The sequence below is a fragment of the Eretmochelys imbricata genome, chromosome 1, assembly GCF_965152235.1.
Source record: "Eretmochelys imbricata isolate rEreImb1 chromosome 1, rEreImb1.hap1, whole genome shotgun sequence".
In the NCBI taxonomy this organism is placed as follows: domain Eukaryota; kingdom Metazoa; phylum Chordata; order Testudines; family Cheloniidae; genus Eretmochelys; species Eretmochelys imbricata.
This window is the reverse complement of record NC_135572.1, coordinates 194,406,248-194,533,115: the sequence shown is the minus strand read 5'-3', so window position 1 is coordinate 194,533,115 and position 126,868 is coordinate 194,406,248. Positions and strand designations below refer to the sequence as shown.

Below are 126,868 nucleotides of genomic sequence, written 5' to 3'. Positions count from 1 at the left end.
GGGGCGGGGCTGAGTGCCAGAGCCGAGAGGTGATTGGAGGAACGGCCAGAGGGCCGCCCCCGCCACTACTCCTTCTTCGCAGTCTGGGCGGTGGGCGGGTGACGTCTCACCCTTAGCCGGGCTGGGGGGGGGGGGGGCGCTGCGAGCGCCACGGGCCCCCACAGTGGGGAGCAGGCGGGGGACCCGCAGCAGCCGCCCCACCCACGGAGGAGCGGGCGGGAAGCGACCCCCATACGCCGTCCCTGCTGCCCACGCTCCGGGGAGGGGGCGGCGGACGCCTCGGGGGCGCCGCCCCTTGGCTGCAGGGCGGAGCGGAATATGGCTGAGCTGAAGTCAGAGCCCTGGCGTGGTGACGAGACTGGCTGCAGCTGGGGGTGGGGGGCAGCTCGCGCCCTTGCTGTGTCTGTGAAAAGAAAAGGAGTACTTGTGGCACCTTAGAGACTAACCAGTTTATTTGAGCATAAGCTTTCATGAGCTACAGCTCACTACATTGGTCACTTAAGATGCGCTATTACCAGCAGGAGAGTGGGGTGGGGGAGAGAAAACCTTTTGAAGGGATAATCAAGGTGGGACATTTCAAGCACATTTCCAGGAGTTAACAAGGTCTGAGGAACGGGGTAGGGGAGGAATAAACAAGGGGAAACAACCTCAGCCTGGACCAGTCCATACAAGAGATCCACTTTCTGGACACTACGGTGCTAATAAGAGATGGTCACATAAACACCACCCTATACCAGAAACTTACTGACCACTATTCCTCCGTACATGCCTCCAGCTTTCACCCTGACCACACCACACAATCCATTGTCTACAGCCAAGATCTGCGATACAACCGCATTTGCTCCAACCCCTCAGACAGAGACAAACACCTACAAGATCTCTATAAAGCATTCTTACAACTACAATACCCACCTGCTGAGCCAGAAGAGTACCCAGAAGTCACCTACTACAGGACAGGCCCAACAAAGAAAATAACAGAACACCACTAGCCGTCACCTTCAGCCCCCAACTAAAACCTCTTCAACGCATTATCAAGGATCTACAACCTATCCTGAAGGACGACCCATCACTCTCACAAATCTTGGGAGACAGGCCAGTCCTTGCCTACATACAGCCCCCCAACCTGAAGCAAATACCAGCACACAAATCAGATGTCAAGAATTATAACATAACCAGTCGGAGAACGCTTCAATGTCTCTAGTCACTTGATTTCTGATCTCAAAGTGACTACCCTTCAACAAAAAAACTTGGAAAACAGACTCCAACGAGAGACTGCTGAATTGGAATTAATTTGCACATTGGATACAATTAACTTAGGCTTGAATAGAGACTGGGAGTGGTTGAGTCATTATACTAAGTAAAACTATTTCCCCTTGTTTATTCCTCCCCCCTCCCCACTGTTCCTCAGATGTTCTTGTTAATTCCTGGAAATGTGCTGGAAATGGCCCATCTTGATCACTTCAAAAGGTTTTCTCTCCCCCACCCCACTCTCCTGCTGATAATAGCTCATCTTAAGTGATCACTCTCCTTATAATGTGTATTTTTTCATGGTCTGTGTGTATATAAAATCTCCTCACTGTACTTTCCACTTTATGCATCTGATGAAGTGAGCTGTAGCTCATGAAAGCTTATGCTCAAATAAATTGGTTAGTCTCTAAGGTGCCACAAGTACTCCTTTTCTTTTTGCGAATACAGACTAACATGGCTGCTACTCTGAAACCTGTCTCTCTATGACGCATGGAGTTAGTTTCCCAGACCTGAACCAGAGCTGTGGGTAAGCTGGAAAGCTTTGGCTCTCTCACCAGCAGAAGTGGGTCCAATAAAAGAGGTTACCTCACCCCCCCATCATCTCTCTGGGGTCTGGCAGGGTTTCGGTGTTGAGAGTTGGTAGAGTTTTAAGAACAAGGATGTGTGAAGGCTCCACCCCTGTGTTTTTGGGAGGGTAAGTCTAGGGGTTTGGGAAGTGGGATGGTTTCCACTTGCTCCTGAGGATAAATGTGGCCTGAGCCTGTGCGTTTCCCATTGTCAGTGTCAGCTTGGTAGCACCTCGCTTTTAGAGGATGAAATACATCTGCTGCTCCATGAAAGGCACAAACCCAGCTGCATACAAGGGTACTACCAAATACTTACTGGGAACAGATTTCTCCTGTCCCCAAAACCTTTCAGCTGCAGTAAATGAGTTTGGTAATTTTAGGTTTCAGAGTAGCAACCATGTTAGTCTGTATCCACAAAAAGAACATGAGTACTTGTGGCACCTTAGAGACTAACCAATTTATTTGAGCATAAGCTTTCGTGAGCTACAGCTCACTTCATCGGATGCATACTGTGGAAAATACAGAAGATGTTTTTATACACACAAATCATGAAAAAATGGGTGTTTTATCACTACAAAAGGTTTTCTCTCCCCCCACCCCACTCTCCTGCTGGTAATAGCTTATGTAAAGTGATCACTCTCCTTACAATGTGTATGATAATCAAGGAGGGCCATTTCCAGCACCTGTGGCACCTTAGAGATTAATGCATTTATTTGAGCATAAGCTTTCATGAGCTACAGCCCACTTCATTGGATGCATAGAATGGAACATATAGTAAGAAGATAGATATGTACATACATAGAACATGAAAAAGTGGAGTAAGAGGCTAATTAATTAAGATGAGCTATTATCAGCAGGAGAAAAAAAACTTTTGTAGTGATAATCAAGATGGCCCATTTAGACAGTTGACAAGAAGGTGTGACGATATTTAACATAGGGAAATAGATTCAATGTGTGTAATGACCTAGCCACTCCCAGTCTCTATTCAAACCCAAGTTAATGGTATCTAGTTTGCATATTATAAGAACAATAAACTTTCAGTCCTCAAGTCTTAATGGCATGGTTCAATAGACTTTTGACCTCCAAGGAATGTTGCTTACCCCACCCACCTCTTTTTACAGAGAGACATAGTTCAGTTTTGAACAACGGACTTTGTGCTTCAAGGGACAGCACTGATTTCGTTTACTGTGAGTACCATTTCTGTAATTTAGACCAAATGCTTAACAAAAATAAAAATACAAATATGATTAACTGCTGTTAAAGATGAGGAAATGTGAGTTGTGCTATTTTTAGAATGGATTTGTTCGGTCAGTAATTTAACTATGTTTGACTTCTTAAAGTACTTTCAAAACTAAAATGCCATAGTTATTGTCATATTTATTCCTTTAATACATTTGTTTATGGGTTTCTTACTACTTAGTCTGTTGCCTGAACTCAGGCTTACAATTCTTTGTCTAAATTTCAACACTGAATCTGATTTTTTATTTACTACCATTAAGTTTGACTTGCTAACAACTTTTCAAAGCTAATGTGAATTCAAATATCAGTCAGTCATTAAGAATATATGCAGTGTAGTTTTAACTCTGTCTTAATATACAGTCTTAATGGAGAGACAAGGTGGATGAGGTAATATCTTTTATGGGACCAGCTTCTGTTGTGTTTTTGTTTTCATTTCAGGTGGCTAAATTTAGGAACTTCCATTGTTCTATACAGTGTAATTGTAGTGGTGTCTGCTGCAGGATATTAGAGGGACAAGGTGGCTGAGGTCCAAAAAAAATATGACCTCACCCTCTTTGTCTCTCCATTAAGAATATACTCACAAAATGTTTAGAACCTCTAACAATTTGAAGAATATTACACTAGGTCAAACATGGCTTTGTTCTATAGATCCGTCTCAGCCAGTATACCCACTGATTTTTATCAAGTCTGTCTTTTATTTGGGCTAAATGGCAGGAGCAGTTAAATGCCCCTTTGTGTAGTGATAGCTGAAGCAAGAGGAAGCCAGCACACAAGGCAAGGTGCCACAGGGCAAGCCCAATCAGAAGCTAAGCCATGTAAGTAGAAGGGTTTACCTGGGGACTGACTGGAAAAGCAGAGACTGGGGGATTGATTGGTTTCATTTCTGTTGTGTATTTGAGAGAGTGAGTGAGGCAGGAAGCTAAGAGACAGAGCTTCTTTTGAACACAGAACTCACTAGAGAGGCAGGCTCAGATTTCTGGGTACGGAAAACACCTCTTGTTTAATTGGCACAGTTCAAGGCATCGGCACCTGTACTCCCTCTCTGTGGTCCAGCAAGTGCACCTGCTCAAGGCTTCTGGCTTCCTAGCTGTTGCCGCTGTTTGGTGGAGATAGGAGTCTGTTTTTCCGACTGCGGTATTTCCATGCTGAACGGTTTCCTGACTATACTGCAACCTCCCCAGCATCAGCCAGACTACCTAAGCAGGCTTACTTCATTTCTCTCCTTATAGATGTATACTGTGTAATTGCCACTGTTAACTTACCACACAGCTCTTTATAGCAAGCACATTTATTCTTAAGGTGAAAGCATTATAGAAAACATTAAAAACAACAAAAGAACAACATGCATACTGATATGCTTATCAGAGATCACCCCATCACTCCCAAAAGGGCTCTGGTTGGTGATTAGTTCTTCAAACCCCACATAGGGATCTCTCCTGTGGTCACAAAATCATCACAACTTCAGCTCAGAATCAGCACATTCACTCTTTTGGGGCCTCAGTAAGCCAAAGCAATTCCAAAGTTTCCTAAGGAATAGGGCCCTCCATGAGTGGGAGATCCTGCCTGTTTGCTGGATCAGGTAGAAGGCCTTGAGTCAGTTTAAACTGAGGCTATTTATCCCAAAATCCTTTGTCTATTCGTCCCTGGAGAATCCAGTTTCAACCAGTATATGCAAGCCTCTCTCTAGGTGGTGGCAGCCAATCATCATCAATCATCATGGCAAATTCCAAAGGAACGTAGCCTCCTTTCACATTGAAAGCCAGCCAGGTTGGTCTCTAGCTCGGTCTTTAAGACAGTCTGACTGGATGTTCAGTCTGTCTGTCATTGGTGATCTTACTCTGCCACCAAAACTTTTGCTGACCCCCTGATTACTGACCATGTCGTGGCATTCCTTAGTAAATGCATTCTGTAATTTGTTGGTCTTCCATCCTAATAATATGTCCATACCAGGAAAGCCACTGAAATTGAACTAATGCTGATGGAGGAAGTTGCTGGGTTCAGCTCCCAATACCCTCATGCTGAGGTTATCCTGCCACTTAATATGGAGCAGCTGGTGAAGACAAGGAGAATCAAAAATGTCAGTCTGCTACTCTTCATCTTTCCTCACTGCCCACAATACAGTTGGTATAACCATGGTTCTGTAGAGCCACAGCTTTATAGTAATGTTGGTGGCCCAATGTCTCCCGTGATGCCACTGAAGGGCCTGACACGCAGCAGCAACCATGTAAGAGCACCCCCATCTTTTGAGCATCCTCCAGCACTGTCTGTTGCTTCCCAAGTACAGTATTTGACATTCACTAGCTGCTCGATATCATGTCTGCACAGGTTAATACTGCACTGGTGGTAATCTGGAGCTGGAGGCTACTTGATGGTAATAACCAGTGACTTAGTTGTATCTGGATTAATAACCAGACCAACGTGTGCTGCATATTGCCTGACCAGACTGGCCATCAGCTACAGCAATTCACCAAATTGAGCCAACACAAAATAAAAATGGAAAGAGAATGGTGAGGGGAAGAAGGTGTCCCTGACACGAGGCGACGGGAGGAGAGGCCACACAGACACTCTGCCATGGTGTGGAAGGTGGGAAAGAGGGAGCATAGAGAACCCCTGAAATAGAGGGAAAGTGGGCATGCAGTTCAGTGTTCATTGTTATCAATTCTACTCCATATCATCTGAATTAGGGATATGAGTTCCAGGTTGTAAGGTCTAGCTGACATTTAAGTTTTGCTGCTATGCTGGCAAAACCCTTCTAAGTGTAGATGCAGTTTATACCTCCAAAAAAAGTGCTTTTGTTTGTATAGTTTATGCTACTTTGGCGAGCAAGATAAAATATAGTGGCAAAAGCCCTTTTATGCCAGGGTAACTGCTTCTACTAGGGCTTTTGCTGGTTTAGAAATGTAAAATACACACACAAAAAAATCACACCCTTAACCAACATTGCTATACCGGCAACATTTTCTAGCATAGACCTGGCTTCATTCTAGGATGACCAGATGTCCCATTTTTATACGGACAGTCCCAATATTCAGTGCCTATTACTCCCCACCCCCTGTCTTGATTTTTTTACACTTGCTATCTGGTCACCATACTTCTTTCTGACTTTTAAGCCACTTCTGCCTTTTTATTAAAGGAAAAAAATTGCAGTGTTGGCATATAATTCTTTATGAAAAAACTCAGTTCCCAGTTAAGTAAAGTGCCCCCCAAGAAGAATGGCGCCAAAAGAAATAGCACAAAGAACATATTACAGGATCCCATAAGACTTCTCAACTTTTGGCTACTTCTGCTGAGTTGCTACATACATGCTGGTTTCTGATAATTTCTGAAGTAACCCATATAAGAATCCACCATTGTAAACTGAAATTATTGAGTTCTGGAACACACAGCAGCATCACATTGCCCCCTTTCAATGCTGGCTTCTGAAATAAAGAGACAGCATACAAGATAAGGGGCTTCGAATATGTAAAATGGGCCCTGGATTTCAAAGTTGGAGGTGGAAAACGTCTAGGGTTTGGCCTCCTTGAGCTAATGCAGGTATTTAACAGTTTATAGACTGTAGTCATGTATTCATTTTTGTGCAACAAAAGTCATCTGGACTAATATGGTGCTTTGGCTATCTGCTGCTTTCCAAGTTCGCTTTACTTTCTTATTGGTAGAAGCATTAAGAGCTTTAATTCTTGTAAGCACTTACACATACTTTTAAATCAGCTGTTGCCAGGTTACAATCATAAAGAGAGAGTAAATGATCATCTGAAATGCTGTATGCTAAGGAATAAATAAATCCTTGTTCTGAAACCAGACAAGTTTTATAGGGTCAAAATCTGCTTTTATTTGTAAAAAAATAAGAGTTACTCCACTAGGAGTGTCACAGATAAACTATCTGTTCAATCTTGTATTCAGTGGTGGTGCTTGTAGTACCTTTCCCGAACTGAAGAAGAGCTCTGGATGGGTCAAAAGCTTGTCTCTCACACCAACAGATGTTGATCCAATAAAATATATTACCTCATTCACCTTCTCCCTTTAATATCCAGGGACCGATCCAGTGGTGGATCCTTATACAGTGACACTGCATGAGCAACAAAACGGCAGATGAAATTAAACCAGGATAAATGCAAGTAATGCATCTTGGAAAACAACTACACATATATAATGATGAGTTTTTAAATTAGCTGTTACTACTCAAGAAAGAGATCTTGGGGTCTTTTGAATAGTTTTCTGAAAACTTCAGCTCAATGCACAGCAGCAGTCAAAAACGCTAATGGTATGTTAGGAACTATTAGGAAAGGGATAGAAAATATCACAATGTCACTAATTCAGTCAGTTCAGTTCCCTGGGCTACATGGCCACAATTTCAAACCAGCCTTCTAAGATCCAGTTTAGCTGTGAGTGCCATAGTTTTGATAAGGGGTGGGTTATTGTGTTTTAATAGCTCTATAAAGAGTCCTACTGGCTTGATGCTAGGTTATTTTCAGGTGTTTACCATGGGCAGCCAGTGAGCTGGCTGCCTGGTAGAGGCTAGTCCCCGGCCCCTCCACTTCTGCCCTCCCTCCCCCTCAGTAGCCCAGTGCACTGTGGTCTCTAGCCCCAGCGTTGGGTGGCCGGGCGGTGCAGCGGCAGCACGTCAGCCCCAGAGCACCGGGCGGGGCGGTCCGAGGGCCAGGTGGGCAGCGTGGCCCCAGCACCAGCTGCCCTGAGTCCCCTTGGCAGCAGGGCCGGCCCACGACATTTTGGCACCTGAGACGGGGAGCTCAAATGATGCCCCCATTCCCCCTCGCTTGGGCCAAAGCTGTCTTCTTCCTGTTCTGCTCCTCTCATGGTACTGCTCTGCTACCTACCCCAATAAAGGAGAACTTAAAATGCCTTGTTCAAAAATTTTAAGTAACACTTAACTTTAAAACGCCTGAACAGCAAATGTAACTTTTCTTGCCTGCATAGTAAAGACTGGCATTTTTATCTGTTTGAATGATCAAAGTGGTGCTTTCCATGCCTTCTTGGTTGCAAAGATTTGAACTGCTTCCTGAAGGTCCAGTCTGGGCCAGCTCATGGTCAATTGAGATGGCTGCAAGGCTGATCAGCCTCTCCTGTGTCATTTTGGAGCATAGATGTGTTTTTATTAACTTCAGCTTGGAGAAGCTGCATTCTCCATTGGCAACTGTTATAGGAAGTGTTAGAAGTATGTGCAGAGCAACAAAAGCATTTGGAAAGAAGGTGGTCATCTTATTTGTGAACATATATTCCAGAACAGCCTTTGGAGTTGATCCTGCTGAAATGTATCTTGAAAGGGCTTTCAGTTCATCACCTAAATCACTCGCATCAATATCATGCATGTCATCATGTGTCAACATTGTCTCTAGTGCCCTGCATTGCTGGTGTAGGTCTTCTTCAGGTATAGTGAGGAGTTTTGGAATATCATACAACATCCCAACTATACTGCTGTGTTCCTTGAGCTTCGTGAAATGTTCTTCAACTGCCTGTATTGCACAATCTAGCACCTGGTTAAAGAATTCAACTTTGAATTGTTGTTTGGGGTCTCTTATGGGATTATCCCGTGTCTTGTAATCAAAATGTCTTCTTCAGTGGTTCTTGAATGGGTGGGAAAATAGCTTCAGTGTGAAGTTCCTCTGCCAACTTCTGTGCGCTCTTCAGAACATTTTGAAATCCCTCATCTGACTGGTAAGACTGTAGATATGACTTTGCTTCGTCCAGTTGTTCCATTGCTCCAGATATATCAAAGTCAACACCTTGGAGTCTCTTGCTTACAACATTTATTTCAAACAGTATGTCATGCCACAGCACTAAGCCACACAGAAATTGAAGTTATGTATGGTTCTGGTGATTTCATTTCCCTCTGCCACTGTTATCCCACAAACAGTTCCTGTCATAGCATTATCCTCCATAATGGCAACTATGGCATCATCTCTCTTCCCAGTTTGGTGTTTGAGAGGCTTAATCGCTTCCACTCGACTTTCCCATTGTGTGGCATTCAGTGGTTTCAGGGTCAGAGAGGATGTTCCCAGATGTTGCTTCAAAATTTGCCATCAATGAGTTGATGCACAGAAAAATACGTTGATGCTTTGAATTACATTAAAAAATTCAGCAGCCTCACTAGAAGCTGATGCTGCATCACTGACTGAGTTCGATGAATGAGAACTGCATGGGACAAAAAAAACTCGAGGGTTTAACTCCCAGATCTGTGTTTGCACTCCTCTGTTCTTTCCTCTCATGTTGGCACCATTATCGTAGCCCTGACTTCTCAGGTCGGCTATTGCAATTCCCGTTATCTTCCAGCTTCTTAAGAAGCACATTTATCATACCAGCTCCTGTTGTATCATCAATGTCAATACATTCTAGAAAATGCTCTTTGACAGTCACCATTGCAGGGACATTTTCACAAGGTTCTGTTGTTGTTACAAAACGTACCATTAAAGTCATTTGTTCCCTATGGCTGATGTCAGGTGTGCAGTCCAGAATAACAGAGTAATATCTTGCTGACTTCAGATCTGCCACAATCTTCTGTTTAACTTTTGTTGCCAGTAACTGTATGATCTCATTTTGAATTATTTTTCCAAGGTAGTGATGTGTGTACGTTTCTTGGGTGGTGACTCTTCTGAGATGCTCCTGGAGTACAGCATCAAACTCAGCCATCAGCTCCACAATTTTAAGGAAGTTTCCACTGTTCAGCACATACAGCTGATCTGAAGTGCCACGCAGTGCTAGGTTTTGGGTAGCAAGCATTCTCACAATGGCAATGAGCCTTTTCAGAACATTTTGCCAGTAAAGAGACTCTGATGCAGTCTTCTCTTGATGCTGATCATCTAGGGTGGCCTTTAACCTTAGTCTCATCTGAAGCACTTTCCACCTATGGAATGCTCTCTGGTGATTTGCTGCCTTCTCATGGCATGCCAGATTTCCAGCCATATTTTTCCAGTCCTTTATTCCTGTAGAACCCAATGTGGCTGGAACATTAGACTGGAAGAGTTTGCAACAAAAACAGTATGCAGCATTCTGGGTTTCTGAGTACATAAGCCATAGCTTCTCCACTTTGTCACCATTGGGCATTTCACACCTGTAATGTGTTGGATGGAAACTTCTATTTTCATTGTCTTTGGGGAACTTGATATTTTTCACTTGTTGTGGCCGATGCAGTACAAGGAAGTCCCTCAGGCTTCTGCTCAAGTGGCTCCACAGTCCTAGATCATCTAGACTTAACAAACTAAACTCAGCAGCGGCTGTTTCTTGCACCTCCACCACACTCTTCTGTGATCTTCGCTTTTCTTCAGGAATGTGTATAGTTACATCCATTTGAGATGGAGATATGGATGTTAAAGTAGCTGCCAGGTCACCGACACTCTGACTAACTGGAAGATGAGGCATCTCCTCACCACTCATATCCTCACTGTGGCCGGAAGTCTCACCCGTGAACATTTGTGCCTATGTATCTCAGGAGAGCTCCTTTCTGCTTAGATAGAAAAGCTTCCTTTGCTTGCTTTTTTTTTCCTCGATGCTGCCCCAGAGGGGCGTTTTCTTCTTTCACTCATGACTGCTGTTCTGTGCCAGCTATAGTGGCTCTCAACACTCAATTGAAGGGACAAATAAGCAGGCTGGTAGCAGGGGGTGGAGCCACCCTCTTCCTCTGTGTTTTGGGTGGACCAGTCCACCTTACTACAAGGGGTTAAAAGCCTTTGTTATGCTGCAAGATGTTAATGGCTGCCATCAAGCAGATCTTTGATCTGTAGACCATCAGAGACCTTGTTAAAGTTGATGGATGTACTAAGTACTTTTCTTTCAAGCTAAATGGAAGGAGGAATTAAATACCCCTTAATGTAGTGATAAGTAGCCACTGCCTGAGGCAATGAGCCACATGGTAAGGCTGAATAGAAGTTAAACTATGGACTGAGGGGTTTCCTTGGGACTGATTGTGAAACACGGTGGTTTGACAATTGATTGGTTGTAGCTGTGTGTATGAGAGGCAGAAAGCAGAAGAAACAAGCGTGAGCAGGGCTCCTGGGGAGGAAGCCAAGAGACAGGGCTTCTTTTGGGCTAAAAGGGTACACTTGGATTTCTGAGTGAAAACTACCTGCTGTTAGGTCCTACTGTGTTCAGGAAAACAGGACTTTGTGTACATTGTATGTAAATAAACAGGATTGCTCTGAAGAAATACCTGACTTCTCTCACCAATTTCTCCTCCTAAGAGAAACAATCCAGCAAAGGCCCAAGCATTAGCTAGCAAAGGGGTAACAGCCATAATAGTAGTGACTAATGGAGGATGATTTTCCTTTGGCTCAAATGATAGAGGTCTGTGTTCCTAAAAAAGGAGGCTCTAGCTTCTATAGCTCCCCTGCACCTCCACATCTGTATGGGCAGTTTAATTGGCAACCTTGATTTTGGTATACACGTGGCCATGAATTAATTTCAGTTATTCTCTATATAATCAAAGTTGACTTGCGAACTTTCTGGATGAAAGATGCTGCAGCACTGTAAATTATAACATGGAAGCAAATGAGATTAAAATTGGCTGGAACTCTCCAAGGGTCAGTTTTTCAGGTTCTAGAACCTGGACTTTAAAGGATCTGTTCACATACATTGGCAACAGGCTGACACCTGACCGTTTTGCTTGGGATTTTCAACTTTATAGCTTTAATTTCTAAGGGGAGCTCCCCTGCCTTCCCTCTTGCTGCTTCTCAAGGCCCCAGCCAAACTCCTAACTTAACCTTTGCTGTCTAATCATTTTATATGTGATTTCAGGAAGTGTTGAATGGCTGCTTTGGGTGTCTTCAGAGGTGACTTCCAGGTAGGGACACACTGTTCTACCGCAAATCCATCAGGGTCTTTCTGATGGCAGGAAACACCTGCCCCCAGCCATAAAGGAAAGGGTAGTAGGAAAACACTTCCATTCCAGCAGCTTCTATAAAAGCAGCAGTCAGATAGTGCATCGCATTGTATGTGGCTACAGAATCAACTATTTTAAAAACGTTGACAGTATTGGACTCTGAAACTTAAATACAGTGCTTAATTTGTAATGAAAGAGATGCTGGGGCTCAGGCAATCTTTTTTTTACCTTTTAACGGATGTAGCAAGGCAGAGGTGCCAGGGCTGTGAACTGCCACGCCTGGAAGTGCTGGGGCTCAGCCCTGGCACAAATTAAGCCCTGCTTAACTACGGGCTGTATTAATATCACAAACACCTCAACTAAGGGAGAGATCATTCAAGCCATCAAATCCTTAAAAAATGGGAAAGCTCCTGGCAAGGATAACTTGAATGCAGAAATGTTCAAGGTAAATCCTGATTTAGCAGCATCTGTCCTGGCCCCTCTATTTACATCAGTCTGGGAAAGAGAAAAAGTGCCCGAAGAGTGGACCAATAGGGTTATAGTGAAGATACCAAAGAAAGGAACTCTTGGTGATTGAAATAACTGGCGTGGTATCACACTTTTATCTGTGCCAAGTAAAGTATTGTATAAGATCATAGTCCAGCGTCTATCAGAGGCAGTTGATAGTGTTCTCAGAAAAGAGCGAGCAGGTTTTCAGAAAGGGCATGGATGAACAGACCAGATCTTCACTCTGTTAGGTAAGAAAAACTAAATAGGAGGCAGTTATGCCAACTGAACCAAAGTCAGGCTAAGAGAGGCTGCTGAAAAAGTCTCTGAAAGTAGAATGAAGGAATATTTGTTTAAGTTACAGAGAGTGGGGAAAAAAAGGGGAGGCCTGCATTCTGCATTTTTGTATCAGATGTGCTGGGAACAGTCCTTGAAATACAGAGGCGCCGTTTTCTACTCCCTACTCCCTGCTCTTGTGTTATGTCTGTTTTAACTCCTCGTCTCCTGGTTGACACCCATACCGATAAGAAAGTTAGTAAAGCACTACAATTTGCTAGAAGTTATCTACAATAAGGGGGGTAGATGTGCATGCATATAGAGAAAGAGGATTTTAACTAATATAGGGGAGGGATGGGCTGCTTTATAAATAAATCTGTGACGCGACGGGACTGTCTATAAAAACCTATGAGTTTTACTTAGAGGCTGGCTGGTTCTCTTTGGAGATGGGCTGCTCTCTATTGTTGTGTGCACTCTTCAATAAAGAGCTTTGAGTTCGGACCTTGCTGGTGTTGCCTGTCTCTCTCCGGTCAGACAACGAACTGTGCCCGTCTGGGGTTCAAGACCTCGACAACTCTATGAAACATAATAGAACAATGCTTAGAATGGCAAGAGCAGCTCTACATAAATTCATAGACTTTGAGAAGGCTTTTTTGATAGCATTCACAGGGCCAGCCTATGGTGCATTCTGCATTGGAATTCCCTCTCCATATAATCATCATCAAAAGCTTTTATTCCTACTTTACGTGTAGTGTTGATCACAGTGAGCTCAGGTTTGAAGTCAAAAGAGGAGTACATCAGGGGTGTGTCATGTCTGCAATCCTCTTCAACACTGCCATCAACTGGGTAATGCGGCGTACAACAGAAGACATGCCAAGGGGCATTAAATGAACACCTTTCTCATCCCTTGAAGACCTGGATTTTGCAGATGATGTCTCTCTCCTGTCACATTCGCAACACCATATACAAGGAAAAACAACTTAACTCAATGCATTCAGCCAGCAAATTGGACTGAAAATCAATTGAAATAAGACAAATGATATGATCTTTAATATTGCCTCACCATCACGGATAGAGGATTATGTTCTCACGAATGTAGAAACATTCACATACTTGGGCAGCACCATCAGCCAGGATGGTGGAAGAAACCAGGACATACAGAACAAAAATAAAGCCAGTAACACCTTCAGGAGCTTAAGTACAGTCTAGAAATCATCAAAAATACAACTCCAAAACCAAACTCAAGATTTATCAGAGCTATGTACTTTCAACATTACTTTACAGTGCAGAATACTGGGAAATGAGAAAGTATGACATGTCCAAACTGTCTTCATCCATACAGCCTGCCTCAGAAAAATCCTCCGTATCTTTTGAACAATCTCAAACCAAGATCTAGTGACACAATGCAGCCAAGAGAATATGAGCACCATCGTTGCCAGGAGGCATTGGAGATGGGTTGGCCATGTGCTTCAGATGGAAACTGATTCCATCACCAGAGTAGCAATAAGATGGACACCTGAAGGCAAGCGAAAATGAGGCTGCCCGAAAACAACATTGTGAAGAGCTGTGGAAACCGAGCTGAAAAACTTGGGGCACAGATGGGGACCACTCAAAGACTTGCCAGAAACAGACAGGAGTGGAGGAGCTTTGTCGCTGCCCTAAATGTCAAAAGTGTAATGGGAACATGATGATGATGATAAATAGGGGCAGAATTGAGCTGTTAGTTTAAATCTCACTGTTCTCTGAAGTACAAAGACAACCTGTTAATTGCATAACTTTGCTGCATACAATAATTATTCTTATCACATTTGTTTAAAATCAGTTTTTCTTTAATGGATCCTCACAACAGATTAAAGACTGGTAATTTTCTTTTATGTGATATTATCAGTTTTCATTTTTGTTAAATCAAGTTTCCAGCCCTCAAAGTTGCAGAGAAAATCTTGAAAATTTAAGCACCGAAGGCCCAGAAACCAGAAAACAATTTTTTTCCCGTTTAAATTGTGATTTTTAAGCCCCTTATGATTTTGGGGGCCTGTCTCCTGATTTTTGAATGCTTGGGATTAGCGGTGGAGTTCTCTGTACATTTCCTATTTAGGTCCATGATTGGAAAGCTGATAGCTGTGGGCACACCCCTGCATTAGCCTGGAGCCCTGTTAAAGTCAATGGGGCTTCGCAATGGTGCAAGAGTTCACCCACTTGCAATGTTGCAGAATCAGGACTTTAAACTCTTGATAACAGACCTGTACTATGTCTAGAAAGGCCCCTCCACATCTAGAGGTATATAAATAACATTATAATAATTGTTGATTGATACAGTACAATAGGATAAGCATTTTACAGGCCGTAAACTGTTTTTTTTTTCTCCTCTATGTTATCAGTTAGAAATGAAACTACTGTGAATCAAAGAAGGCATGAAGGTTCAGAAAATACTCATCTTTCTGTTTCATTTGTATGCTGTAGTTTCAGGTAAGTTTGAGCTGTGTGTTCATGGACATGATAAAGAAATTAAAGTTGTTTTTTTTTCAAGAGGTGAATTACTTAAAAGAGGCATTGTCAAGGTAATAATCACAGTAAGGAATCAACTTAAGGCACTCAATTGATATAAGGCACTCAAAGCAAAATAAGGATGTCCTTGTAAATGGATTGCATTGCAGCAAAGGAAAAACAAACTCAGCCGTGCTCTTTTTTCCTTTGATATATGAAGGCAGCTTGAAGCACAAGAAAGCACCAGACTAAGAACAACAGGGTTTCTTGGGTAGGTAGGTCTTTGTATGCTGGAACTTTCTGTTCTAAAGCATCAGCCCCTCCCACTTGAGAATCTTCATTATCTGTAGCAGGTCTGTTCTCCTCTGTACGCTGTAGCCCTTGGAGTACAACATGATGATGATATACTCTTGAGCAGGCATGACGTTCCATTCAATAGCCGTGGTTAACATACAGTCACCCTAGTTAAAGGCAACGTTGGTCCCAATTCCAAATACATCAGTGAGGCACCAATTTGTAACAATTCTCTGGTTATACTGACAGTATCAATTATTAGCTGTTCGACCCAGTGTTGCTCCCCAGGTCTTCAGGGTAACAGCAAAGAGAGCACAAGGAACTTTAGCTCCAAATCAACAGGCTCCCTACCATGTGAGATAAAAGAACCTCAAGTAATGCTATGTTTAGTCTATAAATGATAGAACAATATAAAGGGCTATGGTTAATTAGCTAATGTTGGTATAGTGTACTGGAGCTGTAAAGCTCTATAGTAACTCCTTGCTTAACATTGTAGTTATGTTCCTGAAAAATGCTACTTTCAGTGAAACGACGTTAAGCAAATCCAGTTTCCCCATAAGAATTAATATAAGTAGAGGGAGTTAGGTTCCAGGGAAATTTCTCACACACACACAAACCCCACTCTATAAATTTTAAACAAACAATTTAATACTGTACACAGCAGTGATGATTGTGAAGCTTGGTTGAAGTGGTGGAGTCAGGGGATCGATCGAAGTTACACCACTTCAGCTAACTGAATAAGTTGATGTACTTAGATCTACTTACTGCGGGGTTATCACCGTTGAATCAGCGGGTAATGTAGACAAGCCCTCAGACAGTGGGATATTTCCCAGGGAATGCTTTGCTGCTAAATGATGAACTAGCACTCAGCTGAGCCCTCAACGATTAACACACTGTTGTTAACATAGCCTCACACTCTACAAGGCAGCACGAGTGGAGGGAGGAGACACAATAGATCCATGGCAGTGGCTGCAAACATTCTCTGCAGAAACTGAATGTGAAGATGAACCCACGCTATCCCACTCAAGCACACCACTCCCTCCACTTTCCAAAGTGTGGAGGGGTGCATGTGTGTGTGCATGTGAGAGATAGAGAGACACACACACACACACAGTGTGTGTGTGTGAGAGAGACGGAGACACAAATTGTGTGTGTGTGAGTGAGAGAGAGAGATGCACTGCCCCTTTAAGTATGCTGACCCTACTCTAAATACATTGCCCTTTTAAATAGATCAGCAAGTCGAGACAGCAGCTGCTGCCAGGAAGTTCCCTCAGTCCTGAGCCTTGTTGTGTCCCGCCCGCTCTGTGGAGTTGGGGTACAGAAGCAGGGAGAGGGGGACACCCTGACATCAGCACCCCTCTTCCCCCCCACCCCATGCATAGCAAGCAGGAGGCTCCCAGGAGCAGCACGGGGCAGTGTGGGAGGGACAGCTGAACTGCCCGGCAATTGATAGCCTGCTGGGCGGCTGCTGCACAGGGAACTTAGGGGAGTGGACGGGAGGCTGCTGGTCCACCCTGGTTCCAAGCCCCCACCCACTAGCTCCAACCGGCTGCTCTTCCTGCAAGCAGTGGACAAAGCAGGCAGCTGCTAAACAACGTTATTAGGGAGCATTGCACAACTTTAAATGAGCTTGTTCTCTAATAGATCAGGAACTAAACAACGTTAACAGGGACAATGTTAAGTGAGGAGTTCCTGTATATATATCCCAATTATTTGGGCACTGGAAGACTGCAGTCTAGAATGTTAGTGATGCAGAGTTGAGTATGTCTGAACATGAGTGTCATGTATTAGAATACTGGTGTACTGGAGTAAGGATTATGTGACTCTCATCCCACCCTCTCTGCTCAGGGAGGTATGAGGGTGACATGAAATTATAACAATGGGCATATGTTTAAACAAATGGTGGGAGATGTGCACCTGTTAGGGCCGGAAGATCAATTCAGCTGGACTGCAGTTGTGATCTTATTTGAGGGTGGAGGTGGGGGGAGGAACCTAATGGACTTATCTAATTTATTTTTAGTAACCCATTCAGAAATGTTCATGCATTTATAGTATGTGCATTGTGTTTTCAAGGTCTTGAAGAGGTAACAGGGCGATTTTTCGAAGATTGTATCCTTCCTTGCTCTTTTGCACGTGCTGAAGGTGAAGTAATTTACTGGAAGAAAGGGAACAAAAATGTGCACAGCTACTACTATGGGAAGGATCAGCTAGAACATCAAGACTCTGAATACAAGGGGAGAACATTCCTTTTTCATGAGCAAATTCACAATGGAAATGCCTCCTTAAAACTGAGTAAACTGAGCCTGAGTGATGACGGCTCCTACAGCTGCTATGTGGGGACAAATCAAGATAAAACAGATGTGAAAGTCAGGCTGCACGTAACAGGTCAGAAGGATATTTAAAATACCTGAACTGCACAGGTAGCAGATCTTATTCTCTTCCCTGTCAGCTGAAATTGAAATACCTCAGACCAGTAGTAGCACCAATATCTTTCCAGTCTATCAGCGCTAAAAGGCAACTCTATACTTCACTGTTGCATTTCAGCTGTAAATAGGGTGACCAGACAGCAAGTGTGAAAAATCGGGACAGCAGGTGGGGGGAGGTGTAATAGGAGCCTATATAAGTAAAAGACCCAAAAATCGGGTCTGTCCCTGTAAAATCGGGACATCTGGTCACCCTAGCTGTAAAAGAAATAACCTGGTTCCAGCAGAGGATGAAAAGCTACAGTGCAGTGATTTCAGGTTAAAAATCACTGCAGGTCTGTGGAATGCAATTGGGTAGTGGGTGAACTTAAATAATAAGTAGGAAGGGTGGATTCTGACAGAAGTTTGGAAACTGATCACTGATAATGGGGCAAATGCAACACTGTAGTCTGAAATAAACACAAATAATTGGATGTGACTTCTTCTGTGTTCCACAGATTTTCTCCTGTATTATTCCAGAAGACAAATCACGCCAAGTTAAGCAGAATGTTGAAAGTACCAGACTTTTTTTTTTTTCTTTGTCTTTACAGTTTCCCCATCTTATGCAATGGAATATGAAAAACGAGACACAGAGAGACTGTTGAAATGTCTTGCCTTTCATATTTATCCCGAGCCAAACATAACATGGTCAAACGATAACACATCTGTGCAAAACACAAAAATGGAAGTAACCCAAGATGGCCCTCTCTATTCAGTTAGAAGTGAGCAGAACATTGCAAACAAAGTTTCTTCGTACCAGTGTCATGTTCAATTTCACAACCAAAATTGGACTGCTGAATGGAAAGGGGAAGGTAGGACTGAACTATTCTCCATCCCTTAAACATGTATAAAGTCCAGGGCAGCTGAGCCATAATGAGTGCATGCAACTACATTGTGCTGAATTGGCGGAGAGACAATCGACAAGGCTACATAGCGTTCCGTAGAACCCAGTTGATTATAAAACTAGCTAGGCTGAGGTGAGTGAAAACCCCTCAACATTCACCCCCAGATTTCAGAACTGCGAAGTGCATTTATTTTGTGTGTGGTAGCTTCATACTTAGGTTTTGACCATGTGGGTTTTGCACCTCCCAAGTTGCCCAACAATGAATTTAGAACTGTTTCAAACTCACGGAGGTTTCCTCAATAGGTTTGTGAACCTTATGACCCTGGCTGGAGTTTTTAAACACGACCAGAATGTGGTTTGGAGTGTCATTGCAAACCTGTCGCACAGCACCACCCAATAGTAAGACTTGCCTATAGCCAACTCCAGATGGCTGTGGCTCGGCTTGTGCCCATTTAATACAGTGGGGCAGCTAACTTTGTTTGGTACACATATTAATTTTATATTACAGTAGCACTCAATAGCCTCAGTCTGGATTTGGAATCCATTGTACATATTACTGTAAAGATCACTTAGTAAGAGATGCTCCCAGCTGCGAAGATCTTAAAATATAAATATTGTTCATATGTCATGCCTAGACAGACAATGTAAGATTATGTCCTTTTGTCATTTTTTTTTTTTAAATTGTCCCAATCCATCCCCCACCTCTTTCTCTCCCGTTGTCCAGGTGACCCAGCCAGACATTACCTGTGGCTGACCTAAAGCATTCTCCTTTCACCCTGCCTGCGCTGCACCAGTAGCAGCACGCAGATGGGGGAGGGAAGGAAACTGTTCCTCCTCTAGTGTTCTAGACCAATCTGTCGCTAGCTCAGTCCATTCCCTGTTGGTTCCTTGAGTCTATTCACTACCATTTGTCTTCCCTGTCTCCTTTCCGCCCCCACCCCTTCCCCAGATCACATCTCCTTACCTCTACCCAAACCCAAGAGGCCTAGGGGAAGGGGAGCGGAGCAGCAGCCAAACAGACTGTCCAGATTCAAATAACAAAATACACTTGGGCAGAAAATAGATGGTATCACTGCATAAGGAAAAACAGGGCCACTGAAATTTAGCTCTCCCCTATGGTCTATTTACTCCTGCTGCTTCAGGCTTTTTTTTGCATTTGCTAGAAATCCATTTCAGCAAATAGCCATTGCTTTCCTGAGACTCTTTATCTCTTCAGAAATATTTCTTAATTGAAGCAACAGCAATGAAAGAGCAAAGTTTCCTGTCAGATCTGCATGATTGACCTTGACTCCACTACTCTGCGCTCCCTACAGCCCATGCACAGAACTCATAGTTCTCAATCCACCGTGTACTCTGCAGAGCAACATTTTGTTCTGAATGTGTGTACAGTAGCATATTAACGTAGCTCATTAATGGAATCCCACATCTCCCCATCATTAAAGGTCACCTGGTGCTGAGTGTTATAAATGCCTCACACTGGCTAGAACTAGATTTCTGGCTGCTTACCTGAACCTTTTGAGATCATGCAGCCTTCTGCTAGCCAGACGAGAGGCAATGTGGGGTGCAGTTCCCCCCCCCCATTGGCCCTCAGAATCACTCTCGGTATCCCCTCACTTCAGCCACATTTACACTATGAGCTGGAGATGCAAGTCCCAGCTTGTGAAGACATACTTGTACTAGCTCTCACCTGAGCTAGCGCACTAAAAATAGTAGTGTAGCTGTAGTAGCACGGGCAGCGATGACATGGGCTAGCTGCCCCAAGTCTGTACTCAGGTCAACTAGCCTGTGTCACTTCCGCCCGTGCTATCATGGTTACGCTACTGTTTTTAGCATGCTAGTGTGAATGTGTGTACACGAGCTGGGAATCATGCCCCTTGCTCATCGTGTAGACCTAGCCCCACGCACCAGGCATACTAATGTAGTGTAGAAATGTTATGGCTTCCTGCCCCTAATACAAGTTGCCAGACATCCCTCTCCATTCATTTGTGCCTATTGAGGTGAGTCACTATTCTCAGTCATAAACTCTACACCTAGCACTGGTTGCAATATTTCATCCCAAGGCACTGTGAATTTGTGTGAGTGTGTGAGAATTTCTGTCCTATTTAACACCTTCCTTTGACCACTACTAATCTGTAAGTGTCCTTTAGGAAGCCTTTTTTCTCCCTTAAATAAAAGAGGAAAAAAAAAACAGTAACACTTTCCGAATGTTAATATTTTCCCTCTTCTAATCCTTATAGTTGAGGACTCTGTTCCACCACTGTTGTTTACTTTAGGAGCTGTGTGGTAGTACTAGATTTTATTTTAGGCAATTAACTAAGATGAAGTGTTAGGCACCGAACAATTGTGGTCTCCAGATATTTTCCTCCCTTAAAGGTAAAAAAAGAAAATGATATCTAAATGTAATTTCATATTTTAAACTAGTACATTAATGATGAAATTTATTTCGAACCTGTGTTCTAAAAACCTTAGATCTTTAACCAAAACTAAATGGAGTCTAATTTTGCACCTTTTATGCTCTTTACTTTTTGGACTTCATGCAGCTTAGGTAGTAAAAATAAACTAGGTGGTGCCTTTTGTTTGCATAAGAGTCAGAAAGCAAAGCTAACACAAGGTTACAGAGTTAGTAGAGATGACTCAGTAGGAAAATGTTCACATCAATGCAGAGGGTTTTTTCTTTGGCATAAACAAAAACTCATTTAATATAAAGCAATTGCCACCTCTCCGCACCTTCACCCCTTTTTGTTTGTTTGCTTAAACCAACTACTAAGGCTGAACTACAGTGTCTGAAATGGCTCTTTCAAGAAGTGGTTTCTGCAGTCAGATGTCTTGTGAAGCTTGTAGTGAAGTATCAGTACAATTATATCAAAAGATTGCTTCAAAAGTAGTGCACAAAAAGTCTGAGCATCCTTCACACTAGCTTGTTCAAACCATTGCTTTCCCATTAATTGTTGCTTTTTAAATTGTATATTTCAGATCAGATTTTTAAAAAGGAAGGAGATACCGTTTCAATCCCATGTGAATTTATGACTCAAGGATCTCCATATACTAAAGACTTCATAGTTACTTGGACAATAATCAGAAATGCATCTACCTTGGTTCTGGCATCCTCTGCTAACTCATCACAACCCCCTGAACAGTTTAAAACTCGATTCTCTTGGGAGAAAATCAATGAACAGGACTACTCAGTAATCATAAGGGATCTTACTCTGGCAGACAGTGGAGAATACATGTGCAATATTTCAACACCACACTATACACAACTCACTGTAAGAATTTTGCAAGTTGGTAAGTTGCTGCAATTTCTACACTGCAGGCTGGGGAGAAAAAGGTCAATTCAAATCTGCAAAATGTTAGGAAAAATGACTTCAAGTCCTCTGAGAGAAAAGTTGAAATTAATTTAACCATAAATTCCTTTATTAAACCCAAAGACGTAATGCTATTTATACAACTGCTCTAAACATGCCTAAAAAGCTGTTTACTACATCCAAACAGTAACAAAACATTTATAGGCATTTGATCAAGAGAATTACAAATTGGCTAATCCCAAGGTTGTTTAAACCCATATTGGTTGGCTCCAACTTGGTCAGACAGATATTAACAATGAACCCTTTAACTCTTTTATACCCTTTAACAAACAAGTGATGTCATTATCAATTGTCAGATCTTAGCTAAGGGCAGATGGAGTTTCGTATACTGTATAGCCAGTTCTTTACTGCATCTGGTACCCTATTAATTATATTTTATTTCTATTATTTTAGGCCAAACTTTAAATAAGATAACACTGGTATTTTGAAGGGTTGCTACAAGTGTAACACAATTATTCTTCCTTATTATGGTTTCATTCTTTTTGGTTCCATGCTTTGGACCAATTGTTCATGCTAATATCCCAACTCATTTTAAAATCATAGTTCACCCAAATCTAGTGTGGGCCTATATTCGTACAGAGGTAGGTAGAATATTGTGGTATTTTATTAGAGAAATATTGATCTGGATGAGGAAAAAAAGCAAGTTTAGACTTTTCTGAATATTGAGATTTATTTACTTGAGAGATTTGGACTTTTTTTCTTATATCTAAAGCTGATTCTGGACACAACCTTGTGAGGTGCTGAGTGTCGTCAGTTCCCGCTGACTTCAGCTGGAACTGAGAGTGTTCAGCAATTCGCAGGTTCAGGCCCTAAATGCTGTCTGTTGTTGAAGACATCTCGGCACCAACTGCTTTCAGACATATGGTAAACTCACAAACCGCACTGGTGGAAAAAAAATTCTCTACAGTGCCAGCAGATAAAGAAAATTAATTGGAGATCAACACAGTTACATTGTATTTTTTTTTTTAGTGTTATGCCAAATAGAAGACTTTTATTTAGACTTACAAAAGTGAATTTTTATATGCATGGCTAAACTTTGAGAACTGTAGTGGATATTTAGCTGTGAGACTTCTTGGCTATATTTATCATTGTAGTCCCTCCATTTTCCTGGGGACTCAATGAATAGCTTATCCATCTCTTTCTAATTCTCTTTCAGTGAAGATCAAATATACTCACCAACTAATTCAGTAATCAGACTGACAGAGCCAACCGCACAGGGTCAGTTCTTACAAATGGTAATTGCAAGATTAAAGGAGGCAGTTGTCTGTTTTGCTCTAAACCCCAATTGTAGGATCTTGCTCCTGGCAACTACACTGGCTGAACGTCTCAGGGCATGGCTACACTTGCAGTTGTAGAGCACTGGGAGTTAAACCAGATTTCGGAGACTGCAGCAGGGAAAACGCTGCCCGGTGTTTACACTCTCAGCTGGAAGTGCACTGGCATGGCCACATTAGCAGCTCTTGCAACACCACAAAGAGCAGTGCATTTTGATAGCTATCCCAGCATGCAAGTGGCTGCAACGTGCTTTTCAAATGCAGGGGGTGGGGTGGAAGGGAGTGTGACAGGGAGTGTGTTGTGTGTATTTGGGGGGAGAGAGAGTGGGGTTTTGGGGGGGGGCTGAGAGCATGTCACCGTGCTGTCTTGTAAGTTCAGACAGCAGCAGCTCCCACTGCCCCCCGCCTCTCTCTCATACTCACAGCAGCAACATTCCTCAGTAATGGCTGCTTTGTCCCGGAGCAGATAAGCATGCCCGCTGTCGGAAACGGAGCTTTCAAAGGGCATATCCACATTCCTACAGCCAAGTTCAAAACAATGACAAGAGTGGCCACTTAATTTAAGGAGATTATGGGATGTTTCCGGAGGCCGATCGCAGAGCAGTAATGCAACGCCCGGGCGTTTCAGCCGAGGCGCAGCAAGCTTTATGCTTCTCGTGGAGGTGGATGACCAGGAGCACTCCGGTTGCAGAGTCCAGGCGCTCTAAGTGCCTTGTCAGTGTCGATGGGTCGGGAGTTAGGGCACCCGGGGTTGCTTTAATGCGCTCTAACTCGCAAGTGTAGCCAAGCCCTTAGATTGAGAATCAAACTTGTTTGCCTCTTGGCACTCAAAGAAATATTTAGCCTCCTCCCAACATTCCTATGTGGTTAGTGACTTACTGTTGGCTTTTCCCTAGTCTGTTTACCCCACTTGGATAACATAGCAGCTCTTACTTCCATTTTATAGAGCAGTGGGGTTTTGCTGTCCTCTTTGACTACCTGGCATCAGGGCCACCCAGAAGAGGGGGCAAAATGGGCAGAGAGTGCCCTCACTGAGTGGCACTGCAACCCCAGGTGCCAGATCACAATGCTACTTGATGAAATTTGACTCTGTGGTTCCTCTGTCACAATTATAAACCAGGAAAAAAAGGTTTCTTAAGGAAAAACAAAGATTCACTATTTGCTTGTGTGGTCTTCAGAGTCAAGAATGCAGCTTGTGGTCTCTGGTTAGTACCTCTCACCATCATGGTCTTCTGGGCAACTTGGCTGGTCAGGCTTGTGTAGCCTGTGGTTGTCTTTGTCCCCTCTTTCTGTAGGACCAGCTTTTGAAAGCAGGGATATTAGCCTTTGTTGGTGTTGTGGTGGTCCAAGAACACACATTCTTCCACCCGTAACCTTCAAGATTGCAGTTCTAGCTTACTGCACCCTATGGCACTTCCCTAGAGGTTTTCCGAGCAACTCAGGGCACCGTTGCATGTCTTGGACCCTCACGATGTGGTCCAATCTTGAGCAAGCTTGAGCCTTGGTCAGTTTGGACAGCCTCCCTTTAACTGGCAGTTTTTACAATAATCCATCATTAGGCCACAAGCATGTGTACTCCAAACATATACAGAAAGTGAGGTAAGCAGGAGATGATTCTAAAGAAGCGATCTCACCCTGAAGGAGGAGGGGAGGGGCTACGGTTGGAGGATGCAAATGGCCCCAAGTTCCTTAAAAGGCCATAACACGTTCATGAATATAACTAATGGCCCAACAAACATCTCCTTCTCCTTTCAGGCAGGCAGCTGGGAGACCGACAATTCTGTTTTGGGGCTCCTGAAACAATTTCTTTTCTTTTAAAACCCTTCCTGCAAAATCAATCAATCATGGTTTGAGGCTTCATCCTGATCTGAGACTGTTCTTCTTACAGAAATGCAAAATGTGTCACGGGAAGGGATTTCCATTTCCCAGCCATCTGTACTACCAGGTATAACATTTACTGCTGAGAGGTCCCGTTGCAAAGCAGTGGGGCTACTCATGCTAGTGAGCACTATATCTGAAGACAGTGTTTACAGGATGGGGCCAGTTGATCTTGTTTTTAATTAGACTGTTGTGGAAGTAACCAAGCCTTACCCCGCCGCCCCATAAAGCCACACATACAGGTCTGCCTTGAGACTGTGGCAGTAAGCAAAGGAGCATTTTCAGCGATTTGGGTTTCAAATGTACTTACCGTTTGAAAACTTATATTCTTAAAATTGCAGGATCTTAAAGCTTTTATTTAAAATTAAATTTCAATTTGGTGTTAAGATTACAATCATGTTAATTGAAAGAAAAGATTAGTTTCCAGCTCAGTTAGAAGTTTATGAATTATAAACGGGAAAGAAGTAATAGACCGATGCCCATTGTGGACTGTTGTGAGTATTAAGTCAAGCTTGCACTGCTGTGTATTTCACTTAGAAGGAGCACATAGGCTTTAAACCTTCTGAGACACTTGAGAAATGTTAACATCTTCTGTTTGTTTGAAATTAACATGAACTATGTATTTTTAGAAAAATCCTCACATTACTACTGGATAGCTATAGTGCTGCTGATCCTCATCATTGCCTTTGTTGTATGCTGTGCTGTGAAGGTATGTATTGCTTTAATAGCTGTTTTTGTAAAATCCCCAAGAACAAGATGTGTGTAAAAATATAATTACTACTACTAAGTTCAGAATTTGGATGCTTGACAAGCATATTTAATTTGGTTTAGTTAAGAAGCTGGCAAAAGACTGAAAATATAAAATCATAGGTTGTAACTAATATTCCCTGTTTCTGCTACTCCTTGTGGTTTATAGGCGGCTCCAATGCCCCTATAGATTGCAAGCAATGTCTGTGTTGCTCTGTCTTTTAGATGTTGTTGTTGTCGTTGGTGGCTGAGTGATCCGGGGTAGGTCCCTTTTGCTCCGCATATACCTAAGGTGTTTTTCTTTTCAAGAGCACACTGCACCAAGCAGATCTAAAAAACAATCCCCATGTAGTCTCTACATTGAAAGAGAAGCTGCATGCAAGTATATCTAGCCTTAAACCTGGCAAAAACTAATCTAGATACATCCAAGCTCTGTTACTGAAATGAAAAACCAATTGCTTGCATGCACCTCTACAGAGCTTCTCTTCCCCCAAACTCTTTCAAACCTTTCCTCACCCACAGATCCAAAGCTTTTAGGGATCCACAGGGATTGGGTTCGGTTTGCTGCAGATCCCAAGCCATCTAAGGTTATAGGCCCATTCTCAGGGTATGTCCGCGCTACAGTGGTATAGCTACAGCATGCTATAGGTAGCTATTGGTATAGCTGCTGTAGTGTAGACATTTCCTACATAGATGGAAGGAGGTTCTTTGTCATTGCAGGTAATCCATCTCCCTGAGAGGTGGTAGCTATGTTGATGGAAGAATTCTTGCACCATCCTAGCTGCATCTACAGAAGGGGTTAAGTCAACCTAACTAAGTCACAGGATGCAAAATTTTTCACAGTGCTGAGCGATGTAGGTCGACTTAAGTTATAGGTGTAGACCCCGAGCCTCACTGTTTGTATTGCTTTATTCCTTTCCATGTGTTTAGTGCAATAAAGGAATCTGCAGGCTTCAATCCCTAACTCTCACCTAAACCAAATTCCCTTTTAATATGGAATTCTGCTGGCCTATCAGGGAAAGATAGCTTCTTATTACCTTAATTCCTTTTGTAAACCTTGTCTAACACAATCACTCTGCATTTCCTCCATGACAATAACTGTGGTGTATTGAGGACTGCATTAGAATGGTAAGCAATCACTTCAGGAGCCTGCTTGCAGGCTAGGGAAGGTCTGTAACAAAGTATGTGATGGGAATCAGTTTGAAAAGAGCCAGTTTAAAGCAATAAGGGGTGATTTGTGCCTCCCTGCCTTAGGGTGCAGCCTGTTTTTTCCCTCTCTGGTTTCGGTTCTTGTGTATTATTTTGAATTCTGTGAAATAGAGCAGTGTTATGTTGCAACCTTCCAGCAAGATTATTTATGTTTTTATCTAATTTCTCTGTGTATCCTGTAACATAGTGGAGAAGAAAGGTGTGCAGAAGATCGGGGGGGAGCCTATAAGAGAGCAAAGATTAAATGGCTGCATATGGACAGTTTACAGTGTAATGAAGGAGAAGATTTTGCAACATATGCTCAGAGTCTTGAGCAGTATTTTTATGCACATGCTATTTCTTAACATTATTTGTGTAAAACCACTTTTGTAACGCTTAAAAGTTTTCCTCAAGAATCTGATGAACTGGAATATAAGGACATAAAAGAGATTCTAAGAAGCATTTTGAGCCTCTCAATGTTTTTAATAAAAGGATATGTTTCACTTCAAAAACCAGATAGAAGGGGAAAGTATCTCTGAATTTTTGGCAACCCTGAAAAAAACTGTCCACTACTCATTGTTTTGGTAATGTTCTGAAGGAGCTCTCAGATGAGTCTGAATTAAGAGAGGTTGTTGGATGTTGTGTGTCACAAGGAACTGCCACTAGATGAAGACTGCTCTATTTGAATCCACACAAAAAAGTGCACCAAAATTTGAAAATAAATTGGCCTCATCATGCCAGGCTGGAAACATGGCCTCAGCAGTGGATTAAAGAAACACCACCACCAGTTCAAACCTCTCACAGGAGCCAAACAGAACAGAGGGAACCCTATTTCTGCTGTTTAGTGACACCACACCTGCAGGAGCAGCATTTCCATAACAAGCTTCAGAGCAAGAAGTGTTTGAAGAAGGGACATGCCAATGGGCAGGCCACAGTGCACCAGACCCAAAAGGAAGCCACCAGTGTCTACATGTAGGAGCTACCATCCTAGTTAGGTGCCTGTCAGCTTCGAATGAAAGGATGCGTGAGCTATACCATTTCACAGAAATGTATGCGGTGGGAAAGGACAGACATATTATCCCCTATATTATGTTAACGTAAAGGTAAATGACGTGATATACAGGAGTGGCCATGTCTGTGATCTCTGGGGGTGGGAGGGTGGTTAGCAAAAAAAAAAAAAAATTCCTGGGTTAAGAACAAGAGAAACTAATGTGCTTTGATAGCTTTACAATTAAGGGCAGAAAGGAGTGTTAGGCAGCCTCCCTGTCACTGTAGTTTAGATAGATATCTGTTCACCATTAGAGTTAAGAGTGAGCGAAGGAAATGCCCCCTCCCCACCCCCCATTGATGGGCATAAACTGGCTATACAGATTTAAATTGGATTGGAGTGTGATGCACCACATGCCAGAAAGAATGAGGGAACCGAAAAATACAAAGCTGTGGGCTCAGAAAGAGGCATAACCGTGAGGCTGGTTGTGACAAGGCCTACGTTTCTGAATGTTAGACATGTGCCATATGCCCTGTGCAGGAGCCTATGGAGAAACAAACAGTGACAAGCCCCCAACATAAACTTCCCAGTTTTTTCTGCCAAGGGCAGTGATGGTACAAAATTACAGGAGAGGGATGAAGTGAGGGGAAAAACGTGGTAAAGAAGATATTGGACCTAATGGCACATTTACTCGAGATAATGAAGAGGTACATTGACTAACTCAGTATGATTACAGAATGTGGCCCCTGAAGCAAGAAGAGATTGTTTGGGTTTTTGTTGGCTGGAAGAGGAAGAATTGGTGCTGGAAGATGGTGGCCAAGAGAGGAAAAGTGCTCCTGCTGGCACGAGGACAAAGTTTGGATGGCCCTTTCTTTCCCTGACAGGTACCGCTGGCCACAGCCTGCAGCAAAATGGCAGACCCTGCTGTAAGGTTAAACTTGTAATTTGGTTTTTATGGTTGTGTTTATTAATTAAGGAATTTACAGGGGAGGACTGTGGTGTTTTGAGGACTGTGTTGGAATTGCAAACTGTTGGTTTAAGAGCAGGGTGAGGGTGATGCTCTTGTCCTGCCTTACAGTATAAGGGGGCTCTGTAGCAAAGCATGAGAGTGGCTTGGAGTCACTTTGAAAAGAGCTAGCTTAAAGCAAGGTGGGGAGAGTTGGGCCTCCCTGCTTTAGGGAGCAGCCTGTTTTCCTTCCTCTCAGTGTTTGGGTTTTTGTGTGGTCGTTCAGGGTTCTACAAAACACTGTTATGCTGCAACCTTTCAGCAACAGTATCTGTGTGTTTTAGCTACTTCTCTGTGCGTAGGCTGTGCACATAACAGAAATCAGGCTTGGATTTCTGAGCAAGAAAACTGTCTGCTGCTGTTTGCTCCTACTATATTCAGGGAAACAGGACGTTGGACCACACTGCTTAAAATTCAGAATGATAGCACATAAACTGCAAACCAACCCTAGTATCAATAGCAGTGTGGCTGTGGAAGCAGCAGAGTAGAAACACTCCTGAAATTGAAGGGTACATGCTCAGCTGTGCTGCTGTCCACTCTACCCCAGCTACACTGCTATTTATAGTGGCATTAGCTCTCTTTAAGCTACTGCAAGGATGTATATGTGAGCAGGGGAATCACACTCCTAACTTGTAGTGTGGATTAGCCAGAGAAAGAGAAAACAGGCTGCTTGCCGAGGGCAGGTCTACACTTAAAACGGTGCAGCTGCACCGCTGTAGTGCTTTAGTGAAGAGAGTTCTTCTGTTGGTGTAGTTAATCCACTTTCCCGAGAGGGCAGTAGCTATGTTGGTGAGAGAAGCCCTCTCGCTGACCGAATGCTGTCTACAATGGTACGATGTCGCTAACGTAGTTCTACCAAAGTAATTCTGCAGTGTAGACCCGACCTTGCTTTAAGGTGGTGCTTTCCAGACTGCCTGTGGGAAGGTTGCCATGCATTGCTAAAGAGCCCCTTAGCCTGTAAACAGGACAAGGGAACCACTCAGCCCTATCCCCCACCCTCCCACTTTTACACTGATCGTTTACAATTCGAACACTGTCATCGATATAACCCTGTCAGGCCTGTGCCCCAAAGAAGGTCTCTTTCTTAGCTTCCTCCCAGGGCCACGTTCACTGCTTCATTCACTTTCTGGGCCAATCTGCTTCTGACACACACAGACACACTGGCAGCTCCATCACTCAATCCCCTGATTTTTGTAATCAGTCCCAGGGGAACCCCTCTTGTTCTGCCTGAGTTACTTCTTTCTCAGGCCTTCCCATGAAGTCTAATGCCTTGGGAGGTGGCTTGTGTTGTTTCAGCTCTCCCTAAACCAAGGGACATTTAATTGTTCCCTCATTTAATGGGGAGGTGGGTGGACGAGAAGACCCCAGAGTGTTTCTCCATCCTTGTCATCTATGATTTTACTGCACTTGGCTAATAACAGTGGAGAATGCTTGCTTCTTCAATGAGACCTATATGGGCATTTTTGTTGTCGTTCCCATGCCAATTGACTAATTTTATATATCACGAAGTGTGGTAAACGTTGTATTTGTTTTGACTTTCAGGACACAAATAATCAAGGAAAGAGTCTCTTGGAAGACTGTGTAAAGCAAACTTGCTCAGGAGAGGCAGAATAGTTGTCTGAAGTTTCAAATAAATAGAAACTTAGAACCAAGGCGAATTCTTTGCATTCACTTTTAGGTACGATGTGTACAGTTGCACTAGGAAACAAAAACAAGGAAGCACTTTAGCTGCACTGAACTATTAGCAACAGAACAAAACATAAAAAGATGGTTGAAAAGAGAGGAGTAGCTTGTGAGTGTTTTCATACAGACTCACTCTGGCATGCAGAAAATGTGACTGTAGTAGGTGTACTCAAAAACTGGCGCAGTTCTCAGGAAAAATGTTTGTCCGTGCAGCAAAACAGCAAGAGAAGGCTCAGTGTCATGGTACATTGTATATTTGTAAATACTGACATTAACTAAGCCCCTTGTGGTAAATCTGTCTTAAAAATAGTTGTTAACTAGTGCTAATTAAATGTACTAGGACTGACAGCTTTGAAGACATCTACAATTGTATAGTTTAGGTATGCGAAGAATGACCATTAATTTTCTGAAGACCTACTAAATACAGCCATACATTTACACCTTACCTATTACTGGCTTAAAAAAGCCCAAACAGGTGAGGGAGAGACAAATTATCTGACCTAGTCTTCCTGAAAAGGGGTATAGGCATCTCCTCAGTCACTGAAAATCCTTACCTGTATACTGAATTAATAATACTTTTGATGTTTTTAAAGGTGTACAGGTGGGGTCCTGTTTGTGATGCCTGTGACACAGAAATGGGAAACTATTGTCTTGAAATTAAGAGAGCCCACATTTTTAAGTCAGTTGTTGGTGCTGGTAAAGGCAACACGGTGCTGGTGCCATTTTTTTAACACATTAGCATTTTGTAACTGATGTTGGTGACCCTGTATATTATTGTAATTCTGCACAAATCCAGAGCTAGGAGAGGCTGGAAATCATGACTTTTGCACATTTGATAAGGTACACTTTCCAGTGTTGGAGGCTAGGCTTGTTTCAGTTTATTTAATTTCTTGGGAATCTACCAGTAGTAGGAACTCATTTGTACATAGTACTGCTAGTAATATCTTGTCATGAAAAAGTCAGAGGTTCCATGCCTGGCACGTATATAATAGTGTAACATCAGAACCAGGTTTAACCCAACATACCACTTTCCTGAAAGGCTTTTTGAACCCTGTTAATATTTAAATGAAAAACACACTCTGAGGATTGCCCTATATGCATCAGCACACACAAAGGAAAGTTTTCTGACATGCAGGGCTGCCTGAGAAGCAAAAGTATGGGAAGCAAAAGTAAATTATAACCTGGTAGAGGAAAACATTAATGGAAACCTAGAATTGGGTTTAAAGTCGAAACCTTAAAAAAAGCCACGAATAAAATTTGGTATATTACCCTAACTGAGGAATTAAAACCCAATTTTTTAATTTTAGATTTTTCTGTCTGCCAGCTAATTTTCAATGCACAGATGACACCAAAACCCCTCTCTCATTCTTCCTAAAACAAGTCCAGCTGAGGAGTCACGTTGCCTTTTTTCTGTCTGCTATCACTGTAGACTGTTCTAAAAAATGCAGGCCAATCTTAGTTTTGGAGCCATAGGTGAATTGCCCTATATGGGTTCCCATACAGTTTCTTCCTCACCTCTTCCCAAGATCCCACCACCTCTGTATACCCATGGATGCTTCCCTAGCTCAATTACCTTCTGTCCACAGTCAGTTCATGGTGGTGGTCTCCCATCACAGCTATGGTGAGCCAAGCCTCTAGTGGCCCATATTCCAGACATGGGAAGTCAAATGGTGAGCTGTAGCTCAGCTTTCCAAGAGGAGAGCAGGGGAGGGAGGGTTAGGAGGTTGTCAGTCTCTGCTCCGACATGAAACTAGTATGGGACTGCGGCTGACAGGCTGGATGTGAGTAAGTGGCTTAGGGCCATGAATGTGGAAGGCTGCCCCCTGCACATGGGTAGTCTTGGTCACTTTCTTCATACAGAGAGTTTTAATGTTAACTTCAGAAATGTGAATGACTTTGTGTGTGTGTGTGTGTGTGTGTATAGTTGCATTACTGACAATTAGGCTTTGTTCCAAGATAATGAGCAGGGCAGTCAGCAGGAGTCAAGCAGGTTTTTTTTGAGCTCTGGGACCAGGCCTCAACAAGTGTAAGGGAAAGAAAAACACTACAAAATCTGGTTTGGGTTTTCGTTTCATTTTTATTTCTTAAGGTGCCTATTCTACTGCTGCTTTCAACTGTGTAGCTCATCAATTAATATGAAGCATCAAACGCTGTTCGGTCTTCAGTTACTCAGCGCACAGTGTATTTACTCCTCTTCATGAACCTGAAATGTGATTTGTGTGAGAAAGACAGTATAATTCAATTAAGAATGAAAACTTTTACATCATTTCTTAAAGAGTAAATTCTCAAGTATCAGACAAAAGCTTCTATTCCCTTTTACCTATTGTATTAACAAATTCTCACTGGCATAAACATAAACTGGTTTCGCTTTCTTGAAGTCAGTGGTGCTATTACTGATTTTCACCAGCTGAGAATACTGCTCAGTTTCTTGTCCTGATACTATGTGTATGTTAACAGCTTATGAGTTTCATGCAGCACTGTTAGGAGGTACACCACAGTTCTGTGGTAATATAGCCCATTCTATTGAAACTGTTCTCGCTAAGGGCTTGTCTGTATGAACACTTAATTTGCAGCAAGCCGGGCTGTATATGTATCCATCACTACCTTCCTGGGCACTAAGTGTTTGTGAGGACCCTGCTGCTGTGCCCTGAAAGGTCCCTAGTGCTTTTTGATCTTTCCCGCTGTGAAATGGGAGTAGGTCAAAGTGCACTAGGGAACTTTAGTGCAGGTAGGGGCACCAGTCATTTCAACCATGTCAGTCCCCTCTTAGAATCCCTCTACTGCTACTGCATATAACTCAAGCTTAGCAGCTTCAGTGTTCCACATAACGCTGCCCTGTCCTACTTATCTGAGCTTGTCTTGCTGCACGGTGCCCTGCTGTTCTACGAAGGTTCGTATGTTGCACGGCATTCATCACAGGTGCTCAGATGCTACAATCAGTAGTTCAGTAAGCAACGTGACTACTGGCTGTCACATGTTTCTCTCATCCTCTCCTGAGGGAGAGAAGCATGCGCAAGTGGAAGCATACACTGCCTCTCTTCTGCTGGTGTTCCCACCCTCAGCCACCCATCTGTCAACTTCTCATATGAGCACCACCATGCCTTTTTCCACATTGCCTCGCTGCATGGCACAGACTTTCTGATCTTATCTATAAGGCCTTTATCCTCTCAGCATTTAAGTTCCGCTTGAAGATCCACATTTGCCATGTGCCTTACAGTGAATTAGCTCACAAGGAAAACTGTGTACCCCATTCGCCCAAACCTCTATTTTAGACTGAGCTGCTTAAGGCAGGAACAAGGTACTTGTCTGTCAGTGGCTGATGAATGCAAACAATGGATGCTGCTATTAATAATTAAATTAAAATGTATTTGAGTTGTATTAAGAGAAGTTAGGTGTAAAAGTGTAAATTATAATAATTTATAGGATTAAATGAAATACAAGATGGCGTTTAATAAATCTATGCAACAGCTTGGCTTTGTGTGTAACATGAATTCATGGGACTGGAAGAACTTGGACATTCACCAGAAAAATGCACTTTCAGAAACTAGCAAGGGAATAAAAAAACCCCAAAGTTTAATTTTTTAAAAAAAGCTACACAACATTGAGGGAGCCACATTTTCACCCATAGTTCCAGCACCAGCACAGGGCCTAAAGGTATAGAAGGCCAGATCCTTAGCTGGCGTAAGGCAGTGTGGCTTCATCATCGAGAAAGGTATATCAATTTACACCACTGGAGGACCTAGCCCCGAATGATTTATTCTGGTGTGGGCAGGCAAAGGAAATTGGAAAAATCTTGCCACACAATGGATATCATAACAGAAAGGAGAGGGTGATTGGATAAAGTCTCCTTTTTAAGTTCTGGGGAGAGAGAGAGAGAGGTTTTCTTTGTGCCATCATGGCTGGGGTTGGTCACCCGACACATGCATTTCTAAAATCTTGAGCCTCAGAGTTTAGATTATGCCTCTAAGTCAAGTGGACAAAGATCATTCCAACTCCTTGTTCAATGCCTCATATGTGGATGAGGAGCATACTTGCACCTGTTACGATTTGGGTAATCAAAGGCTCTCTCACTCTTTCAACTGCAGGTCACACCACATCCCCAAAGGTAAGAAATTTGGAACCTTTATTCAACAGCTTGGTGGTAAGTTCCCTTTACTCCAAATGCAAACCCACATACAAATATTAATAAAATATGAATGACTTAGAGTGCCTATACAGCCAATCACTAACACCCCAAACTACAAAAGTTATCACCCTGCACTGAAAGCGCAGTTTCAAGATGAAGGTGAAATTCTGTGTAACCAAAAAATCTGCCAGTGCCATAATCCTCAGGCTGCACTGTGTTGTGGAAGAGGCCCTACAGGACAGGTAGAAATCCATGGTACATTGCAAGAGACGATGTTTTGAATACCCACTATCAAAGAATAATATTTGATTATGTATTGGCAAAAACCCTCTTCGGGTTACAGCTGCTCAAGTAACAAAGTTTGTATTGGGATATATTAAGGACATGTTTCTTTGGCAGGTTATAAGGTTCAGGTCACTCTCCCAAAGTTTTTCCGTAATGTAAAAAAATAGAAGACTGCAATAAAAACTCACATTTCAATCTGGTTCAGATTTATGATATGGAATAATTTTCCTATCTCGTATAGTACTGATGTAGAGCTGTGCTGATCAGTTCTCCTTCCTCTGCGTGTATGTGTGCACATGTGTCAGTGTGCAGAGACTCACTTATTCTGCAGAATAACACCATACCTTTTTTATCCCAATATCTCTTGTCTTGGTCCTCAGTTTATTAACTTGAGATTCAGCTATTTCAGCCCGTTCTTCAGCATCATCCAGCTCATGTTGCTGCTTCCTGTACTTTGCAAGATACTGATTGGATTGTGCTTCCTGGTAAAACAAAGGATTAGACAAATTTTTCCCTTGTAGATTTGAAAACGGTGATCTTCAGTACCAGGCAAGGTTCAAGTGTGTGAGACTAAGCGGCAAATATCCGTGGGGCTTAACCAACCTTTGCGATGCAAACATTTAGTCAAATGCTTTGCTGGTTCCACCAGTACTCCCCATTTTAAGGGAAACTTTCAGGATGGGGAAAAAACCCTTCTAACGTGGAACTACGTTATAGCCATTTTTCAGTAATCACCGACTTAGCGGGTTAACAGAATGTCATGAAAAGTTTCACTCTGGTTGATCCAAACCCCTTGCCCAGGATACACAGAAAGACAGCTCTGGAAAACTATATCCATACACAACACCAAGTGCAAGCTGCTTAAGATGGAACGGGTAGGGAGTGTACAGTGTAAATCAGTACTACATAGATCTTCAGCTAAGCTGAATATATTTAATAAAACTGCTAAATGATTTTTAGTATATGAAGGCCCTGAGACCCAGATCCTCAAAGGTATTTAGGTACCTAGATCTCATTGGTTTCAATGGGAGGTGCCTAAATGCCTCTGAGGACGTGGGCTCAAATGACCAAGGATGCAATTGTCAGTGAGGGCATGACTTGATTAAATTTAAAAAAAAAAAAAATTCCATGTCACAATTGTTCCTGTCACTTACAGCTTCCTCAGCTTGATGCTTATAGCTTTTCACTTTTAATTGCAGCTTATCGATCAGCTCCTGCATCCTGGTCAGATTCTTCTTATCTTCCTCTGCCTACATCAAGCAAACAGAAAAAAATGCTTTAATAGTATGTATAGGCAGAAGGTATGAGTATGTCACAAACTGAGTAAGTTTTGTGAGGCAATTATTTCTATCACATTGGAAATTTAGGACTTTGAAACAAAACAGTTCAACTAGTATCACTATGTATAGAGATAAGAAAAATATTCTAGTAGACTGACCAAGGGTATGTATTTGTTTCAACGGTAAAAGCAACACAGAGCAGTGGAAGGAACTATCAGGAAATATATTTAGAAAGTATCAAGCATAGTGATACAGACTCCCTAACGGATAATGCAGAGATGATGAAGGACATTTCTACTCTATAGAGTAAAAATGGTACCCCAGTGCATATCTTCTCCCTGTGCGTGTGGAAGCTTATCTTTTTATTCCAGTGACAAAAGTAAATTTAATCTATTTTATTCTGGTTAGTAGGGTCAATACCTGAGTGAGAGAGCTGGAGTCTCCTTTTCATGCATCAAGAAAAATGGTACCTACGGATGCTCCTTGGCAGGTTTAAATAGCACCGTGTTAAAAATGCTAAAGCTCCAACTACACTAGATTAACAATTGTTTAGGTTAATTGAGGGTAGCATTGGAAAGTGTTTTTCTAAAATTCACTAGCACGGACAAAGCTTTTGGCAGTGCTCATTTCCACTGGGAGAAGGATGCAGCTCAACACTGTATTTGAAAGAAAACATTTCCTCCAGGGACCCACAGTTTAGTATAATACTTAGAAGGACTGGGGTTTTTGCTACAGTACCTGATAAGTCAGCTCCTTTATGCGTCTCTCATATTTGCGGACTCCTTTCTGGGCTTCTGTATTGCGACGAAGTTCATTCTCTAGATCATTTTCCAGCTCACGTACCTGCAAGAGAAGAAACATTATGTAATTCCACATGTTTAAACATCAAATAGTTTAATTTACAGTTTAAGTGATGTTCATCTTTGCAGGACCCTTTGTCACATATCTCCAAGTATGTGCTTCAGCAGTAGACCAAAATTTCCATGTAGATGTTGGTTTTCTACCCAGTTTATTATGCATTTTTATTACATAATGTTTATATTGCACTAGCAGTTCCAATCAGGACTGTAACCCCAACATACTAGAAACTGTACAAAAATACAAATACTCCAAAGAGGTCACAAGCTAAGCTGGAAGCATAGAGGCTTTTCCATTTTCAGACTTTATGCCTTATTTTAAGCATGGACTTCATCATATACTTGGTGTTGGCTACAACAACCACATTGCTATGCCAACCAAGTCAGTTGATAAAAGGGAAAGATGGGTCCATGTGGACCTCACACCTGGCCTAGGTGTAACTCTTAAAAGAGTTTACGCTTAATATAATCTCTAAAGAGTTCTTTCTACTTTATAGATGGTCCCTAAAGCCAAGGTCAGAAGTGACTGTGTCCAGAGCAACCATATTGTCTGAGTTTTATGAAGTATCTGGAAGCAGGCGTCTTCCATCTTCTTCTTCAGCAGGCCTATAAACAGGACAGAAAACCTACCCTGGACTCCAGCTTTTGGATCTGCTTCTTGCCACCTTTCAGTGCTATTTGCTCTGCTTCATCCAGTCTTTTCTGTAGATCTTTAATAGTCTGTTCCATGTTCTTTTTCATTCTCTCCAAGTGGGCACTAGTATCTTGCTCCTTTTTAAGCTCCTCAGCCATCATTGCTGCCTAAAATACAGATAAAACATCACAGTGAGGTCTGTTGGACTGTGGAAGAGGCTCGTAAGAGAAGTGAGGGAAGCCCCACTGCTTGTATCATTTACACTAGACTGAACAAAGTACCAGAGAGTACTCTGTAGAGAGTTGTCCTTCACAAGCAGATTTGATGGACAGACAATGTAACCTTGTCATAAATATAAAGGGAAGGGTAACCACCTCTCTGTATACAGAACTATAAAATCCCTCCTGGCCAGAGGCAAAACCCTTTCACCTGTAAAGGGTTAAGAAGCTTGGATAACCTCTCTGGCACCTGACCAAAATGACTAGTGAGGAGACAAGTTACTTTCAAAGCTGGTGGGTGGGGACAAAGGGTCTGTCTGTCTGTGTGATGCTTTTGCCAGGACCAGGTCAGGAATGCTCTTCAGAACTTCTGTTAAGTTAGTAAGCAATCTAGCTAGAAATGTGTTAGATTTTCTTTTGTTTAATGGCTGGTAAAATAGCTGTGCTGAATGGGATGTATATTCCTGTTTTTGTGTCTTTTTGTAACTTAAGGTTTTGCCTAGAGGGATACTCTATGTTTTGAATCTGATTACCCTGTAAGGTATTTACCATCCTGATTTTACAGAGGTGATTTTTACTTTTTCTTTAATTAAAATTCTTCTTTTAAGATCCTGATTGCTTTTTCATTGTCCTTAAGATCCAAGGGTTTGGGTCTGTGTTCACCGATGCAAATTGGTTAGGATTGTTATCAAGCCTTCCCCAGGAAAGGGGGTGTAGGGCTTGGGGGGATATTTTGGGGGGAAGACGTCTCCAAGTGGACTCTTTCCCTGTTCTTTGTTTAACAGCCTTGGTGGTGGCAGCATAGGGTTCAAGGACAAGGCAAAGTTTGTACCTTGAGGAAGTTTTTAACCTAAGCTGGTAAGAATAAGCTTAGGGGGCCTTTCATGCAGGTCCCCACATCTGTACCCTAGAGTTCAGAGTGGAAGGAACCTTGACAGACCTAATAGGTCTTTTCCATCTCTCTCTTCTAATTCTGTGATTTAAGATCTAGCTTCCTACTTCAATACCTGTATGTGGCTTTTCTGTTGAGTAAAACTGTGCCATTTGTTACACACATTTTATACAGGCTGTACTAAAAATGGTCTAGATGCAATGCTTGTGAAAGTTGCTGGGCTAACAGGCCTGAAAGGCCAATTCTCTATTTATCCATAGAATAGGTAGAGTCTGGGCAGTGTTAGGGAAGCTTCCCCAGTCTGTGCCAGCAGTGACTGTGAGGCACCACATCTAGGGACGAAGAGTTCAGAGGCCATGCCCTATTGTGTCTTGGGTCTTTCTGCTGACATTGCTAACAGCGGTGCAATGAGTCTATTTCTGAACAGACAGATATGATAACACCAAGGTCCAGCTACATATTTTGGATAGGTCACTGTACAGCCATCAGAAGATAATTACTGGGCTGGAGTTGAACTGGTGACATCTCCCACATCTTAAGGAGATAGACCAGCTGAAGAACAGTTGGGAAAAAAATACAGGAAGAACTTCCTCCAGGAATTCTGGGTGTACAACGCATGGGGATTCAACACTATGAAACCTGGGTCCCTGAATTTCACATTGTTTGCTGATATAACCCTTCTGGCAACATTGATTTCTCCAGTTCTTCTGGAGCTGAAACAACACTAGCTTGACTCCTCTGCTCTCCAAGAGAGGTCTTCGATCTCTCTTCTCTTGACCATAGTCTTGTGCTGAGAGTAGTGTCATGTGGATCCCACATCTCTGGTCGGCATCTGACTTTAAAATTACTCTTTTGGGAATCTGGAATGTCCCCCCTCCAATCAGAGCCTTTCTTGTGATCTACGCAGCTGCCAAGTGGACCTTGGAGGGTGGGCTCCCAACTGTCTCAGCTTGTCCAGATGCAAAGATCTATTTGAAGGTGACATGATCCAACCCAGAGTTTCAGGATCAGCAGATGTGCCCCTTCTTGGAGAAGAGAAATTGACCAAGGAGAAAATGTTTCTCTTTTCCTCCCTCCAACCTTTTCTGCACCAGGGCAGCATTAACCCCTTTCAGCCAGCTCTGGAGCCCACTGAATAAACCGTTCCACCTCCCCCCCGCCCCATAGCCACAGAAATGGAAATTCAGGGGGCACGAAGTGTTGTCAGAATATGGTGCTATACCTGCAAAAAGGGAACAAGCAGCCAATCTACTTACATCGGTGATAGCTTTCTTGGCTTTTTCTTCAGCATTCCTGCACTCCTGTATAGCCTCCTCTACTTCATTCTGCATCTGAGAGATGTCAGTTTCCAGCTTCTTCTTCTGATTGATAAGGCTTGTGTTCTTTTTGTTAAAAAAAGGAGGGGAAAGATTATTAGGGACATAGGTTTGTTGTAGGACTTCAACAATTTATCTATGACCACACGTCTATTTTTGCAGCTCCCTAGACTTCACAGGATACAGTATCTATTAACATGGTACAGGCCTGACTTTATTTTTTAGACCATCTTTAGATTGTGTGTATTTTATCTTTTTTAAAAAAGTTCCCAGAGCTCTGAATATCCATATTTAACAAACAAATGGAACTAAACAAAAAAATTCAGCCAAACACTGAAATAGGGGACTGGTGCAGTGTTTTCAGCTCTGGTCAATGAAGGTCCCATATTCAGTTATTCTAAAAGGTGATTAAAGTGGAAATCCAATATTGTGGCTGCAGTTCAGGAGGTAGCACATAATGTGTTAGCAGCACAAGTTTTGCTAATGCATGACAAGCTTTCATAGCCTGCTGGTATTTAATTATTTAGAGATGGGCTCATAGGGGTTTGGAGTGGACATCCTAGTCTGTGAAGACACAGCCTCCTAGAACCTGCTAAGAATTACAGTCTCCACTTAAGGAGGTAACAAGCAACAAGGGCAAATCACTTATTTTATCTGCTCTCCCCATCCCAGCCCTCATCAGCCTACCATTTGATGGCCCTATATTGATGAAGATCTTTGATGTGGTATGGAGCCACTTGCTGCCAGTTAAAATGTACTGTCTTGCTCAATGTAGCTATACATAATGAATGGATTTTGCATGTTTTACTGAAGGCTTCTCTAAGCAGCTTGCATAAAAAGGTCACACATACCACTTCCCCTGACCCCCCCATCAAAATAGCGTCCATACAATCCACAAACCCAACTGGGTTTTAACATTGCTGTGTGTAAACACTAGTAGTAAGATAGTCTGAAATTCTATGACACCCTGTGAAGAAGGTAAAGACCCAATTATCATCTGACTTCCATCTTTACCCTTTCTAGAAAGTGTTTATTATAGCAGGCTAGATCACTTCTGCACTGATATCATGATGGGAATAAAGTATAATATGGGGAGAAAGAGAGAGACTGACTGACTCATTTTCTTTAGTGGAATGAATGAAACTTCTCTGACAAATGATGGTCGGTGGTTATGGCATTCATATCCTTCTGGCATGTGCAATCTTTAGGTTTCTCCAATAGCCACTACTGCTGCTTGTTGAGACTAGTGTACACAGCGCTTAGGAAACCGCTCCCCTCCCACTCCTTGAAATCCAACCTGGGTGTGGAGAAGGTTCACACGTTCAGTGGCTTCCAGTAGCTCTTGCTCCGCCAGCTTACGCCCACGTTCAGTCTGGTCTAGCACGGCCCTCAGCTCATCAAGCTCTGATTGGAGAAGATTGTTCCGCCTGTCAGTGACTGCCAGCTGCTCCTTCAGGTCTTCATTCAGGTGTGCTGAATCATCCATCTGCACTTGCAGGTCCTGGAGCAGAAACAGCAGCATTCTCACACACTAGCGTGACAGGACTTGAGCTTAGGGTGACCAGATGTCCCGATTTTATAGGGCCAGTCCCAATATTGGGGGCTTTTTCTTATATAAGCTTCTGTTATGCCCCACCCCCTGTCCTGATTTTTCACACTTGCTATCTGGTCAAGTCTTTGCTGTTCAATGCCAAAGCCTCTGAAAATCTGTCTGAACAATGCGGAATGGAGGCTTATCCAGGAGGTCTTGAAGCTGTTTTAGCTCCTGCTTAGAAAAGTACTGCAAAGACTTCCTCCCTCCATGTTGTGAGAAATAGCACGTTTAATTCACCCCGGCCTGCTGTGTTGGGGGCATGAACTGAATCTTCCAAGTCAGTGGTGGTTTCAAGTGGGGGTATTTTGTGGATTCATCCTCTGGGGAGTGCAGGTGAGGGATTAAGGAGTCTCCAGGAAATCTGACTTTATGCCCTGACATCAGTTTAATAGGAAACTATTTGGCAGAGGCTGCTGGAGAATTAAGTTAAATGAAGCTACACAGATAATCTGGCCATTCTGACTCCCTGTCAAATGGCTCCTCCTTTCAAGGACCCATCAGCTGGGGACAGGAAGTCCCTGGTACTGCTGCTTTTCCCCCTCACAGAGGGCTGTCTATTCATCAGGACCCTGTGACCCTAGGGAAGAATCTGATTAAATTTTTATCAAGCTCTTTGAAGATGTTATAGGCTAAGAAGTACTTTGTAGCAGACACACACCCAGGACTGGCCATGCGTTGCATGGCACGCTAACTGCACCTAGTCTTTTGGAACAGAGTCTCAGTTTGTACTAATAATAATTGCTGTAAAAGCACTTGCTCTGTGTGTGTGTGTTTTCTGTTTGAATTGCTACATATTAATAAAACCCAGCCCTTGCTTGTGGTTGGGTAGTTCTGAGTAGCAGCTCTATGGGGTACCTTTATTTGTGCCTGCAGGATACGTGCAGTCTTTGTTGCCTCTGAGGCATGCCTGTTAGCATGGCTGAGCTGGATTTCCATCTCGTTGAGGTCCCCTTCCATCTTCTTCTTCAGCCGGATGGCCTCATTTCTGCTCTTGGCTTCAGAATCAAGGGTGGACTGCAGCGAGTCTATGGTACGCTGCTGATTTCTCCTAATTTTGGAGTAATATTCAGAAGACATTATAGGGGTAAGGAAATCTTTCCCCTCCCTCCCCAGAAGTTTTAATTACCTCCAGTAACATTTTATTTCCTGAAAGAGTTGCATTTTCAGGAATGAAATCATATATGGATGAGTGTATACAGCAGTAGTACATAATGACCCATTGTGATCACTAGTTCGGTCTGCTCCCCTCAAAAAGCTCCTGATCATAGTCAGAGTTTAAGGCCAGAAGAGACCACCAGATCCTCTAGCCTGTCCTCCTCTATATCACAGGCCACCTATACCAATCAGCACCCACACACTAAACCCAACATCCAAAATTAGACCAAAGTATTACAGCCCAGAGGAGGCTAGACTATTATGTGCCACATAGCAAGCCACATCATTCCCCTCTTCTTCCTCCCTAAATGTCCAAATAGCACCTTTGAGGCTATTACACTGGGGAGGGTCACAAATTCTTTCTTCTGGGTTTGAACGCAACAAACAATACTTAATTCTTGGCACTACTTCAGTGCTTTACATCTGAAGCTCTAGACGAATTTTGTACCATTTTATACAAGCATTAACCATCAATCAATACTCACACCTCTGAGAGGTAGGCAAGTATTCCTATTTTATATATGGGGAAACAGATACTGAGAGGTATGTAGTTTGTCCCTTGCAATACAGTGAGTCATTAGAACTCAGGAATTCCTGACTCTGAGCCACATGCTTTGAGGTTTTGGCAGGTTCTTCATTATCCCCTCTCTCTACCAGGAAATGATTCAAGGAATTGTAAGTGTCTGATATTTGCTGAATTTTTTAAAGGGCTTCTGGCAGTGACTATATTGACCCATAATTGGTCTGTTTCCTGTCCTTTGTTATACAAAATAAGTGCTGAGATTCATATCACTCACAACAACCCCAGAGTTCTCAGGAACAGCCCAGCATGTCTGGGAATTGTTCCAAGTCTCACATAATCAAAACACCAAACCATTATTCAGACATATCAGGGATGGAAAGCACCTGTCAGAGACCTCGGAGACATTGCAGGACTGTTCCCTATAGCACATTTTCTAGAATTTTGCCCAATTTTCTTCTAAAGGAGAGGTTTCAAAGTAGCAGTCGTGTTAGTCTGTATTCACAAAAAGAAAAGGAGTACTTGTGGCACCTTAGAGACAAACAAATTTATTTGAGCATAAGCTTTCATGAGCTTCATGCATCCGATGAAGTGAGCTGTAGCTCATGAAAGCTTATGCTCAAATAAATTTGTTAGTCTCTAAGGTGCCACAAGTACTCCTTTTCTTTTTTCTAAAGGAGAGTAATTCCTCAGCCTAATAGGGCTCACTCAAAGGGGAAAAAAATAACCCAAGGAACAAGAAAACCCTTGCTTTCATCTCCTTGCTTCCTGTTACATCCCCCTCAATTCTCAGATAATCCCTTGTCCCCCTTGATAAATCTTCCCCGTTCTGTCTCTGCTGAGCCAAACTGCACACCTTTGCTGGTAGCTCTTCATCTGCCCTCAAAAGTCAATTCAGCATTTTTAGTGCTTTTTGTATAAACTCATGACACATGGATCTACGTGTTGCTGGCAGCGGGCTGCCCGGAACTAAAGGTAGTGTTGCAGGTGTGGGCATCATGGGGACCTAAAAAGCACAGGCTACAGTAAGGGAGAGTGGGATGAGTGCAGCTCCCCTCCCCCCCTTCCGCTAACAGCAGAGGGAGAACTCCCCGTCCAGTGCTCCTCTCTGGCGGCTTTGTCTAGAGCTCTGGCTCCTGTCTCAATCTATTTTAACCATTGACAGAGGAACTGTCACCTGCCTACTCTGCAGTGTGATGCCTCTGTGTGACCTGTCCAAAAATCACTCTTTAATGTCCATATCACACAGCTGACTCAGTCACGCCCACACTTCTAAGGTTTCTTCCACTAGTACTGCTTTCCAGGCTTCTCCTGCCCACTGAATATGTATTGCTGATGATAGCTCTTCTATAGCGCTTTTCCTCAGTAGATCTCGGAGCACGTTACAAAGAGCAACGTCATTACCCCCATTTTGCTCATAGGGAGACTGAGACTTACAAAGGTGAAGCAGTCCAATGGCAGATCTGGATACAGACCCCAGGTCTTCTGAGTCCCACTGTGGTGCACTATCCACTAGGCCACCCTGCCTAGTAGTAGCTTTTTATTGCACACCACATCATTTCTGTTTTCATTTACTAGCTATGTTCCTTGATTTAGTGCCCTCCGGTTGCTCCCTGCTCCCTTTTTTCCTAGTAGTCCATCCAGCTCACCAGCCACATTCAGATCCTTATGTCATTATTTCCCCTCCAAGACAGGGTCCCTGATTCTATTCATTTGTGGGCCATACTTTTAGGAATGTTCCTCAGAACCCTGTAGTGCTGCTTCCAGGCATGTACCTGGGGAGCCAGCACAAAGATTTCCAGGGTGCGTTTTGCAACTTTAAGGACTTGCTGCTTACAATGGAGTAGAACCCCATGGGGAGGGGAGGCTGCGATGGCAGACACTCCACAGGCAGAACAGTAATTCAGTGTAGGCCTATTGGTGAACATGGATCTTAGTTAGAACTGAACAAAATTTTTTCAACAAAAAATGACCGGTTTTCAAAATCAACCACTTTTTGCGAAAAGCTTATACTTTCTCACAGTTTTTTGGTTTTTAATCAAATGCTGAATTTTCAACTCTTCCCCCCTGCCCCCCGGTTTCTTCCTTCATTCCTCTTTGCTCCCAAATATGACAGAAAGAATGATTTCTAGATGGATTTTTTCCCCCTTTTGCCACTAACTTTTCAGAACTTCTTCAACTTTGGGAAAATTACAGAATTACAGGAAAAATGAAACTAACTCTAATTTCTAATTTCCCAAAAGGGTGGAGAAGTTTTTAGAAGTTGCAGGGCGGCAAAAGGAAAAATGAAAGCAAAAAGTGGAAAAAAATGGAAAGAAATCTGGATATCAGACACTTTCTATTGCACTGAGTGGCAAAAAAGAAACAGGGAAAACACTTTAAACATGTCAGAAAAACTTTTAAAACCCCCCAAATTGTTCCATTTTGAATCCTGCAAAAAGGAAACAATTTAGAAGTTTTGAAATGGTTTTTCCATTTTTCAACCAGCTTTCGTCTCAGTGTTGTTGTAGCATCTTCTCAGATGTGGCACCATAAGCAGCTGCCTACTGTGGGGCAGCGCTTGGGCGGAGTGTTGGAAGGCATTAGTGTAATAGCAGCCCTTGATGCTAGTGTTGCATCACTAGTCTGTTTCCACACTACAGATTCTTTGACTTAGTGGCTCTCAAGGTCTGCCTTATACCCCCGCTGAGTTGTGTTATTACCACCACTACACACACAAATGAGGGATTTGTGTCTGTGGGCAGGTGTCACGGAGCTTTACCTTGTGTTAAGTTGCCAGTGAAGATAAGCCTTTGGCCTATCACTAGGCATGCCCTTATATCTAGCAGGAGAATGTGTCTTCTTTGTTTGGCTAATCTACCTGGTTTTCATATGCTCTCTTACTGCATTCTGAGTCATGATACTGCAGCCAGGATTAATCCCACTAGGGAACACCCCTCCCTTTTAGGTAAACGGAAGAAACTGTAAGTATTTTTAGGGATGGCCAAACTGGTTAGAAAAAGTGGACTGCATCCAACTCTGACTCACACATGACCCATTTAACAGAACAACTGTTCAACTGTTGGTTTTGTTTTTAGCTTTGCACATCTCTGTGCTTCCTTCTTTGGCCAGAGATGAAAATACCGAAAACTTGCAAGAAACTTTATTCCAGCCAGATTTCCAGGATGATCAGAAAAGCTGGCAGAAGCCTTGAAAAAACGTCAGAACTTCTGAGTTTCACCAATTACAAACCATTTTCTCACTGTATAGTACCTAATGTTTTCCATTTCCTCCTCCTTTTCTGCCAGTTTTCTTTCAAACTCTGCTTTAATCTGAGAAATTTCAAGTTGAATACGAAGGCTTTTGCTTTCTTCATGCTCCAGGGCTCCCTGAAATAAAAGGCACACAACTGAATAAGTCTCTTAGGCCAGAGATCCTTAGACTTTTTCAAAGTATGAATCGCAACATTGAGATTGACCCTGGACACCACCTCCTCATTCCTGACTGTCTCCTCACCCATCACCATCTACCTGTGGCAACTACAGTTGCTTCTTGAGAAAAGTAACCTGGCTTTCCTAATGTGTTTACCTATCTTTTAATGCAGTTTGGCAGCTGGAAACATGAGCAGTCACCTCTTCACACTACACATGGTCAAACAGTTTGAGAACTGATGTCTTAGGCCTTGTCTACTCAGTTTTTGTACCAATACAAAAACTGTATACAGACAAGCTTTAAACAGTAATGGTAAAAGGGCTCCATCCTGCTCCCACTGAAGTGAGTGGCAAAACTCCCAAAGACTTCAATGGTAGCAGAACTCAGCCACAGGATGGTTTGCAAAACCTCTCTAAATCTGTCTTTCCCCCCCACCTCCCCATCAGCCTTACATCAATAGGTATATGTGTTTGCTGAAATTAACTATCCTCATTCACATGATCATCAATACTATACTCCTTGCCAAATCTTGTTCTAGAAGTATGCATGGCTCCCATTGATGGCAGTGGGATCTGTGTAAGTGAATCTCTAACCTGACACCAAAAGGAAGGGAAGGATGAAAAGTATCAGGTTTTCATGACAAAATATGTAGCTATCAAGATCTTCCCCCTTTCCATTAAAACCTGTAAGGAAACTATCTGGTAACCTCCTATTTTAAATCCCATGACTTTTGTTTTTGTTTCCCCCCCATAAATTGCGATCAAGAGACTTTACGTAATAGCCTATGGTTAAATACTAAGGCCCCAGACTTGCAGGTCTTACTTAAGCAGAACTCCCATTGAAGTCAGTGGGAGTTCAGACTGATTCCTGACTGAGCCAAAACTTCCTCTGATTTAAACAGGCAGATTAGCTGGGTAAGGATTGGGTTCTTGTGAAGAGAGCAGTCACTCATTGATCTACATTTGTCTCAAGAGATATCATCAATAGAATAATGACATACAAAAGACACAGATAAGCAAATTATCCCTTATTTCTGGTCACCATGCACCATCTATATTCATTTTAACAAACACGCCACACTAATAAACCACCAATGGTAACAGCACACAAAAGTACTGCACATTAAAGCAACAGCCAGCAGCCGAGATTCACAAGAAAAAACCTTATTAAAAAATATTGCACTCCACAACTGATTTTTAAATAAGATACATCATCATTTTGGGGATGTAACACAAACTTTCCTTGCACTCATTAGCCTGATCTGCTCGCAGACTTAGAATTCTGGGATGTATTCCACATAATTCATGAAAGTCAGGTGTGTCATTATAACCCCAAGAACGGATGTATTCTCTCTCATGAGATAAATATGTACACTGCACATATAATCACTCTCAGCACCCCAGAGCTCTGGAAAAGGATGCTATTTTCTCCGCTCTGATTTTAACACCTGTCTACATGGCCATGAAATCCCTGCCAAGTATAAAACATCCTGTAACAGACCAAAAAAAAGTTACACATATTTAGTGTATTAACATTTTACAGTTATTTGGTTAATTTCATTTTTGCAAACATTGTTAAGAGGAGGGCAAAAAAAATATTGACACAAAAAATTCAACACTTGACTTTAATGAAAAATCCCCCGCCACATGCTATATTAGCCATCAGACACTGATGCACCAACTTAGCCCTGCAGTGTACCAAAACCTCAAGAAATCTACAAGCTAACCTTTTAAATGAATAACCAGGAGCTGATTTCCACCTGGCCTGTAATGAATTTTGTAGTGCTGGTTCACTCTCAGAAATTGAGGTGGGTCCTCCATGTATGTATGCATGCCTGTCACTGCAGAAAATTACTGTGATTTTTACCAGACTCCTTTGGGATTTAAAGATTTTCTAAATGGCCTCTTTTCATTTGGGTTTATGAGACTGCTACTCTTGCTTAGCAGACTATCGTTGTAGGAAGAAAGCAGGGCACTAATCTCAGTGCAATCCATAGCGAGACATTATTTACAATAAAACTTCATAAAGTTTATAGCTTTTAATGCTCAAAGAGGAAGATGAGAGTTATGAATTTGCTGATGAATACAAGATATTTGGCATACTCAGTAAGGTGTTAAATTGGATGAACAAAACCACCACCCTTGGCAGCTTGCATTTTAAAAAGTGACTGGGAATTTGGATGCTCCAAGTTGAGCTGCTTTGAAGAGGCCTGATTTTCAGAGGAAGGGTTTCTTGCAGTTTCTGAAAATCAGGTCACTATAGAGGTGTCTCAGTTTGGACACCCAAAAATTGAAGCTGCCAAAATCATGTTACTTTTGAAAATTTAGGCCAGCAAGTTTGGTGTGTAAATACAGAGGAGCAGAGAAAGATCTCCTAATAATAAGCACTAAATTTTTGCTGTGTGACTGAGAAAGTGATGCAGCAACAGACAAACCTCCTTCCCTCCCTTCCTTCCTCTTACCTCAGCTTCTTCCAGGGCTAACTGAACTTCTGACTTTTCTTGTTCAACCTGTTTCTTGATTTTTTCTATCTCATGAAGGCTCTTGTTTCCTTCACTAATCTGATCAGTCAGATCAGAAATCTCCTCTGAAATGACAAGAAGAAGAATTTAGTATCAGAAAGTCCCAGAAACATAGTACTGTACATACAAGTGTAACATTATGATTTTACCACCTGGCACAGAGAGTGATTACAAAAATCACCTTCCAAATAACTTGCTAAAGGTTTGTCTATACACAGAAGTTGCACTGATTTCACTTAAATCTGTTTAATTAAAGCAGTGCATCTTTTGTGTGGGGACTCTCCACAACCCGTTTTAAACTGGTTGTAGCAGTTTAGCAAACTTGCTAGTTTCTGGAAGGGCTCTATGGTGGCAGATGACAGAACAAGGAGCAATGGTTTCAAGTTGCAGTGGGGGAGGTCTAGGTTGGATATTAGGAAACACTATTTCACTAGGAGGGTGGTGAAGCACTGGAATAGGTTACCTAGGGAGGTGGTGGAATCTCCATCCTTAGGGGTTTTTAAGGCCCTGCTTGATGAAGCCCTGGCTGGGATGATTTAGTTGGTGTTGGTCCTGCTTTGAGCAGGGGGTTGGACTAGACGACCTCCTGAGGTTTCTTCCAACCCTAATCTTCTATGATTCTGTCCACCAAACTTCAAATGTCCCATGCAGCAGTCCATCTACATTCCTCACTCCTATTCCAAGTAGCACCTCTAAACAATGACAGAGTACGTTAACTCTCCACCCCCAGTCAATACTTGTGCTCACTCAAGTGATTGCCAAGAACGACAACAGTGATGATTGGGGTTATTTTGTGATGTGAACTCCTCTGGGCCTGTATGAAGAACTGGTTGGAGTTCCTGTGAGTAACATACACCCGAGAGTTCCTTTATGATTCCATGATCTTTTGAAATAGGACCTACTATTTTAAGACTTTAACTCTGGTCATAAGTGTCAGATGGATGGTACAGCTCAAAACAAAATTCTAGAAAACAAGCCAATAAAGTTGAAGAACTTAGTACAGTTCCATTAAAATTTTTCTAATTACATGGGACTGGATATTTCAAAATATTTGCTAAGGGATTGTGGCCAAAAATCTATCACAAAATGGCTGTTCAGAGGCCTCAGTGAAACGATTTGTCTCTCATACACTAGTGGAGAAGTGTTCCATGTTACAAAAAGCACCATAACTGGTATCAGTTAGGTCCTTTGTCGGCAGGCTCAGCAGTTGGCCAGTGATGGAAAGGGTTTGATTTCTTCTTTATCCCATGAAGATAGACCCTGCTACAGGGTACAATTGGGGTACTTTGGCAGGTTAGTGTAGAAAAGCATGCACTAACTGCCTGTATGTTGCTCCTGTTCCTGTGGATAAATGCTGTTAATTCAGCATCTTTCACCAGCACCAAATTCGTTTAAAAACTGGATGTAGAGAAGGAAAATAGAACAGATTTCAGTGACAGAGGGAACATCCACTGCTCCAGTGCAGTAGTGAGACTAATTTTATCCTACTTCTACAGGGGCACCACATCTCAAGACAACCAGGTTCTCTCTTAACTACTGCAGAGCCTGTTATGCATGGCCTACCTTGGAGGTTCTTGTTTTCCCTTTTCACTGTCTCCAGATTGTCCAGAGTTTCTTCGTAGGCATTCTTCAGTTTAAACAGCTCTGTGCTCAGGCTACGGGCTTCCTTCTGGGAAGCTTCAAGCTCTGCTTGCGTCTCCTCATACTTCTGCTTCCAGTCACTGATGAGCTTGTCAAAATTGCGCTGCTTCTTGTCCAGGGCTGCCGCTGCCGAGTTAGCCCTTTCTAAGTCAATCATGATGTCCTCCAGCTCGTTCTGCAGCCTGTGCTTTGTCTTCTCCAGGGAAGAGCACTTGGCATTGGCTGCCTCAATTGCTTCCTCAGCTTCCTGTAGGCGAGCCGCTAGCTTTTTTCTAACATGGGGAAAAATGGGGCAGAGCAGTAAGACAACCATGAACAGGCCTGATTAGGCCTCAGCTGGAGTATTGTGTCCAGTTCTGGGTGCCAAATTTCAGGGAAGATATGGACAAATTAGAGAAAGTCCAGAGGAGAGGAACAAACATGATTAAAGGTCTAGAAAACATGACCTATGAGGAAAGATTGAAAAAATTGGGTCTGTTTAGTCTGGAGAAAGAGAAGACTGAGGGGGGACATCATAACAGTTTTCAAGTACATAAAAGGTTGTTACAGGAGGGGGGAGAAAAATTGTTCTTCTTAACTGCTAAGGATAGGACAACAAGCAATGGGCTTAAATTGAAGCAAGGGAGGTTTAGGTTGAACATCAGGAAAAACTTCCTAACTGTCAGAGTTAGAATCATAGAATCATAGAATATCAGGGTTGGAAGGGACCCCTGAAGGTCATCTAGTCCAACCCCCTGCTCGAAGCAGGACCAATTCCCAGTTAAATCATCCCAGCCAGGGCTTTGTCAAGCCTGACCTTAAAAACTTCCAAGGAAGGAGATTCCACCACCTCCCTAGGCAACGCATTCCAGTGTTTCACCACCCTCTTAGTGAAAAAGTTTTTTCCTAATATCCAATCTAAACCTCCCCCACTGCAACTTGAGACCATTACTCCTCGTTCTGTCATCTGCTACCATTGAGAACAGTCTAGAGCCATCCTCTTTGGAACCCCCTTTCAGGTAGTTGAAAGCAGCTATCAAATCCCCCCTCATTCTTCTCTTCTGCAGGCTAAACAATCCCAGCTCCCTCAGCCTCTCCTCATAAGTCATGTGTTCTAGACCCCTAATCATTTTTGTTGCCCTTCGCTGGACTCTCTCCAATTTATCCACATCCTTCTTGTAGTGTGGGGCCCAAAACTGGACACAGTACTCCAGATGAGGCCTCACCAATGTCGAATAGAGGGGGACGATCACGTCCCTCGATCTGCTCGCTATGCCCCTACTTATACATCCCAAAATGCCATTGGCCTTCTTGGCAACAAGGGCACACTGCTGACTCATATCCAGCTTCTCGTCCACTGTCACCCCTAGGTCCTTTTCCGCAGAACTGCTGCCTAGCCATTCGGTCCCTAGTCTGTAGCGGTGCATTGAATTCTTCCGTCCTAAGTGCAGGACCCTGCACTTATCCTTATTGAACCTCATCAGATTTCTTTTGGCCCAATCCTCCAATTTGTCTAGGTCCTTCTGTATCCTATCCCTCCCCTCCAGCGTATCTACCACTCCTCCCAGTTTAGTATCGTCCGCAAATTTGCTGAGAGTGCAATCCACACCATCCTCCAGATCATTTATGAAGATATTGAACAAAACCGGCCCCAGGACTGACCCCTGGGGCACTCCACTTGACACCGGCTGCCAACTAGACATGGAGCCATTGATCACTACCCGTTGAGCCCGACAATCTAGCCAGCTTTCTACCCACCCTATAGTACATTCATCCAGCCCATACTTCCTTAACTTGCTGACAAGAATACTGTGGGAGACCGTGTCAAAAGCTTTGCTAAAGTCAAGAAACAATACATCCACTGCTTTCCCTTCATCAGTTGTTAAGCACTGGAATAAATTTTGCTTAGGGAGGTTGTAGAATCTCTGTCACTGGAGATTTTTAAGATCGGGTCAGACAAACACCCGTCAGGGATGGTCTAGATAATACTTAGACCTGTCTTGAGTGCAGGGGACTGGACTAGATGACCTCCAAGGTCCCTTCCGGTTCTACGATTCTATGAATAGCTCCCAAACAAGTTATCAAGTAAGTGTGGCTCCTGATTAATGACAAGAGCCACTTGGAGATGGCAAACACAACACAGACAGAGCGTACATTCATCTGACAGTGTGGAAACTACTAGCACTGTAATCCTCTTATTCTGTATATTTCAGTGTGGTTAAAAAATGCTATGGAGTGTAGTTCTCCCAGTGGAGTACAGGAAGAAGGCAATGATAATAGAAACCACTTACTTGGCTTCTTCTAGCTCCTCAGTTCTTTGAATGGCATCAGTTTCATATTTAGTCCTCCACTGTGCCACTTCTGCATTTCCCTTGGACAGAGCCCGCTGCAGCTCTGCCTTGGCTTCTTGCTCCTCTTCAAACTGCTCCCGCAGAAGATCGCAGTCGTGCCTTGCAGCTTGCAGTGCATGAGCAAGGGCGTTCTTGGACTGCAGGATTAATAGGTTACATTGTTATAGTCAAGGATGGCAAACCAGTCTGGGACACAATAAGCCCCAACCAACAGGTCCCCAACAATCCAAACTGAGCCTTTCTAGGTTACAAAAAGTTCAGTTCCTTTTCCTCTTTGTCTCCGAGTGTCTGGCCACAGCTGAGGGGGGGGGGAAGAGAACAAGAAAGGACATTCTCAAGGTATTTCTGGTCCAAATGGAAGTAAGAAACACCCTAAATGCCACGAGAAAGCCTGTTTCCCATGTCATGTCCAGTCCAGCATTGAGACCAAACATGTTCTAATTCATTCGCATAAGCATCCAAACATTCAAATGAAAATTCTAAGATTTATCAAACACTTTTTACTGCTTGGAGCCCCTGTTAGTATGATTCTTTCTAGAAAGAGAGAGTATAACTAACTCCTCTTCCCCACCTCTCTGACTTGTCCTGGTCAGATGCAGAAATTCCTATTAGTACTGCCATCAGAATGTTTAGGCTCAAATGTCTGGTTTTAGTTTTCCTCCTCGTTAAAAGTAAACAAATCCATTCCCATTCATCTCAGTCAACAAGCATTCCAGCCATCTCGCCCTTTTTTTTTTTTAAACTATAGCTAGTGAAATGTATCATTGTCAAAAGCTGACACATAAGCAAATGGGGTGAAAGAGCCAAAGCATTACCTTTGTTTCCTCTTCCAGCCGTCTTCTAAGTTCTTCAATCTGCTGAGTGAATGACGTCTTCCCTCTGGAAAGCTGACTTATCAGTGACTCTTTTTCTTCTAGCTGCCTTGCAAATTCACCTGCCAAGGGATTTTAACCCAAGCAAGATTGGAACATTAGTTGCTTGCTATCCCACTGGGCCAAATTCAAGGTTTAGTTACAACTCTCCAAAGAGAAACCCCACCCCTCCCCAGTGAATATGGCTGATCTCTTGTTAAGAAAAGCATCTGAGTCAGCCTTCTCAGATATATGCAAGGTTTCTTTTAGTTTATTTACACATGGCATGTACAGTGGTACATTAATTTTAGTTGGACTCTTGCATCATTCACTGAAGTAGACATACACTAGCTTCCATGTGCAATTACTGGTTTTTTCCTTCATACTTTTTATTACTGTACATTGTACTTCTATAAACCTTTTCCCCAATGTTGCAAAGCACTTTAGAAATATCAACTTCACAACTCCTATGAGGCAGGTCAGGAGAATACATGGGAACACATTAGCCATCACGTGAATAGAGCCAGTGTGGAGATGGTATGCAGCAGCCATTTAACAGTGCACAGCAATGCTGCACACTAGTTTAGGACAGGAAATGAAAAACATAACACCCAAATGAAAATACATAGGAATGTTGGTTAACAAAACAGTGATCAGAGTTGGAATTTGGTCAAGATGCAGAGATTAAAACTCTGACTCTGCAAAAAGTGGCATAGGATCATGAATTATCACTAATAAAACACTGGTTTCATGTCTCACTGAAAAGAATGCCTGTCCAGAAGCACAATGTCCTATCACCATGTTGGGGCATAGCACACTCACAAACAATAATGCCGCCTATGTGAGGTGTTCCTTGTTCAGGGTCTTCACAGCTGAACCTTGCTCAGCTTTGCCCTGTTTAGCTGAGATGATATGATGGCAGCATGGCTCAAGGGTAGCCTTAGGGTAAGCTTATTCTTTTAAAAAAGCCAGGTGTATTTGGGTGAGCTTCTACTTGCACACATAGGTGTCACTACTAAATGAGACCTGTGAAAGGCAGGGGGGATGCTCTTTGATTAAAAAAAGATCCATCTGGACTTGTTTATAACCCAGATGAAAGGATGTGAGGCAAGGCTCACCTGTGGTACCACACAGGTAGTATCTAACTAGGTGTTTACTCTTCACTCAGCTACCTGTATGCAACAGAATTCCAATTCCCTGCAGGGTCTAGCACATTCCTGCAATGGACTCAAAGAAGCTCACTGATGCTGCATATGCCTACCATTCTCAGTTTGCAGCTTTCCTTTTTGAGTGGTGAGGTCATTCATTAAGCGAGTCATTTCATCCAGTTTAGTCTTTGTCTCATTGAGGTTGTCTTCATATGTGCGACAAAGTTTTTCTGCATTCGACTAATGGAATTGAGAGAAAAGATACACAAAGCTGCACACTTCCCAGCCCAGGTACATAACTATCTGCTTTACCCTACAATACAAGCCTTCACAATAAAAACACTAATGATATTTTCACCCCAGACAAGTAGAATTTTGGAAGGCAGAAGTTAAATCTTCTGTTCAATGAGCTTTGGAGTGAGAAGACTTGCATTGCATTTTGTTAATATTATACTTATAAGCAAGGAGTTTACTTAATAAGATTTTTATGCTGTTTGCCAGTTTTATACATTCTGCCTCTGGTTTTCTTCAATAAAAGTTTGCCTGAGTAAAACTTGAATAATGACTTCAGGATTTAGCTCAGATTTTAAGGTGACCCAGAAGAAATGATCTCCCCATAGACTTTTTAAAAAATTAAACTCTTAAAAATAAAGTTAGTGCAAGGTGGTGATGCAAGAGGGCAGAAAAATAGTTATTTTCTTTAATGAGAGCCTTGGATTCTGAATGGAAACAATGCAGTAGTAAGCTCCTGCAATGATTTCAAAAGGTATCATATGCACAGGTGAAAGTTTCTTCAAACGTCTTCTGAATTGCTGGATGGGATTAACCACCCAGAAGACTACACCCACAATTTATCTACCCACAGTAACAGTCCAGGCAATGGCTGTGTAAGCTACCTCCCCACTCCACACCTCCCTGCTGAGACTCAAACCAGTGATCCAGAGGGACTTCTTTGTGAGGCGGAGGAATAGTTCAGTCTCCATCACCCCCCAGCTCTTGGGTGCTCTTCAGAGAATGCTAAGAGGGACCCCTTATCACAGTACTACTTTGTGAGATAAGGGCCTATGACTGGTAAGGACTGAACTGCAGGACAAACTCATTTCAAATAAGCCACACAATAGCTATCAGAAGGTCGTCACCAGCCTGAGATGGAGTGAAACAAATGACCTAGATCTGAAAGCCTCCAAACCCTTTCTGCAAAAAGAACAGGAGTACTTGTAGCACCTTAGAGACTAACAAATTTATTTGAGCATGAGCTTTCGTGAGCTACAGCTCACTTCATTGGATGCAACTTTGAGACAAACCCTTTCTATTGCTCTCATAAATCACCCAACCCCCCTCTGCCTCTCTGGAAACTTTAAAACGAGCCCCTGTTTGCGTGTTTGTGTACGTAGTCTCAGAAGCCCTACTTTTCCTTTGACCATCTGCTCCATGTTGGATGACAGGTCATCCACCTCCAGCTTCAGCTCGCTCTTCTCTTTCTCTAGTTTCTGCTTGACACGCTGCAGGTTGTCCACTTGCTCCCCCAGCTCCGCCATGCTGTCTGCATGCTTCTTCCTCAGGGTGGCAGCTGTCGCCTCATAGTGCAGCGTGGCCTCCTCGAGGTCCCGCCGCAGCTTCAGGAACTCAGCCTCCCGCTTCTTGTTCATCTCCAGCTGCGCTGCAGTGGCTCCTCCAGCCTCTTCCAGCCGCTCACTCAGCTCCTCCAGCTCTCGAGCCAGATCCAATCTTTGCTTTTCCACCTTGGCTCGGGCAGCTCTTTCTGCTTCCAGCTCCTCTTCTAGCTCCTCTATACGAGCCTACGAGGCAAAGACACACATGCACGTAACACCCTTCACCTTCATAGCAATTGCCGTAGGAGCTCAAAGCACTTCATAAATAATGACCCTTCACAACAGCTCCATGTTATATGTACTGCAATTTATAAATAGCAAAACCAGGCCACAGCAGTGTTGGAGCTGGAATAGGACTTAGCATCGTATCTCCTACTAAAACCACTCAGTGCTTTCTCTACAAACTTTAGTCCAAAGTCTGCAGACCAGGAATATAAGAAAAGCAATTTATTTGGAAGTGGAACGGAAGAGTATCTCTTCCCCTCCCAATCACTGTTCAAGAAAACTGTAAGAGGCTCTTTCCGGTTATTGTAATAGCCATTGTGTAGCAAGTACTCTTCAACCTCTGCCTGGGATGTGAGAGACTGAGGAGTGCCTGGGTAATGAGCTGGCCTCATGACCTCTTTCTTCAACTCCCTCTCTCACCTCTGAACTGGGACAATCAGAGCTATTCAGTCACAAATTTTTCCCTGGGAAGGAGCCAATGCATAATTAGTGCAGCATCTTGTAAACTCCAGAGAAGCACAGGAAACAACCTTGGCAGATACAGAACGCAGGAGAGTAATGGAGCTTCCATAGATCAGCAGCATTTATTCTGGAATGGACTCTGGGTTTTATGTCTTAGTGATCATTAGTGACAAATTCTAGCTATATCACATATCACTGCAGTTTGTATCTCTCCTTTCCTTTATGACACAGTGTGTCATTTCATGAACATGCAGGGCTGTGACAGCCTGTAACTCAAGATCTGTGAGCCAGATTCACAGTCTAATTCTTCAGTTTGCACCAGTGGAATCCAGGCTTTGAGCCTTCTGATGCCCAATTTCCCTTTTTATGTTCTCCTGCACCCACTCTCATGTAGATTTCCTTCTCAATCTCCCTCCTTATTGCCTTTCCTGAACCCCCATGTCATTAGTTAACCGGGGTCCCTCTAGTTAAGCCTGGGCTTCTCTGTCCCCTGTGCTTGAGGGTGGCCTCCCAAAATTGCTTCTTCTTCGTCAAACTAGCCTCAGGCTCCTTCTCCTTGCTCCAGGCTTGGGGATGGTCTTCTAAGCATAAGTTCTTCTCAGATGGCTCAGTCTCCTTTATTACGGTCCATGCTTCAGAGTAGTCTGCCACAGCATTTGTGCTTCAGGCCTACCAGCTCACCCTCTTCCTTCTCTGTGCCATGTATCCAGGGCAGAAACATCTGAGATCACACCACTTCCTCTCTCTTCCCCTCACTCTCCATGCTTCTCTATCCCCCGCCAGGGTTCATTTCTGACACAGAAGAAGTGAAGACAAAAAAATTACCTGCAACTCCTTGATCTTCTTCTGGAGTTGCATCACTATGGTTTGTTCATCCTCAAGCTTGGAGTTCAGCTGACTTATTTCAAATTCTTTCCTGTCAAGGAAAATAAAGTTCTGCAGTGATAGATTTACCCTACCAGCTGAAGCAAAGATTTTCTAAAGCAAATTTTTATAGTCTACTTATAAAGACCTGGGAATAAAAGTGCTGACTCAGTCAGAGCTGAAATGGGAAGAATGCTGCTGTTGTAATATCACTAAAACTCCCAAACTCACCACCACTGGTTTGGAAAAAATACAGTCTTCTGTCAGAACAGTATTGTCCAAGCTAAGACCATCCAGACACTCATATGTTGTGCTACTATATGTAAAGTGTCCTTACCTTGTACAATATCAGTGCTGGCCGGACTTCTGATATTATGAATAACTATAGGTGAGAACTTCTTACCTCTGTTATTTGCAAAAGGTCACACAGAAATAAAATTGCTTGTCAAACTCAGTGGATAGGTACATTTAACAGAGCTGAGGTCTTACAACTGTACTGTTAGCAGATTCGATGGGATAGACACCTTTTTTAGATTTCTGTAAGCCTTTTTCTCTGGACAGCTAAAGGGCTCACAAATATTCATCTTATGCATATGAAGATTGGGATCAATCAAATCTCATGCTTCAGGGTACATACTGCAGGCACCTGGAAGGAATTCTCTTATCCCTATTCAGCACTGGACAATATTCTTGAGTCACCTTCCTCTGAACTGGCATTCAGTGTCTGCCACTGTAGCAGGCAGGATTCTGGGGTTAATGGGCCTGGAATGGCAAATCCCAGGTTCCTGTATTATTCTGTATAATACAAACAGTATCTTACTTCTTCAACTTTTCATCCAACTGCAGCTTATCATTTTCCAAATCCATGAGACTCTCCTGGGTCAGCTTCAAGTCCCCTTCCAGTTTCCGTTTGACCCTTTCCAGGTCCATCCTTATTTTCTTCTCTTGTTCTAGTGAGCCCTCAAGCTATGGGAATGAGAAACCAGTCGTTAAACATAAGGTCCAGTTTTGTGCTACACTCTAATGAACGCTGAAGCAGAAGAGTTAAAGTACCAGTATCCTGTTTTCCATTTTTTCTTTCTAGCTGCCATCAGCCCAGTCAAGAACACAAACTGGGATTAATATGATGTAAGGGCCACTCCATGCTTCCTGTTTGTGCAGGCATTACTGCCCTTTCTCTTCAAGACAGCTCTGTTGGATTACAGGTTAATTACACTGCAAATACAAACCAAACGGATTTTCTCTTGTTATTGTTATGTAACTCACACACTTCCTGGGTGTGGTGTTCTGTCCCATCTAGTGGCACTGAGACCACTTAGAGAGAAAGAGATTTATCAGCTGGCTTTTGGCTCATGCACTAAGCTCCAGAGGTCCCAGGTTTGATACTGCCTGCCCATGACCGGGGTCTGTCAGCATTACAAGTGGGGGGCTCGTCTGGGATTTCAACTGGGAAGTCCTCTGAAGCTTGGGATGCACTGCCTCAGCTAGGAGAAGTATGTAACCCACACACCTTCTGGGTATGGTGTTCTGTCCCATCTAGTGGCACCGAGACCACTTAAAGAGAGATAAAATGAGTCTGCTCTAGAGCCTTAGCTAATAGCCAGCTTGTTTTTAGCTCATGCTGTAGAGACTCATGCACTAAGCTCCAGAGGTCCCAGGTTCAATCCCACCCACTGACGAGCGGGGTCTGTCGGCGTTACAGTTGTACTTTATAAAAGGTTAACTGTAGAGGAAAATAATACACCCTCCCCCTTGTGGTTTGCACTTTTACATCCAAGTTAGTCTAGCTTCCCAAAAGCCATAAGCAATGGAGAAATAAGTATTATGTAAATGAAGAGAAGGATAAACTCACATCATCTACTTGCTGTTCTAGTTTCAGTTTAGTTTTGCTCAGTGTGTTGACCTTGTCTTCCTCTGCCTGTAGGTCATCCAGAGCTTGCTGGTGAGCTTCCTGCAAAGATTTCTTCTCTTTAGTAAGTTTGCTAATGGTCTCATCCAGAGATGCCATTTCTTCTGTCAGATTTTTGACCTGTGTGGTAGAAGAAATGCAATAGCAGTGACAGATGTGCTTGTAAGTAATTTCAGCCGAGGATTATTGTAACCTGGCCTGAGGGAACTGCCTAGACCGTACTCATATTGGAGAATTAGAAAGTAGTTTATACTAAATCAGTTGGAAATGGATATTTTGTAAAAGCAGTTAACCTGGCTATTAGGATGATACAGTGAAGGGGGAGTTCATTTTAATTCTCGGTTCTCAGCTGACACTGCCAATTAATGCCCGTTCTTGCAGTGGCTTTGTTATGGGGACATCTGCTTTTCAACTCCACCAATTTTTTTTTTCAGCATCACTGGGGAAGGTTCTAGTTTTTTGTTCTCTCTGGGGAAAAAGGAGAGGAGAAGTTTTGACTGTGCAAGAGGAAGAGTTTAAAGAACTCTGCTTAGTTACAAGCTGGTTATTTATTAGGGTAAAACCAGACACTATTCTCTGGTTTAGTAGCAGCAAAACTCACTTGGGAAAGTGGAGATCCAGGCTCAACCTCAACTGTGTATATATTCTGATCTTGCAGGGTGGCCTTTACTATACATGCCTTTCAATTAGCAGAACTCCAACATCTCCTCCATAAAGTAGCCCACCCTATGTATAAATTCTCTGTGGAGACGTATGACCAAGTTCTAATGGTACCTTATTTTCAGTAGCATGTTTTTCTTTCTCTACTTTTGCCAATGTTATTTCAAGGTCATCAATGTCTTTCTTCAATTCAGAGCACTCATCTTCCAGTTTTCTCTTCTTGGAGGTCAGCTCAGAGTTCATCTCCTCTTCATCCTCCACCCGCTCTGTCAGTTCTTTGACTTTTGCCTCCATCTGGATCTTGGATTTAATCAGCATGTCGCATCGTTCTTCTGCATCTGCCAGTGTGTCTTGCTCCTGGCATAATATAGAAAAGATGACAACAATGCCTGGGAGTTACCAACTTAATTATTTGCATTTATTCCCCACTTATTTAGTTCTCACAGAACCCAGACAAATACACGTTAGTACAGCAGATCACAAGTGTGTACCAGAACAGCTCTGGAAATGTTTCAGAGTAACAGCCGTGTTAGTCTGTCTTCGCAAAAAGAAAAGGAGTACTTGTGGCACCTTAGAGACTAACCAATTTATTTGAGCATAAGCTTTTGTGAGCTACAGCTCCATCCGATGAAGTGAGCTGTAGCTCACGAAAGCTCTGGAAATAAGGTTAATATGGGCTAACTCTGGGTCTACTCCTTCTCTCATTTGATGTCAAAGACAAAACTCCTGATAAATTCAGTGGAAGCAGGATGGAGCCTTTAACGTTGGGCATGCCCACTCATGCATGCAATCTGATTAAATATAATTCACAATATTAATTAGGACATTAATATTTCCTTGAACACCAGAATTTTTGCATTGGCAAACCATCAGCTTGCGCTCTCAAACATGTGAATTTATATCCATTGTAAATTTAACCTAATTTCCTAGCCAGAGCAGCTACATAATTTAAAACTGCTTGTGTAAATACCTAAAGCCAAGTCCCCTTTGACTGCTTGGTTTGCAAGATGTCATGTCTGAAAGAACATTAAATAAAACACGAACCAAAAATAGCTTTGCCTACTCACTGCCTGCAGCTGAAGGAGCAAGTCATTCTTCTCCTGAACCAGAGAGACTTGCTTTTCTTCCAGTTCCTTCCTCCTGGCTTCAGATTTTTCCAAGGCCTCCTTCAGCTTCAAGAATTCCTCTTTCATATTGGCCATTTCCTTTTCAGTTTCTGCGGACTTCAGAAGGGGCTTGATCTTGAAGAAAAGCTTCATCCAGGGCCAGTTCTTCACAGCCATGAAAGCTCGAATGTTCCACTGGATCACGAGAAGGGCATCCCTGGTTTATAAAAATTAAAAAAAAAACAAAGTAAACCCAGCCTGCATTGAGGGAGCTATATACATTCTTTGAGCTTGTCCTCAGATCAGTCATACTTTTGTGCTCTGAACAGCATTAGGAACTTGTGCTAACACAGGCAAAACATTTGATTATGGCTGGACTGCCAGAGACACTGAGCATCTACAACTGACTGATTTTAGTTGAAATTGTGGGTGATCAATAAGGAACTACTGTTGTTGTAAATCTATATTAAAACTACTCTGTGTAATCCTTCATTTATGTCTAGCTAGAGACTTAAGTACTACTGTAAGGGCTCTATTTAGTCATCAAGTGAGACAGGAGTGGTTTCATCCCCCAGACTGAAGGGAATAATCCAAGATTGCCTGTACCTTCGCTCCACTATTTTTTGGAACTCAATACGCATCAGTTTGCCTCGTACTCTTGCTTGGATCATTGTTAGGATCTTGGATAGTCTCTGATCCCTCATTTCTTCCAGATGGCCCAGGAGACCAGCCTTAAAGAATACCTAAAATATAGGCAGATGTCATTTAGGAACAAGCTCAGAATAATCCCATCTTCACGAAACATGGAGCAATGTAAGTCCATTTTTATTGTAACAGCAGTGGTCAAGGGAAGACTGGTAACAGAAGCAGAGTGATGGCTAGGTAATAGAAAAGTCTGGGTCAGGGGATTGTGTTATAACATTATAGTGACCCAATCACAGTACGCATCATAGTTTGATCTCACCTTTTTCAAATGTGCCAACCTCATGTAATAACCATGCTACTAATCGGTGTTAGACCCCGGGAATGTTTTTAACTTTTAACAATCTGTTGTGGTATCATTGTTAGTCTCCTGAGCCTTTTCAAGCTAGAAAATCAACCACCCCTTGGTAAAAATGGGTGCGTCTGAACTGCTGCTAGTATCCATTTCACTGCCAGCGTAGACAGGACAGAGTTAGTGTTCAGCACCATTTCACAAACTGTAATCAAGACTTGCTCTGTGTAAATAAGACAGCTGAAATGGTGCTGATCATGGTTTGGTCCTGTCTACACTGGCAGTTAAAGTGTTAGCAGCATTGGTTCAGCTACACCTGTTTTTGGTAGCATTATTCCTGTAGAAAACAATATGCAGTGCTTGAGCCACCTCTGTTGGCTTATAAAGCAGAACTCCTCTGTTTTATTTTTTGTACTGGTACCTTAAGATTAGAATTACTTGTGCTGCTAGGTCTCTCATTTTAATTGCACTCAGGTTCTAGTAACCATAACCACTGACAGCTGCGTGGTGATTTACATGCAAAAAGATTTTAGTATCATCCAGGAATTAGATGGACTAACAAGTGTCCCCACAATGCCACCACAGACCAACTGCACTACTCCATCTATCTTACAAAGAATATATACTGCCATTAGAAAGCACGTTTAAAATGGTTGCATCAATATATAGACTACTTCCTGATGGAAATGTCAATATTTATGACAGGAATTTACAGCTGGGTTTTTCTATTTTATTAAGCAGTGCCTTTGTTTATTCTCTGTTTTCAAATGTGGGCTTTGGTATGGTCATATATCTCTGTATAAAACATTATCTTCAGCAACATTTAGATCTAGATCTGAACCCTGCAACTCTGAAATCTTTGCTTTCAAAAAGGAATTACATGCTCTTTTCTGGTTACCTTTGTGTGTCCAAAACGATACTGGGTTTGGTCAATATCTAAAGAACTGAGCAGTTTTTCAGAAGCTTTTCTGCTGTCCACAAACTTATCTTCTGGAATGGCAGCTGGATTCAGAATACGGTACCTGTTAACAACAGGTGAAGAATGAGTAAAGGGGACCAGGATGCTGGGCCAGAGTCTGCTCCCATTAAACTGTAATAAGTGCGGTGTAACCGCAGTGGAACTACTTCAGATTAAAACCAAGGGTAGAATACTGCCCTCCAATTCCAGGCGTTTTGAACTGAAAATTAACCTGAGGAAAACAAAGAGGGGAGAAAGTACCCTGGCTCATTTTTATAGAGAAGGCTACGATGATTCTGACTGGAATTGGATCATGAGAAGAAACGTGACCTGTGTCTGGGACTGGTCTCTGTGTTACCTTTGTTTAAAGTCAGCGTAAAGCACTCTGTTTGGAAATCCCTTACGGCAAATACGAATTCCTTCCAGGACACCATTACAGCGAAGCTGGTGGAGGACAAGGTAAGCATCCATTGCACCTTAAAAAAATTCAAGAACTTAATTAAAATCAGATCGTTCCATGAGGATTTAACCTTCATTTTGCTCAGTAGGTGAGAAGAGTTGGGAGTAATGTCTCGAAACGACAGCTAGCATTGGAGGAAGAGTACAATCAAATTGCTTTTAAGTGTGGGCTGATGACTTAGAAATGGCTTCTGGGATAAAAATAACAGGATTAAAATGCAGATAGAACAACAGATTGCTGGATTTTCCATACCTGGAGTTTTAGTTTCATTGGGGATAATACAGCGCACAAAGTGAGGAGCTGTAGATCTCAGGTTAGTCATCAGTTTATTTAAATTTTCCTAAAAAGGGTATAATAAAAAACAGAATTAGCTAAATCATTAGAACTTAATATTGTACTAAATGTATATGTGAGCAGCAATGCTATAAAATATATATTGTCTAATAAGCAGAAAATAAGGCAGTTGTACAGGTGGATATTAGCACCAACCCTGCAGACTATTCAGAGTGAATACTCTGCATATGTCAGTGCAATCATGTCTTCATAATGACTGTGTTGGGGGAGATTCTCAAAGGCACAATGGGCATTTAGGTGCCCACCTAAAGAGAGCTTGGCTGCAGGGGGATAAGTCTGAGGGACTATAACAATTAGAAAGTCACCAAGTTGCCAAGGAAGGTAATTGACAGAATAAAGGAAAGCCAATACACCTCACCAACATAACCTAAACTTAGGTGACATTAAAAAGCCACAAGAATAAAAAATTGCAGACAGAAGTCCAGCAGCAGGATTTGGGCTACCCAGTTTATTACACCGAGTGCAACAAATATGATTACCTGCCTCATGGGAAGGTGGCATATGTGTCATGCTGTGCAAGCAATCCAGGGCCCTCAGAGACAGAGTATGGGCTCTGGAGACCAGAGTGGCTGAACTGGCGGAGCTAAAGGAGACAGAGGTACATGAGGAGACTTTCAGGGACATAGAGCGGTCCCACCTCCTGTCCAACAGCCCTTGTGCTGCTAAGGAGGATGAAAGTCCCGGGGCAGGAACCAACAAGCTGGAGTAGATGGAAATGTTCCCATAGTTGGGACCCACCTTCTAGATGATGTCCTGATATTCTCTTGCACCTAGGGGATATCCCTCTGGAGGAAAAGACCCCCGTTATTAGGAAGAGACAGACAATACTACTGGAGGATTTGATTATTAGAAATATAGATAGCTGGGGGTGTGATGCGTGGGAGAACCGCATGGTGAATTGCCTACTAGGTGCAAAGGTAGCAGATCTCACAAAACATACAGACAGACTTATGTGCAGTGTTGGGGAGGAGCCAGTGGTTGTGGTACCTGTACATACCAATGACATAGGGAAAGGTAGGAGAGAGTCCTGGAGGCCAAATTTAGTCCGCTAGGTGTAAAACTAAAGTCCAGGACCTCCATTGTAGCATTCTCTGAAATGTTTCCAGTTCCATGGGCCAGGCCAGAAAGACAGGCAGAACTGCAGGGTTTCAATGCATGAATGAGAAGATGGAGTAGGGAGGAGAGATTTAAGTGTATTAGGAATTGGGGAACCGTTTGGAGAACGAGTGGACTATACAGGAGGGAATGGGCTCCACCTAAATCAAAATGGAAACAGACTGCTGGCACACAAAGTCAAAAAGGTTGTAGGGCATTTTTTAACTAAAGGCTGGGGAAGACCAAGAGGGGTGGAGGAGCACATGGTTTGGGCAGAGATGTCCCTTAGGGATGAATTTATTAAAGGGGGAACTCTATATCCTAGTAAAGAGGATAGCAAAGAAGTTGATGTAGTACAGGTAGGAGATAGTTAAATGAACAGGCAAATGAAACAGAGTCCCAATTAAATATAATACATGAAGGCAAACAACGGAATATTGACAAAATGTACGAGTGCTCATATACAAATGCTAGAAGTCTGAATGCTAAGATGGGTGAACTAGAGTGCTTGGCATTAAATGAGGATATAAGAGGCATCACAGAAACTTGGTGGAATGAAGATAATCCATGGGATACAGTTATACCAAAGTATAAAATACATAGGAATGACAGTAGGGGTGGGTAGTGCTAGTGGGGGAGTGGCATTAGATGTTAAAGGAAGCATGGAATCAAACCAGGTAAAAATCTTACACGAAACAATACTACAGAAACTCTATGGATAGAAATTCCACGCTTGATTAAACAGAGTATAACAGGAGGAATGTACGACCAACCACCTGACAAGGATGATGACGACAGTGTTTGGGAAATGTTAAGGGAGGCTAGAGAAGCTACAAAAGCAGAAATAACGGGTGATTTAAACTATCCTCATATTAGCTGGGTAAATGTCACCTCAAGATGTGATATAGAGATACAATTTCTAGTCACCTTAAATGACTGCTTCTTGGAGCAGCTAGTCCTGGAACCCACAAAGGAAGAGGCAGTCCTTCATTTAGTCTTAAGTTCAGCATGGGATCTGGTCCAAGAGGTAACTGTAGCTGAACTGCTTGGTAATAGTGACCATAATGTAATTAAATTTAACATTCTTGTGTGGGGATACTATCAAACCGTCCCTTCACCTACTGTAACATTTAACTTTAAAAAAGAGAATTACACAAGAATGAGGTTGCTTGTTAGACAGAAATTAAAAGGAGTTGTCACAAGGGCTAGTTAAATGCCTGCAAACATGAGGACTATTTAAAAACACCATAACAGAGGCTCAGACTATATCCCAAACCCAAAAAGACAGTAAGACAACCAAAAGAATGCCATTATGGCTCAACAGCAAAGTAGAGGAGGTTTGTTAGAGGCCAAAGGCATACTTTAAATTTTGGAAGTCAAATCCTTATAAGGATAGTAAGAAGACACACAAACACTGGCAGAGTACGTGTAAAAGTATAATAAGGCGGGCCAAGAAAGAATTTGAGAAGCAAGTTGCTAAAGATGCAAACACTACCAGTAAGAATTCTTTTAAGTACATCAGAAACAAGAAGCCTGCCAAACAGGCAATGGGGCCACTAGACAACAAAGATGTTAAAGGTACACTTAGGGAAGACAAGGCCATTGCAGAGAAGCTAAGTGAATTCTTTGCATCGGTCTTCACTGCAGAGGATATGGGGGGGACATACCCACACCAGAGCTATTCTTTTTGGGTGACGAATCTAAGAAAATGTCCAGCACTGAGGTGTCAATAGAAGAGGTTTTAGAGTTCAGAGTTAAACAGTAATAAGTCACCAGGATCAGATGGTATTTACCCAAGCGTTCTGAAGGAACTCATATATGAAATTGCAGAACTACTAACTGTGGTATGTAACCTATCATTTAAATCAGCTGCTGTACCAGATGACTGGAGGATAGCTAATGTGATACTAATTTTTAAATCAGAGGCGATCCTGGCAATTACAGGCCAGTGAGCCCTACTTCAGTACCAGTCAAATTGGTAGAAATACAGTAAAGAACAGAATTATCAGACACATAGATGAACATGATTGGTCGGGGAAGAGTCAACACAGCTTTTATAAAGGGAAATCATGCCTCACCAGTCTATTAGAATTCTTTGAGGGGGGCAACATGTGGATAAGATTGAGCCAACTGATATAGTGTACTTAGATTTTCAGAAAGGCTTTGACAAGGTCCTTCACCAAAGACTCTTAAGGAAACTGAAAAGTCATGGGATAAGAGGGAAGATCCTCTCATGGATCTGGGCAAATGACAGGAAACAAAGGGTAGGAATAAATGGTTAGTTTTCACAAGGGAGAGAGATAAATAGCTGTGTCCCCCAAGGATCTCTACTGGGGGACACAGTCCAACATATGCATTAATGATCTGGAAAAGTGAATGAACAATGAAGCAGCAAAGTTTGCAGATGATACAAAATTATTCAAGGTAAGTAAGTCCAAAGTTGATTGTGAAGCGTTAGAGGGATCTCACTAAACTATGTGACAGGGCAACAAAATGGAAGATGAAATTCAGATGTGATAAGCGCGAAGTATCACACATTGGAAAAAATAATCCCAACTATACATATATAACGATGGGTTCTAATTTAGCTGTTACCACTCAAGAAAGGGATCTTGGAGTCACCATGGATAGTTCTCTGAAAATTTCAGCTCAATGAGCAGCAGCAGTCAAAAAGGCTAACAAATTGTTAGGAACTAGTCAGAGAGGGATAGACCATAAGACAGAAAACATATTAATGCCACTATATAAATCTGTAATGCACTTACACCTTGAATACTGTGTTTAGTTCTGGTTACCCTTTTCCAAAAAGAATATAGTGGAACTAGAAAAGGTGCAAAGAAGAGCAATAAAGATGGTCATGGGTATGGAACGGCTTCCATATGAGGAGAGACTAAAAAGATAAAGGGTTGTTTGGCTTAGAAAAGAGGCAACTAATAGAGGATATGTTAGAGGTCTATAAAATCATGAATGGAATGGAAAAAGTGCATAGAGAAGTATTATTTACCCTTTCCCACAATCCAAAAAACAGGGGTCACCCAAAGAAATTGATAGGCAGCAGGTTTAATACAAACAAAGTGAAGTACTTTTTCATACAACATACAATTAACCTGTGGAACCCATTGCCATGGGATGTTGTGATGGCCAAAGCATAACTGAGTTAAAAAAAAAGAACTGGATAAATTAATGGAGGAGAGGTTCATTAGTGGCTATTAGCCAATATAGTCAGGGATGTAATCCCATACCTGGGGTAATCCAAAGCCTCCACTGTCAGAAGACAGAGTACTAGGCTAGATGGAACATTGGTCTGACCCAGTATGGCAGTCCTTATGTTCTTAACTCCAAGAGAAAGTCAATGAAATTGGGCACCTTGCTGCCCTTTGTGAGTTCTTATCAATTATCAAGCTGCAGTCTGTGGAAATTTGCTTCAGCTATCTTCACACTTTCACCTTTGTCTACACTGGCCAAAATAGGACTCAGTTCACCACTGATTTCGCTCTACTGGCAGTAGCTCTAAGCAAGATTAGATGACATGGCGGGTAAAAACCACTCAAAGCTTGCTTACATTACAGCTTCCTCCATTGTTATCCCAGGTGGAGTTGCTCCAGTGGTGAATAACTGGTCCTATTTTTGCCAGTGAAGATATGGTCTTTCTGTCCACCTTCCACAAATAATACAAATGTATTTCAGTTTTATGAGCATGGATGGTTGCAGAAAATGAGTTTTAAGCTCCAGTACTCACGTAAAGCAAATTTTACATTGGGTTTCAATGAACATTCTAACCATGGAGCCTGATTATAAGTAGTACACTCATCCAATCAGGGAATAGAAACAATGTCATGTGACCATCTCCATTTTCAAATGAGTATGAAACAATAACCAGAGAGTAAACAAAAATCAAAAAAGTTCAAAAATTGTGAATAGTCTGTTCAAAACGATTAAAAAAACCCCAAATTTGTTCAATGAACATTGAATGAACAGAAGAAGAGAAATTAAACAAATAAATAATTTGTTATGCATTAGTCAGTTTTAGCCCTTATCGACACCTAAACCCAGACCCAAATTCAAACATTCAATTTCAGTTTGATTTGGTCTACTAAACACTTGTGGTTCTTCTTTTTGATTACAATGGAGCCTCATAGTTGAAATTACACAGAAACATTATGAGCCATTTAAATAAAAAAATTAAAATTACTTTGTGTAGCGATGACACTGTTTGGAAGGAAGCTCCTTTCTTGCGTTTCTTTTCTGTACTGTGATCAACTAAAAAAATTAAAATAAATGAAACACATAAAGAACAGCTCAATCAAATGTAGTATTCAGGTAAGAAACAAAGTCAGTAAAAATATTTCCAGAAGTACAATGTAATTAATATTTGGAATCAAGGTAAAATTAAAGTCATGTGAGTCTCTTTGGTCCTCAAGTGTTGTAGAAAAGAAATCCAGTATTCTCACACTTTAAATATTATAAAGGATATAGTTCTGTGTTAGGCTTTTGGTGACTCGTGCTAAAGCACTCTCTTCCTTTCTGTGGTTTTCATCAGAAACCTTCATAAATTTACTGCATTATAGTTCCTCTACAGTTGTATATGGTGTTAACTATTCATTTCTGTAACCATGCCTCATAATAAGGGCATAAAAATGAATTTCTGACAAAATATTAAGTAGTTTGGGATTCATTTATTTTTATTTCATACAATCAGATATATCCAGAAAAACATCAGACGAAAGAAAATGACTAACCTGGTTACATAGCATGTGAACTGTAGAGAATATATGGCCTGGAATTTGTCTCCTGAGAACAGCACAGCCATGTCAAGGAAAGTGAAAAGTACCATGTGTTTGATGTTATTCTCAAAAATACGTCTCTCCTGATGGTGACAGTGCCAAGAATGGCTATTTCTTTTGACTGGCACGGTTTGCAAGACAAGGTAGCACTCCTGGGACTGATGCTCTGTGGCAGATAGGCACTTAGCTACCTGCAACAGTTTGCTAGAGGCAGGCTTTTTGTTATTTTCATTCTGCTCCATTTCTAATCCACATTATGAAGTCTGCAGTTTCTAATTCTTTCATAAGGGATCTTATGATTCATGACAACTACATCTACATAAATGAGGTTTGTAATAAATAGGCTATAAGTGATTGTGACTTTAGGACACAACAGCTACATCTCTGTAATGAGTGCCAGTCCTATTTCCTTAACATCAATTTTATGGAAGCTTGTGACTTGCCTTACCTCAAATAAAACGGCTCAGTAAAAGAGAGAGAGTTTATTTCAGAACTACTAGAAGCCTCATGAAAACCTATTCTTGCAAGTTTTTCCTACCTAATTTTGCAGACTTTAGAGGTTTGGAGAAGCACTAGACAGGTATCATTCAGTTTGTCCATCACTAATCCAATAACATTTTGATCATATGAACTTTTCTTATCACAGCAAGTGCATTCTCCTAAATGTTAAGTGTCACTTTAGTTTAGACACTGTTTGGAAGCTTTGTAATTCAGCTAGAGAGAGGGCCATAATTTGGAGACATGACCTGTTTTTGTTGATAAACAATCATTTATACATTTTTGTGTGCATCACTTGCACACACAAGTGAGACTTTGCACAGTTCAATCCCAATTGGCATGCTCAAATTGAGTGCCAATATACATATAGGATATGCATGCAGAGATTCCAGCATTTGTGCACACAAAATAGTGTGCCAAAATTGCTCAAAGGAATACACATACAAAATGGCAGGCACACAGACAAACAGGGATAAGGCTCCTTTTAAAATATTGTGGCACACTGGTATAGATGCCATGCCCATTTAATTAATGAGAAAATGCCTGATTTAATGTCAGTCAGTGGATGCCTATAGTATTCTTTTGTTTTTTAAATTCCTTTCCAAGCATGTGCCCTGGAAGTGAAGGAAAATCCTTGTAAGCTTATTCTACTTACCAGAGTCAGCACTGACGTAGTTTTCAAATAGGCTTCCCAGCAGTTTGTTGGCAGATTTTTGAAAAATGCCCACCACAGTTTCATTAAGTGGGTCTTTGTTTTTCTCAAGCCAGCCAATGATGTTATAGGGCACCTAAGAAAGAACCATGTGGTCCAAAATGTAAGAAAAATAAACCATGTCAAACACTTTCCCCAGTAGTCTATGTCTCACACTTTCTTCCTCACAAGCAGCTACAGTTCTTTACAGCTTGGTTTGAAATTAATGGCACAAGCTTTATCCTGTAAAACACTTCATAGGGAATCACTCTCATGAGCCATACCTGCCGTTTAGTCTCCAATTCTCTGCTTTCTGATCCCTGGCTCCCACTCCCAACAATTCCCCATCTGAATCCTCTATATCCCTTCCCAATCTTGCAATTCCCTCATCTTTCCTGGGTCTCAGTGTGTTCTGTGGCCCCGCAGGCCACTAGAAAGAACCCCATGTGCCCCGGGTGGGTATATCTTGAACCATACCTTGAGAACTGCTAATAGAACAGACAAGTTATGGTTTTATATTACAATAGGCCCTTTACTATTCCACAGCTCTCTATTGGATTTTCTGATGTAAATCTCTTCACTGAAGTCTCTTAAAGATACAATTCCTGGCTCTGCCAATGGCCTACAGGATGATGTTAAGCAACCCACAGCCACCCGTGCCTCAGTTTCCCCACCTGTAAAATGGGGATAATGATATTGACTCCTTTGTAAACTGCTTTGAGCTCTCCAGATGAAAAGTGCTATATTAAAGCTAGATATTAATTATATTATTATTAAATATACAAGTAGGTTAAAGTTCAATGGCACTCTGAATAGTGAGTCTAAAAGTGGCCTCATGGGGTGCCTACATTTTCTCAATGACTCCATATCAGATTTGCTGCATTTGAGTAAAAGATGCTTTTTCTTCTGCCATTTCTGCAAACTTAATTCAGAATGAGAAACCAGGTTCATTCTGATTCATGTATCACCTTCACCACCCATCCACAACAGATTCTGAAGTTAGACCTTAAAATAATCCGGTTGATTGTGCAAGGGGGAGAACAGAATTCATCTTACTTTTAGCTGTGTTGGCTCTGCAGCACTAACAGGAGTAAAAAGCAGTAAAACCTTGGTTTGGTTGCCAACATAGCCACATATGACTGAATTCGTACAGGGAATCAATATGTCAACTAAGATGGTAGCATTTTTATATGGTCACTTTTCTGAAGGTAGGTAACTTAGGGTGATTTCACAGTCAAGACTAGAAACACCTTGGCAAATCTTCACTAAACCACCATGCGCCCTCCTTAACGTGATCTGTTCTTTCCATGTTTCGATGCACCTGGATCCCTATATCTCAATGTGCTGTAATACCTAGGGCACAGGGGTTGATGTTATCCTTATTTCTGACCAGTCCTGTTTTTTTAAAATTTTAAGTATAACCTTTATTTTTTTGGTGGCTCTCGGATGAATCCATTTGTAGGAATTCTAGTACAATGTCTATCTCTGATGATACTAGAAACTTACCACACCAGCATAATGAAGAAGTTCAAAGTGAGCTTCATATTTCCTTTTCTTGTCAATCCGAGGTTTCTGAAGGTTGGGTGACTTGCCAAGATGGTTGTCATAAAGTTTGGCTTTGAATGTCATGTCCGTAGCCTTTGGGAACATGCACTCCTCTTCCAGGATAGACAGGATGCCCAGTGGCTATTGATCCAAAGAGATTTTAATTAGAAAATCTTTAGGATTCCATTTTTATGATTAAGCAGATTTTAGTAGCTGTGTCACAGCTAGGCTTGACTTGATGGAATTCCATATTCACAGGGTTCCTTGTCATAATGACTGGGCAACTCATGTTTATTCTGTTAAATCAGTAAGCAGACTTTTGACAGCTCACTATGACACTTCTGCTTTGGGAGGTTTTACACTGACTTCTAATAGCATTTCATACGGACTTTCAGATTTCGCTTTATTAACTTCCAAGGCATTTGACTGATATTTTAAAGTTGGTCATTCTGGACCTGATCCAACTCAAGCTAGCTATTGTGTAACTTGATAATTTCTGTTGGTTCCATCTCTCTCTCTCTCTTATTTAGGCATTCGAAGCATCACACAAATTAATCTTCCTTAGATTTTGCTTTTACTGCAGCAAGGAGAAGAACTAGAGCTTTTGTTTGTTTTGCTACTCACACTAAGCCTACTTTAATGTTGGAAATAAAAACTCTCCAACGAGAGCATTATGCATGAAAACAGGTCTGAACATACATGCCTTTGTGCTCCTGTACGTACCTTTTCAATTAGGTCAATGCAGGCCTGCAAGTCCAAGCCAAAATCAATGAATACCCATTCGATGCCTTCCTTTTTGTATTCTTCTTGCTCCAAGACAAACATGTGGTGATTGAAAAACTGTTGCAGTTTTTCATTTGTGTAATTGATGCAAAGTTGCTCAAAGCTGTTATACTATGGTGCAGAAGGGGAAAAGAGAAACAGTCAACAAAATTAAATATGAAGGGGTCAGGCATGGAAGAAATAGTCTAAATCTAAAACTATGTATCAGGTAACTGCCAGAGAGGCTATGGGGGAGTTTCTCAGGCTAACTGCTTCCTAACATGCAGTACATAGGAACATGAGAATTTCCATATTTGATCAGACCACTGGTCCATCAAGTTCAGTATCTTCCTCTGGCAGCAGTTAAAACCCAGTGCTTCCTAGGAAAGCAAAATCAACACATAGGCCAATTTGTGAAGCACTGTGCATGGGAAGTAACATTCCTTCTTGGCCCCTGTGGTAATCAATTTACTTCCTGGATCAGGTGATTTGATCACTAGAGACATTTAGCATCTCCAGTGCTGCCAAAGCACCAAAAATATACACCAACATTCCTTTGACGTGAGCGGCAAGTCAATAGAAAGCAGCATCATAAAGAGTCAAAGCAAGGGCTGACAAACCAGGCTGGCAAAATGAGTTTACATTGACCTGGCAAATAAACAAAGAACTATTGCCATCCACAGTCTCAATTAATTTCAAGCAGACTTTCTACAACCAGGTGTTTCTGAGTGTCAATGGGTACAGGACCATTATCTGGTCTGCAGTGAACAAGCAATTAAGTCCAGTTTAGCTCCCCCGCCCCCATTGTATAGGTGTCCCTTGAAGACAAAGCAGGAAAGGATACCAGTGGGAAGGCTGGGCTCCACACCAGCATTCCTAGGACTAGGCTGAACTCCAAGCTGGGGAATCTTTCAATATATTTTCTAGTTATGTTGGCATATATTGAATTTCCTTCTTGCAAACGCTGCCCTCTAGCCTTCAAGAATACATTTTGAGGAAGAGGCCTTAGCAATCAAGATGCTTTACTCTCACACTTCAGTTTACAAAGACATTATAATGAAACATGAGCAATATCACAGAACATAATAAGATTCCTCTCTAAGATGAAGACTCCTTGAAATAAAATACCCTAAAGCACACCTTATTCCAGTCAACTTCAAATGCATGAGTCAAGAGCAAATGAGACAGAAGTCCTACCTAACTTTTGGAGCTGCTCATCTTTATCAAATGTCCAAACCTCCCCAATTCAAGCATGAATTGCATGCCCGATCTTGCAAGGTGTTGAGTGCCACCAGTGCCCACTGATATCTCAACAGCTTTGCAGATTCTTGTTCATGATTCTCTCTTCGGTCACATTTGTTCTTTACCCTACTGTCCTTTCAGAAGAAAGATGAAACCCAAGAACTATGGCTAAGTAGTATTTGGTGACCTTCAGCTGAGTTCTTACCAACCAATACTCACATCAAAGATTTCAAAGCCAGCAATGTCCAAGACCCCAATGAAGAACTGTCTTGGCAGCCTAGTGTCCAAGGTCTTGTTAATACGGAGTACCAGCCATTTGAACATTCGATCATACACTGCCTTGGATAAGGCCCCAACAGCATACACAACCTAAAGGACCGGTTTCAAACGCAGTTATCAGATAATCAGGATGACTGTATGCCTTTACAGTACACAATACTTTTCATCTCAGGGCATTTTAGCTATTAAACCTCTGCTTGTAGTTTGAAGACAGTTTCACAGTAATCCTGACTCTGAGTGATGAATGCCTAACGAAATTAGGAAAGCTTTCCCCATAAGCTGTGCTGCACCTTATTTCTGTAGCACTAGCAATAGTGTATTTTATTAAATCTATTTATCTGGGGCCAAATCCCAGCCTTACCCCACTCCTTGCTGAAGAGCTGGGCAGCACCTTGCAACTTGGGATAACATGGCAACCCTGGAGTGTAGCCAGAATCTGGAGAGGGACGCAGACTGCCACTGATGGCTGTGCACCCTTCTACTGACTCATGAGGGTTCTGTATCCCAGACCCATGGTGGTGAGGTCAAAGAAGCCTGCTATCTCCCTGAATGCGGTGGGAATTGAAGAGGTCCTCCACAGATGCAGAGGATCTGAATAGGCTCAAGTTTACCACTGGCTAACTGCTCCTTATGTTTTGGAAAGTGCCATGGTCCTCAAACTTGTATCTGTGATGGCTAACTGTCTGTGATGGAAGGGACACTCAAAATATTAAAGCAACCCAACACAACTAAACACACTAAACAGCACCAGGCAATGCTTCTTCATTATCCTCTCAAATAGCCAACTGTGCCAACAGGAGAGGATGCACATAATATCTGATGGTGCTCTGATTACGAATCCTACACCAGTACCTTGTCTTCAGAGACCCCTTTTCATTGTAACCTAAACTCTTCAGCACCATCCATGCTGTTACGACTCCAACTTTTCAGAGAAGCAGCAACACTGACTTATTGCTGTCTTTACTAGGTAAATTAAGAGATACTAATGCGTGAGGTTGCTCTGATCCAGACTGGGGCCTTTGGGTTCTAAAATTATGTAAGTGACCAATAAATAAATAATAAAAATCCATGACTCAGTTCTCCTAGGTGACTAATTCAGGTCCAGAGTTAGATACACTGACCTGTGCAGTTTATGCAAGTGGTTTCCTTGAGTGGGTGCTGCTATTAAATAATGGAAACAATGCTACTGGAAAATCTCCTCCTTCCATTATTCCCCTGTAGCCCTGCCCTTGGACTCATTACCCTATATCACTTTTTTAAAATAATTAATGGCAAGAACCTACTCTGTGGCCCAGATACCAACAACAGTGCAGTGAGAGGCAGAGTAGCACATGGCAGCAGCACAAAGCAGACTGCTGGACTGAGCCCCTTACTTGGGAAAGAGATCCAGGACTCAGGAGTAGATGAAAAACAAGAGTCCAGCTGGATGAGAGAGTCCATTGTACGCCCGGACAAATGGTGAAGAAAGGACCAGGTGGGAAAGCTTTTTAGAGTTGCCCAAAGTTTTGACAGAACTGGACCCAATTCAGTTTTAAATCTACCCATTGCCAACACAATTATTAAAAAAAACAAACATGGGTTTTAGTACATGATTGAGATGCCATTTCCACAAATCAATAAGCTGTCCGCACCCAGGAAAAAATGGTTTTCCAGGGGAAAAAAAACCCCTTTGAGATAAGATATAATTTTGGATTATAAAGAGATAAATTAGGAGTGAGTCCAGTGCTTGTATAATGCACAGAGACATTACATTAATATTTTTAGCTATCTTTTCTTTGTGTAAAGTTCTACAGCAAGAAGCTGTCAGCTTGTAGAGCAGACATCCAGTCTGTTGGATCAAATGCTTTGAAAGCTTCTTCTCACCTGTTCGACACTTTGACCTTTGGTGACATACTCATTTCCAACTTTCACTCTGGGGTGCAACAAACCCTTAGCCAAATCAGAGGAGTTAAGTCCCATCAGGTAAGCAGCTTTATCAGTACCTAGAGTCCAAAGAAACAGGATTTCAAATTAATTTTAATTGATACTTGAAAACATGCCTCTACAGGAACAGGAATTAGGTCTATCAATTTCTAAACAGAGAAACTGGATAATGGCTTCTGAATTATTCTAGGTTTGCCTTACTTTCAGTGCCATCAGTCTCTGCTTGCTCCTCCCGGGGTCTTTGTTTAAATTTCATGTTCCCAAAGTGCATGATCGAACCAGTAAGCTTGTAGGCACCATACTTTTCATCTGGACTAAATCCCAAAATGTCCATGGCTTGCTATCAAAAGGAAACACGAGAGAATATTTTGTTACTTGCCTCTTCGGTAACACCAGCATCTTACAGTTCCATAAGGCATCCCTGAATGGCCGGCATTACAGACTATGCTGGAGATCCTCTCTAAAACAGGAGCTATTGTAACAGTCTTGAGATCACCCATTGCAGGGGGCATTACTTACTCACACCGGAAATCCACATTCTTCTCAGTGTCTCCACCCCACGGACCTTTTATATGAAAGTGAAGAGGATTTTGTGCCCAGGAACAATACTTGCCGATGTTCAAGCCCAAATTGTAAGGATTATCAAATCCCAGGCTTCACGGTGTGAAACAATTAACACCTGGGCTCCACTCCTGCTTCCATTTACATCAATGGTCAAAATCCCAATGATTGAGAGTAGGACTGGGCCACTGACAGTACTTTTCCCTCAACACACACACTCATTTAAGGTATCAAGCAAATGCCAAATTAACGAGGTCTTACATCCGTTGCCATCAGCTCTTCTCCGTCATCCAAATTGTCCACAGTCACTGCCCCTTGTGAACTAAAGTGGAAGTCATAGGGATTCGTAGATACCAACAACATATCTGCAAAAGAACCACCATAGTCAAGCAATGCCACTCCAAATGGCCTGAAACTGATTCAAGATGAAAAAGAATCCATTGTTTGACAGCTCTCTCTCTCTCTCTCTGTACAACTTCACATGCACTTAGAGCATGCATCTCCTGAAGAGACAGTTTTTGTTTTAAAAAGGGGAAACTAAGGCTTTAAACATTCAGAAGTTACACCCTGTTGGCATCTTCTACACACAGGTAATCAGATGGTACCCTCTGGTAATCTCAATTCCACCAGGCAAGAACATTGTTTTCATTATCCATGATTGACTGCTGACTGTAAACACAGCTAGGCTATGCTAAAATACCTTATTTTGGTTACCCCATCCTTTCACCCAGTCCCCTGTGCTTGTTTCATTCACCTTTTATTATTGTCTTTTAGACTGTAAATTCTTTGGGGCAGGATTAACTAGATGTTCGAACAGTGTTTGGCCCCAACCTTATTGAGGCAGTAAGTCAGTGGCAGGGCCATGAATCAAACCCAAGAATCTACCTTCTCAGTTCTCATTTCAACCACTGTACCCTACTCCCTCTCTCAGACTAGAGACCAACAGTTGGAGAGAGAGCAAGAATAAAAAAGTGTCGTAAATACAAATCTATTACCCAGGAAGGCTGTTTTGGAGTACATGAAGGTCATTGGTCATGCATGTGGATGTGTGTTTTTGGGCACATGCCCACAGGACATCTTTAGAGATAATAGGACCCATACACATACAGAAGAGCAAATATCTCAGCATGATCCAAGACAGGAGCGTTGGACAATAAATAAGGTAGAGGACCAAGTATGGGTTTTCTGTGCTCTGCCATGTTTCCAAGATACACTCAGAGAATAATGTATTTTAAGAATCCTTGGGCTGAGTTGTCCTTCGCTAGCCTGTTGTTTTAGGGGAATTCTCACTATCCCGAGGCGAGTAGAAAAAATATTTCACACAGTTGTCAATTAACAACAGTGCAACTAAGCTTCTGCTCTACTGCTTCCTTCTCTTCCATAATGGAAAACAAAAATTAAAGATACATATTATAGAAAGTATTTGCTCCGCAAATGTTTGTGGAATTTGCATCGTCTGAAACCAATGCGAACACTATACATTTGGGCAGGAGTCTTGCTTAATGGCAGAAGCAGGGAATTGAGTTATCTTCCTGCCTTTACTACAGATGTCCTGAGTGATCTTTGGCAAGTTCTTTAAACTTTTTGTACCTTGATTTCCTCACATTTAAATGGGGATACCCCCGAAAGCTTACTACCTCAGAGGGTGTTTTGAGTCTTATTGTTTCTAAGATGCTTTGTGATCCCTGGCTACATAAATGTTAAGTATTATTATTTATTGTATATAGTAGAAAACAAAATATTTTAAAAATCCAACCTGGGATTCCATTCTCCTATTCTAACATGTAACACTTGTTAACATTAGCGGGCATTCTGTATCTGCATGTCAAAATGAAAATTGTCCTTCCTGTTGCTGCTATCAAAAAGCCCTCATTTTAAAAGATCCACAGATTAATGACATTTCATTTTGACAGACTCCATTTTTTTGACAAGTGGAAGCATAAGGATCCTCTTGAACATAACAGCATTTTTTTTCCTTTGGCCATTTACCCAATCAGATAAGGCCTGGTTTTTTGCGCTCACCCACCCAATATTTTAGGCTTACCTTGTAGCTCTGCTTTCTTTCCTGACACGATTTGGTAGAAGATATGATAGGATCTTTCACCTGGCTGCTGGAAAATCACTCGGGATTTCTCCAGCAAATCTGGGCAGATAATAAAAAGTTCAGTAAGAGAAAGTTTCTTCTCTGAAGTGTCAGACACAAATTTGTGATTCTATAGCAAGGAGAACGATTGTTGCTTACAAATTTCAATATCGGCAGACGACAGCTTGCCTGTGGTTCCAAAATGGATTCTGATAAATTTACCCTAATTTTGCAAAAGAACATTCTAATTACTTCAGATAAACTGTAAAGAGGCACAACAAATGTCAAAATACAATGCCTGCATGACAATCAGACCGCTTAGGGCTCTATTAGCTTTCTGATGTGGGGAGAGGGTATTTGCCAACAAGATATGCTGAATGTACCAAATGTAGTGCTTAACAGTTTTCGAGGCCTAAACAAACACACACACTGACGCACACGTTTGTTCAGGCTTTGAAAACTGTTAAGCACAATATATAAGTACGTTAATCATAACACTTAGTAGTTTTTTTATATATTTTACACACACACACACACACACACACACACACACACATACCTGTGAGAAGGCAAGAATTATCGTACACATTTGACAGACTAAGATACAAACAGGCCCACCTAGCAAGGCTATGTAGTGTTCAACTGCTCGGTGCATCTTCACATTTTCCTTGGTTTGTGTGGCTATCTAACTCAGGTAGAGCAGTCAGGCCATAAATGGTAGTAGCTCTCTCCTGACCAGCGTTCTTCTTCCATTTCCCTGTTACTTCTGGTCTTGACCTTACATCATGCTGCCCAACCTGTTCCACCCACTAGGTTATAAAAACAGGGCTGTTGTTTTTGTGGTCCCTTGCTCTTGGAATTTGCCCAGATAATAGGGCTCAATAGCTCATTAAATTTTACCCAAATTATTTACACTTCAGCTGATGCATGCCCTGTTTAATCATTTTCAGTATCTGTGTTGAAAAGAGCTAGTATATGCGTACTCCTCTCTCTTTTTAAGTTATGTTCTTTGGTGTGGCTTTTTTTTAATATCGTCAACAGTATTTTTTTCTTGATTTGATCATTGGTAGTTATACCTCAACCATGAAGCAATCCAAGCACCTCAGTGGAGGAAATGAGAGGCGTTTTATAAATAGGATGAATATGTTGTTATTATTATTATTATTACTACTATATTACACATTATTATTATATATGTTATTAATAAGGGCAGGTTAACAAGACATTGGAACGACAGACTGGACTTACAAAACGTGAGGAGTTGTCATTTCTCAGGGTTTTGGCATTCCCAAAGGCTTCTAAGGCAGGATTTGCTTGGATGATTTGATCTTCCAAGGTTCCCTAAAAATCCAAGGGTTGAAACAAGGTTAATAACCATCAGCATAGAAACCACATTATACAAATCTAACTCAGCATGTGTACAGGTGTGACTTAGCTCACACCTGTAGCTAGTACAGCCTGGACAGAGCACAAAAGCAGGATTCTCAATATTCTAAAATCCTTGAACTCTAACTGCGGTCTTGTAGATTTCATGCCTAATGGCAACTGAAAACAAGTAAACCAACCATGTTTTTGAAGTGCTATAGCACAGGTGTATATGGAAGTGTGTGCATGTATGGGAGGCAATATAGAATAAAGTGAGAAGCACTGGCTAAATAACAGATACGTTAGTATTGGTTGAAGGCACTCAAAATTCCTAATGGGTGAGATTTTCAGTCACAGCTAGAGTAGACCCCCACAGAACTCCCATTAATTTAAATTAGTTTATGACTATGTGCTGAAGTGAACTTAATTTGAATAGTCTAGGCTCAGGGGAATATGGGATTATATCAAACAGAGGCTCATGACCTGCCCTTGGCAAACTAAGTACCATTTTCAGATTGAAAATATATGACAAAATAGCGAAGTCATCTACTTACCCCAGTCCTGGTGGCTGGTTGCTACCAAAGGAGCAACAAGAACAACAACAACAACAAGAAAGAAAGAAAGAAATTATGATTACTACCATGAAGGAGTTTATGAAAGATGGAAAGGTTAGCAAGGATTAGAGATCTAGTCAGCACAAACCAGGCAAGCTCTAGGCATATACAGTGTGTGAAGGTCACACATTTTGTGTGGGGTGGGGCTCACTGACAGCACCCCCTCTCCCAGTGCGTACTGCTGGCCTCCCGCTGCTGCTGTTACCCCCTGCTCCTGGCACATCTTGGAATAGGAAAGTGTAGGTCCAACCTTGTTTGTTCCCACAATCCCTTATCCAAACCAGCTGCCCCAATGGATTCCAATCAGAACAACAGACAAACTGGACACAGAGCTAAGACATGGCATCAGAGAACAAGAGAGAAGGGATGCAAGCAGAAATAGACAAGCTTTAGATAACTGGATCCTGTGGCATCTGAACTTCTGGAGCTGTAATATCTATTATTGATCATGATGAAGACAATGGAGGTAAAGTGTTACCTCATTTATCAAACTATGGCCGCTCTTCCAATTTCAGTCTCCAGTCTGCATGACTCAGTGTGTATGCCCAACTGACTCCATCCCTCAAAATCAGGCACCCACCTGGTTTGCAGCTATAAGTTTGACTACTGGGCACTCAGCCACCTGGTAAGCATTTTGCATGCACAAAATGAGTGCATGCATGGTTTCGTGTCGTCATCAGTTACATGTACAAAATCAGGGACTGACTGACAATCGGGCCCTGTACATGCAGTACAGAGGACTCACTTAATCCACCACAGAAGTGTATTCAGTTTAAAGGTGAAATGAGGCAACGGTTGGTTGAACAGCTCACAACACAACAAAATTCAAATGGAATTCCAGGCAGTGATTACAGGCAGAATGTAACTTACCAAACTGGAATTTAGGAGAGCTGGTTGAATTTTTTTTGTCAACATTCTTTTTTGACAACCCCTCCTCCCCACCTCAAACAAACTATGAAATGTTTTTCAACAAAACAGAAGTTTTGGTGAGAAATTTTCCAAGATTTTGACAACCAAAAACATTTCTATGGTTTTGTTTTTTTAAAAAAAACAAATACCCAAAACATTCAGCAAAAAAAAAAAAAAAAAAAAAAAATTAATTGAAAACAAAAAGTTCATTTTTATCTAAATTTTTCACGGAAAAGAAAAGATAGCTTTTGATCAGCTCTAGAATGCAGTCAGGACACCAAGGCTAACAGTTCCTGGAAAAAAGTGCCGTGCAGTCTTTAATAATTACAAGTAGCAGAAGCCTTGGTTTTGCTGTCCCCTCTGGAATGCAGCAGCTTCAGCAGAAGCTATGTCCCTACCACCATGTTGGGGAAGACTAGTGCTGACTCAGAAGGAGAAACACCACTTAGAGTCATTAACACCTTTTCCCCAAGCACCCAGTCTTTTCCTTTTGGACCTCCTGTCCAAGTGGTGATCATGTCCACAGCTGCTTAGCATGTGAGAGCTGATGTTATGGTTACAGACTCATCAGGTAGGTTTCCCACAATAGGAAAATCTTGGCTGTCACAAAATAGCCCCTTGCATACTCACACTCTTTTTACCAGGTTCCCCGAGTGCTGCGACTGTGGCAAAATACTGAATGACACGCTTTGTATTCACAGTCTTGCCGGCACCAGATTCTCCACTAAAAGCAGAAGGATAATAAGTACACTACTAAAACCAGCCATAATCAGTCCTTTCCCCCTCCAATCCTGCCAACTCTTCATTCCTGACAGGCTCTTCTCAGCTGTTTATTGTGCTCCTACTGCTGATGCTTGGACTTCTGAGTGGCAATTCATAACACTGACCGAACGAACTGGGATGAATGTTGGCAATAGCAATAACTAGCTATTCACCTGACTGGGCTCAGAAATATAAGAATAATTTGCACTGTGTGGTGACTTCCATCTAAGTACAGTGAGCCGCATTACAAACGTCAAGTCTCAACACTTGAGATAGGTGAACGTTACAGCGGCAAGGTAACAGATCCAGAAAGGCAAAGTTACTTGCCCAACATTACACATCAAGTAGCTGGGCTGTGAATAGCATCCAAGCACCAGGCTCGCCAAACTGTGCTCTAGCCACTACTCTAGCCATACTCCCTGCTTTGATTGTCCTGGTTTGCTCCCTCCCTGCACTTGACTGCCTAGTCAAAATGCCTAGTTTAAATACATTTTGTGCTGGTGAAAGGTGCCAAATTAGCCACTTTGGGAAAAGAGGTCTTTGATCTACCCATAGGACAGATAGAGCAAGGGCAGCAACAGCACACCTTTCTTCTGTGCTGCCTTCCCAGGGTGCCTTGTGCTTGGACTGAAAGGACCACATCTAGTTGGTTAGAGAAGAGGTCACAGTCCGTTAAGGCCTGAGCTACTCATTTCACACTGGCTACAGCACAGCCATCTGATAGCAACAACTTCCAATCACCAACTCAGACTCAGACTTTAAGGTCTGAAGGGACCATCATGATCATCTAGTCCAATGCTCTGCAATCTTTTTACGCCCAAGATCACTTTTTGAATTTAAGAACAACCCAGGATCTACCCCGCCTCTTCCCTGAGGCCCTGCCCCATCCCCAAAGCCCCACCCCACTCACTGTATTCCGCCACCCTCACTCACTTTCACTGGGCTGGGGCAGGGGGTTGGGGTTTGGGACGGGGTGCGGGCTCTGGGCTGGGGCCGAGGGGTTCGCAGTGTGGGAGGGGGCTCTGGGCTGAGCCTGGGGCAGGGGGTTGGGGTGCAGGAGGGGATGAGGGGTGCAAGCTCTGGGAGGGAGTTTGGGTACATGTGGGGGCTCCAGGCTGGGGAAGAGTGTTGGAGAGGGTATAGGATGCTGGCACTGGGATGAGGGTCTGGGCTGAGTCAGGGGTTGGGAATGCAGGAGGGGATGGGGGTGCAGGCTCTGGGAGGGGGTGAGGGGTGGGGTTTGGGGTACAGAATGGGGTTTGGGGTGCTGGCTCTGGGCGGGGGCTCGGGGCTGGGGTGCGGCCTCCCGCCGGGCAGCACTTCCCTCCAGTGGCTCCCGGTTGGTGGTGCAGCGTGGCTGCGGCTAAGTAGGGCCATGCTGGCTGCTTCTGGGAGCGGCATGGGGCCAGGGCAGGCAGGCAGGGAGCCTGTCTTAGCAGCAGCCCCGCTGTGCTGCCGGAGATCATGATCGACTGGGAGATCCTCTAGGATCAACCAGTTGGTTGCAATCGACTGGTTGGTAACCACTGATCTAGTCTGATCACTGCAGGCCACAGAACCTCCCCCCCCCATTCCTGTAATAGACCCCTAACCTCTGGGCTGAGTTACTGAAGTCCTCATCTCATGGTTTAAAGACTTCCAGTTACAGAGAGTTCACCATTTACACTAGTTTTAAATCTGCAAGGTCAAGTTCAAAATGGTCACTCTAGCAGTCCAAGACTGTGTAGTCCATTCTTAAGCACATTGAAACTGGATTCAAGGGTTAACTGAGTTTCTGTCCCACCCATTCTCAGACATTGCATTTCAGGAGGACTCTTCCCCCCCAGTAACAGATTCTCAAACCAGATGAAAAATAAACACCTACGTGATCAGCATAGACTGGTTCTCTCGATCTAAGGAAAAACAAAAGGAGAAGAAAGGCAGGTCATTAAAAGTATTAGACAGTAATAGGAAACAAATGGAAGGATCCAATCTTTAGAGGTCACTGTAAGGTATAGCACTACACTGAATGCTCCGTGCTTTGTCCAATCCAGTTTTAAAAGTCAAGTGATGTTCATTCCGCCACTTCCCCTGAGAAACTATACCATAATGTAAAAGCAGAATGGTGCTCCTGTTCCTCCTAAGCATAGCTTTGCTCACTTCCAGTTGGTTCTTCTGCTCACGCCTCACTGGACCACCGTGAACTACTCCTCTCCCTCCTCGATGTTGACACAGAGATGGTTCTTTTATATGTATAATTACTGTAAGTACACTTGGAGACCACACTACATTAATAACTCAAGTTTCGTTGTAGACTTTAAAAAAAAAAGAAAAGAAAAGACAAAAAAAGAACTTGGCCCAAATTTATCTTCGTTTTAATTCCACTGGCCTCAATGAGTTACACCCAGGATTTATTTGGCCCATTCTGACCATAATTGTGCCATTAGCTGATAAACCAACTTCTTTTCAGAGCTATGTTTTGTCAACATCTCTGTGTTCTCCACCCCCCCCCATTATCTTCCAATTGTTAGTCCCTTTTCGAGAGCAGGATGAGACTCCTGTAGTTTCTAAAAAAAATGCGTTAAAAATCATAGCTCCAGTAATTGCTTTTTTGCATTTCCACCTGTACAGATTTCCTTCGAGCAGCTGGCATGTGTGAACCGTCACTGCCCTCTAATGGAAGGAATCAGACTTGATGAAATATTTATTGCATTGTTTCTAGTGCAGTGGTTCCCAAACTTTAACAACCTGTGAACCCCTTTCACTAAAATGTCAAGTCTCACAAACCCCCTCCTAAAAATGAATATTTCCAGGGATTTTCTCCTTTACCTGAGTATAAATTATAAAATCATTGATCTTGGAAATATAAAATTTGTTTTTATGACATGCTTATTACACACTATTTATTATTAATTATTATTGATCATTACAGTATTTTCATTACATTATGAAAACGGCAACACTTTTCCAAGATCTCACTTTCGTCACTTGTATCACTTTGAAAAAGCCTGTTATAAGACAAGGCTCCTATGTTTCATGAAGGAGCATCAGATGTGAAACAGCATGAAGAGATTTAAGAAGCCAACTCAAAGAGTTCCTACACAAGCATTCAGATCTTGAGCAGTCCAGGCAAACAACGCACGTTACAACAAAGCTTAAACTTGTTCTTCATAATAATTTTAAAAACAATACTAGCTGCCTATTTAATTTTAAAAACAGCAAAAAATATCTACCTCCCTTTCCATTTCTTATAAGGAGTCTTGAAGTTTAAATCTCCTCAGTGTGATAGATATGCTTGCTTTGATCTGCTTAGCTCTTGGAAGTCCAGGGGCTCCGGGTTGCTGGCCCCATGCTGCCTGGGATCCCTAGGGACAGCTCTGTCCGCCATTAGGGATTTTTTCCCTGAGAGCCCCCTGTAATGTTTTACGAACCCCAGTTTGGGAACCACTGTTCTAGTGGATATAAAGCCTAATACTACTAACTGCTAATGAGATTTTCCACTAATTCAAGAGGCAGTGCATGTGGACTTGATGCAGAATATCCAGCTTTCCTTCCTCCATGACTAGGTGTTCAGATTTCACAGCAATTAGTGTAGAATAGCTGCACAGATGATGCATGTATAGTTTAGACCAGTGGCTCTCTCACTTATTTGATCATTTCCCCTTTCTTCGTGTCTGTAGTAGGTTATGCCTCCTGGCTAGACAAGTACATACACTGATAAAAAACCCACCATGCAACTTTCACTAATATTAAAACAGTAAGGCATTGATTCAATCCAAGCAAATGGTCCATTGTAATAAGAGCAAAAGCAAAATTGTGATTGTGGTTGATTCGTACAATTAAATGTACATGCCACACTTAATTGTAAGCACCTGTGTAGTAACAGCCATTGATTTGTGGCTCTCCCTCATTTTTAGCTCTGGTTTGGTTTCCCCTCAATTTGTTAAAATCTTCTGCAACCAACTACTCTTTGAAAGTGAACCAGCATTTCCCCAACTACAGAAATAGTAAGGCCTTCAGGAAGTAATGAAAAGACAGACAGACAGCTCCGAGTTCTGAGCCAAGGATTTCAGACAGGTTGCATCAAAACAAAAAAATCAGATACTTATTTTCACATAACATATTATGAAGGTAGGGTTGCCAACTTTCTAATCACACAAAACCAAACACCCTTGCCCCACTCCCAGCCCCACCCCTTTCCCAAGGCCCTGCCCCTGCTCACTCCATCCCTGCCTCCCTCTGCTGCTTGCTCTCCCCCATCCTCACTCACTTTCTGTGGGCTGGGGCAGCAGGTTGGGATGCAGCAGGGGGTGAGGACTCTGGCTGGGGGTGCAGGCTCTGGGGTGGGGCCAGAAATGAAGGGTTCAGGGTGCAGGTTCCAGTTGGGTGGCACTTACCTTAGATGGCTCCCGGAAGCAGCTGGCATGTCCAGTTCCTAGGAGGAGGGACCAGGGGGCTCTGTGCCCTGCCCTCACCTGCAGGCACTTCCCCCGCAGTTCCCATTGGCCAGGGTCCCTTTCTGACCCGGCGTTCCGGTCAAAAACCAGACGCCTGGCCACCCTATATGAAGGTGCTCATGAATCTAGAGTTAATTTCCATTTTAACTCCTATTGTTCCTCCTCCTCTACCCCTCATTGGAGTAACTGATTTCTTTGCACATGGGGATTCTTAAACTCGAGGGTAGGACACTTTTTTACTGAGAATTTGGAAGTTGCAAGATTGAAGAGGTTTATTCCCTACTTAATTGAAAGTTACGTGCCTTGTATTTTTCCTTAGGCCCTCATGGCTTTTTTTTTTTGGTCCGCATCTTTTCAGCAGTTGTAGATTTTCAAAGCTCCAAGAGTCACACAGAGATAGCTCTTCACACACTCCTCACAGGACATGCTTTAGGAATGTTCACGATTAGGGACTGGAACCACAGAGAGTATAGGAGGAGATCAAACTAGTTTAAGCCAATTTTATTACCCTGGAACCTGTTTGTTTTCTATCCCTTGATTGGATAAGCTTATTCTTCTTATTAGAAGACTTGAAGAAGTCACTGGGGCTCTGTATCTCTATGTTCTCAAGTCTAGACCCTTTTGTAGAGTACTGGGATACTCAGTGCTAGTAGGTTTCACGGTTAAAATTCGATCCAGTTTAAAAAAAAAAAAGGTCAGCATCAATCCTGTAGGCAAAATAAAGTAAATTCAGGTTTGAAAAGCAAACGATGGTACTTACTGCGCAGCATGTCATTGTATGCGTTATCTGCAATGGAGAAGATGTGAGGAGGAGCCTCTGACCGCCTCTTGCCTTTGTATGCACTAACCACCTCCGGGTTGTAGACTGGAAGCCATTTGTAGGGGTTTATAGTCACACAGAATAAACCTGAATAGGTCTAAAAAAGAACCCAAGATGGGGAGTAAATGGCCTTTATAGAGAGTGCGATTTAAGACAAATTTATCATTTCTCAGTTTTAATATCAGTCATCCATTAGCTCTTACATAGTGCTTTTTGGCCCAGATTTTTAAAGGTATTTAGGCGCTGCTACACTCCGCATTAAAAGGCCTAGGTGGCTAAGTCCCATTTTCAAAAATTTTCACAGGGTATATGTACACTGCAATTAAAAACCCACAGCTGGCCCATGCCAACTGACTTGGGCTCACAGGACTCGGACCGTGGGGCTGGTTAATTGAAGTATAGATGTCTGGGCTCAGACTGGAGCCTGGGCTGTACGACCCTGTGAGGTAGGAGGGTCCCAGACTTCAGGCTGCAACCTGAGCTGGAATGTCTACACTACAATTAAATAGCCCTATAGCCCAAGCCTGAGCTAGCCAGCAAGGGCCAGCCACAGGTGTCTAATTGCAATGTAGATATACCCAGAGGAGCCCAAGTCTCACTCAAAGTCACTGTCCTTTATCCATTGATATTAAAGGGCTTTACAAAAGGAAGATAATAAGCATGATCCCTGGTTAACATATGAGAAGCTAAAGGACAGAGATGAATTCTGCTTTGAAATATGCACATACAGCTTCCAATGATTTCAGTGAGAATTGCATATATCAAGCTGAGGAGAAAATTTGGCCCTTTTAAGTTAGTTGCTGTTGAAGCTTGTCCTTGCAGTTGATAGAAATTGATCTTTCTTTTTGGGGAGCTACAGTACCAGGGAAGGGTTTAGAGCCAACCAAGATAGACAGACAGTGAGGCTGCAAACAGGAGAATAGAAAGCCAACTTCCCTCACCCTCATGTGCCGCTCCCCCCATGCCCCCAAAACCAAAAAAAAGTTACGCACATTTTAAGCTTGAGCCACTGATGCCTAAAACTAGGAATGTCTACGGCGGGCCCTTGATTAGTACTGAGAGCAGTATAAAATGAACCAGTTCTCCAGTGGTTGGATGAGCAGAAAAATATCCTGTTATCCATTCTGCTGCCCCACCTCACTCCTTGAGACGAAAAACACTGCCTTTGTTCATTTGCTTTTGTCTTTAGCTTAGCGTTCAGACACAAAATTGCCACCTCCCCCAACACATTTCCTTCCTGAAAATGTGTGAATTAACCCCAATTTTAGGGTCCATCAATGTTGGAAGCAGAATATAAAGTACAGGCAAAGTTGTTAGCATCGTGGCATTTGCGGAATACATTTCCGAACACATACGTTGAACCAACGACCCTTACGTAAATCATCCAGTGGCTATAGCGCCTGTTCAAATTGTGCAGCACAGATGCCTCATTAAGGTGGGTCAACATAGCCATGTCCTCAATCATGTCAAACTTCGGGGGGTTCATCGGCTGAACATCATCTTCTTTTACAGTGATGGTCTGCAGAGACAGATCAGTACAACATTGCTGGCAACTATGGTCACTCTGTCTTTCACACTGCCTACAGTGTGACATTAAAAAAGCAACAAGTGAGCTGACAACACACCTTTAAAGAGATGCTCATATGTATTGAAGATTCCACTTGGGGATGAATTGACTATCCTATTTTTTAACCAGTAGAAAATAAGCATTCCTGTTTTTTTATTTATTTATATTCTGATACCACCCAGAGGCCTGAACTGAGATTGCAGCCCCATTGCCCAAACACAGGGGGACCAACAGTCCATGACCCGATCTAATTACACAGGACAGGCAGGGAAAACTACACAGGGTCAGAGGGAAAACAAAGGGGGGGATGCAGCTTGACCAAAGGTCACAGAGGAAGTCAGTGGCAGAGACAGGAATAAGACACAGGTCTCCTCAGTCCCAATACAGCACACCCTGCACATTATACCACACCACCTGCCTGGCAGGCTCTTTTACTGAAATGTCAAGTGACTCTCTCAGATCACACACATTTCTGATTCTTTGGGACCACAGAAGAAATTTTCCCAGCATGAGGAAATTCTTCAGATCAACCTGTACTACATACATGATGTTGTTCACTGTTATGGGTAACCAATGTCAGATGAGCACAAGGCAGAAAAACAGGGAAAGACAGACAGAGGTGGTAAACTATGAAGTTGTATGATCTTGGAAATCATGAAGTACAATGCAGTTTAATTTTTTTCCTCTGGGATAAGATTGGTCAGTTGCATACTTTGTTCTTCAATGCCAGAAAAGTGGAAAAACGTACCAAAAAACCCAAACCAAAATAATAAAATAAAATAAAAAAAAACACACACATGGCCTGTGGTTATTAATTGGTTTGATTCTGTTTACACCAATCATCGTGCATTGATAGACAAATGGAAAAATGTTCCATACCTTTCCAGCCACAGTCTCAACAGTGACTTTGCCACCGCTGCTCTCTTTAATATCACCTTCAATATAAGCTTTCTTTTCATCAGGAACCCAACACCTCCTCTTCCCTATAGAATCAAACAGGTAATGATTCACCATCTTGTACGGCTATTGATTAATAATTGCTAAGATTACTTCCATACCGCAAGCATGCTGAAACCCGTTAGGCCATATCACACTGTCAAACCAAGTGCTTTACGTCCATCAATAGCCATGGGAGCTGCATGTGTAGTTGTGGGGTATAAGGTCCCTTAATATTACTTCAATGTTTCCCACTTTCAAATTCAACTTTTCCCTTCTATAGATCCTTTCCTCAGGGTAGGCAAAACATTTCACAAACATTAATTAAGTCTCAACACCCTTGGAGAAAGGTAGGCATCATCACCAACTTACAGATGGGGAAACTGTGGCACAGATGTTAAGTATCTTCTCCAAAGTCATACAGCAAACCGCTATCAGAACCAAGAATAGATCCCATGTTTCTTGCTTCACAGCCATGTGGCATAATCACTGCCTGTCTACTACTGTTTGCCATGTAAATCATTAATAGTAGTAACAATGTGTATCCAGCTACACGCATCTCCTTTCTGGAGCTAGGAGTAACTTGACTAGCTCCAAGATGCCTAGAAACTATTACTCTTTACTATGGAATAGTACAAATAATTTATTGATATACACTATAAATCCCTCCCCCTTATCTATGTATTTATACTCTGACTCATTACTCTACCTCAAGATCCTCTATGAATGGGGTGCAAGAAAAGTAAATTAAGGGAAACAAATCTTACAAAGTGAGGCCTGCAGACTACATTCAAATCATACACTGTTATTAAAAAGTTAAGTCTGTGTATACAGACTAGATTTCAGGTGGGTATGTAGACAATAGAGATACAATGTACAGGTAGCGTAAATACAGATGCATTAGTCAGACCAGGGAAATTAATGTTTTTATTATAGTAGTATCAGTGTGCTACACTTTTTAAACAGACAAATATGAAAAAGTCCCTCTCCTGAAGAACTTACAGTTGCAATGTTCCTACTTTGTAAATCCAATTAAGTATTCAGTTCACCAACTATTTCAGGTTAACAGGCCAAGAGCAGAGGAAAACATATTCTGTCTTACCATCAAATGCCACTGTTTGTAATACCATTATCTCCTTATCGCTCTTCCTGAGGAAAGGTGCAGCCTCCCCGAATTCCGATATGTCCATCATCTTGGCGAGTTCTCTAGACAGTGCAGCCCAAAGAGAGAAGAAAAGGATCTAGTCTACAAAATAGAAAATACTCCCATTTTGCAACAAATCTGAGTTACGATCCAAAACATACAGAACAAAATGACAGGGATTAAAGCTGTCAAGGGTTCCTGTAATAAGGGTGGCTTCAAATTTCAAATGCAAATTTGATAAGTCAACCAAAGATTGTGGGCCACATTGTGTCCTTAGTTAACCTCTTCCCTTGCAAGCTCTTGGAAGTCAATGGAGTAGTAGCCATAGTTGTGGATCACAATTTTTTCCATGGGAGAATTTGGTCTAGCCTTTTTTTCCTGGCACAAATGGTAAACTATCATTTTAAACCAAAGTTTAGAAGACAAATGGACTTTATGTGAGCTCCTGCATGTGAAAACTGATGCACTTCAGCCCTGCTTGAGTCATTCAAAATCAAGTTGGGGAAGGGGAAGATTTTCAAAACCACACTATGTTGCCAAATTCTGCTCCTGTTGAAGTCTGTGGGAGTTTGCTGAGCTGTTTTGATTCCATTCCATCTTCCTAGGATTGCTTAACTGCCAGATGTTCCAAGTATGGTTCCATGTAAATGAATTTTCTTGACATGCAGATTAAATGGGATTCAGTATTTTATTGTTCAAGCACCTTTTAAGGCAATGGCTTTATGGTCTTTCTGATTCAGCCTAGTGGTCAAGCTTGGTTTTTTTTGTACTTTTGTTTTCTCCAGTGCGCTCTGCCAAAAAATGTGCGATGTGGGGAGCCAAACAAACACGTGTGTCTTATCCATTTTGCTTCTCTAAATATTTGTTTGTCATTATAAGTCTGAAGATAAATCCTGTAGTCCGTGCTCAGACAGAGTTCTAACCGGGCTGAAGAGGAGTTTTAACTGAGCAAGAACTATAGGGTTAGACTGTCCGTGAGAGTTCTTTTGCAGACTATATTAGAAGTATTAAGAAGTCAAGGAAAAGTCATTGGGGATTGAAATGACCCTAACGCTGAAAAAAAGACAGCATGTGAGGTAAGTTAGTGTGAAAGAGACTAACGGAAAACACAAATGTGTAAAAATAATGCAAGACGCTTAGAAGTTAATTGAATAGCCCAGGATATCTCTGCCATTTTAATTGCTGAGATAATGTTAGTCCCCTCAAGTCAGCAGCACTGATATAATGGAAACCTGTTAAATGTTCCATGTTAGAGCACACAAGTGTCACCCTTTAAACAGCATTAACACATTCAAACAACAGTTCAAAATGTTTTAGAAATAGTGGGCCAAATGCATCTCTGAAGTCAACGGAGTTGCACCAGGGGTTAGTTTGTTCCTATATATATATGGTTTACCTTTTCATAAAGATTATATCTCTATCTCTATTACAATAGCATGCCTAGGCCCTTCTAAGATTGGGGATCTATTGTGCAGCATGCTGTACAGACAGACAATAAGACAGTCTATTCCCGAAAAGTTTTCAGTTACATTTAACAGATTTTTTCTCTCTATTTTCTTTTACTCAAGATGCCATAATTATACACTTTTTTTATGCCTTACAGTTGATTCTCGCAACAGATATTCGCTTCAGAAGTTTTATTGATTGTGCCAGGGCCAGAAGCTAAAGAAAAATTTGCTGGAGGCATAAGTTAAGCAAGACTATCTTTGCAGTTTCAGGGTTTTTTTAATTTTTGCTTATTTATTTTACAGGATTCTTATGAAGCCAAAATGTCTCCTCCAAGCAAGAACCAGTCTCTGGATACGTGCCTTAAACACCAAAATAACCAATCATTTTTAAACACGCAAAGCAATACAAACGAGGCAGCTGTGTCTCCAGAGCTCTCAGTTCTAGCTGCCATACAGTAATCCATCTCTTTCTTCTGAAACTAGCCTAGGCTCTTGTAAAGAGTCTGAGCCCACGTAGGCTTCACTGCTGACAATTACTTCAGTGTCACGCTGAGCTGACTGAAAAGTCCTGCAGTGATTTAACTTCAGCATTCTCATAACACCATCTGAATTGCTAGGACCTCTCCTCACCAGGGAGGGGTGCATCATGGTGGCAGGAAAAGACCTCTCATGGCACCATGGGTATGTCTACACTGTAATTAAACATGAGTGGCCGGTCCCTGTCAGCTGACTTGGGCTCCTGGGGCTCAGGCTGCAGGGCTGCAAAATTGTTGTGTAGGCTTTGTGGTTCAGGCTGGAGCCTGGACTCTGGAACCCAGGGAGGATCCCCCAGCCTGAGCCCCAAAGCCTACACAATAATTTTCAAACCAGCAGCCCAAGCCCTGTGAGCCTGAGTCAACGGATACAGGTCAGCCACAGGTGTTTAGTTGCTGTGTAGACATACCCCAAGAGACTCATGAAACAGAATTGTGACAAGAGTATGTGTGTGTCATTCCATGTTAAATGTGTGAATAGAAGCGTGGCCACTTCTATATTAGCCCAGTATATGATTCTATAAGTCTAAAATCTAAAAATAAGCTATTTCTATACCAAATTCACATTATATATATATTTTTTTGTTACCAGGCTTCTTTCTTAGCTCTTCCGTGCACTATTGAGCTACACCCTGCCAACTCTTAGTAAATACGGGGCAAGCACATAACTTAGGCATTTTACACTATTACAAAGCAGCACTGCTAAAATTAGGGGGCATGTGTTGGGTTGCCCTCAAAGTTATATAAGTATGATCGAATTATAATTATGTAGTAGTAGAAATAAAGATAGACAAAAGAGTATATAGGTATTGTAAAAAGGTATGAACATCTGTTCCATGATGTTGAATTTCACTCTGTAACAAATGCAAAGCCAAAGTGCTAATTATTTCAGGCCGGTACAGGACAAAGATTCTGTGCTGGAAAGTTATAAGAACTTTGAGGAAACAATGCTGTTCTTTAAAACAACACCCAGATGCTCTTCCCCTGCGGGGGCCCCTTGTCATGCCTATGTAAATCTTGGTATCCAAAGAGGGAAAAATAGATAGTGGGATAAAACTTGTTAAACGAATCAAGAGTCATAGATTGTGTTGTTAAGTAAAAGAATGAATGATGAGTGCATGGAATTGAGAGCCTGAAGCAGGGAAATAATTGGTTAGTAAATGGTGCCAGCCTAATCCTAAGAATTTCAACCTTGATATCGATGGGCTGAAGAATATGCAAAGTGGAGATAACCGGATGACCCCCGGAGGGCGAACCGGAATCCACCCAAAACACATCAAGGAAGAACAAGAAGATAACACCTAGCCATCATGGAGCCGTCATGGATGTACCAACTGCTGATTGATGGTCATCTCAATTGTAAATTCAGCATGATGAAGCAACTTCCATAGACTTGTACTGAACCAGAGACCTATAAAAATTGGGTCCAGGGACTGTGTTCTTTGAGTCTGGTTCTACGACCACCCTCCAGGAGCATCGGATGCGCATCTGACAACGACTCGGCTCCACTCTTGTGTCCAGGCCACCTGGCCAGTGACTTGGCACGAGCAACATCTAGGCTGGTAATTATAACAACCTTTATGTAGAACCTGTGTGCGAATGTCTGTGTGTGTGAATGGATCTATATAGAAATTGCATATAGGAATATTTTGTTGTATTTACAATAAACGTGACAATTTGCCTTGTCCCTCTTACAAGATCCTGTTGGTATCATTTTTATTAGTAAAAAGAAAAGGAGTACTTGTGGCACCTTAGAGACTAACCAATTTATTTGAGCATAAGCTTGTGTGAGCTACAGCTCACTTCATCGGATGCATGAAAGCTGATGCTCAAATAAATTGGTTAGTCTCTAAGGTGCCACAAGTACTCCTTTTCTTTTTGCGAATACAGACTAACACGGCTGCTACTCTGAAACCTATTTTTATTAGTGTAACACATGATCCTGCAAGACATCTGTGTGCGAAGATCCCATTTACTGTACTTTAAATGGAGTTCTGTGAATGGAGGGCTTGCAAATTTGGGCCCTTGTATGTATATAGAAGGCAACATCTTTTAGGAGTCTACATGAAAAAATCATTATCAGACAAGAAATTGAGGTTATCGTTCAGCCCATTGCATGTACAAAAGTATTTTTTAAGTTACCATAACCAGCAAACGTTAGCTTGAAACAAATACTCTGAAATCTGGGAAGCCTAAATCTCAGTCCATCCTAATCAGTAATAAAATGCTACTACTACTTCACACTTGTACCTTTCATCTGAGGGACTCAAAGCACTATATAAGCATTAGCTAAGCCCCCCAAACCCCTTGGAATTCAGTTATATCCATTTTCTAAATGGAGTAACTGATATACAAAGAAGTTAAATCATCCAATATCATCAATAAATCAGTAGCAGAGCCGAGATTAGAAAGCAAGAGCATTAGTTTACCAACCCTGCCTTTGCTTTAGCCACTAGACTACACAGCCAGTGAAGACTGATTTGCAGGAGCAACGAAGGCAATCAGAATATACGTCCGAAATGGTACCCAATGATTCTCAAAGGATTGCAGCTCAGGTCAGTCTTAAGAATTCCTTGGGTAGCTGAGCTGCTTGAAAGTTTGAACAACATAATTCATAATCTTCCTGGGAACATGGAAAATGTGACTTGCATATAATAGCTGATCCATCCACCAGCTGCATAATAACAAGGAACCTGCAATTTTGGCTCTTCCAGTTGGCTAAATGAATAAGCAAACATTAGATAGAGAACATTTCAAGAGCAAGACATGTTTGCTACCTTACCATTAAGACAGTATCCCAGAGTTATTAATAGAGTGCTGTGTATTTATTGACATCACTACTAAAACCTTAAGCTGGTAGCAGCATAGAATCCAATGATACAACTGTAGAGCATAGCTGACTATAAGTAAGTACACTTAGCAGTAAAAGAGATAGGTACCTACCCTGTAAAGCAAAGAAGAAAAGTATGAGGATTCTGCTTGATGCAGACTTTTTATACACCTTCCTCAAGGTCACTGGTGGTGATAACAATTTAAAGGCATCAGTAGTTTTCCTTTGTTTCTATATTTGTCTACTGGGTCCTGGAAGAGGCAGCAGTGTACATGTGAGGGTATGATTCTGGAGACTGAGGGGGAGTGGCATGCTATTGAGTTGCTTCCCTATCCACTCCATTCTTGCTAGATGACTTCATGGAATAACTCCTATCCTTGCCAAACTGCCTGTATTTTAACAATGGCAAGTGCTACTTTTTCTGAGAACCAAATTGCAGTTGGCTAAAAAGAGAAATAAGAAAATTCAGACGTCATTACTTTGGAAAATGAATTGCCCACCTTTCTTATACAAAAGATAAGTGATCAGAAGGTGCTTTAGGTTCTTTGTGCTTCCAGTGACTATGGAACAAATATACACTGTCCGCAAATAACAAAACTAGGAACTGATCCCAGGTCTTCTGAGATCTCCAGTACCTTAAGCACAAAACAATCCTTCCTCTTACTTTGATGGCCCCAGAGCATTAAAACCAAGCCCAAGGACCTTGCAATTCCCAATTGTATGCAATGGCTAGAGAATGAAGATGGTGGAGCATATAATGTTCCTATCTAAAAAGTTAAACAGCAGATAGTACTTAAAACATCCATCATCCTTGGTAGTGTAGAAATTAAGGGTGGACGTTGAGTCTTGCGCTTCAAGAAATAGTCCAGGATCAGGCCTTCTTGTGGTAAACTCAATTCCTGGGCAGTGAAAATAGCCTAACAAGTCGAGATCTCACTTTCTTTCAGCCCATAAATAACTAAATGAACCAAAAATCCCTGCCAAATATTGAGATATCCAGGTTTATTAGGTTCACCAGCATACTAAGTTATCTTCGGGTTCCAGTATAAGTTGAATGTATATACTAGTGGAATGTGAAAGTTGCAGATAATGTTGGTTGACTACAAGACAAGTAGTAATAATAGGGCTCTGAAGTGTGTTAGTTGGAAAACTGAATTCCAAGAGTTAAAAAACTTAGACAAACATCCAATGTTATATTCCTAGATTTACACTGAGGCGATTATTTTTGTCTATAATCAGACTGGAATAATGACTTACAAATTGAATCTGCTTCTTTTAAAGCTGCTGTCCTGATGGAATGGACAAGGACAGGTTACAAAGACAAGGGGAACACATGAGAAGAGAGAGGCTCACAGAATAGATAAACTAATAGAGGAGATGTTGATGTGCTATGCTTTGAGAGGGTGGATGCTTTACAGACAGGATATGCTGAGTGTTCCAGGACGGGAGGGGACATGACATCAACCCATACAGGGGAGGTTACCAGTACCAAGTGATACAGAAGCAATATTCCTTAACTAGAAACTATGTCCAGTTGGGTTAAAGGAGTTAGGGAGATAAAGGCAAAAGTTTCAATATGCTGTTCAATTTGGTTGCATTCATACAAGCAACATGCATTTGAACACAAAGCTAGCTCCGTGCACCACGTCCCCTAAAGTCCAAGCTGCTGTGGCAGATGTGTTTTTCACATTTCCATTGAACCAGTTTCATTTCACTCCCTCTCTCAAGCCACTGCTCCAGAACTAGTTAGCACTTTTCAGCATGAAAACACTGATACATAATAATCCACACCACATGGGGGGGATAAGAAACTTGTCTAAGACCACAAAAGAAGTCAGTGGCAGAGCTGAAAGAACAACTTATCTGTTCCTGCTCCCATTCTTGTACCTAGAACACTTGACAACAGTTTACTACAGTTTTTTTCCCTCCAGATCAATCCCATACTCTAGCTATCTCGTGCTCAGGCCTCAAAAGATTTGTTCTAAAGCCCTGCACTTCGTAATTTGTTTTATATCTGGCTCAGAACGAACAGATTTGATTGTCTGGATTTAGACTATTTAGGTGAATAATGAATGAATGACCCTGTAAAACTTGATTGGATGTTCCTGATAGTGCAATGCAAAACATGATAGATTGCATGCATGGCCCAGATTAACGTTTATGGGGATGCTCTTAATCTGCTACTGAAGACTGGGAATGCTATAGCATTTCACATCCCTCATGGCTGCGGGTGTAATACACACATGCTCTTTCCTCACGTCTCCTTTCATACTCTGTTAGTAACTATATTTCCAAACCTGGAATTAAACACTAACAGCTTCTTATGTTAAAAAACACCTTTTATAGCCACCGTATTATTTTTTCATCTTCTGTACTGCACATATTCATCCTCCTTACACCCGTGTTCAAGAGGAGGACAGACAAACGGCTGTTTCAGCAGCTGATGCCAATGCCATTTCATGGTTTGTGTCACTTGAAAGTGGCGTAGGTAGCACTGGGTCCAGCATGATCAATCTGTTTTCCTTGCAAATGCTGACATGGTTGGTCACTGCTCATTTGTTATTCTTGCCTTGTTGGGCTTCTCTCTCGTTTTTTTACTACCCACTAGAATAGACAACTTGATTATGATTGGTAACAATGACAAACAAGGGCATTAGCCCCTGCACAGCTACATTTAGAAAGGTTAATACTGCTCACTATTTCTTTAACAGATGGTTAGGTTTGGAAAAGGAGGAACTTTGATAAAGTGCACTTGTGACTAACCTATTTTTAATAACATTACATATTGGAGAAGAATGCAATGCCATTTATCTTCTCTAGACCCAGATAGTGTCAACATGGATGGCATGGTCTTACTTAGAGAGGTTGTCATCTGGTTTGTGTAAAAGCCCATTTATGACACCTTACTGTTTTCTAAAACACAAAATGCATCTTGTCAAGGGCTAGCTGTCCCTTAAAACATGACATGCATAATAAAGTCTGTTCTTTAATAGCATGCCTTGGAAATAAAATAGCTTGTACTACTGAAGAGAGCTCTGCAAGTTAGAGGGATGCTATTGCTAATAAACAGATATTTGGAGACTTTGTCTTTTGATTCACGATTCCTTGGTCACTCCATAGAGTAAGCTGTAAAAGAGTATCCCTCAGTGAGGTGCATCATAGCTGTATCTAAAGAGATTTAGAGCCCACTGTTGACCCAAGGGCCCAGCTAGGTCATTGCTCATTGCTGCTGGTGAATCCACAAGTGAGGGGTGTTATATTAATTTAGGTGGAATATATGGGCCCAAAGAGTCAAAGGTGCTGATATGACCTTCTCACCGTCCAACACGAAACAGTTATAAACAAGGATTGGCATTCAAAGACCTCAAGCTGCTTAGTATCATGGCAAACACATTATAAATCAGAGGTGCTGGACCAATTTCTCCTGTGAGGTGTTCAGAGCCATGGAACCAAACTGTAAACCCTGTATGTGATGGAAACCACTTCAAGGGCAGCACCCTTAGTTCCAGCACCTATGTTATAAATCCTTTTAAACTTTTTATTAAAGATACAGGAAAAGAAGAAAAAACAGTGAAAGCCTTTGAAATGTAAAGTGTTAAGCAATGCTTTCGTTTTAACATCCCTCATTCCCTTTCACTGGAGTAAATTTTTAGAAGGATACCCTCTCCCCTGGTTTGACAGTCTTTTAGATGGTATTACCATTATAAATATATTATATATCATATGTAATGGTAATACTGTCTTTGGGGAGAATAGAAGGAGATAGTTGAGATGGGTTGGAGCTGTTATTGTTAAAGTCTGATTCCATTTCCTATAAGACAAGAGAAGACAAACAGACACTAGAGGGGAGAGAAAAGAACAACAAAGACAGAAAATGCAGTTTCTGTCCCTGGCGTTGATTTTCACTTGCAACCTCACTTCTGGAGACACACAGACACAGCACACAGCCTTATCCAGCATTCTGAAACGTGGCACACTTGAACCAGCATCGGGCTGTTGAGGGCATTGAAAGTAGCTGCCTTTCTGGTCACAGGTTCACAGCAGTGCTGCAAAATATATAGTCTTAGTTGGCTAAGCCAGACTTTTCTTAAACAGAAGGAAAAAGGAGAGGGATAGGAAAGAGACACAATAAAGGAGGGAAGAAAAAAAGACAGATGGGGTGTGTGGGGAGAACAACAAAGTCTCATGTCCCAGGTAGCGTTTGGGATTTAGCCAGAGCCGGTAGAGATGGTGATGTCATCCGGGTCTCTCTCATGGCCCAGACTAATCAAGACATCTCTGAGGATCAGGACAATGAAGGCCCAACAGCGTTACAGTAGAGCCCGTGGTCCCTGGAGAAGGTGGGGCTGACAGCTACCATGACACAGCTCACTCTCTTCTCCTTTTCAGTCAGTCACCATTGAAAGAGTGAGCTTTTCCCCCAAGTCTCTTTTTTGAGGACCTCAGGAGGGAGTGATGGGTGAAATAGCCCTCTCATTATTTTGTCCTCCAGTTAGGCCTGACTTCCAACACACCCGTTTTGGTTCATTGATTTCCAGTCCCACTCTTCTCTTACTTACCAGACATGGTCCTAACACAGTCCTTCAGTTATATCAGTGGGCCTTTTTTGTTTGGACTAGTTCAATCTGTTCCCTTTTTGCACCTTTCCCCATCAACATGTGTTATAGGCTATTGTGACACTTTATAAACTTTTATCCACTTTCCCACAGTTAGGCTCACAAGTGGGGTAAATTTGTAGGCTCAATTATTACAACAGGGGACAAATGAGAAGAAAGAGATCAAATGAACTAGAGTAGTTTGGTGTGCTTTTTCAGAGACAAAGGTCATCTGCACAGTAGTCATTCCATGGGGAGAAAAATGTTCAAGTCACATAGAGAGGGAAATTCATGGGCATTATGTATGGACTGGACCTCTTTCCTGTTATCCAGAATCTTGGTTAAATTCTTCAAGGATTTGTGCTCTTTAAGATAGTTTTGGGAAGGGACAGTAAGAGGAGTCAGAGATAAGACTGTCTCAAAAAGTAGAAAAAAAGCTAGCTATTATTTTAAGTGGGTTCAGGAGCTTATCTGCCTACACAATTATGCTCTGCTACACCAGTAAAATTAAGCATGATAAAGCTGACATTATTACACACACAAAATTAAATTACAAAACAGGATTGTTGTTTTAGGAATGTGTAAGACAGCTAGATCATATCATTAGCATTGAGGGGTTTCTTTGCACGCCTCCCTGAATTTCATCCAGAGGAAGCAGGCATGCTAGATAGCTTTCTAGGAGAATACTGAGTCAAATGGTTGCAATGACAAGTACCACCAGTTCAGTTTCTGCCCACTATAGAGAAATAAATTTCACAATACTCATTTCTGAAGAGTTTAAATGGTATTCATTTAAATTGTGTACAACATTTACAACTTTGCTGCTAACTAGATCAGTTCTCTGGTGCGCAACAAGCAAGCTACTACTGAGAAATATATCTGCTCCTGCCCTCAAATTTATTCAGGCCCTGCCCACTGAGAAACAGTACCTCAGGATCTGGCTGTCCAGTATGGGACCTTTCTGGTGGATAATATTACCTTCCCCATCTGTTCCTGTTACTCAAGACACAAAAAGCTAGATTCCAAATGCTAAGCAGATCTGAAACAGTGCTCTGCTGTGGTTGCCAGGCTGCTCAGTAAGGGTCACCTGCAACAGCATCCTTCTTTGAATGACCACATGCAGCAAAGGCAGATTACAGCACCCCATCTAAAAGGTTTACTTACAACTGCCACTATCAAGATCCACCACCTGCACTTGGTAACACCCAAACAGCTCATCAGAACAATGTATAATTTCAAAACAGCTTTAGACTCCCTGCAATGCCTTAAATGTCATCTCACTTTTTCCTTGTACCTAATGGATGTAGCTGAAATCTACATCTTTGTATGAAGTATGAACTTTCAATAAGTTGCACAAGCTCACATTCTGTCTAAGGACTTTACCAGATAAAAGCAACCGAATCATTTAAAAAATTACCTTTCATTAAAAAAAAATATATATGCCGTTAGTTTACATAGCATTTACAAACAAAAATGTGTTTTCCTGCCTTAATGAGCTTACAGCTGAAGTAAAAATCACCAGTGCCCTAAGAAATACAGTATCAAATGAAAATATGAAACCTCAAAAGAAAATAATCTAACAATATATCAATTTCATACCACAAAAAGGTATTCACAGTCTCTGTTGTGTTTTCAGAAGACCACAATATCTGGCACATGATAATGCACTATGTTTCATACGGAAGCATCATGTGTGCTCCAATTCCATCCCAGGCTAAGATAATATATTACATTTTACATAATATATTACATATTACATAATATAATACATTTCAAAGCTGTCATTATGCTTTCCCCCTTGCTGACATTTGATCATTACGGTATCTTAAGAACTTCTAAATAGGTCATGCCTTTAGCGGGAGAAATCAGTTTCAGGAAGTGAGGCTGACAGTTCTTAAGCCTCTTACTAGTGATTACTGACATTGATGGATCCATCTGAGATTCCAGTGATGGACTTCTATACCCATTAGAGAAAGTAGAAAAACAGGAGCCAGCTAAACAAATGGCTCTCAGCTTTTTTAACTCTGCCCACTACTCCAAAAGGAAGGACTTTATCACATTCCCTCTTTTTGATCTTATTTCTAAAAGCAAAAGCTGTCCTCTTCCCTTAAGTCTCTCCTCAGACAAAAGCTTTTCCATGCTTCCAATCATTTTCATTACCCTACTCTGAAGGCATATTTTGCTCACACGAGACCAGACATTAATTTATATAATGACATATTTTTAGAATTATTCTTTAAAGCTTTCTTAATAAAATCTTTTTTTAAAACACCATTATATAATGAGTGTATTTTTTTTTCTTGAGCTGTCAATTTTGGTTCTAAATTAATTATGATCACCTAAGGAAAAGACCTATCCCGGTGTAAGTCGTTCAGGTTGTTTTTTTCATTATTCATTATTCGGCAAATGAGATTTTATGGAGACAAATGCTATCATCTGGCCCATTCACCAGCATTTGTAGGCCCTGCTAAAGTTCCTCAGAGCCTGACTGTCTTCTCCAGCCTTGACTAGCCAATACAATGATGTTACCTACACATTTGGCCCAAAAGTTTTCATTCTACGATCTACTTCATAACACAGACCATCTCATTATCCTTACCTCCACCCAAAACCTTGCTTGTAACATTCTCTCTGCTCAAGTAGTTCAAGCACCATCTTGTGATAAGAGGCTCCAGCCTAAAATACACGTACGCCTTCAAACATGAGAGATATTCAGCTGAATTCCTCTCAGTGCCAATATCTGCTGTGGCAAACTCAACTTGGCTTTGCTTTTTATATCAAGTCATCCCCTTCATATGGGGGCAGAATTAGGGATGGTCTATGCTGGTCTCCTGGGTCTTTTTGAAAATAACATTTTCAGGTTTATTCCCTTCAGACACTCCATATCAAGGAACAATCTTGCTAGCAAACAACTTTACAGGTTAGTTGGTAGCTATGTCTGGTTGAAGCTAATATCAGACTGTACTACACATTTAGAAAAAATAAGCAGGGACAGTTTAATCTGTGAAATAATGTTTTTATCAGGATACTTTGAATACCTTTGCAAGTGCCAGAAAAACAAGGCTTACATGACTTAGGTTGAAATTAGACATCAAGGAGAAGTAATAGCAGGAAGCAGAGAGAAACAGATAGTTTTTCCTTTACGTGTACTCTGTATGTAAAGGGAGGATTCCGCCCCCCAACCCCCAAGGTACAGCTGTGGTGAGCTGTCCACCTTGTCAGGAAGCTCAGACAGTAAAACGCCTAAAAAGCAAGTCATCCTATATACTACCAGAAACCTTGCTTTTCACCAAGAGCTTGAACTCCTCCTCTGCTCTTCTAGGATATTCTGAAGATCTCAAAAGTGGTTTTACAGATATTACCACAACAACCTTCATGAGATAGACATTATGGACTTTTTACAGAGAGAAACTGTCACAAATCAAGCAGGTGGTATGAACAGGAAAGGAACCAGGGAATTTAGTGCTCTGACCAATAAAGCACATTCCCTGCTAAAATATGATGCTTATAGAGTCAGACTAGGTACAGTGAATTCGCTGATCCATAATCTATGTGCCAAAGGGCCTTTTACATTAGAGAATTGCTAGCTATGAGTAAGGAGTTTGAGCTGATCTAAAGGCCAACCCATATGCTGACCTTCAGTGCAGTGCTCAGCTCTGCTTCAGTCACACTCAGATATGCCCTTGGCCTTGCTTCCAGAGAGTGAGTAATGAAGACGAAAAGTTGCACCTCTAAATACGAGTTAACCCAACAACCAGCAAAGCTCCTGAACTGCCAGAGGGTGTTCCAGACCGAATCTGTGGAATCAGTTTCTTCTGAATGGAGTGTCTATATTCTCCTTCCTCCCTTCCAGCTGTGCATGAATATGTCAAGTCTGGGGCTAGATTGGTGCTGTATTGAAAAGCCAGGGAGAAAAGAGAGGTAAAACAGGTAAGATAGGCAAGGTAAGGGTCAGAAACAAGAGAGGTATAAATTGAACTCCAGCATATTAAGATACTAGACAAGTCCAATTTAGCATAATTTGGCTGCAGAACAGAGTGGAGAAAAGAACTATACTGTCTGATGGGGTACACGATAGGTTAAGAGGCTGAGTGGAACATCAGGACTAAGTTGAAGGGTATTGGGAATGGGTTTATGTGGACATCAGACACACAAAATCCCATACTGTACTGTGCATGTCTGAGATTGAGCCCCACTTTGAAGGTTTTTTTGTTAGTGCTCTGATCAGAGATCTACTCTGACTGGACATTACAGCTACCGTCAGGTAGTTTGAAGTCAAGTTACCTTTGCTAGAAAGGAAAGCAACAGGTTAGTTTTCCAGCCACATTGGAGTAGGATGTGTAGCAACTTCTACAGTTGAACAGTTCTACAGCAGAACAGTTTGATTTGATTTTAAATGTATTCTCATCTTTGAAAGCTTAAAAAGATACTCAGAGAAAACAGATCAAATACTTGAACATATATTTGCACCAAGCTACAGTAACCACCATTCTGATGGAGTCATGTACTTTGATCCCATACAATGATCTAGTGACAAAACACAATTTGTCCTTGTATGGTAATGTACAGAGTGACCCTCTGCTAGACCACTTTACACACATGGCGAGAGGATGGAAAACAGAGTGTCTACTTCAGTGATTGCCTCTAAAATTGCACATAAATACCACCGCATCCAAAACCAACCATGCATGTAGAACAAAACTTTATATCTAAGGGCACCTGAGAGCTGGTTGAAAGTATTTTCATTAAAACTTTTTTTAGATGGAAAACTGGGTTTCTGACTAAACAATTTTTTTTTCAGGAAAAGCGTCTGCCTTGTGCAGAAAACTAACACTTTTCATCACAAACCTGAAATATTTCAGCCCAAACATGAAAACATTTTGATTTGCAAATGCTATCGCAGTGCTTCCCTTGTAGTTTGGTTGCCTCATGTCCTGGTTCTCTTCTATGGGCCACACTCCCCAGCTGGATGACCTCTCCCATGACAGGCTGGCTTCCATCTCCAAGAGAATGAGAACATGAGGTACATGAACTACACCTTCCCTGAGGAACTGCTGCAGCAGGACTTCTGCCTAAAAACAAAATGTTCCATGGAGAATTTTGATGAAAACTCTTTATTTGAGTCAAAAATTTCCATGGGAGAAACCCAAACATTTTTCACCCAGCTCTAGCCACTTGCCTTTCCGGACCTCTTGCTCTTGGTGGAAACATTGTTATCATTGTTTCTAGCACTGCAGTTGTACACTGTGGCTTTTCCATAATGAAATTAAAAAACAGGTCTCTCCCTTACACATGTGCAGCAAAACATACTCCAAAACCTCAGAGACGTGTTTATAGCCCAAGCAGAAATGTTTTCCAACCCATCAGGGCATTATCCATCTTAGGACAATTATATGGCCTCAATTAAGGTAGCACCTCAGCGTCTCACAATTTTTTAATGCATTTATCCTCATAACACTCCTGTGAGGTAAGGAAGTGCTATTATCTTCATATTACAGATGGGCAACTGAGGCCAGTGTCTCAGGCACATCTAGCCCAGGGGTTCTCAAAGTTCATTGCATCGTGACCCCCTTCTGACAACAAAAATTACTACATAACCCCTGGAGTGGGGACCAAAACCTGAGCCCACCCAAGCCCCGCCACAGTCCAAGCCCCACCACCTCGGGCAGGGGGACCAAAGCCAAAGTCCAAGGGCTTCAGTCCCAGGCAGGGGGCCTGTAACCAGAGCCTCACCACCCAGGTGGGCTTCAGCTTTGGCCCCGGGCAGTGGGGCTCAGGCTTTGGCTCCAGGTGGTGGGGCTCAGATTTCTGTCCCAGCAAGTCTAATGCCACCCCTGGCGACCTCACTCAAATGGGGTCACGACCCACAGTTTGAGAACAGCTGATCTAGACAGTCAGTGGTAGCCTGCAGCAGCAAGCCTACCTCAGGCTCATGTTACCATGCTAAAAATAGCTGTGTAGACAGATCTTTTTAGGTTGGAGCTTGGGCTCCAGCTAAGGCTCTGACACCCACTCCCATCTATAGGCTTCAGAACTTGAGCTCCAGCCCAAGTAACAACATCTACACAACTACTTTTACTGCGATAGCATGAATGTGAGTTTGTCAACCCTGGGCTGGAGGCTTGCTGCCATGGGCTGTGTAGATGTACCCTAAGTGACTTGCCCAAGATCACACAGGAGGACCAGGAATAACCCCCCCGCCCACCACACAAACAAACAAAATGGACCCAGTCACAACAAGTACTCAACAGCAGGCAACTTTAGAGGAAGGCTAGACTGCAAGATCACAATTAGATTTCTAGCCAGATGGACATTATTGCAATTTTTACTTGAATTGGAAATAAACGTTATTATGTAATCTCATTTCTGATTCTCAGACTAGCGGTGGCAGAGTTATCGTAATTTATATTGAAGCCAGGATAAAACTAAACATGTCAAACCAGGGGAGTCAGACAATTAAAAAACTTGGCACTATAGTCCAAAAGCAGAACAAGAAAAATGCAGAAAAATGCCATTGCATAATAGTAGCAGCCACTATGTTTCATTTTGAAGTACGTGAAAGAATGAGATGTAGTCAGAAAATGTGGGCCACATTTAATCAGATAACCAAATTTGAGGATTTAGCCACCAAGAAAATCAAAAATAGCCCCAGTGTGCACTTGTGTTTCTAAGAGGTTTCATCTTCTCTTATTGATGTACACGCGGAAATTCCATTAGTGTTTCTGGGAGTTGCAGCTCACATGGAGTACAAATGCCCTAAGGGAGGGAAGGGAAAGAGGAGCATGAACTGAGCTACAAAACAGCATTTTATAATTTATTGCAACCTTGAAAGGCAACAGAGAAGGATTAGGAAGCAGCTCTATGGATTTAATCTCTAAAAACAATCAGCACAGAAATTCTGTTTAACAAAGTCTCTAGCACCTGGAAAGGACCCTATTCCATAGATATTTCATGCATACAACTCCCATTGACTTAATTACGTGAAGTTGGTACGGGATCTGGCATGGCACAAGAGGTGAGCAGAGAGCAAAAGGGAGCATGGCCTGAGAAACAAAACATTTTATAACACCAATCTCACAGACAGAAATGATGCCGTGTTTCAAATTCTGACTTTAAGCTTTCTGATGCCTTCTAAAGAATACCTTACATGCTTACCTTACATGCTTTCTTCCTTCAGACGATTTATTTCTCTGCTCAAAAGCCAAAGAATCCAAGACAGGCTCTTGCTCTAACTATTAGTCAATACTCCCTAATATGGAAAAATCTTGAAAGTGAAATTTCAGAAGAGCTCCACATGAGTAGAGAAAATAACTTCTCATCATTTCCAGCTCTCTACTCTATTATTCCATTTTATATGCCACACTTTAAAGACCATTTGTCACATATTATTATGGCCAGGGTGTTACATTGGGTTTTCAGAAGATTGAGATTTGTGCCTTTGATATTACTGCCAATATATTTTGTTCAGGTTATCACATTACTTTAATAATAATTCATTCTGCTTAGTTTGATCAAGACTGTTTCATCAGAACTGCCTCGGTGCATTTTACAGACAATAATTCACAAGAAACATTTTTTTTTTCATTCTCTTTCTTCTAAGCTAAAAGAAACTACATCTCCTTTATGAATTTGATTTGCCCTTTGGCAAATTGAAATTATTTCCATCTGTAAAGTCCCCACTTTGAAAACCTTTCAAACCCTTGGGCACTGTAAACTGTCTTATTCCAGTTGCTCTAAAAAATAGACACTACACAACTGTTGTGATAATTGGGCCTTCAAATTTACCCTAATTGTGAGCTCAACAGTAAAAAGTGAGTAAAAGTTCATAGGGGTTCACAACAACTTATAATAATAAATATTGATGGGAACAGTTGCAAAAGGAAGACTGAATGACTGAATTAGTACAAACAAAAAGGCCTTCTGATATAACTCAAGGACTGTGTTAAGATCACACCTGGTAAACAAGAACATTGAGAGACCAAGTATCGATGACCCAAAACTGGTGTTATGGAAATGAGCTCTGTTGGTGGCCAAAGTAACCAGGGGATGGGCTGCTCCGCCCACCACTTCCTTTTGGATTTCTTAAAAAGAAAGACTTTGGGAAAAATATCGGCTCCAGAGTGAGCTTCACCTTCATGACTGCCATCCCTGGACCTCCATCATCCTTATCCTCAGAGATGCCCTGACCAGACTGGGCCAAAGAGAGGGAACCGGATGACACTGCCACCTCTATTGGCTTCAGCTATATATTCCAACCACCACCTGGGATTGGAGACGGTCTTCCCTCCCTTCACCCTCTCCACGGTGTCCATTTCCCTCCCTAGCTTATTTCTTCTTTCCTATCGTTCTTCCTGTGCCTTTAGCTGGCCAAGGCTGTATATTTTACAACACTGCTGTAAGCGTATGAGCAGAAAGAAGCAGCTAAATGCAATGCCCTAAAGAGCCCCAAGCTGATACAAGTTTGCCAGGTCTGATAAGGAGTGGCTGATAAGCCCGTATGCTGTGCCATGTGTTTTTCCATCGCTGACACTGCCGGGAGTCAACACCAAAGACAGAAGCGGCGTTTTCTTTTTTTCTTGTTCTTTTCTCTCCCCTCATGTGTGTTTGTCTTCTTAACTAACTACTTCTCATTTCCCTAAAAGGACAGTTATTACCATCTTTAGTACTGCCTAAAGACTATCAAACAAGGCCTTTTTCCTTCTAAAGACTCTCTACAGCTAAGAGGGATGTTAACAGGAAAGCCTTTCTTAATGCCTTACCTTTCAAAGGCTTTAACTGCTTTTTCTTCTTTTTCTGTGTCTTTAATACAAGTTTAAAAGGATGTTTAAGGGGGTGTTTGCCATGGTACTGAGCAGGCTGAGCCCAAACCTCGTTTAACACTGTTGGGCAGTGACTGGGTTACGTTAACACCCGTTAGCCCACATAGTCCATCTAAATTCACACCATACCACCGAGGAAGTCTTCACGAGGCCTCTGAGGCCATTTGCAGGCTGATGACTAAGGCAAACAGTACAGGCTTCTGGAGCTAAAAAATCCATCATTGCCCATCATTATTAGAGCTCCCCACATTACTACCCGTAGCTGGAACTGAAAAAGTGTTAGCATGGGTAGGACATTTTACACAACTGCCCGAGTTTAAACAGGACTTCTGCAGCTCCTCTTTTTTCCAACAGTGCAGTAATAAGCGGAGGTATGGCTCAGAATGGCATGCAGCGAGAGAGAGAGCGCACGAGCTGCTGCTCAAAGGACCTGAGAGCCAGTTCAAGTGCAGGGAAGAAGCTTTTCTCTTCCCTCCACCACTTCTTCAGCAAGTAGGGGAAGAAGCCCAGTAGCAACTGTTACTTAGTAGGATGATGATTTAATTCCCCCAGGTGGCAGCTCATTTCTCTCTTTTCTCCCAGTAAGGGGCGGAGAAACCCAGAGGCAAAAGGAGAGCACAGCATGACTTCACTACTCATAGCAATGCATTTATTTATTATATATACACACACACACAGAAAGGGGGGGGGGGAAATTAGCTGATTCCATTCCCACATGGCACCCCCCTTTTTTCATCACTGCTTTTGAAAACAATGAACACATCACGTTGGATGTTTTCACTGCTGATCAGTTCAATAAAAAGCTTTAAAGGTTGACATTTAACTTGTCAGTGTTTGGTTTCAGCATTAACACTTGCCCACACCTGTCAGAGCTACTTTTCAGACTGGCTGCAGATTTGAGGGAAGGAAAAAAAAAAAAGAAAAAAAGTCCGGCATCTAATAGTAGTGGTAAGTTAACTACCTTCAGAACCATGAAGGACCTCACTTTTAAAATAAAATCCAAAGCTTCAGTTCTGCAGAAACTGATTGGAGAAGAGAGTTCCTGTTAAAGTTTGAGGGTGTTAAACCACCATCCCCATTTACAGAAAATTGTCTCTGCTGAATAGATCCATGTAAACCCAGCCTGGTGCTTCATTATATAAATACATATTAATACCGATAAAACTACATTAAGATGGAGTTATGTTTGAGAGTATGTACCAATAACATAAGTGTGGAAAAATTACATGGATGTTGTAATTATCCTCAAACTAAAAGTATCTCAAACCCAGGAAATTCAGAGACAAGGTTACACTCAAAAGAAATCCAAACATGTTAGAGTGAGAAAGGCACAGTTAAGGCCCCCAAACACCTGTTACTCTCCTGCATAGCGATGCCATGCAATAACTGTATGATCATGATTAAGGCATTTTAGTATTTGTGGGCCCTGATCAGAATAAACTGATTTTTAGAGACATTACATTTTAACCCCATGTTTTTCCCTTAAGTGATCTGTACTCTCAAGCTCAACTTTGTCTTAACAATTTTTTCTCTGGGACTTTCCCTAGTTTTTTTTTTTTAAACTAAAAAAACCTCATACACAAACACTAAACAAGAAACTCAGAATGCTACGAGGTGATATTTCTAATGGTTTGAAGGTATGTAGAATCAACTTGAGATCATGTTGTAAAATGTATTTAGTTAGTTAGTTCTAACTTTTAAGGGCAGATTCACCAATAGGCCAAAGAATCACAGAGCAGCCAGCACCTACTGGTCAGTGAAATGGAGTTGACCACTGTTTCAAGTTGCTAGAGCAGTGCAATCCGTGAATCTGGCCTTTTGTTTGCAATTGACTTATTGGCTTGGAGGGCTGTGTTAGTGAGACCAATGCTATGTCAAGGGAGGGCAGAGAGAGCCCAGTCCCTGAGCCCCAACAGCTCTGAGTTTTAAGGGCTCCCGTGTGCTTCTGCCCCAGTTCCCCCAGTCGTACTCACTCAATGGACAGTGCAGTCAATGCATCCATGCCCTGGAGAGCTTTGATGCCCAAACCTGCATGTGGCCATGGACGCTTTAAAAAGCAGGGACGGTTGAGACAGTAAATCTACCAGTGAGAACTCTTGATGCATGTGCTCTGTGTCCCTCATATCACTGAGTCATTACAGCCAATTTGTTGCATGGAAATTTTACGTAGAGGAAGGGGGTGATTTGATTAGTTGAGTTACATCTGATGTCACAATGGACCCACTTAAGAGTTATTTGAGCCCGTCTGTAGCCCATATAATCACAACAATTAGATATAACAGTTGCTTATAACTTAATTATAAACTAAGTTCTTCAAATACACCCCATGCACAAGATTTCAATTAGTTTTAACTATATGGAAAATGTCAAGTGTCTGTGCTATTCCATTTTCATTCAGAACAAAGAAAACAGTGACAGATCTAAATTTCTTAAAGTATCCAGTTTGGAATGTATTTGAACTCACATTAATTAATGGAACTGTAAATTCTCAGTACATTTAATCAATTCTCAAAGAGTAAGTGCTGTAACTTTTGGGATGCTACACTTTATGTTTCATACAGGAGCTAGAAACACAACGATATGTATAACACTTATTGATACAAAGGTCTACAAATATTCCATTTGCCCATAGCTTCTGGAACATCTCAATATAATAGTCTGAAGTCTCCATGCTTCCAGTGTCTCACATCTGTCACATCTCCCCTCTGGAAACGATCAGTGACAATAAGAAGCAAAAGAAGTTAACCCTTTCATCCTGGTAGGTAACAGTATGTAGCGCGGGGTGGGGGGTGAGGGAGGGAGAGAGGACCAAGTACATGTATTCTTTCATAAAATATAAATCTGAAGTTTTCCAGTTCTCTACCCCTGGCAGCAATCTATTTGCATCATGAAACAGATCTGATTTCCTTTCTGTTTTGGCATATACTACTGAAATAATCCAACTGGTTTAAAGAACCTACTTAATTTAAAAAAAACTATGAAAATATTAAATCCTTGACTGCAGTGACCAAAGTCACATTTTTACCCATGACAGAACTTCTTGAACTAGCTTTCAATGAGATCATCATATCAAAATATGTATAATGTACACCATGATTTATTAGCTTGCTGTATCAAGTTACTGTGAACAATGTAGATAGCTACAGGAAGTAACAACCTCCTGCCATTGTGTTTTACATTTCTTTAGAAGACAGTCTGTTTACACTAGGAATTTACGGAAATCAGCTGACTGAATTGCAACTGTAATTATCCCAACTGGAAGAGTAAGCATAAGAGAGAATTGGGTTCATAGTCCTGCAACACCCTGCCTAAATGACATGAAGTGACCTTGTCTATTGTTCTCTAAGTGGTTTTTCCAGAATGTCACATGCATCTATTACCCACTTAACCCACTTGAGCATATAGAAACCAGCCAATGTTCTCCTTGCTACATATGGTTATTAAAAATGCAGTATCAATGTGCATTCAGTATCTCTAAACAAAATTCCTAATCCATATACTGTAGAAATACGATCTTAGATTAAAAATGTCACAAAAAACGTTTCACCTGAAAATAATAGTTCTAGAATAAATGTTTATATGTAGTAATATGCATCCAAAGGCTTTTAAGCTTTTAATGTTTAAGAAGTGAGCTTCATAAAACCACTCTGACGTGAGAACTATGCCAATGTCACACAGGGAAACTGAGGCAGAAAGTCTAAGATTTAGCCAGGGTAATACAGGAATTGTATGGAAAACTTAAAAAGAAAAGGAGTACTTGTGGCACCTTAGAGACTAACAAATTTATTAGAGCATAAGCTTTTGTGAACTACAGCTCACTTCATCGGATGTATGCAGTGGAAAATACAGTGGGGAGATTTTATATACACAGAGAATATGAAACAATGGGTGTTACCATACACACTGTAACAAAAGTGATCAGGAAAGGTGAGCTATTACCAGCAGGAGAGTGGGGTGGGGGGCAAGGAACCTTTTGTAGTGATAATCAAGGTGGGCCATTTCCAGCAGTTTGCAAGAACAGTAGGAGGGGAAATAAACATGGGGAAATAGTTTTACTTTGTGTAATGACCCATCCACTCCCAGTCTCTATTCAAGCCTAAGTTAATTGTATCCAGTTTGCAAATTAATTCCAATTCAGCAGTCTTTTGTTGGAGTCTGTTTTTGAAGTCTTTTTTGTTGAAGAATTGCCACTTTTAGATCTGTAATTGAGTGACCAAAGAGATTGAAGTGTTCTACGATTGGTTTTTGAATGTTATAATTCTTGACGTTTCTGATTTGTGTCTGTATGGTAACACCCATTGTTTCATGTTCTCTGTGTATATAAAATCTCCCCACTATATTTTCCACTCTATGCATCCGATGAAGGGGGCTGTAGCTCACAAAAGCTTATGCTCTAATAAATTTGTTAGTCTCTAAGGTGCCACAAGTACTCCTTTTCTTTTTAAGGATACAGACTAACACGGCTGCTACTCTGAAGCCTATGGAAAATCTAGGAGCTGAACTCCTTAGTGCCTCACCCTAGTCTTTATTAATTTATATATTTTCCAAAGTATACTAGAAAAAACACACCCTGCCCCTTGTTTTCTTAGTGCAGACTCATGAATAATGAAAATACCACAAATGGGGGAAATGCAAGGGTGAGAGGTCTGATGGTTAAAACAAATGGTTATAACAAAAGGACTTGCGGTTACTTTGCTGAGTTGCCTGCATATTAAATGGTTGTGTTTATAAACAAATTTAAAAAGCTAGATTGGGCTACTTTCACCCATGCCAGGAAATAAAGCGGGGTGGGTGAGGAAAGGAAGAGAACCCTCCCTTGCCTGCAGCTGTATGCGGACTACCCAGACCTGGGGTGTGGGCATGACAGAGTAAGCAGGGGAGCTAAGGAGTGAGAGGAATGAACCACCCTTCTTCTTGCTCTCACAATTTCTTTGCAAGGGTGTTTCTGGAGTAACACAACTACATGTCCCTTAATATGAGCAATCTCCTTGGAACATAGTCTAGCCCCAAACTGTTTTTATGCTTCCAGTTGAAGTGATCACTAATTTAATATTTCAATTCATAACATATTTATGGGAATTAGGTTGATTGCCACTGTTTATATTTCATGAGTCTGGGTTAAATCCAAGAAAATGTTACCACTTCACAACAGTCCGAGACTAATGCCAGACTTTAGCTACCTTATTTAAAACTTTATCTCACTTCTCAACACTACAGTGAATGGAAAATACTTACCAAAGATTAACACCACTCCTTGCAATCTGACCCTTTAGTTACTTAAATGAATTTGTACTGTAGGTACTTTGAAGCAGAAGATTGTAGGAAAAATCTATATGGGGTAGCCAACCTATCGCTCTGGAGCCACACGCGGCTCTTCAGAAGTTAACATGCGGCTCCTTGTACAGACACCCACTCCTGGGCTGGAGCCACAGGCGCCAGCTTTCCAATTGCCAGGGGGTGCTCACTGCTCAACCCCCAGCTCTGCCACAGGCCCTGCCCCCCACTCCACCCCTTTCCTCTCCCCCGCCCCCCGAGCCTGCCATGCCCTCACTCCTCCCCCCTCCACCCCCCAGCTTCCTGCATGCCACGAAGAAGCTGATTGGGAGGTGTGGGGAGGGAGGGGGAGGCGCTGATCGGTGGGGCTGCCAGTGGGCAGGGGCACTCGGAGCGGGGGATGGGGGGAGTGAGGAAGCTGATGGGGGGCTGCTGACATATTACTGTGGCTCTTTGGCAATGTACATTGGTAAATTCTGGCTCCTTCTCCGGCTTAGGTTAGCCACCCCAATCTATAATTTTAGTGTGCAGGTGATCTGACATTTGATAGCCTGTAAGAGAGGAAACATTCACATCTACTGTACATCCACAGCAGCCATGCTACAGAAATACTTTCAGTCTGCAAGACATTAAAAGTTTCTATAGAAATTCAGAACATTTACATTTTAAAATCTCCTCACCCCCAATTCTTTGGGTCTTATTCATGTAGAACGACAATATTTTATGTCTATGTAGGATCATATTAGTAAGAGACAAGAGACCTATTGAGAATCCAACTTCCTACAAATTCAGGATACAGCCTTCCTGGAAAGATATAATGTAACAAAATTGATCTTGGCCAAAAGGCCTTTTATTCTAAAAGATCCGAGTACAATTTAAGCTATAACCATATAGCACTGCGCTGGAGGATCGCTCTGCTTTTATTGACTGAATCAGCTTCTTCATGGCCCCCTTGTAGTGGATGGGTTCTACAGGTTCTCATCAGCCACCTCTGGTGCAAAAGCTGCTGGTGCACCTGAGCCAGGCAGGATACAAGGAGCATGATCAAGTAGGGAGACAGAACTGGAATTCTAGCGCATGGGGTAGATGAACTGCTTTGGCCTCCTAGTATAGCTGGAGCTCCTGGCAGGTGAGGTGCTTTAATGTCTTGCGACTGGAGGGGCTGCAAAAATGTACCGGGTTGGTGTTATGCCACTGGCCCTGACTATGCTGTGGCAGGGGGTAAGAGCCACAAAGAAAGGCATTTTTATTTCTCATCAGATATATACTGAAGAAATTGACAATTTTTCACAGTATCAAATAGGTTCATTGTCTTCCACTTTTATTAAGTGGTAAAATTGTATTATGGCCAACATAACGAAACCCCCAATACATGTGGAGTGTGGCATGTTGCCACATCTCAGTGTACCAGGATAGTAATAATTTCCATAGCAACTTGTCTAAAAAAAAAATTCCTATTTAAAATAGAGCCTTTCAAAGCTCCAGTACTTAGTACGGGGAACCAACAGCTTCATTTAAGGTTACTTGCTTCTGAAGGTTTTACAACTGGCCTAGGGCTGGTAACGGCACCACCACCAGATGTCAAAGTAAAATGTCTAGAGATCAAAATGAACATCTTACATTTCCACAGCATTTTTTCACCCTAAAATACATCAAAGCCCTTCAAAATTTATTATCGGTGGGGAGGGGAGCACCACTTATTAAGATGCCTAATGCTTCCCATTGTAACACCCTATTTTCAATTACTTATAACTTTCCCCAACTTTAATGGCTTGGGCTAAAATTTTCCACGCTGAGTGACTGCCTCAGGCAGAATTGGTCAGGGGGTTTCCTGTGTGTTTGGGTTTTTTTGAAAGTTTTGCTCAAAATGGTTTAGCCTTTTCCCAAAATTAGGCTGAGGAAAAACACTTTATTTTGCTATATAAAAAAATTCTGGCCACCTTTTCTTTGAGAAGCTCCATCACCTCTATGCTTTGGATCAGGGACTTAAATTTGGAAGGAGGTGGCCTTTGTGGCAGGGATGTGTGTCTTTTGCTGTTCCTGTGACAATCCACCCAAATTTGGCCTAGTGGAAATATCACACTTCACACATGCTTAGTAAAGACTTTAGAGGTTTTAGCAGCTAAATTCTCCAAAAGTTCCCTCATCACTGAGCATGCTCCATCGCCTCAGAGCTCCCAGTGCTGACCAGACTGAGCATGCTTCAAGCCCAGGGCTATATGTGCAAAACTGGACATTTCCTGTAATTGCTGCTCCTGGCTTGTCAAGGCCAGAGCAGGGCCAGGTTTCAGAACTGAGAGCAGGGAGCATGTCTCTCTTGTACTCCCAATCATCACCCAAGCTGGCACCCAGGCAGCATAGAGGAGGAAGCCACCTGACTCGAATGCAGAGGGGAACAATAGATAGAGCAAGTAACTTCTCCCACATTGTCGAAGGCAAACTGTTTTTTATATACTGATGCAGTCTGCTTCTGAAAAGCTGTGAAGGTTACAATCCCTCATTGAGAATTCCTATTATTTTACAAGGCCACAAGAACAAAAGAGTTATATTCAGAATAGGAGAAATCCACACAAGCAAGAAAATTCACAGATATTTCATTGTAACCTAGATTTCAGGTTGGATATGGCATAAAAATAAACCAAGGATTCGTCGAAGCCAGTGGTTCCCAAACTTGTTCCGCCGCTTGTGCAGGGAAAGCCCCTGGTGGGCCGGGCCGGTTTGTTTACCTGCTGCGTCCGCAGGTTTGGCCGATCGCGGCTCCCAGTGGCCGTGGTTCGCTGCTCCAGGCCAATGGGGGCCGCTGGAAGCGGCGGCCAATACGTCCCTCAGTCCGCGCCGCTTCCAGCAGCTCCCATTGGCCTGGAGCAGCGAACCGCGGCCACCGGGAGCCGCGATCGGCCAAACCTGCGGACACGGCAGGTAAACAGATCAGCCTGGCCCACCAGGGGCTTTCCCTGCACAAGCGGCAGAACAAGTCTGGGAACCACTGGTCTAAGCTATAGCCTCAGGAGATAAAAAGAGAAACAATTAAGGCACTTGATGTGACACAAATAAGCAAGCAGCAATGGCTTTTGACCTTTTTTCTAAGATAAAACAAAATATACTGTAACTGATCAGTGTTGTATTTTTCCAGGGCTTACCATAAGCCTCTGGATTTTTAAATTACAGCAGCTTTATACTTCCTTCAAAGGTCATAGGACTTTTTGGCTGTCCAGTAAAACTCAGTTGAAATGCAACACTTGAATACCAACATAAACAAACAACACACAGATACAGTATTCTAAAGTAAAACCCAGCCAAGATAACAGCTGCTTACTAACAAAATTAGTTTTTAATAACATAATCCAGTGTGAGACCCCAAAACACATTATAAACTCACAGTTACTTTGAAGAAGAACTTAGCCCTTCATGAGGTATTTGTCCGCTAGTATAAAGACTCAGTTTATGTTTGCAGAAATCAGTGAAGAGGATTACAATTCCTGAGTAGCCATTTCTGCTATGTGGAAGATCCTAGCCCTATATAGAATCTGCTTTTCATGTTTGGGTAACTTTTTCCAGAGATGATATGCTTTGTCTTGAGGGAAAGGAGCTGCAGAATTTAATCTGCATGTATTCAATGACAACCCATTGGATGGAGTCAGAACAAAGACAACATATTGGGATTAGGAGACAATCACATTAAAAGAAAAACACAGCTGTCAGTTATTATGCTATTGCTAATTTAATTTAATGTAGCCATATCCAAGGAAACCTGGGACTCTTTTCTTCTATTTAGTTCCCCTACTGTGAATCCCTCCATTGTCAAAGAAGTGTTGCTATCTAGAGCCAGTTGGGAACTTTGTGATGAAACATTTTTGCATTAGAAAATGCAGGTTCATTGGGAAGCTTTCACAACTCCAGGATAGAAATTCTGTTCAGAAAATGAGAAAGACCCACTCCAGAATAGCCAGTAGCCTGGTGGTTAAGGCACTCACCTTACATGTGGTTTTACTCTTTGGGACTGGGGCTTTACCAGTCTTGTGAAGCACCGAGCACTTTTCTGGATGCTCTTGAAAAGAGTATTACCTATCTCCTGCCCCCACACATGCTAGAAGTGAAAATCCTGCCTTATCTTCCCTCTTTGCAGATGACTGAAGGTTCAGCCATTAACTTGCTCCACTTCTGACCTATCTGGATACATATATTGTTCCCATCACAGTTATATCCTAGAACCTGTGATAGCAATGAGTTTGTCCATGCAGAACCTTCATTTTACATTGAGGGAACAGAGACATGAAATTCAAGAGACTTTCTCAAGATCACACAGGCAGTCTTTGGTAGCAGAGCTGGAATATGAACTCAGATTTCCTGAGTCCCAATCCAGGGCCTTAACGATAAGAGCATCCTTTTTCTTCACAAATCCCATTGTGAGTAAGCATGAAGATTCAGCTACAACATGGAAAGTGCAGCAGCATGCAGTCAGTCTCCTCAAGGGTTAATGGTTACAATGAGTTTCTCCTGTAGGTGGCTTCTTCAGAAATCTTCAAGTTGAAGGGCAGGAACCTGAGGTGGAATTTCTGGTGAGTTTAAGTGGATGATGTGGCCCTGGGGTTTTTTCCAGCATGGGGTTTGGGTCACTGGCTGGAGGATTCTTTGCACCTTGAAGTCTTAAACCATGATTTGAGGACTTCAATAGCTCAGACATAGGTGAGAGGTTTATTGCAGGAGTGGGTAGGTGAGATTCAGTGGCCTGCATTGTGCAGGAGGTCAGACTAGATGATCATAATGGTCCCTTCTGACCTTAATATCTATGAGTCTATGTCTACGTGCTTAAGTAAGAGAGAGGTGCATAAATAGCACCATATTATTATTGAAAAATATTGTTAGACTTTCAACCCTACACAATAGAGTTTATATTTTCAAGAAGTTCTTCACTGGGCCTGCAGACATGAGTGAATTTCAACCAAATTCTTGATTTAGTCCTAAGTGTAGCACAGGATCTGGTCCAAGAGGCGATTATAGCTGAACCACTTGGTAATAAGGACCATAATACAATCAGATTTAACATCCCTGAGGTGGGGGTTGGGGGCAAATATCAAAGAAGCCCACCACAGTCGTATTTAACTTCAGAATGGGGAACTACACAAAAAATGAGGAAGCTAGTTAAACAGAAATTAAAAGGAACAATCCCAAGAGTGAAATGCCTGCAAACTGCATGGAAACTTTTAAAAACCACCATAATAGAGGCGCAAATTAAATGTATACCCCAAATTAAACATAAGAGGATAAAAAAAAAAACGTATGCTACCGTAGCTAAATAGCAGAGTAAATGAAGCAATCAGAGGCAAAAAGGCATCCTTTAAAAATTTGAAGTCAAATCCTAATGAGGAAAATAGAAAAGGAGAATAAACTCTAGCAAGCCAAGTGTAAGAGTAGAATTAGGCAAAAGCCAAACCAGAATTTGAAGCGCAACTAGCAAAAGAATCAAAAACTAACAGCATTTTTTTAAAGTACATCAGAAGTACATAGGAATCCTGCCAAACAATCAGTGGGGCCACTGGACAAACTAGGTGCTAAAGGAGTATTTGAGTAAGACAAGGCCATTGCTGAGAAGCCACAAGAATTCTTTGCATCAGTCTAAAAGGCAGCTGATGGGAGGGAGATTCCCACACCTGAGCCATTCTTTTTAGGTGACAAATCTGAGGAACTGTCCCAGAGCTCTGAAGGAACTCAAATACGAAATTGCACAGCTGTCACTTAAATCATCATTCTCCCTTACTGCAGATTAAGCCCGTTACTTCTTGATCTACTTTCAATGGGCATGGAGAACAAAGTCCTCTTTATAGCAGCCCTTAACATATCTGATGACTGTTATCAGGTCACCCCTCAGTCTTCTTTTCTCAAGACTAAACATGAGCAGTGTTTTTTAACCTTCCCTCATAGGTCAGGTTTTATAAACCTTGTATCATTTTTGCTGCTCTCCTCTAAAATGTCTCCAATTTGTCCACATCTCTGGCACCCAGAATTGGACATAGTACTCCAGCAGGGGCCTCACCAGTACCGAGTAGACCAGGACAGTTAGCTCCCATGTCTTACATACAACGCTTCTGTTAACACACTCCAGAATATTAGCCTTTTTACAACTGCACCACATTATTGATTTATATTCAATTTGTGGTCCACTATAAGCTCCTGATCTTTTTTCACCACCTACCCGCTTATTCCCCATTTTGTTGTTGTGCATTTGATTTTTCCTTCTTAAGAGTAGGACTTTGCACTTGTCTTTATTAAATTTCATCTTGTTGATTTCAGATCAATTCTTTAATTTGTCAAGGTCATTTTGAATTCTAATCTTATCCTCCCAAATGCCTTCAAGTCTTTGCAGGTTGGTGTCATCTCCAAATTTTATAAACATACTGTCCATTCCATTATCCAAACCATTATTGAAACTATTGAATGGTACCAGACCCAGATCAGACCCCTTTGGGACCCCATTAGTTACACTCTTCCAGTCTGATAGTGAACCACTGATAACTACTCTTTGAGTACAGTCTTTTGAACCAGTTGTGCACCCACCTTATAGTAATTTCATCTAGACCGCATTTCCCTAGTTTGCTTATGACAATGTCACATGGGACTGTGTCAAAAGCTTTATTAAAATCAAGTCTACAGCTTCCTCACTATCCAACAGCCCAGTAATGCCGCCAAAGAAGGAAATTAGGTCGGTTTGACATGATTTGTTCTTGACAAATCCATTCTGGCTATTACTTATCACCTTATTATCCTCTACATGTTTACCAATGGTTTAATAAATTTGTTCCAGTATGTATCCAACCATCGAAGTTAGGCTGATTGCCCTCTAATTCCTTGGATCCTCTTGGTTCCTCTTTACCCTATTAACCTAGTCTTTCCCCATTTTGGCTTGCATTTCTTCCCCCTTGTTTTTAATATTAATGGTGTTAAGTATCTGGTCACAATTTACCTTTTTAGTAAAGGCTGGAGCCTCCTCATCATTCTAATACAAGCCTTCTAATAGAAACTTAGGTGTAATACTCATTCTAATAGAAAGCTTCTAATATAATCGAATGATCCCATCACAAATCAATTTCATAAAGGCAACTTACAATGCAAAGAAAAGTTACTTTCAACCTAACAGCAATTCTTCTCCTGAAAACATCAGTTCATGAATTCATGAATCACACATTAGGAAGCAAGTAGCAGAGAATTAGACAGTAGAGGGTCTCTCTTTGGAAGGGTTACATGGAATGAGAGTACGAGAACCATTGACTTAACAAGTGTATGCTGTGATGCAAAATCAACAAGCAAAAGAGTTTGCTTATCTCCATTGTAAATGAATATAACAGAAGCTGGAGATAAAAGCTGGAAAACATGTTACCTGACAGTGTCTTCTCTGACATTTACATCTTCCCTCAGAGGGTTGCAGGACTCTTCCTGCAGTTACCAGAGCAGTCCAGACCCACCACTCAGGCTCTGAGGCATGGCCATATCCCTTCCTCTGCCTACTAGTTGAGTATTTCCAAAGCTGCAGAGAAACATATATCCTGTTAAGTTCCAACTAATATTTAATTTTGAACATGACTAAGCATGCATTACATGCACATCTGATAAACATCAGATTTTCGAGAAAGTCATCCCGCACAGACCAGATGGGAGATCAGGACCCCAGGAAATCTGTTATCTGTGATACACTACGTGCAGACTGCTCCTGGCTTCTGTATCCTTCTGCAACAGGAAAATACTGGTGAGAGGAAGTTGGCAAGATGGAATTGCTATGTGTTAAGTTATGTTCAGTTTTGCTCAGCCTTTCAGAAATAGCCAGGCATGGAAGAGTCATTCTATACGTAACTCTGCAAGGCTGAATGAGCTTTCTTCACTCAACTTAAATACCTAAAAATACTCTCTCTTTAGGTGGCAGAAAGAGACTGTTTTAGCTTACAAAGGAGTAGAGGGCCTCTCTTTGCAACTGACCTGGGAACAAGGAAGTACACTCATTTGTTTGCAATGACTAAGTTTTGCACAGACAGCATCAGTGGAATGGACTTGTTCAGATCTCTGAGAGCCAAATTTGTGCCTTCTACAGAGCAGAACATTCCACTAGATGTATCAAAGTATGTCTAGATTAATTTGGCCCACTTTTAAAATCTGTACTGTTGATCAGCGTTAAACTTGTTTGCAGTCCCAATTTCAGCTGAACCAGAAGATGAGTGAGGCTAAAGGTCCACTAGAATGACTTGACAGAGTGCTCAAATGGATACCAACCACGTTCAGCGGAGTCAACCTATTAAGATTGCTCTAGTCATCCAGTTATGTTAGACGACTGCTACGTCCAAAGAGGCCTCCCTAAAAAAAGCACTATTTGAAACAAGAGTCTTATAAATTTCAACGAGCCAAGATAATATCTAACCAGATGAACCTGCATCTCTAACATATGCAGACATCTGAAAGGTCTAGAAAGCAAGCTGGAAAGAAGCTTTTATCTCAGCTCAAAAGCCTATGTACAATTTAAATGAAAAAAATATATGCAGCCCTAAGGCTCCTGGCACATAGCTAACTCAGCTCTTGGCACTGCAAAGATCATTCACTACTGAAAGCTATAGGTGAACTTTTGCAATTCTCTGCTTTGATCTGACAGAACTTTAGATCTCCCTTTCTTGACTTTTCCCAAATCGATCTGATTATCCACATATTTAGATCACTAGCCAACACACTCAGATTAACATCTGTTACAAATATGAACAGTGTAAATAATGTCAGCAATTCAATACATTGCTTTGTATAAGCAGAGCTGGCAGCATCTCATTATAAAGACCCTGTTTTCAACTGATTACAAATTTTCTAAACTTAACTGTTTGGGCTGCAGTTTCCTATGCTCCAGCATATGCCTCAGGCTAATTTATTTTTTTGAAAAATTTCAACCAAAATAGTTATGCTGTTTCTGGTGACCTTTTCTTTGGAAAGAATTTGTGGCCCCGTCCTCCCCACCATGCTTTGGAGCTAGGACTTGAATTTTGGCCATTGTTTTAGAGATGCGGCTTTTGCCAGCCCTTTAGAAATCTGCCTAAATTATAAAACCTTAGGGAAAAAGAAGTTAGTTTGCACATGCTCAGTAAGGACACTTATTTGATTTCAGTTAAAAAATTCCCAGGCAGCCAGGGCTGAGCATGGCTTTCCCAACAATTGCAACTCTGGGCCATAGTGGGTTTGGGTCCCAGACCATAAACGGAGAGCAGGGAGCCTGTGATTATACTCTCAAAGACCCTCCTGCCAGGCTCAGGCATTGTGGAGGAGGAAACTACCCAATTCAAATGCAGAGCAAAGATGAGCTGGATGTGTGGGAGGTGTAGATTGGGCCAAGGAGCTGTGGGGGAGGGGGGACACACATAAAACTGAAACCCAGGAGAAGGGAGACAGACAGGGAGCCGACAGATTGGATGAGGAACTGGAAAGACTAGGACTGGCTGAGTAAGGAGACTAGGACCAGTGGGTTAGCTGAAAAGGAAGAAGTTACTCACCTTGTGCACTAACAATGGTTCTTTGAGATGCGTGTCCCCATGGGTGCTCCATTGTAGGTGTGTCTGCATCCCTGTGCTGCTGATCAGAATACTTCAGTAGCAGTGTCTGTCAGGCCCGTGCAAGTGCTGTCTCTTCTTGTGCTGCACCATGAGTCTAGCCAGCACGCATGGGCTAACCATCCTCAGTTTCTTCTCTACCGCAGAATCATAATTGAGATCTCTGAAGTAGAGGGGAGGAGGGCGGTTGTGGAGTACCCAGAGGGGGACACATCTCAAAGAGCCATTGTTACTCCACAAAGTGAGTAACTTCTTCTTTGAGTAGCGTCCCTATTGGGTGCTCCATTGTCGGTGACTCCTGAGCAGTAGCCCTTCTGGAGGGCTGGGACTTCGGCATTGGGTCACTCACAGATGACAGAACCGTGGGGCCAAAGATGGCATCAAAGACAGCGTCACCCCAATCATTGCAGAGTGTCCTGTAAAGGTGTGGGCTGATGCCCATGTCGCTGCTCTGCAGATCTCTGAGATACAGACATCATTAAAGCAGGTGACAGATGAGGAGATCAGTCTTGTGGAATGTGTAGGGATCGAGTCTGGAGGGA

The 126,868-nt window shown here is 42.0% G+C and overlaps 2 protein-coding genes across 3 annotated transcripts; one reads left to right on the top strand and one right to left on the bottom strand.

Moving 5' to 3' along the window:
• Nucleotides 1-15,056: 15,056 nt before the first annotated feature.
• HHLA2 (HHLA2 member of B7 family) lies at nucleotides 15,057-27,559 on the top strand. 2 transcript variants are annotated; one of them, XM_077807304.1, is made up of 5 exons: nucleotides 15,057-15,111; nucleotides 17,497-17,808; nucleotides 18,437-18,697; nucleotides 21,703-22,014; nucleotides 25,876-26,012. In XM_077807304.1, exons 1-5 carry the CDS (start codon nucleotides 15,057-15,059, stop codon nucleotides 26,010-26,012), a joined length of 1,077 nt encoding a protein of 358 aa, XP_077663430.1. The 2 variants fall into 2 exon arrangements, 1 of the variants encoding a protein (XP_077663430.1); XR_013344822.1 differs by lacking the exons at nucleotides 15,057-15,111; nucleotides 17,497-17,808; nucleotides 18,437-18,697; nucleotides 21,703-22,014 and adding exons at nucleotides 25,276-25,313; nucleotides 27,390-27,559 and having other exon boundaries at nucleotides 25,876-25,955.
• Nucleotides 27,560-33,043: 5,484 nt separating this feature from the next.
• On the bottom strand, nucleotides 33,044-93,307 carry MYH15 (myosin heavy chain 15). The gene is made up of 42 exons (XM_077807302.1): nucleotides 93,217-93,307; nucleotides 92,058-92,161; nucleotides 90,987-91,130; nucleotides 89,552-89,708; nucleotides 86,220-86,247; nucleotides 84,224-84,317; nucleotides 82,625-82,645; nucleotides 81,954-82,046; nucleotides 80,865-80,928; nucleotides 80,667-80,765; nucleotides 78,884-78,987; nucleotides 78,263-78,401; nucleotides 78,002-78,120; nucleotides 76,079-76,228; nucleotides 74,579-74,749; nucleotides 73,817-73,996; nucleotides 72,275-72,407; nucleotides 70,530-70,597; nucleotides 65,141-65,228; nucleotides 64,787-64,904; nucleotides 64,369-64,492; nucleotides 63,083-63,219; nucleotides 62,438-62,693; nucleotides 61,485-61,727; nucleotides 60,654-60,830; nucleotides 59,622-59,767; nucleotides 58,763-58,853; nucleotides 57,047-57,436; nucleotides 55,751-55,877; nucleotides 54,454-54,572; nucleotides 53,579-53,775; nucleotides 51,231-51,580; nucleotides 49,608-49,732; nucleotides 46,988-47,103; nucleotides 42,916-43,108; nucleotides 41,764-41,967; nucleotides 40,407-40,532; nucleotides 38,037-38,207; nucleotides 37,288-37,392; nucleotides 36,424-36,519; nucleotides 35,614-35,751; nucleotides 33,044-33,061 (listed from the first exon to the last, which is right to left on the bottom strand). The coding sequence occupies exons 1-42, from the start codon at nucleotides 93,305-93,307 to the stop codon at nucleotides 33,044-33,046; spliced, it is 5,814 nt and encodes a 1,937-aa protein (XP_077663428.1).
• Between the last annotated feature and the right edge of the window lie 33,561 nt (nucleotides 93,308-126,868).

Coding starts and splice junctions, on each gene's coding strand:
- HHLA2 (XM_077807304.1), top strand. CDS start 15,057: ATGAAGGTTCAGAAAATACTCATCTTTCTGTTTCATTTGTATGCTGTA. Junction 15,112..17,496: donor TTTGTATGCTGTAGTTTCAG/GTAAGTTTGAGC, acceptor TGTGTTTTCAAG/GTCTTGAAGAGGTAACAGGG. Junction 18,698..21,702: donor TGCTGAATGGAAAGGGGAAG/GTAGGACTGAAC, acceptor TGTATATTTCAG/ATCAGATTTTTAAAAAGGAA.
- MYH15 (XM_077807302.1), bottom strand. CDS start 93,307: ATGATGGACATATCGGAATTCGGGGAGGCTGCACCTTTCCTCAGGAAG. Junction 65,229..70,529: donor CAGTGTCATCGCTACACAAA/GTAATTTTAATT, acceptor TACCCTTTTTAG/GAAAATTTAAATAAACTGAT. Junction 41,968..42,915: donor TCCTGCAGGCACAAATAAAG/GTACCCCATAGA, acceptor TTTCTGCTCCAG/GACCTGCAAGTGCAGATGGA.